The sequence below is a fragment of the Mytilus trossulus genome, chromosome 1, assembly GCF_036588685.1.
Source record: "Mytilus trossulus isolate FHL-02 chromosome 1, PNRI_Mtr1.1.1.hap1, whole genome shotgun sequence".
In the NCBI taxonomy this organism is placed as follows: Eukaryota; Metazoa; Mollusca; class Bivalvia; order Mytilida; family Mytilidae; genus Mytilus; species Mytilus trossulus.
In genome coordinates this window covers 32417801-32520207 of record NC_086373.1, presented here as the reverse complement: position 1 = coordinate 32520207, position 102407 = coordinate 32417801, and the positions used below count along the sequence as shown (strand labels likewise).

Here is a 102407-nt window from a genome sequence, read left to right as displayed (position 1 = left end):
AGCATTTTGAGAGTACAAAATATCAGTACATAGTCCCCTACTTTTTAAAAATTTATTGTACTGGAACAAGTCCTAACTTTATCTATAACATGTCATTGTGTAATAAAACTCCATGCCTTATATATCATGTACTGTAGACGCTAGATTAAAACTGACATGGAAAGGTAACACTTCGGCCACCAAAGCTCCATTTTTATGAAGCCCAGGTGGTTGTGTGGTCTAGTGGGATGGCTACAGTGCAGGCGATTTGGTGTCACGATATCTCAGTAGCATGGGTTTGAATCCTGGCGAGGGAAGAACAAAAAATTGGCAAAAGCAAATTTATAGATCCAACATTGTTGGGTTTATGTTTAGACGAGTTGTATATACATGTATAAATAAATATATAGTCAATATCTTCAAGCATGAGGAAACCAGATGCTCCGCAGGGCGTAGCTTTATACGACCGCAGAGGTTGAACCCTGAACGGTTGGGGCAAGTATGGACACAACATTCAAGCTGGATTCAGCTCTAAATTTGGATTGTGATTAAATAGTTGACACAGCATAGGTTTCTGACACAGAATGAATGTGTTCTAATGAACTTAGAATTTTTGTTTTCTCTTAGAGCAATTCACTATGCTGTTCAATATTAATCTTCTCAAAAAATGTTTGAAGAAATTTTCTTTTTATTTATGAAATTTCAAATGAGAAAAATTGAACCCAATTTTTTAATCACATCCCCCTTTCCCTTAATCCAAAACTAATTTCAATTAAAATATTCTAATGGAGTTTGCAACAATTACTACTCATTTAAATACATCATAAAATATTTGGATGTAAAAAAGCTGCTTGTTATCACTGAATGGTAAAGATTATTTAAATTTATCAGTTGGTAGTAAAAAGTGAATATACATTGTATATTGTATATAAATAAGATTTAAGTTGATTCTGGACAAAGAAAGATAACTCCAATTAAAAAAAATTCTTGCAGATATTTCTTGCTTACTATACTGGACAAAGAAAGATAACTCTTAATTAAAAAAAAATTTGCTATTTCACAATATTGTGAAATTAGATATTTCTTGCCATTGCACAATACTGTGCAATTGAAAAGACTTGCTATTGCACAATACTTAATATAATAATTTTAGATCCTGATTTGGACCAACTTGAAAACTGGGCCCATAATCAAAAATCTAAGTACATGTTTAGATTCAGCATATCAAAGAGGCCCAAGAATTTAATTTTTGTTAAAATCAAACTTAGTTTAATTTTGGACCCTTTGCACTTTAATTTAGACCAATTTTAAAACTGGACCAAAAATTAAGAATTTACATACACAATTAGATTTGGCATATCAAAGAACCCCAATTATTCAATTTTTGATGAAATCAAACAATGTTTAATTTGGACCTCGATTTGGGCCAACTTGAAAACTGGGCCAATAATCAAAAATCTAATTACATTTTTAGATTCAGCACATCAAAGAACCCCAAGGTTTCAATTTTTGTTAAAATCAAACTAAGTTTAATTTTGGACCCTTTGGACCTTAATGTAGACCAATTTGAAAACGGGACCAAAAATTAAGAATCTACATACACAGTTAGATTCGGCATATTAAAGAACCCCAATTATTCAATTTTGATGAAATCAAACAAAGTTTAATTTTGGACCCTTTGGGCCCCTTTTTCCTTAACTGTTGGGACCAAAACTCCCAAAATCATTACCAACCTTCCTTTTATAGTCATAAACCTTGTGTTTAAATTTCATAGATTTCTATTTACTTATACTAACATTATGGTGCGAAAACCAAGAAAAATGCTTATTTGAGTCCCTTTTTGGCCCCTAATTCCTAAACTGTTGGGACCTAAACTCCCAAAATCAATACCAACCTTTCTTTTGTGGTCATAAACATTGTGTTTAAATTTCATTGATTTCTATTTACTTAAACTAAAGTTATTGTGCGAAAACCAAGAATAATGCTTATTTGGGCCCTTTTTTGGCCCCTAATTCCTAAACTGTTGAAACCAAAACTCCCAAAATCAATCCCAGCCTTTCTTTTGTGGTCATAAACCTTGAGTCAAAATTTCATAGATTTCTATTAACTTAAACTAAAGTTATAGTGCGAAAACCAAGAATAATGCTTATTTGGGCCCTTTTTTGGCCCATAATTCCTAAACTGTTGAAACCAAAACTCCCAAAATCAATCCCAGCCTTTCTTTTGTGGTCATAAACCTTGAGTCAAAATTTCATAGATTTCTATTAACTTAAACTAAAGTTATAGTGCGAAAACCAAGAAAATGCTTATTTGGACCCTTTTTGGCCCCTAATTCCTAAAATGTTGGGACCAAAACTCCCAAAATCAATACCAACCTTCCTTTTGTGGTCATTAATCTTGTGTTAAAATTTCATAGATTTCTATTCACTTTTACTAAAGTAAGAGTGCGAAAACTAAAAGTATTCGGACGACGACGACGACTACGCCGACGACGACGCCAACGTGAAAGCAATATATGACGAAATTTTTTTCAAATTTTGCGGTCGTATAAAAAGTGTGGAAAACTCATTATTTGTGTAAAAAGTCCAAAGAACATAACTATGCACAAAATCATCAGACTGGAACAAAATTTAAACTATATCTGTAACTTTTTATGATAAAACTATGTGACAATTATCACATCAATATCTTCAAGCATGAAGAAAAAAAGGTGCAGAAAACTGAATTTCTAAGTCCAAGGACCATTATTGCACAAAATCATCAGACTGGAACCAAGTTAGAACCTGACAGATGGACTGATTGCAAACCTAAAGCCCCCTCCACCTAGTCAATAGGAGACTAAAAAAAACAATGCCCAAATTTTTAACTTTCCATTTCTATGTAGCAACAGTCCAGCAGCACCAAAATATAGAGCACATCTCTCCCAGTTGATACAATATTTTCGAATTGCAGTTTCTGTTATGATTTCATTGTTAAAAGGGTTATGCGTACAAGGAAGCTATTAAGTTCAAGGTGGTGAAGCCAAAATCATCTTTGAAAAATTTACTGATGTCATCAGGATTAGATAACCTTATAAAATATTTTTGAAAGATGATGATCCATATGCTCTAATTGTTGTTACTACAATCCTGTTATCTTTTCCCTAAATAAGACCTACCGAATTAGACTTATCATCAGGTTTGTATTTACATGAGCAACACAAAGGGTGTAAGATGTTGAGCAGGATCTGCTTAACCTTCAGGAACCTGATTTTTAGTGGGGTAACCCAGTCTTGCTCAGTCTTTATACCTGCCAACTGTCACTATTTTCCAAGGATTTTCCTCATGGAGGCTCCCAAATTGAAATTTTTAAATAGTAATAATGTCCACAATTTTAACAAAACAATTAATTTATACAATGAATTGAGGCTTATAAAAGTATGGAGAAGCCAAAAAACAACATTACACTGTATTTGAAGGCCCCTGTGAAGGTATTTTAGGAGTATGGCAGCCATCTTGCACTCAAAACCCCCATGGGCATTTTGAAAACTTGGCAGGTATGAGTCTTTAGTTTTCTATGCTGTGTTAGGTGTACTGTTGTTTGTTTTTTCCTTCTTTTTTTTGTTATTTTGCCATGGCATGTTCAGTTTGTTTTTTAATTTGAGAGTTAATACCCCTCTCTCATTTTTCTTTCTAATGTCTTATAAATCATGTTAGTAAGGTGGTAATACAAAACAAGAAACTTTTTTGTTTATTCTTTATTATGAATGGCTCAGATGAGAGATGAGTATTCATGATTATTTATAATTATTCTAATCTTTGTATTACATTTTCTATTGAAAAAATTGTGTTTTGAACAATATAATAGTTTATGTATCATACTTCTCATGGAAAATGTGACCTGTAAAAAGACAATAGTTAAATCATAGACATGTGGTAAATTTTATCAGTAATTACATCTGGCCACCATACATATATAATCTTCTCAAAGAAGATTATGCTTTCACAAAGAAAGCTGGGAAGATGTCAAAATGAACAATAGACTGACTAGAAAATTTCACAATTACAACATTTACTATGCACTGGGTATTGGAAAACAATTCTTTTATTTTACTTTTTTCTGTGCTCTAAAGCCCCAAAAAATAAAAGCAACCAATCAGATAAGTAAAGGGAGATTCTGAAATAATTTATGGTGTTTAAATGGTTAAGGGAACTAAGTTTAAACTTATATTTGGTGTACAAGAACAACATCAATAGTTGATACAAAATTGATATTTCTAAATTAAAATTCAACCAAAAAAATATTTGCATATAAATGATGAGTTTAAAAAATAAATGATACATGTATAATTTATAGCTTACTAGGGGGAAATTATTTTTTTCATGATTGATATTTGGCAAGTTATCAGTATTTTGGATTCATTGGGGTCTATAGCTGAAGTGAAATGATTGAAAATGCTATTATGATACTGTATTAGCAAAACAATTGTATGAGCATCTTTAACATACGTTATACACATTCAGAATAAACACCCAATATCAAACGAGCCGGTTTCTGTTAATAGAATATAAGCAACTAACTTTTTCAAACAACACATACTTTCTACATACTATACTGACATGAAGATTTTTTTTAATTGTTTCAAAAGCTCACACTTGAGAAATGGTCTGTAATGTATATTACAATTAAAAATGGCCTTTGATTTTCAATAAATTATTTTTTATACAAGAAATAAATTGCAATTTTACTTCTCCCTTTTTAAATTGCACATGCATAAAATATGAACATTTGTTACAAGAATGATACTTTAAAAGCAGAAATTGCAAATTAATATCAAAATATAAACTGCAATGCCCGTCATGTTATCAACCTCATTTAAACCTGACCGTGATTCTAAATTAGTAAACAACCATCTGACAATGATATAAAATTCAGGGATATAAAAAATCTGATAAAAGTTTTAAGAAAACAAGCCATTTAAACAGACCAATAAAAATGTTAGTCCAGTTATTAACTAATAATAAAACAGCAATACATATCACTACAACCAGTAATTGAATACAAAATATATAGCTTCACAACCTTATTTTGTAGCACTTTCGTCATATATTTTGGACCTTTAACTCCTTATATGTATGTAAACTTCATGAACCTGGTATTATTCTAAATTATTTATGATACAATTATGAAACAGATCAATGATTTTGATGAATTATTTAAAACTTTATTAATGACATTTGTGTTACTTATTCTGTGTGGAGCAACTACATTCAGACTTCTTATTAATCTTAAGAGTTATGTCGAGAACAACATTTGCCCCACAACTTTACTAATGTAATATTAGAATTAAATATTTTCGAAAATGATTTGGTTAATAAAAAAGAAAAAATAAGTTTACATGTTAGATTTGCATGAAAAACACTTGTAGCCACATACAGTTAAACAAGTTGTTCAAATACAGCATAAATGTCCAATCTATAGTAAACTTTCCAAGAACAATACATAAAGAAATGTAACTGTAATAGTTAATGACCTAAACAATATGTAAATTGCATATTTGAAGCATGTTACACAAATCTACAAATAAAATCAGGTCAATACTTTGTCATGGCATAAATAACCCAGAAGTAGCATTAAGATAGAAATAACTGTAATCCTTTATATATCATTGACCAAACCTTTTTGAAAAGATGTAGGTATAAAATATTTCACGTTGTGAGGTTTTATTGACAAAGCTTTATGCTGATATTATAGTTCCTGTAAATAAACTATATTATTTAAAAAACTTTTTCAGTATCTGTGACTACCCAACCATGAAGTTAAGGTCATTAAACTGTTAAATTTAACACTTCATTTAGTGATGTGTCTGTGATTGAAATTTGACGAGTTTCACAAAGAACCATATGAAAATCGACACAGTAACCATCAGACAGTCACTGAACAGTGCAAAATATTCTCAACATATAAAAGTCTAAAAGGCAGTTTTATCAAATGTATGTAGGTCATTTGGAACTCATTAAGAATAATCTGCATATAAAATGGACATGACAGTTTTCCCCAAAATGATGAGAGACAATGCTTGAACTATAGATACAATGGAAGAGGTATGTAAGCAATGATTCTCATAATATCTTATTTAGTTCTGAATGAAGCAGGAATCTATAAATTCAGATATTTTGCGATATATTTATTATTTCGACATGAAAGGTTTAAATAGCATTATTAGTTTGCAGTATTTCCAAAACTCCAATGTGTGTCCATGGTTCTATACAATATTAAATGCATGCAAATATTTCTGAATTAGCAGAGCATCTAACAGATCTATCTCTTAATGATATAATGGATACAGTCTAATGAAAATTGAAATTTGTATTTTTAGTTCTTGGATATGGATTTCTTATTAATATACAACGTTTTACTACTATTTATGATTTGTGACCATGCCTGTTATTATATTACTCTCGGTAAATCAATTGGTTAAACATTAAAACATTCTGAATGTATAACATGTATAACATCAGTTGGAACAGTTTTGTCAGATGTTGATTTTGCAATATAATGTGCAATTGCCTTATAAAATTAAAATCACATTCAGCAATATAAACATACACTGACATACAACACTATTGAGGAAAAAAATACTGTGGATTCATTATTATTCGTTGGATACTAATTTTCGTGGATTTCATACGGGTGAACCACAAAATCAAATGTTCAACGATAACACATTTCCTGTAGGCTTTTATGCAGACTTTAGCAAAACCATGAAATTAAAAATCCAAGAAAATTTTCCATAATCCACCAAAATTGGTACCCATGAAAATAAATCAATCCACAATAGATAAAATTGATGTGTAAGCATCCATTTTTTTCTCTGTTATCTGTTTTAAAACCATCATCTTCAAGGCTGCCTTGTAAATCTCGATTATACCCTGGTATGTTTTCCAGCACTTAGTCCCAGTACTATGTATATCCATAATCGAGAAATCAGAATATGTAAAATGGTTTCTTTATATAACATTATCGAATGCTTGATGCTTCTTTATAGTCATTGCCATCAAGGTTAAAGAAGTCCTCTAATTTCCATTGTAATGTTTCAAATGTTGGTCTTTCCATTTCTTCCTTTCTCCAACATTCTAGCATTATTTCATAAAGAGTCTGTGAACAATTTGGCGGAGCTGGCATTCTATATCCATGTTCTACTTGGTGAAGCACTTCAGCGTTCGTCATACCTAAAAAAATAAATTTTAAGAGCATGATAAATTGAATAGTAAAAATCCTGATTTGTGAAGTATTGTGAGTCTAACTATAATGAAATTCCTGTCCTACATTAGAGCAAGCTTAATTGAACCAAATCCTTTTCATATGGGTGTTAATTCAGATACATAAGAAATTTAAGTAGCAACTTTTGAAATTAATCATAAACTTTTTTTTTAATACAAATAAGGCTGTTAGTTTTCTCATTCGAATTGTTTTACATTGTCATATTGTGCATTCCTACCACATCTTCTTTTTATATTGTTTTTTTGGTCATTTATTTTTCTCAAAAACATCTTCATTATCCCTTTACTTTCTGATCATGACTGAGAAAATAAGTCATCTGAAGACTGGTCTACTTTGTGTGGGACAGAGGTAAAATCAATGTTATGATCTTAGCCTCTTACAATACAGACTTGCCTTTGTTAGTCTTGTGTGTGATTTAAATATTGGTTCATTTGTATGTTTTTCAGAGTTTAATGTGGTGCCGATTTGGCTTGACAAGTATACATTATTATTGAGAGGCTAGCTGAAGCCCATTTTAGATGCCCGATTTTCTCATAGTATTGAAGAACCATGGGTAGCATTGAGCTGTTTTCTGCTCATTTCTCGAATTGTTGTTCCTTTTGACACATTCCAATTTTGAACAATATTTTTTATGTTATTTCTTCAAAGACAGATTTTTTATTGATTGCCTAAAATATTGAGATCATGATGTAGAGATCATACTTATATGATCATACATAATATAGAGATCATACTTATATGATCATACATAATATAGAGATCATACTTATATGAGTACCAAGACTCACCTGGATATGGTATTCTGCCAAAAGTAACTATTTCTGTAAGTAGTATACCAAATGACCATACATCAGATTTGATTGTAAATCTATTATAATTAGCTGCCTCTGGGGCTGTCCATTTTATGGGGAATCTAGCACCAACTCTGGCTTCATATTCATCTTCCTGTAAAAAAAATATTTTGTAAAATTTTCAAGATGTCTTTTTGATATAAACAATAATAAACATGCCCCAAGTCAGGAGCCTATGGCCTTTGTTAGTCTTGTATTATTTTTATTTTAGTTTCTTGTGTACAATTTGGAAATTAGTATGGCGTTCATTATCAATAAACTAGTTTATATTTGTTTAGGGGCCAGCTGAAGGACACCTCTGGGTGTGGGAATTTCTCGCTACATTGAAGACCTGTTGGTGACCTTTTGCTGTTTTTTTTTCTATGGTTGGGTTGTTGTCTCTTTGACAGATTCCCCATTTTCATTCTCAACTTTTAGAAACCCTGTTATATGGATATATACTATCCTAGAAAATAGATTCTTAACCAATAGGAACATATCTTTTTCCAAATGAGCATTATTTCTGAACAACTTTTAGAGCAAAAGGATATACATAACAGTCTTCTACATAACTTCCAGCTTTGATAGAACTTGCATTTTGATAGAACTTGCATCATTAGTATTTGAACAGATCCATTTTTCTTTTTATTTACCTTAAAGAGTTTTCATGGAATGATGTTTTTTTTTTAAATATTCAGTCATTTTCAGCTAGGATGCAGATATTGAAACTCTTTCCAAAATAATTAAGTTGTCTCTCCTGAAATTTGTGTCATTGGCAATGATACCAAATCTCCTTATCTTATCATTGTGTTTATATTTAACTCATGATGTCATTAAGTGTCATAGATTTATTCTTAAATAATGTGTAATTCCTGAAAGACCCTTCTCAAGTAATCATTTATTTTTTCCGATTAAGTCATGGTGTTCTATTGGGCTAACACCTTCTGTGGTATATCTTATATCAAAGTGTCAAAATATAAAATATTAATCTTTTGATTCATTGTTTTTGACAAACTGTAAAATACAGATGACATCACATAAACAAGTTTACCTTTATTACTCTGGCTAAGCCAAAGTCTGCAATTTTCACAATACTACTGTCACTAACTAATATATTTCTGGCTGCTAAATCTCTGTGAATATAATTCTGAGATTCTAGATATGCCATACCACTGGCTATCTGTGCTGCCATGTCTATCAACTGGGGCAGTTTTAATTGTCTGCCTTTACCTGAAAAAAATTTAAAATAAATAAATTGTCAACCAAAACATGATACATTTATAAACATAATGCCATAGATGCACTTCAAGGACAAATTTTCCTATCTTCAAAAGCTACAATTCTTTTTATATTATTGCTGAATATCGCCTTTTTGTAATGACGTGGCTTAAGATTAACATCTATTAATCTTATGATACTACAAATATGTTGTATACTTTCAATTATATGCTAGGAACCTCTAGCAATTTCACTTAAGGTGGGAGGATTGAAATCTTTTAAATTTTAACCTCTTCATGTACCTCTTTACAGATGTTGTGGGTGGGGGTGCCAATGGAAAAAATACATCTAAACAATCATCAAGGGACAAATAGTGGGGTTGTAATCTTTTTTTTTCTCCCTCAAATCTATGTGTGAATGTTCTTATTTTTTCTAGATGATGCGCCTTACTAAAAACCTATGGAATGCATATTGGTATGCAAAATGGGTTATTTTCTTTAAAAAAATCTTTTCAACCAAAAATCATTTTTCAAATCTATTCTCAGTGTTCATGTAGATGTTTGTTAAGTCATAACATATTGCATTTCAAATGGTCTCAAAAGTGCATTTTATTATTGATTTTTCCAGGATTTTATTTCTGCTTTTAAAACTGACACAATCAGATAAATTTTTTGATGTCATAAATGAATCTTATAGACACCCTTTGTAGACTTATACTTTTCTATTTAGTACATGTACATTGTAGACACATTAGGCAATTATTGATTTCTTCTGTTATTTTTGGACACCCTTTATAAAATATTACTTTCCTGTATTACTACATGTTGACACATAACATGCATAAGGAGATTATTGATCTTTAGTTTTTTGCAGTCTGGTATCACTCTATGATTTATACAATTATCTTGATATTGTACTGTTGCATCATACACTTTGAATATATGCATGCATAAATAATTGAACCAGGCCAAAACACCCTTGTATATTTTTGCCACTTGTAAGGGAAAGTGTTTCATTTATCCATTCGTTTGATGTGTTTGAACTTTTAATTTTGCCATTTGATTTGGGACTTTCCTTTTTGAATTTTCCTCGGAGTTCAGTATTTTTGTGTTTTTACTTTTTAAATGTGATAAATTCGAGCTGATATTTATCTATATTAACCTTGTAGGAAATCCAATAGACTTCCATGTTTCATTAATTCTGTAACAATAAATATTGGTTCATCTTGTGTACAGACAGCATACAGTTGTATTAATTTGGGATGTCGTAATTTCTTCATGATCTGAGCCTCGGCAAGGAAATCTTTGGCATCCATAGTACCTGAAAAGGGAAATTACTAATCTGATTATCTTTAATAATTGTAGGTGATAAACAAGTAAACTAGCTACAATAGTATGTTTCCATACATAGGCAAAACCACTACTTTACACAGTCACAATTTGGATTCACATCCGTAGAGGGTCAGTAGCAAAACATATCACTTGAAATATCCTCCTATATCAGAGGAACAAATTTTAACAATATATCTAACTTCAATCATAGTTCACTTCCTATCTTGATCACAAAGACAAAACTTCAGTCTTGACAATTAACTATTTCAAATTCTGTAATTGCTGCTAATTCTTGTAAGGGAATTTGTCATCTCATAGGATATCACTAAATTGAATTTTGGTAAAAGTTGAACATATGGCTCAAATGATAACATGTGGAAACCAATATTTGGTCTAAATTTCATCAATACCAGTTATGTCCTTGGTCACTTATTTATTGACCCTAATAACAATAGTTGTCTTTCTAACCCCATGTATCATAAAACCACTGTTGGTCAAAGTTGGACATATGTTTCAAAAGAAATCAGCTGGAAACCAAAATTTTGCATAAATTTCAGTCTATCAATAGCGCTTAAGAATTTGACCTTCAACCTTTTGTTTACAAAATCAATAAAGATCATAGACTTTCAAATAGGTGTTATCAAGCCAAGTTTGGTATAGGTATTCCTGGTTGTCCTTAATATTTCTCCCAGAAAATACTACTTGTGTCGTTATAGCCAGAAGCCTGAATGACATTCATCATGTTACAAGCTGAGTTTGAATTCATAATATGGTGACTCTCACCTCAGCTTACAAATGTTGATTACTACATGTCTCACTACGTATGTTAAAGTCTCATGTGTTGTCATTTCACCTTCCAAGTTTTAGTATTAAACTATCCCATGGTTTCATGGCTGAATTGTTTTAAATGTGTACATGTTGGTTCAGTGATCTTAGGTTACATATTTAATGACATTATCCTATGCTTTATTGTTTGTTTCTGATGTGTTGTTTTAATTATCTCAAGCTACGCATGTGAAACATTTACTTATGCTATATCTTAGATGTTGTTTTGGTTCATTTACCTGCAACATGTGCTAACTTACCTGGTTTTAATGTTTTGATTGCTACAGGTGTAGTACTGTTCCACATGCCTTCCCATACTTCACCAAACTGACCATGACCTATCTTGCGTAGAAGTTTCAGGGATGACTTAGGAATTTCCCATTGATCTTTTGTGTTGTATGATAAACCAACTGTCTGTGGTTTCTCAATCTGTAATGAAACAATTAAAATTTGATGGCTGTCAGAATAAATTATATTTTTTTGTTTTTATATTTTTTGTGAGGTAATTGAGGTTTTACGCTGATGGTAAACAAAACAGTTCTTATTCACCGTGACCATCCATCTCATTGTTAGACATATGATAGTGAAGACCAAATTATACAAAACCCATACTTTTCAACCAAGGGCTACGGATAAAAATTATTTTTAATTCATTAATATTGTAACACCCATTTGGTAAATATGTAGAAATACAGCACCAAAGTACAATATCAGTAATGACTTCTGAAACTTTAACCAGATTTACTGTACATAAGCTACTATTTACGTAATACCAATTAAAATTTCTATATAAATGTAATATGTAGGCTAAGAGATTTCTCACGGTTTCTGTTAAAACCATTATTTTACACTAACAGTGCAAATATTCATATTCATAACAATGTGTCTAATGAGGTAGCCTTTTATTTGTTTTGGACAGTTACAACTATTTTACTTCATGTGTTTCCTACATTATTTCATTGATTATGCTATCTTTCTCAGATAGTACAAGGTGCATAAATAATTTGTTTGTTTTCATGTGGTAGTACCATTTCCTTTGTACATAGTATAGTAAGTCAACAACAGAATTACAGTTCACCATATCCTTGTACACTTAAGATTAGTAAATATGACTTGAAACTAACATCAATGAATGCTCATACACTTTAGATGAGCATCGTTTAGCACAGACCAAGTCTGATGAAATAAAACGTATAAACTGTACTGGGGGGAATATGCTCATATACTTTAGATGAGCATCATTTAGCACAGACCAAGTCTGATGAAAGAAAATGTATAAACTGTACTAGGGGGAAAATGTTAAACATCATAGTGGGGGATAGTACCTTTATCAGGACTCCAGGATCATGTGTTTTTGAGCTCAGGATTTCAGGATTGACCCTTACGGGATCCGGAAATTCTTTTTTTCAGAATTTAAGTTGTCAGTATTTACTTTATTTAAATTCAGGACCTCGGGATTTCATGTTTTTAAGCCCGGGATTTTCGGGATCAGGACCCCTCCTATCCCCCCTCATTATACTGTGGAGAAAAAAGCTAAACATCATATACAAACAAACAACTTTTAAACAGGGAAGTAATAAAAATTTTGAAAATAGAAAACAATTTTTAGTTTCTGGTCTATAAACTTATACAGAAAAGTAAGGTTAGCCATGCATGTATGACATAGAAGTAAATATAAAACTAACTAACCCCTAAGCCATGAATGCATGGTTAGCTCTCCTTAGTCAGGTTAGCTTTAAAAATAAACCATTACTTAATACTCTAGGATTTAAATAAAATTGAGAATGGAAATGGGGAACGAGTCAAAGAGACCACAACCCACCCAGGGCTGTATCTGTCAAAGACCACCAATCTGTCTCCAGTGCAGCATGTAATGTTTGATTCCAAATTGAAATAATTCCTATTTTTTAACCTAAAACAATACAGAAAAGTGCTAGATGTTTTTTCTTTTCTAATTTCAAATAATTCCAGATTCTTAACCTACAACAATGTAGAAAGGTACCCGAAAGTTTCTATAAAAAAAAAATATAAAAAGGGACAGCTATTCTAACACAAAAAATTCTGAGCAATCTAGAAACTATTATTTATACCGGTACTATGTTTTATATAGTACTTTAATTAAAATTATAAAGGGACAGATAATTCAGATAATACCAAAAAATCTTGAACTACCATCAATTTTATTTTTGCTATAGAACTTGTATTGACAGGTACTAAATAGATTTTATTTTATTTGATTATCATCTGTTTTAGTCATTCTGACTCAGCTACAGAGTTCTATTAAAACCGATGAATCAATTCTGTACTGTGTTGTAAGAAATTGAAACAACAGAAAAGTGTATTTCAGCATTATCTCAAAACGTGTTCATTTTATTACAAAAGCAATTCCCCAAACAACTAATAAATCAATATGAATTACTAATTATCAACTAAATTTATCTTAAATCCTCACATTAAACATGAAGACCCAGAGATCACTTCATTAGCCGTTATGTAACGTCAGTGACAGACGGTGACTAATTCCTGAATCATGAACCAACCTTTTCTTTACCAATCGATATTATGTCAATATCTCAGAAAAAAAATGATATCAATTCATTAACTTAGAGAAATTAACCTCATCCAATGACGACACTTATTTATACACTCATTCATAAAAATTAGAAATTGACACGTGCACTGAGAAAGGTGGTTTGGTTATAATTTTAATTAAGAGCTAAATCCTTGTTGTTGATACTAGTTCAGCATTTATACCCTTCACCTTCATTCCAATAACCTAAATGTAAATTTCATGGAAATTCCAGGAAAAATAAATAATCGCCACATTCCGTAGTTATGAATTCCACAAAAGAAAAGCTCTTCATGAAATAATCAATTTTACTGTTCTTTATAACATCATAGCATTTGATTATGTCCAAGATATTAAGCTTTAAAAGACTTAAACAAGGTTCTGACCAATCTGTAGAAATCATATAATTTAGGATGACAATTATAAAAGCTGTAGGGTTGTACTTAAGACAGAAAAATAAGATTTCTTTGTTTCCATATTAAACCTGATAAGAATGGGAATACACCTACTATAAAATTCTTATGAATTATACTGCACATTATTACTTTTATGTTTACAAACTGAACTCTCAATTGTATAATAACAGTTTATGAAATAGTGATATATTTTTAATGAAATAGCCAGCTGTATGTTCCTGGTGAAGTGTTAAAGTTATGCTTGTTTGAATTTAGATGAAGAGTACCATGTTTCCTATTATTCGACTTTACAGCCAATTAACATATACCATATGTGCTTTTTCTGGCATTCATCATTTTGTAAACTCTTTTTTTAGTCTTTGAAGTTATGTTAAAACAAAGTTTCCCAGATAGCTAGGGTACAGAATTATCCTTTTGGTTACTTGTTTACATGTGACAGAATGACCAGGTGTCTGAATGCTGTCCAATTTGATATGAGATGAACCAATACTCAAGTCAATTTAAGCTCCTGTTATTTTGCATGTGAGGTCCATATAATAATAATTATATTATTTGGATTCATTTGTTTGCATGGGTGTTATTTACCAATTTACCAATTATTTTTGTGGATTGTGGGAAAAATGTGTTTTCCTGGATATTTGATCACATGATTTTACCACTGAGCCTACATACAGTCTTATAGAAAACTTGCACTTCAATGAACATTTAAATTTGTGAAACACATAAACCTTGAAACTCAGTAACCCATGAATATGAATTATTGAATCCACAGTAAATATCTTAAGAAATGCTTAATTAATTGCTTTGAGATTGTAGTGAGAGACGAAATCTTCAACATGATCCAAGTTCACCTATTTTTCAAATATCACTTGAAGTTATCCTTCAATGTGCATGAAATATTTCTACTTTCTATTTACACTAGAAAACAATCTTCTCCATAAATACATGTACATATGCTTGGTTAGTTTTTGTAGCTTTAAATTTCATAATAATTAAAGTTATCTATAAAAATTTATAAATCCTGACTTATGAAAGATAAAGAAAACATTTAAACAGATCCTACAACACATGAGTAGATTTTTTATAATAATGATAATGTAACATAAAATAGTCTTTTTCTAAGAATTTTCATAAAAAAAAATTACTTTTACATCTGATGATATTAAATAGTGTGGCATACATGGAATATATACCAAAATCTTTCTAAGAATTTCAATCAAAAGAAATGATATTTAATGTTGGGTCATAGAGTATACAGTTGACTAACTTTTGTACTGTAAATTATAAACTGAAATGGGAGAAGACTATATAAGTTTGATTAACTTGTGTCTCATTCCTTTTGTACATTTACGCCAATAAAATATGTTTAAACTAAACTGAAATGGTATTTTCCTGAATATATTCAGTATACGTAGAATCAGTATATACATATACATGATATATTCATCATTTTGTATGAAAAGAGTTATGAACTTAAAACTAAGATGTACTAAAATGATACAAGCCCCTTACATACCACACAGTGTGTATTAAGTCATTTTAAACACCCAGGTAATTACATGTATTAGTACTAGAGTGACCGATGTCACTGTTATAATGGATGGGTTTCACATCACCGAACATAATAAACATAACAGTGTAACATCTTAAAATGTAAAATGATACCCTGTACTTTATGATTTATAAAAGCACAAAAATTTGTAAGAAAACAAAAGAAAACATTTGTAACCAGATGCTCCGCAGGGCTTAGCTTTATACGACCGCAGAGGTTGAACCCTGAACGGTTGGGGCAAGTATGGACACAACATTCAAGCTGGATTCCACTCTAAATTTGGATTGTGATTAAATAGTTGACACAGCATAGGTTTCTGACACAGAATGAATGTATTCAAATGAACTTAAATTTTTTGTTTTCTCTTAGAGCAATTCACTATGCTGTTGAATATTAATCCTCTCAAAAAAATGTTTGAAGAAATTTTCTTTTTATTTATGAAATTTCAAATGAGAAAAATTGAACCCAATTTTTTAATCACATCCCCCTTTCCCTTATTCCAAAACTAATTTCAATTAAAATATTCTAATGGAGTTTGCAACAATTACTACTCATTTAAATACATCATAAAATATTAAGATGTAAAAAAACTGCTTGTTATCACTGAATGGTAAAGATTATTTAAATTTATCAGTTGGTAGTAAAAAGTGAATATACATTGTATATTGTATATAACAAAGATTTAAGTTGATTCTGGACAAAGAAAGATAACTCCAATTAAAAAAAATTCTTGCAGATATTTCTTGCTTACTATACTGGACAAAGAAAGATAACTCTTAATTTAAAAAAAAAATTGTTATTTCACAATATTGTGAAATTAGATATTTCTTGCCATTGCACAATACTGTGCAATTGAAAAGACTTGCTATTGCACAATACTTAATATAATAATTTTAGATCCTAATTTGGACCAACTTGAAAACTGGGCCCATAATCAAAAATCTAAGTACATCTTTAGATTCAGCATATCAAAGAGGCACAAGAATTTAATTTTTGTTAAAATCAAACTTAGTTTAATTTTGGACCCTTTGCACTTTAATTTAGACCAATTTTAAAACTGGACCAAAAATTAAGAATCTACATACACAGTTAGATTTGGCATATCAAAGAACCCCAATTATTCAATTTTTGATGAAATCAAACAATGTTTAATTTTGGACCTCAATTTGGGCCAACTTGAAAACTGGGCCAATAATCAAAAATCTAAGTACATTTTTAGATTCAGCATATCAAAGAACCCAAAGGTTTCAATTTTTGTTAAAATCAAACTAAGTTTAATTTTGGACCCTTTGGACCTTAATGTAGACCAATTTGAAAACGGGACCAAAAAATAAGAATCTACATACACAGTTAGATTCGGCATATTAAAGAACCCCAATTATTCAATTTTGATGAAATCAAACAAAATTTAATTTTGGACCCTTTGGGCCCCTTTTTCCTTAACTGTTGGGACCAAAACTCCCAAAATCAATACCAACCTTCCTTTAATAGTCATAAACCTTGTGTTTAAATTTCATAGATTTCTATTTACTTATACTAACGCTATGGTGCGAAAACCAAGAAAAATGCTTTTTGGGTCCCTTTTTGGCCTCTTATTCCTAAACTGTTGGGACCGAAACTATTAAAATCAATACCAACCTTCCTTTTGTGGTCATAAACATTGTGTTTAAATTTCATTGATTTCTATTTACTTTAACTAAAGTTATTGTGCGAAAACCAAGAATAATGCTTATTTGGGCCCTTTTTTGGCCCCTAATTCCTAAACTGTTGAAACCAAAACTCCCAAAATCAATCCCAACCTTTTTTTTGTGGTCATAAACCTTGTGTAAAAATTTCATAGATTTCTATTAACTTAAACTAAAGTTATAGTGCGAAAACCAAGAAAATGCTTATTTGGGCCCTTTTTGGCCCCTAATTCCTAAAATGTTGGGACCAAAACTTCCAAAATCAATACCAGCCTTCTTTTTATGGTCATAAACCTTGTGTTAAAATTTCATAGATTTCTATTCACTTTTACTAAAGTTAGAGTGCGAAAACTAAAAGTATTCGGACGACGACGACGACGACGACGACGACGCCAACGTGATAGCAATATACGACGAAAATTTTTTCAAAATTTGCGGTCGTATAAAAATTATTCTCAAATATTACAAGTACAGCTTAACAAAAGTAATTTTGGAGCAAGTTCAATTCGTTTATCCTAAATTTTCATAAAAATTTACTAGTGAACCTTTTGAAACAAAAAAATCTATCATTTTTTCTATATTGTTGAATAAAAACAAAATTGCTCCTTTAATTTTTGGTCAGCATAATGTGTTGGATTTAAAAAGATGAAATCATCCAATTTTCATCAAACAAGCTTGATGTAACTGTATCTTATATGTCGAAAGTGTTTGATGTTGTTATTTGGGTGTTTCCTCAACTTTGATCAAACATAGCTTATCATGCATTGTGTAGAGGCCTTTTATAGCAGCCAAGTTAAGATTAAGAATCTTATAAGAAAAGGTCACATGATTAGTGCTTTACATGAAGAGAATGTGTCAACTGAAAACCAACTATATTCTCATCAAATCTAGACTTCATTTGCGTTCATTTTTTTAAATAAATAAGGCCTTTAGTTTTCTCGTTTGAGATGTTTTACATTGTCTTATCAGGGCCTTTTATAGCTGACTATGCAGTATGGGCTTTGCTCATTGTTGAAGGCTGTGCAATGACCTATAGTTGTTAAAGTCTGGGTCATTTTGATCTTTTGTGGATAGTTGTCTCATTGGCAATCATACAACATCTTCTTTTTTATATGAGACTCAGAGCATATATTTGAACATGTGTTTCAATCTAACTGAGAGTAAGAATTGTAAAAAGACTATCATAACATTGACTCTTATATTTCCCAAATCAAAATGAAATACTGAGGTCAATTGTAAATTTATAAAACCACAAACAAAGCTTCAATCACAATCTACAGGCCAACTACACTGCAGAAAAAAAAGACAAAGACAAAAGAGTATGACCTAAAGGATATTACTTTCAAGTGTGTGAAGCTGCTGAGTTCATACCCAGACAGATCAATACGAAGACTTTGACCTCTCTCTAAAACTGGCAATCAATAAGTGTAAAGACTAGTTTGTTTGGAGTCAGAAATTGCTTAAAGTCCAGTGGCAAATATTGTATGCCTATTAAGGTTGAAAAGGATCATGTGTCTGTTTGGAGTGACTTCAGAAAACATTACTTTGTAAGCTAGCTCATCAGATAACTCACTTAAGCATGTTTGTCAAGTCAAAAGCATGGTATTTCTATATCATGTATATCAAAATAAAAATCACATGCAACCTATTAATACAATTTATAAATCAAGAAATATCAAAAGTGTGGATATTTGTAAGTAAGAGCACTATATAGCACTGCTGAGTTAATATGGCCATCTGTTACAAAAAACTTTAAACAAACAGAATATAACAAGCCACAAAAATTTATCTTTAACAGTTCAGCAGGTCTGTACTCTGACTTATTAAATGTCAAGTATTTGTCTCATTTACTTTTTACTATGAAAAATGCATGAAAAAACCAAACTACCCATAACACTTCGGTTTTGTACATTTCATGAGCAGAAGATTATATAATTTAGTCAAATACAAACTTATAACCCCATCAAAGTATCATACATAACATAAATTTCAAGAAAAACCACCACAAACTGACCAAAAAAGACTCATTCTTGTAAGAGTTATCTCCCCTTCCAATATTAATTTCCATAGGAAATTAAAAATGCTGATTTTGAGTTTCCCTCAAGTTAGATTTTATGGGACTTTTTTCTGTGTATATTAAGGGCATAATGCTATAGATAAGAACTAAAACATTTTCTGTTGCAATTAGTTCGAGGTTAAATCTTAGTTTGACTGGATATAGGAATCAGTACAATTGAATCAATGTAATTCTTAATCCACACTGTGTATAGAAATTACACAATGTCACACAATGTATATGATGACAATTTGTTCATTAATAATTCTTCACATAGTGTTTGGAGGAAATATAGAACATGACACAAGACTCTACTTAAGTTACTAGGTGTATTTCATAGTATCTCATTACAAACCCAATTCAAAATGTATAAGTACCAACTTCCACAAATCTTCATTACAAGTTAAAACACTTCTTATTGTTCATTAAACTGACAGCTATATGACTACCGGTATAACATTTGTTCCAATGACCTGCAATGACTACATCCGTGTCATATACTATCTTTTAACAATGAGACTGTAGCTAATTTATTTATCAATTGTTTAGTATTTCTGTTGAAGACAGTGGCATTGAGCAATGTTTCCCAAGTGAATGAAGATTGCAGTTTTAACACTTACAATTTTGGAGCCGTAGTATTAAGGCCTTAATATCCAAAATATTGTTATTATGCTGCTATGGCTCTCCATACTTTTGAAGGTCAACTTTAATGTCATTTATTTCTTAGTGAATGCATGTTATATCAATCTTACACCATTTATGGTCATTTTTCTCAGTTCATATTGAGCTCGAATAAAACTGGGTTTTTTCTAAGGGTTACCTTTCTGATTTTTGGTCCAATTAAGATATCATGTAAATACAAAGGATTCATAATGTTACCTCAAACATTTAATTTTGGATAAAATCAGTCATCAGAACTGCAATTTCGTACTAGGTGTTGTTTTATTTTTGATAATATTGTAAAAAGTGTAACACTTGTTGATCCTAAGCAATTCAAAACGGTTGGTCAGTCCTTAGTTACGACTAGTTACTATGGACTTTAAGCCAATTACAATAGCAACATGAAAAGTGCATTACAATCTGCATTTTATCATTCCTGAAAATTTTTGTATAATATATCTAACATACTGAAGGTAAAAACCTTGAACCAAAATTATTGAAATTTGTCATACTCGTACTTTCAAATTCTTGGACAAGTCTATTAGTCATCATAAAATATGACAAGTACATGATGCAAGTGCCTGAAAATGTCTGAAATTCATTGGGAAAGCTGACAGTGGAAACTGATTGTATAATTGACATGCAGGTATAGAATAACTCTGTTTGGTATTATTTCTATAGAAATGTTGTTTTATCTGCATAATTAGCATTCAATTCAAATGATATAACAAACCTATTAGAGATACAGTGCATGGACATAAGTATTTGTCACCTACATTTTTTGGTACATGTACATTATTTATGTACATTGTAACATGTAATAACATATTTTCCCCATAAAATATGATGAAGGTGTTTATGGTTTGATTTTTACAAAAAAAAGGCGATGAAAGATTCAAAATTGTCTGTGGTAGTTTGTTTGGTTTTTTTTTCTGGTCATAATTTTGAATTGAGATGTGTTGGCCACACCCAACAGGTGTACTTTAAATAGTATAATTCAAGGTAATTATAAATAAATGGACCATGACTGAGTGGACAAGAACCATTAATCTCCACAGAAATGGGATGTGCCAATGTTAACACAATTGCATACCAAATATCATTGACTAGTGGCAGATCCAGATTGTTTCATAAGGGGGGCCTGCTGACTGAGCTAATGGGGACCGGCCCAGTTGTTCTCCAGTGTTTCCCTATATAATCAACCAAATTTTTCCCAATAAGGGGGACGCCTGTGTTGGTTGACCTATAATAAGTGGTTCCACTCTAACTGACTTTTAAAATCGAAAAAGTTACATTTTATGACATCAACTGAGGATATGCAATAATTGTCATAAAATTGAGAATGGAAATGGGAAAAATGTCAAAAAGGCAATAACCCGACCAATGAGCAGATAACACCCAAAGGCCATTAATGGGTCTTCAACGCAGCTAGAAAATTCTACACCCTGAGGTGGGCCTTAAGTCTTGTTTCTACTACTGAGGCTTTGCCGACCAAGAAAACATCTTTGTGGCATTTATGCATCTATAGTGTTCGAAAGATTATTAAAATTCATGCAGAAATGATGCTGGGATTATTTCAGTGAAAAATGTGATTTTTTATGAAATAATTCATTGAAAAATATCAAGAAACAGGTAATTATGTCCTTGCACTGTACAAGCTAAATGTAGGAATGTTTAAATGTGTAAAACTCATATTTACTACAAATAAATCAATATAATACTTGATGCAAAAAGTTAAGAGCTTGCATGTACTATAATGTTTTATATATTGAACTTCACTCAAAGCCAATTAACTGTAATTACATGGGAAAAACTCTACTAACGTGTTATACATGTAAATCGCTAGATATTTCAAGCTTCATCATCCATGTAACAACCTAATGAAGTTAACTGTTATTATATAATTCATCTAATAAAAATGCACATATTATCATGGTAAATTAAGAAAAGATATGTGGGGTAAATGAAATGTCTGCCTACCCTGGAAATCTGTAATAGAAACATTGCTTTGTATGATAAAAATACTGGATTAACAAGCTTAAGTCCCTAATGGAAAAAAAATTAGCTGCATATTGATGTCAAACTCAATTGAAGAAATGCAAAGAAAATTTAAAACAGACAAATTCACATACATGTATGAACAGTATACATTGTACATGTAACTATCACCTTATTGTGAAAATAAATGTATCATGAAGCAAGAATTAGATTTGGGACAGCGACACAAAAACAGAAGAAAACTCATATGACATTTAGAGGTCAACATAAATGTATCTAGTCTTCAACAAAAGACAATATCAACTATGTTTAACAGAAACTACATTTACCAAAGATTGGAGATAAACACAAAATTTGCTAAAAAAGACCAAAGTCACTAAGATATATAGTACCCGTATTTGTAACTTTAGAAACTCACCAAACTAAGCTATAGACTAAGGGAAACTGACAATGACCAGTGCAGCTGGAAGTCTTGATTTTGTACAAGTCCAAAAGTTAAAGTGTGTGCCGAATTTCACCAAAAATAAGGAATATTCAACAGAGTTTAAAAGATACGTAACATTGTATGAGAATTGTTTTTAACCATCAAACATACAAGACATTAAAATTCTATGATAGCAGTAAATTATTACTTTAACAATAAGTCTACCAGTACTTTAGTTTGTGCTGAAGGTGGATATATTGTGATTATACTGGTTGACAATAACAGTTCGTCATATTAGAATTGTACATGTATTTATTGTTCCATGCATTATTGAAAATGAACAAATTTTCCCTTTATACACGTAAATTTACAGAAATTCAAAATGACCACAAGCACAAACAGCAACAACAATTATAAACAACTTACCTGAGTACATGGTTTTCTAAGATTAACACACAGTCCATCAGCCTCCTCTGAATAATGGTCTACTAATTCTGATAATGTTCTGAATGTCACTCGTCTAGCAATGAAAATTCCTCCCTCATCAAGTTGCCTTATTCTGTAATGCTTTACTGTGTCTCCATCTCTCACTGAAATACAAAGTCAACATGCACATATATATATAAATTTGAGTAACATTTCATTTAACAGGTACAGATCCAGGAATTCAGAAAAAAAAGAAGTCAACATTTGGAGTGAAACTTGTAAAAATTGTATACACTTATCATATACAAAGATTCATAAGCTCTACCCCCTCCTCCTAATTCCACCTGACTTTACTTCTTTACTTCTACCAAAAGTAATAAGAAATATACTAAGAACACAAACACACACATGTATTAGCAAATTTATGATACATATATATTCAAATCTCACTTTTGGTTGTGGCAAACTTTAAGTTAGAGAAAATAAATGAAAAATTCAGCAATAATTCCATTTTCAAAAGGGCATAACTTTAATAAAGGTAACCATGCCCCCCCCCCCCCCCCCCCCCCCATTTAAAACTTGATCTGCATTTAGTACAGATGTACAAACAGACGGACAAGGGTATAGCTTAATGCTCCCTTTGCTCATGTTGCTACGAGGGGGCTCTTAAATTTATTAAAATTAAATGAAATGTGATGAGAGCTGACTAGATGTGTTTCATCATATCCGGATCCCCTGCCTAGAATACATTATGAGGTACATGTACATTGTACATGCACATTTAAAAATTAAAAAAAAGACATAGCATGATTTCTAATGAGACAACTCTCCGCCAAAGATCAAACATATTGTAACTACATGTAGAGTGTTTAGCTGCACAGCTGCAAAATGTATCAAATATGTGCAAGACTAATACCATATACATGTACATGTAGTTAGCACAATAATGTAGTTTGTACATTTTTTTTTAGGTGTAAATATATGATGATAAAATTGAGAATGGAAATGGGGAATGTGTCAAAGAGACAACAACCCGACCATATAATGATGAGTTTACCTGAAAGTGAATAGTCATTTCTTCTACTTTCACTGTCTCTGATCAAAAATGCTCCATGTTCATTTTCTGGTAATAGAAGTTTCTTTTCTGCTTCCACTCGTTTGATTTTGCCAAAATACCATCTGCATGAAAAAAGAAAACAATTTTATTTTTTTATGGCATATCTAAAGTACAATGTACATTGTACCAGTCCAAGAATTTTACATACAATGTATACATGTAAATTTCAATACATGCAAAAAGTTTGAAGGATGACAGTTAAAGAATTGATAAACTCAAAAAGTCATAATAAGTACTGTGTTAGTGTGTATTCCTGTGAACATGGTTAATGGGGTCACAATTTTTAGGGCAATATAGAACTAAGGATAATATAAACTCGATGATGGTATATTACTCTCCCCCTAATCGCTATTTGGAAAATTATATACATGTACATGTATGCTGGTCTACCTGAGACCTGCCCTACTTAACTATTGATGTAATACAACATACACTTTCCCATTTTGGCAGCAGATATTTTGTATTATCATGATTATGATGTCTTCATTTACAGGTACCTTTGTGATGGCCAGTTATCGTTATGGTAGACAAATACACCTTATCGCTGTCTGTCCCCTATTTCTCGAAATCACACAGATTCCTGTAAAATTTTTACGTCATAAAGCAAAATATCTGACGCAACAATGGAAAAGTGATTGTTGTGTGCGTCAAAAGTTCAATCGGCCGGGTCAGCCGGGATTAGCGATAAGGTGTATAGCGCTGGTGTATTACAAATCAAGTTGATGGTACATAATTTACTTCAGTCAGAGCTCAGACATAAATAAGTCTGATTCTGCTTTTGACTCATAGAGGTCTGAGTTTGTAAGTTTTAGGATTTGTCTCCCTTTAATGTAAGACAAATATTGACCTAAATAAGTCAAATATTGTTAAGCAAGAAATAATTGACCAGAATCAAAAAGTTGCAAATATCGACTCCTACAAGTTGATAAGTGATCAAAATTGGTTAACTTCAAGACCCACGCATATTTATAAGAAGGTCATGCATCTAAATCAAATAATAACCACATTGAAGGACAATGCTTTGTCTTCTAAAGAAAAATATGAATGAGAGTCTAAAAAATCGGAGATAGTGTTAATTAACCTTACAATGCAACCACCTGCAACCACATTTAATGAGGTAAAACATCTGTGTTTAGTAAAGATGTTCAATTAGACAATTAAATATAGATAGCTCAAGTTCTTGTGAACCCTCAGACAGGTTTTTGCTGTCATAGGTGGTGTAGTTTGGCCACCAAGTAAAATTAAGTATTTTAATCAACATAAATAGACCTAAACAAGTCTGTCATTTTCTGACTTAGATAAGTCTAAAATTGAAACAACATTTTTATGATAAATACATTTTTAGACTTCTTGAAGTCAAAAACAAAAAACGACTTGTTTATGTCTGAGCTCTGACTGTACTTACGGTTCAGACTCTAAGCTTTTCAACTTGGCTACATAATTAGATGGTATATATCCTTCCTTCTTTGACAATCTTGATTTAGCATACCACCAATCTCCTTGTGTGTCATTGAGAATTTCTAGATGCTCCCCTTTTATAAAACTTAAGTCCTCAGCTGTTCTAGCATCATAATCATAAAGTGAAATAAATATTTTGACATTGCTGGTTGAGGCTTCACTAGCTGATGGTTCTGCAGGCTGCGAAGAAACAACAGAAACAGCCGGACTATCAGGCTGTGGGTTTGTTGTTATTGTTATCTGATTAGGAGATACAACAGCTCCATTTGGCTCGGGTTTTTTCAGCTGAACTGCTCCAGTGGCTGGAGATGATGAATTGTTAAGGTTTGAATTGTCTGGACACAAGCAGTTTCCCATTTTAGAAAATCATCAAACAATATGACATAAGTATAATATTCATTCTTTCATCTTGATCACATTCTTGTTAAAATATCATATTCTACTAGATTACTTCCGGAAGATTGTTGGATAGTTCCGATCGATGATCCATTGACATGATGAGCCGGCGAATTCCGTTCGACATTATTATTAATCCGCGGAATTAGGACATGATTAGATTCACCATGTATTTCAGTGAATTCGACAAACGATCTTTCTTTTATATATTCAAATAAAATTCAATATTTCTAATGAGTTCATTATTTCTTTTTTTAACTGCATAATTTTCATAAAATGCGGATTAATTTATGAAGAACTATTTATAACAGGTGCCCGTCTAAACCGAAATAGAAAGAAGAATTTGATTGGTCTAGTTACCAATAGAAATAAATTGAGGAAAGTTTTCTCCAATCCAAAATCTTGTACCATATATATTACTTATGAGTCATGTCCTATTTTCAAAGTACTGTTATACGAGACCTCGTTATGCTGTGAACACCAATGTCCTATTTTCAAAGTACTGTTATACTGTGAACCCCAATGTCTATCATAGGTATACTTAGTTAAATTTGAGGCAAAAAAAAATTTGAGGCAAGTTTATACTGTTCTGGCAGTTGCAATTTAAAGATTGAAGTTAAGAAAAATAGTGTACCGCTGTATACATTTAAGACTCAGAGGCGGATTTAGGGGGTGGAAGGGGGCCCGCCCCGTTTTGGTGAAATATGACCGGACAATTTGGACAGTGCAATGAAATTAGTTTTTCAGACAACATTGAATTGTTTTAATATATATTTAGGTTTTGCATGTATTTAGTTATTCTAGACTTTGTCGTAAATTTAGGCATAAGTGTTTTACACGGATTGTGTGTCATAATCTTGGACAAAGGTCTTAAATGCATTTACTCTATTTATCTCATTATTTATTCTCTGTGACAGTTTGGACTATAATTTACAAATACGTGTCGGACACTATTTACTCTTTTAATCTATTGTTATTTCTAATTTGTCATCTGTTAATCTGCTTAATCCTTTAATTGCTTGTGCTTATATATATTGTTATTGTTTGTATGTTACATTACATTTTACTTTGGAGTTTGTTGTTCGGTCTTGCCGGACTGCTGAAATAAAAGTTTAAGGAGCGAAATCTTCCTTCTTTATTTACATTTAGTCGAATAGCCATTTTACCCGGCTATATCTGGTGTTAGGATGTACGGGCAACGGATCTCTCGGATACCTTGTTCTACCTGTGAAGCTGATCCCCCAGCAAACAGAAAAATGGATATGCAGAGAACCAGAAGTTTTGGCCGAGACTGGAGATACCAGATGCCTGATCATGGAACTACCTGTCAGACAAGAAACTTTCAACATATGGACAACTGCCTATGTAAGTTTTGTGGAAAGACTGTGAACAATCAATTTCATTTTAGACAATGTATAGCAAAAACGTCATTTTGCTATAAGTGCAGAAATTTTGGACATTTCGCCAGAATGTGTAACTTTCATAGACGACCGGACGTGAAAGTTGTCAAAGTTAAATCGAAATCGAAATTACGTCGCGACGCAGAAAGGATGAGGATATTCAAAGAAAACAAAGCTATGTCAATTTTTCCTTGTGCGGAACTTACTACTATTGAACTGATGGATTTCTTTCCCGCCTTTAATTATGATAGAGAATTCATTGATAGTGTTACACTCAGGCACGACCGAGTGCATTCAGAGAGAGTGAAGTTTGAAATCAAAAGTGTTCAATACGAAAATAAATTCAAAGAGCTGAAACAAGAGCATAACAGTGTAATTCGCAATTTAGAAAAATTTCAAAAACAAGGTGCAAATGATAAAAAAGAAATAGAAAAATTACAGGAACGCAATACGGATCTTAAAGCAGTTCATTCTCGGATATACGATCAAAGATGTAAAGCCATCGACCAGCAATATCAATTACAGCGCGACAAAGAACGTATGTTGAATCGAATCACAACACTAGAAGACGAACTGGACAATATTCGGGAAAATACAAGAGAAGATAATCATCCAAACCAAAACTATCGTTACAGAGGACGCTACAATCACAGAAGAAACTTCAGGAATAATTTCAATTGAATATAATATTAAGACCCGGGACGTGTCTTCAGGGGCCGCGGGAATATATGACCGGACAATTTGGACAGTGCAATGAAATTAGTTTTTCAGACAACATTGAATTGTTTTAATATATATTTAGGTTTTGCATGTATTTAGTTATTCTAGACTTTGTCGTAAATTTAGGCATAAGTGTTTTACACGGATTGTGTGTCATAATCTTGGACAAAGGTCTTAAATGCATTTACTCTATTTATCTCATTATTTATTCTCTGTGACAGTTTGGACTATAATTTACAAATACGTGTCGGACACTATTTACTCTTTTAATCTATTGTTATTTCTAATTTGTCATCTGTTAATCTGCTTAATCCTTTAATTGCTTGTGCTTATATATATTGTTATTGTTTGTATGTTACATTACATTTTACTTTGGAGTTTGTTGTTCGGTCTTGCCGGACTGCTGAAATAAAAGTTTAAGGAGCGAAATCTTCCTTCTTTATTTACATTTAGTCGAATAGCCATTTTACCCGGCTATAGAAATCTGGTTGCTTATATAGGGAATCACTGAAGCGTGACTAGAGCGGACCTTCTCCGTTAAGCAGTTAGTGGGCCCCCACCTATGAACATTTCTAGATGCGCCATTGTAAGTATTTATAAGATATTATAGGTTTTTTTACTCTCGAATAATTACAATACCAGAAACATATGTTGTATTATATGTCTCTGCTGTGTTATAGTAGTCTCAGGTCTCTGGTATTACTTTTTGACTTTCGAGGACTCGCTAAACTTGCCGTTATCATAAAAAAAAATGTTTTTAATCATGATAACTGACTGACTGACTGACTGACTGACCGCACCTGTTGTTTGGTGTTTGTCGTATGTTGGTGTTGTTCATAAGTGTTACTCGTTTATCGTTTTATCGTTTTATTTTATATCAGGCTAAATAAGATCGGTTGTTTTCCTGTTTAAATTGTTTACACTATACCTTGCTGATCCTTGCTGTTCTGTGTTATGTTTATCTTTTTAATACTGGTTAAGGAAATCATTACAGTGTGTACTGGCTGGTCATTATCGCGTATGATACGATCTTGACACGCCTACATAGCTAATGCATATTCATGAATATAGATAAGAACAGCACGTGTAGCCTAAACTGAGAGTTGTAGATTTGTAGCATAAATGTATAGATGTAATTTTGAGAATAGAAAATAGTTACAAAAATATAGTTATTATTTATTAGTATCCGAGAAAGGAAAACACGGATCTATCATCTGTGTGAGTCAAGGTTCCGTGTTAAATACCTGATTTTGACCTATAATTGTTAACTTTTTTAATGCATTGCGACTAGGATGCAGAGTTACATTGTCTTATTGGCACTCATACCACATCTTCTTCTTTATCTTTTCAATATAATTTTTTTTTCAATTCACATGAATCATAAAGTTAAAAAGGTAAGACAAGTGTGTCAACTATATTTTCAAATTTAAATCTATAGAATGATATTTTATTCGTCTTTCTTATCTTGTAATACCGAATGCAATACCTTCTGTTGTTTGTTTATCTTTATTATTTGCAATACCTTCCGTGTGCTTATTCAACTAACCGTGACTATCATTGCAGAAGAAACAACTCCCCTAAGTAGTTACATGACCCCCTTACATGTATATGACTGATTTACAAATATTTATGTCATTCCCGGTCAACATGAATTTCACATTCTCTGTACCCCTTTTCGTGGATATAATTGCATCATATCAATAAATCTTTACGTGTAAAATTGAGAATAGAAATGGGGAATCTGTCACAGAGTCAACAAACTGATCAAAGAGCAGATAACCGCCGAAATTCACCAATGGGTCTTCAATGCAGCGAGACTGAAATTCCGCACCTCGAGGCGTGCTTCAAATGATCTCAAATGGCTTCTAAATACAAATGTATACTAGTTCAGTGACAAAAAACGTCATATCAAACTCCGAAATATATAAAAGAAACTAGAATTAAAAATCATAGTGACAAGACTAACAAAGGCCAGAGACTCCTGACTTGAAACAGGCACAAAAAATGTGGCGGGGTTAAACAAGTTTTTGAGATGTCAACCCTCCCCTACATCTCTAGCAAATGTAGAAAAACAAACACTCACACAACAATACGTCAATGCCGTAACTAGGCATATTATTATAGTGAGGCAAAATAATTGAGCCGAGGGAAGCCTGAATTTTTTAGGGAGGGTATGGAATGAATGAGGCAAAATCCTGCATTAAAGGCATTTCCAGAGAGTTATACAATGTTATAAATTTTGACACTATATACAATTTTCATAACATCATTTTTTTTCCTCAACTTTATTTAAAATTATATATCAAATAAACATAAAAATATCAATTTGAGTCTGTCGCCAGAACATAGAAAAAAAGACCGATTCAGTAGAGTTTGCCAATTTTTTTATGGTCTGTTTCGTTTTTCGTTTTATGCTGACAAAGAGTGAGCAAACTAGGGATAGAATGAGATAAGATACATGTTTATGATTCTATCTAGAGTTTGATGTTTGAAGATGTCGTAGGAGTGCCAATGAGACAACTCTCCGTCCAAGTCATATGGATACAGAGGAATTGGACTAGAGTTTTCTTCCTTTACATGCAATCCGTGATTTCAAATTATTTTAATAGTCAGTGTTAAGATATTCTAGTTTAAGAATCGTTTAGGGGTTTGGGGTGTCCGATCCCGAAATCCCGAATATAAAAACACAAAATTCCGTAGTCCTGAACAAAAACAGACAAAATCTATGGCAAGCCGTTTTGCTATTTATTCTTACTTCAAGATATCTCATAAACTTTATAAGATATCTCATAAACTTTATAAGATATCTTATTAATTTATAAGATATCTTATATAGTTTATAAGATATCTTATATAGTTTATAAGATATCTTATATAGTTTATATATCTTATATAGTTTATAAGATATCTTATATAGTTTATAAGATATCGTATATAGTTTAAATCTTATAGTTTATAAGATATCTTATATAGTTTATAAGATATATTATATAGTTTATAAGATATCTCATATAATTTATCAGATATCTTATATAATTGTCTTTATAAGATATCTCATAAATTATATAAGATATCTTATAAACTATATAAGATATCTTATAAAGTTTATGAGATATCTTATAAATTATCTTATATATAATTCTCATATACTTTATGAGATATCTTATAAACTTAATAAGATATCTTATAAAGTATATAAGATATCTTATAAATTTTAGGAGATATCTTATTTAATATATTAGATATCTCATATAATATATTAGATATCTCATATAATATATAATATATCTCATATAATATATAAGATATCTCGTATAATATATAAGATATCTCATTTAATATATAAGATATCTCATAAAAATGAAATTATATAAGATATCTTATATATTATAGGAGACATCTTATATATAATAGACGATATCTTATATATTATAGGAGATATCTTATATATAATAGACGATATCTTATATATTATAGGAGATATCTTATATATTATAGGAGATATCTTATTTATTTTATAAGATATCTTATTTATTTTATAAGATATCTTATTTATTTTATAAGATATCTTATTTATTTTATAAGATATCTCCTAAAGTTTATAAGATATCTCAAAGTTTATAAGATATCTCATAAAGTTTATAAGATATATATATAAACAATATGAGATATCTTATAAATTATATAAGATATCTTATATACAAGTTATTTATAAGATATCTTATATACAAGTTGTTTTATAAGATATCTTATATACAAGTTGTTTATAAGATATCTTATATACAAGTTGTTTATAAGATATCTTATATACAAGTTGTTTATAAGATATCGCATATACTTTATAAGATATAAAGTATATAAGATATCTTATACACTATATAAGATATCATATAAACTATATAAGATATTTTATAAACTATATAAGATATCTTATAAACTTTAGGAGATATCTTATAAACTTTAGGAGATATCTTATAAACTTTAGGAGATATCTTATATAATATATGAGTTTTCTTATAAAAATGAAATTATATAAGATATCTTATATATTAAAGGAGATATCTTATATATTATATAAGATATCTTATATATTATAGGAGATATCTTGAAATTCGAATAAATAGTTAAACGGCTTGCCATAAAAATCCGTTTTAAAGGTCGTACCGTTTCTAAATAATGTCAAATTGGAATACGGGATGTTCTTTCAATTTTTACAGTTAACACGGTGGGTATGGTTGTCCTGCGAGAGAACGTACTGTGCTGGTGATTTGGTCCTGACGGGTGCTGGTGGGTCCTGATTCTGTGCTGGTGGGTTTGTTTACATTGTATCAGAACGGCAATAAAACGACTGTTTTATTGCTTAATTTTTCTCTGATGTGTCATAAGTACCATGCAAAGTATATTACAACAATATTATATTGCAAAAGTCGTGCAAGTTCGTTAAACGGAATTGTCCTGACGCTGTGCTGGTGATAAGAAAAACGGTCCTGGTTCTGTGCTCCTATGTCCTGGTTCTGTGCTTTTATATTTTAGTTAAAAGTGGCATATATTCAAGATCATTGATGCTGTACTGTTATTGACTTATTAGCTGTTGTCTGCTTTCTTGAAATTGACATTGTTGTGAATCTGTTTACTGTTATTATGAGAGAAAAAAATACCCCTATTTTTTTTTTAAACTAACTGTAATCTTATTTATTGGCCTGTTAATGGAACCCTTCTTGCCCCCTTTTAAGATAAGAAAATATGTTTACGATTTTCGGGATTACGATCCTTTTGCAAGATCACCAAAATACGTTGTAATTTATACAATACTTATATAAAGTAGATGATGTGGTATGTTTGTTGTCAATGGACAAATTTCCATAAGAAACCAAAGGAAGTATGTGTTAACAACCATACGTCATCGTACGACCTTCAACAATAACCCATAAAATAAAAATGTAAAAGGTTTTGCTAAAAAATGGAGAGCAAAAATATAGAACAAAGGACTTTCTGAGCGTTTGAATCATGTCTTTAGCAGCTTAAAACACATTTGTTTGTGAATAATTGAGTACTGACTATAAGAATGACAATAGTATTGCGGGTTTGTTTGTTTGGTGTTTTTGGGGGGAGGGGGGATTAGTTAGAGCGAGGTTACAGTGAAAGCTTGGAATAGTTTCCCGTAAGATTTAAAAGTTGTATTGTAAAAGAAAAATGTATCTTATAGCTGTAAGATTTTTCCAACACATTTTTTTTTGTCTAAACGGTTATCAGGTATTTTTTTTCGAAAGTTCGATAGAACACTAAAACAAATCACTATTTTATGAAAGGGCAGGCTAGAATATGTCAGAGAATGAAGACGAGATAACCTAGAAAACACAAAAAAAAAAAGATTTCTTAGCTTGTTGACGTCTTCTCATTATATATTTAGGTATGACGTATAGAAAAATTAATCACCTCCTCTTTATTAATTATATTAAATTTTGTACGATTATTTACGTTTGAAGTTGGATTCATAACAAACTGGACATATATATATATATTACAGTTAATTGCTATTAATAAGTATTGCAATATGCATTTTGTTTAAATAAATTATCAGTATTTAGTTCTAAATCAATCCTAATTCTATCTCATTTTTGAATGATAGTTTTTCATATGTGACGTCATGCTGTTTCTAAATTTCATAAATTCAAATGTGGCATGCCTTTTCGCCATCGTATGTGACGTCACAATTTTTTTAATTACGTTCACGCCTGGACTGATTCGGATGTGTGTCTATTTTGTGATAAACTTGGGTTTAGTTTTCTGTAATTAGTTAATATTTCAGTTTCATTATGTATATCTCTTTCATATTCATTTGTTAAAATTTACTGTTTGCAATAGCATTAAGTATTCTATATAATAAGGATGTTCTTATCCCGTGCATAAAAACAATGCCGTATTTGTCAAAACCTTTTCAACTTTTGATTTTCAGTGTTGTACAACTTTGTACCTTTTTCACATTCGATCTTTTATATCTAGGCGTTATGTATTCAGGTTTAGTTTTCTGTAATTAGTTAATACTTTAGTTTCTTTGTGTATATCTCTTTCATATTCATTTGATAAAATTTACTGTTTGCAATAGCATGAATTGTTCTATATAATAAGAATGTTCTTATCCCGGGCATAAAAACAATGCCGTATTTGGCGAAACCTTTTCAACTTTTGATCTTCAGTGCTGTACAACTTTTTGTACTTTTTTCACTTTCGATCTTTTATATCTGGGCGTCACTGGTGAGTCTTGTGTTGACAAGGCGCGTTTTTGGCGTATTGAATTTTAAACCTGATGCTTTTTGTTATCTATTAAACATGTTTTTCTGTGTCTAATATGTTCTCCTATTTATTTGTATTGTAGTCCTGTAATATTATGTTGTCATTTCAATGTTATATTTAACTTTGCCATTAAAGTGCGAGGTTTGGCATGCCTTAAAACCAGGTTCAACCCACCACTTTTATTCCCCTTTAAAAGTGTCCTGTACCAAGTCAGGAAGATGGTCATTGTTATAATATTGTTCGTTTCTCTTTGTGTTGCATTTTAACGTTGAGTCGTTTGTGTTTTCTCTTATTTTTGAGATATTGAGATAAGACGTGGCACGGTACTTGTCTATCCCAAATTCATGTATTTGGTTTTCATGTTACATTTGTTATTCTCGTGGTGTTTTGTCTGATGATTGGTCTGTTTCTGTGTGTGTTGCGTTTCGGTGTTGTGTCGTTGTTCTCCTCTTATATTTAATGCGTTTCGCTCGGTTTTGGTTTGTTACCCCGATTTTGTTTTTTGTCCATGGATTTATGAGTTTTGAACAGCGGTATACTACTGTTGCCTTTATTTTTCATTTCAAAATAAATATTTTTGATACAGAATTACGGGGGAGGAAGTGAACAATGTGTCCTTCTTTTCTATATATAAATATTTTTCATGAATAAAAATAAAATGTGCCTTGATTATAATTGAAAATGAGTAAATGAAAAAAAATACCCAACTAAAATACACTTTTATTTTAATATTGGTAATATCACTTAGCTTTTAAGTTTTGTGTGTCAAACACACCATCTCTGTAGTAATGACTCCTTACTAAGATATTTCATTTTTTTTTTGGCATTTTTTTATATTGTGAATTCATTGAATTATTATATTAAAATGTAGCCTTAATGTATATTTAAAAAAAAACTGAATCTAAAGCCAGATATATCAAACATTTTTGTTTCCATCTATCCTTTTTCAGGACTTTAACACTCAACAATAACACGCCTTGAAAGTAAAATGCTCACTCGGCTGTCTGTAATCGACCATTTTAGACACCCCAGGCTCCTAAAAAAACACCGGGGTGGGGGTTCAAAGATGCAAATTAAGTACTTATATCAATATTTTATCTTTTCGTGTACGGTTTATGACCTCTCCTGTGGCCTGTCAATTCCGAAATGTGCAAACTGCAATAGTATCAAAACAGCACAGACAATGAAAATAGAGATATAATTTTGTACATATATCAAGGGGAAACTTCTTGCAAAGCATTATTATTTATAGTTCATTATTGTATTTAGAAGAAAAAGAGAATTAAGTGAAAATAAAATCACTATTTTTGTAAAAAATTCACAGACCTTTGTACAGAGATTTTTGTTATGTTTAGCATATGGGATCAACACAATGGTTCATTACCGACGGTAAAAAAAAATCAAAATGTCTACCTTGCACATTTCAGAAAATTCAGATCAGATAACGGAACTGGTTCCAGCAACATTTATAAGTAATTTAAGATTGTGACCCTCACAGTTTCCATTCACCACAAATATTCTCGTTACAACGAATCATTTTAGATACAAAAATACGTGTTGCATGCAGCCTTTCGTTTATCTATTAATATATGTATACGGATAAAGTTATGAAAGGCAGCAGGGTCATCAGCGTGAGGAGTCCATGTCATCTGAAATAAATGCTAAGCATAGATCTAGAAAGCGACATATAATCATGATATTAAAAAAAGTCTCTTCTTTTCGACTTTTTTCGAACAAATTGACACATAAAATGAATTATATAGTATTGTGGAATTTTTAACTTATTTTAGATACTATATATTAATTGTTATCTGATATTGGACGAAAGATGTTGCCCTTTTATGTTATTATGTAATACAAGTTCAGATCGTTTGAAAACACATATTAAACAGCCAAATGGATGCACAAGAGCTAAAATAGGAGTCAGAGATCATGTTGGCAACAATTATCTGGCTAATTTTATTGATTTTGTAACATTTGTTTCAAATATGACCTACTTCTTATCCAAAATCACTAGCACCGTATCAGGACCCACCAGCACAATGACAGGACCCACCAGCACAGTATCAGGACATGAATAAATTGAGAAAATGCTAAATTTTAATAAATTGCAATGTTTTTTCACAAAATTGTTTTGTAGTGTGGATTGCGGTATAGAAAGGGGACTCTATGAGCATTTTTGTTTTATTTTTTCGGTTCTAGATTTTCTGAAAATGAGCATTTTTGTGTTACGCTTACTGAAACAGTTTAGAGGGTCATTTTTTAATGGTTTATATATGAACCCCTAAGAAACGAATTTGAAAAATCTCAACTGTTTTCTTCCATTTTTTATGAGTGAAAACGTCAAAAATCATCATTTTCGTCTTTGTTTACATTTTTTCATTGATTACCAGCACCCGTCAGGACCAAATCACCAGCACAGTACGTTCTCTCGCAGAACAACCATACCCACCGTGGTCAAAGAAACATGGATAAAAACTAATCCTTGCATGTTTTATATTATTTATATTTTGTTTATCTCTAAAGAGAAAGAGTACAGTTGGTGAAATGGAGACTTTGCTCCTTGCAATTCCCAGTACTTAATTTTTCAGTCTATCTATAGTTTAGGGATTAGTTCCAATGAAGTTATATTCAATACTCAGACTCTTAACCTCTGTTGTGATCACAAATAACATTAGTTTACTATAATTATTCCATAAAATCAGTGAGAATGGAAATGGGGAATATGTCAAAGAGACAAACAACCCAACCATAGAGCTTCATTAGTAATGAACTGATAGAGAGATTCTCCAGCGCTCGGACATCCACTCCATAATCTGGTATATGATAAGAGTATAAACTTGAAGCAAGGGGAGTTACTCTTCTGTCTCCACACGGCACTAAAGACAAAATCTATAAAAAATAAACTTGAGAATGGAAATGAGGAATATATCAAAGAGACAACAAGACCACAGAGCTTCATTAGTCGCTCGGACACACTACATAATCTAGTTTTTCCTTTTTCTACAAGAGCCTATTTTAACCAGAGCTCCATAATGAAAATCGTTAATAGGTTAATGAAATCGAAAAATATCACCCGTTAAGATGCTTCGCTATATCCAGGAAAAATAATTTGAAAGGAATGATGACAAGTTATAGAAATTAAGGTTGAGACAGAACAACAAATGACTATTATAGTTTTCGTATTTGATTACCATAAAATGAAAAAAAGTCAGTGTCGAAACTTTAGTGAGGCAATGATAGTTACGGCCTTGTACGCACAATAAAACTCTGTTTGGAAGAAGTCCGTGTCTGATATCAGATAGAATAAGTAACAAAAGATGAGACAAAAGAAACTAAACAAAATGACAACGATACATAAATTAACAAAGAACTACTAGCAGTTAATGTCGTTAATAACAAGCCATGCCATGTCCAGACCTCATTTAAACTGATTGAAATATTAAGACTCCATCATACGAATATCAAGCACAATTCCTTCTGTTAGGGGTTTAGTATTATATTAAATAAAACTATAAGAGAAGAACATAACCCGTATCATGCCAACAACTGGTTTTAGAATAAATGTGTTCATTTTCGATGCAAAGACCCTATAAGTGAATCAATATTAAAGCCAACATATACAACCTTTTATGACCTGACAACAGTATCGTACCTATAGCACTTCTTAATAAGTCTGTTTAAAAGTCTTGTTAGCTTTTGAGGCGAATGTTGATATTTTTGTGCTTTGTAAAGAATATTACCATCAAAAATTGGAGTTGACATACCTGAACGTATAAGATTTCTGCATGTTGAATTATATTTACGAATGGTGTCTTTGTACCGATGATAAAATAGAGTAAAAGTATTGACTAGTTTGTGATATAGAAAACCCTGGTGTAATAATTTATCAGCAATGCATAAATTTCTCTAGCTAAAATCTAATACGGTATTACATACACCAGCGAATCGTACAAGTTGAAAGATATAAACACCATACGATGGTGACAAATAAACGTCACCATCTACAAATGGAAAATAAACGATAGGACAAAAATCATCTCTTTTATCATGTTTGTAACTATATAACAATCTTTTACTTTTAAACCTTTGAACAAAATCAGATTATGAGTCAAGAAATTCATAAAATTACCAATGATTTCTTACAGATAACAACCATTCCAACAGACTTCCTTTGAAATCTTTGTCTGTGATATGCTTTAAAGGTAAAGCCACTTATAAAATAAAATTAACCATGTATATATATATATATATTGTACACAGCCATGTATCATCATCATTGATGGCGATCCGATGGATACATCTGTTGTAGAGTTGTCACTGACTCAGACGTACTTATGAATATAATTATTTTCTGTGACTGTATATTACATTAATTTGTAGGATCCTTTACTATAGATAATTTAGCTGATCTGTAACAATAACATCTTCATGCCTTATATATCATGTACTGTAGTACGCCGCTAGATTAAAACTGACATGGAAAGGTAACACATGCCCACCGAAGGCTCTTTTTTTGAGAGCCAAGGTGGTCTTGTGGTCTAGCGGGACGGCTGCAGTGCAGGCGATTTGGTGTCACGATATCACAGTAGCATGCGTTCGAATCCCGGCGAGGGAAGAACCAAAAATTTGCGAAAGCAAATTTACAGATCTAACATTGTTGGGTTGATGTTTAGACGAGTTGTGGTCGTGTGGTCTAGCGGGACGGCTGCAGTGCAGGCGATTTGGTGTCACGATATCACAGTAGCATGGGTTCGAATCCCGGCGAGGGAAGAACCAAAAATTTGCGAAAGCAAATTTACAGATCTAACATTGTTGGGTTGATGTTTAGACGAGTTGTATATACATTATGTACACAGCCATGTATCACCATTATTGTTGGCGATCCGATGGATACATCTGTTGTAGGGTTGTCACTGACTCAGACGTACTTATGAATATAATTATTTTCTGTGACTGTATCTTACATTAATTTGTAGGATCCTTTACTATAGATAATTTAGCTGATCTGTAACAATAACATCTTCATGCCTTATATATCATGTACTGTAGTACGCCGCTAGATTAAAACTGACGTGGAAAGGTAACACATGCCCACCGTAAGCTCTTATTTTGAGAGCCCAGGTGGTCGTGTGGTCTAGCGGGACGGCTGCAGTGCAGGCGATTTGGTGTCACGATATCACAGTAGCATGGGTTCGAATCCCGGCGAGGGAAGAACCAAAAATTTGCGAAAGCAAATTTACAGATCTACAATTGTTGGGTTGATGTTTAGACGAGTTGTATATACATTATGTACACAGCCATGTATCACCATCATTGTTGGCGATCCGATGGATACATCTGTTGTAGGGTTGTCACTGACTCAGACGTACTTATGAATATAATTATTTTCTGTGACTGTATCTTACATTAATTTGTAGGATCCTTTACTATAGATAATTTAGCTGATCTGTAACAATAACATCTTCATGCCTTATATATCATGTACTGTAGTACGCCGCTAGATTAAAACTGACGTGGAAAGGTAACACATGCCCACCGTAAGCTCTTTTTTTGAGAGCCCAGGTGGTCGTGTGGTCTAGCGGGACGGCTGCAGTGCAGGCGATTTGGTGTCACGATATCACAGTAGCATGGGTTCGAATCCCGGCGAGGGAAGAACCAAAAATTTGCGAAAGCAAATTTACAGATCTAACATTGTTGGGTTGATGTTTAGACGAGTTGTATATATATATATATATATATAACACCCGGCCACCGAAAGCTTCATTTTCATGAAGCCCAGGTGGTCGTGTGGTCTAGCGGGACGACTACAGTGAAGGCGATTTGGTGTCGAGATATATCAGTAGCATGGGTTCGAATCCCGGCGAGGGAAGAACAAAAAATTGGCGAAAGCAAATTTACAGATCTTACATTGTTGGGTTGATGTTTAGACGAGTTGTTTATATATATATATAATATAAGAAAAGGTTAAGAAAAAGAAGAAAAAGTTAAGTAAAGTCCGTATGCTGGTAACATATGGTAACACATATTTGTCTAATGTGTGTGTGTCCCTTGATACAAAAGGATGTCATAATTGATAATAAAGGAAAATAAACTGGAAAAAAACTATTTTATTTGAGTTCATAAATATTATAAGTAATAAGGACAACATATGTTAAAATTTTATATTACAATTAACATCTTTATTCAAAATACAGATTTCACTATCCCTCTTGTCCTACAATCTGATCAAAATATAGAACTCATATTTTCTTCAGTATACTCCATACTATATCTTGTTCTAACGGAATCATATGGACCTGTCGCTCTTCAATAATCTGTCCCCCACAGTTCTAAACACGATTTGAGATGTTACATGCATTCGGTTTGATTCAGGAATTTAACCTTGACCATCAACATGCAATTTGTTTACAACAATCTTTGCACACTTGCCCTGGTCCCTTACTTGTTTCATTATTTGTACAAGCTCTTTTCAGCAATCACTTACTTCTAGTGGATACTGTGAGTAAAATGTTTGACTCTTGTCTCATAAAATTAACTGTGAGTTTGTTCGCACTGCCAGATATGCTCTTTGTCCTTAAAGGAGACACATTGGTTTAAAAATTTCTCTTGGCTTACGATCATAAAGTTTGCGTTACAACTTTGTACAGAAAACGCATTCAGATTCGTCTACAATGACTACATATAATCCTCTGAAACTATTGAGAAATTCCTACTCCTTTGTATCATATAAATTTTCAGAAATATTCTAGAAGATGAAAGATCATGAAATAACAGAGGTTCGCACGCCTAACGTGACATTTAAAATCTTTTGGTTTTGTCACTGTTTCTATGTGGCTGAATAGTCTACCAGACAATGTTAGAACTGAAAACCGAATCACATATTTTCAAAGTCTTGTTCAATCATGGAGTGGTTCTGACGATTGTTTGAGCATTCTTCAGGCACTCAGAAATATGTTCATGCATTATTTTGTTTCATTACTAACTTACATTGGAATTTAAATGTGTTGGTTTCATTATGCATGCAGATATATAAGTGTTAACATCACAGTCGGTGCACTTGCATCTTAATTGCCAATCGACTTTTGAATTGCTTTCAAGGCCTCAATTTTTGTGTTTTTTTCTTATTTTTTTGCACTGTACTGTCTATATTTCGGTCAAAAGATCATATATAGCCTTCTAGATCTGTTACAACATATAAATCTCAGAAGTTCTTAGTAATGGACTTCTGATAATATTTAAGAGGATAAAAATACAGATACATTTACTGCATAGATTAAGTTGCATTTTTATGCCCCACCTACCATAGTAGAGAGGCATTATGTTTTCTGGTCTGTGGCTCCGTTCGTTCGTTCGTCCGTCTGTGCGTCCGTTCAGGTTAAAGTTTTTGGTCAAGGTTGTTTTTGATGAAGCTGAAGTCCAATCAATTTGAAACTTAGTACACTTGTTGCTTATGATATGATCGTTCTAATTAAAATCCAAATTAGACTTTTGACTTCAATTTTACGGTCCACTGAAGATAGAAAATGAAAGTGTGAGTTTCATGTTAAAATTTTTGGTTGAGGTAGTTTTTGATGAAATTGAAGTTCAATCAACTTGAAACTTAATACATATGTTCCCTATAGTATAATCTTTCTAATTGTAATGCCAAATTAGATTATTACCCAATTTCACGGTCCATGGAACATGCAAAGGATAGTGCGAGTGGGGCATCAGTGTACTTTGGACACATTATTGTTTATAAGTTATTATCTTCTTTATTTACAGTCATTGGACAAAAGTGAGTTCCCAATCCAAAAAAGTCCTATCATTTCAACTAAAAATTAGTACGAAGTAACTGAATGAGCGATATTCATAATATAGATACCAAAAGATGTAGGAATGTCTGAAGTTTTATTGTTTATTTGATTATAATACTATTGATGCTCTTTTTCTATTTTCTGACGAGATGAACACAAAGAAAAAAAATTCTTGAAAAGTTTGCTATTATTCTAACCAAATTAAAATCGTAAAAATTTGCATTTGTGTTTAACTCATCAGATGATGAAAACAAAACTCTAAAAAGAACTATGACTAAATAAACAATAAAACTTCAGACATTTTTACATCTTTTGGTATCTATTTTATAAAAATCGCTCATACAGTTACTTGGTAATATTTTTTTGAAAAATATCGATTTTAGTTGAAATGATAGGAATTTTTTTTAGTGAGAACTCACTTTTGTCCCATGACCGTACTGTTTTAGTGTGTTATATATGTAACATTATTATAGTCTCTGGGTATATACTATTTCCAGCTTATATATCCTTTCAGTGTGGTGACCACTCATGGGGTGTCAAAGTAATCACATTGTTACATATATTTTGCCAATATAGTCACATAATCATATTTTTTTTTAATCAGAGTTAATTTTTAAAAGGCACTGGCTACGGTTACATAGAAATGTAACAATAATAAAAATATTATTGTTACATTGGAGACTAATTGCCGGAATGCAAAGTTGGGTAAGGAACTGATTAATTACGAGTGTAACAATAATTATTGAGGCTACGGTTACATTGCGTTATTGTTACATGAAAAACGACTATGTACGATGGGACTAGTAATAGACTATGTACTAAATAATAAAAGTCGAAAACATTTGTTTTAAATTTACAATACATACAATTATTACATACAATTTTTTTCTTTATTTTTATTTATAATGACAGTATCTACATATCCAGTAAGTGGTTTTTGGTGCATTTTAAAGTCCGACGCATTTTTTTGTGTATAAAACCTCTCCAAACAATATTTGTTTATAGTTATATAGATTTAAAAAAAGGGGGGAAAGTTACCTTTGCTTGAGGCTCCATCTGATTTTGAAACGAAATTACTTCTTCCACGAATTCATGTTTACAGAAGTTCACAGTAAGCAAGTTTGCTTTTTATATATCATTTTTTTTTCAGAACTGCATTTGTATAGTTGTATGAAATTTGTGTCTTGTTATTAAATCAGTTTCGTTTCAAACCAATCCAAAGTTTAAAATTTTTCACCCGAAACTAACTTGATTGGTAATAGGAATGTATTCATCCTTTTTTCAAAGTATAATGATAGTTATGAGAGTATGTGTTCAGTTAAATGCTGAGCTCGGCCCGACTCTGTTCCCAACAACAAACCATTGAACTATAATTTTCGCCTTTGACACTACTTATCTGAAGTAAAATTGAGAATGGATATGGGGAATGTGTCAACTTAAAAGCGACAACAATTCGACTATAGAGCGTACAACAGCCGAAGGCCACAATGGGTCTTCAACGTAGCGAGAAACTCCCGCAACCGGAGACGTCCTTCAGCAAGCCCCAACAAATATGTATACTAGTTCAGTGATAATGAACGCTACGCTAAACTCCGAATTATGTACAAGAAACTAAAATTTAAAATCATTCAAGAATAATAAAGGCCAGAGGCTCCTGATTTGGGGCAGTATCTTTAAGAGCATCAACACCATTAATACGTAAAACTTTTCAAACACAATTTGTTAAATTATAATATTTATTGTTGTCATTATTACAAGTATTATTTGGTACATATGAAAGAATTAAGCAACAAAACTATAGAAGATTTGAATTTAATAAATCCAGCGTATATTGCTGTTTTTCATGTAACAATAACGCAATGTAACCGTAGCCTCGATAATTATTGTTACATTCGTAATTAATCGGTTGCTTACCCAACTTTGCATTCCGGCAATTATATTTTTATTATTGTTACATTTCCATGTAACCGTAGCCAGTGCCTTTTTAAAATTTGATTTTTTTTTTAAAGATATAACGTTAGAGTTATCCCTCTTTGTACATCTTCTAAGAGACTGACTTCTCAACGATGATTGTCCTTGGTATGAGCAGGAACATATAATTGATATTCTGTTCCCAGGTATGAGTGTTAATTAATTTTAATCATATTGTATCGTCTGTATCCTTTCATCCACTTGGGATTGTAATGAGTTTTACGAGTAAGACAATAAAATATAAGTGAATCTGAATATATCCGGAAATTATCTATCATTTCCGGACACTGATCTTAATTTAGACACCTGAAAGTTTCAAACAGAAAAGAAGCGAAAAGTTTATCTTTTGTTTAATGTTACAAAGAACAATATTATTATGTTTGGCAGACAAGGAAGACACCTATAGGCCTAAATCATAAAACCAGACGATATAGCTTTTTGTAATTATAGGTAAACGTCTGTTGATTATGAATTTAGATTTCATGTTTCCAAGAGCACAGGCACTTGTTTCTATCCATTGGAAGAACCACTATCAACGTATATTTACTCGTAAATATACGTTGATAGTGGTTCTTCCAATGGATAGAAACAAGGGCCTGTGTCCAAGAGGCTAGTACACAGGAATTTAGATTTCATATTTCCAAGTGGCTAGTACACAGGAATTTAGATTTCATGTTTCCAAGTGGCTAGTACACAGGAATTTAGATTTCATGTTTCCAAGTGGCTAGTACTCAGGCACTTGTCTCAGAAAAAAATGTCCTATATAGCTTAATATAACACAATACAAGGTACTTAATTTGCATTTTAGAAAAAAATAATGGCTTTATATGCCGATTTCTTGGCTGTCACCCCCACTAACTTGTTGTCATAAATCTAAATTGATTATCTTCACAGTGGTGTATAACATGACTACTTTTGTTGTCGGAATCATCTGTAGCAATCCTACCAAAGTATGTCAATTGTAATTATTGTGTCCACGATGGTTTGAAAATAAACGTCTCATAGTCAAATGTTTCTTCCCACCTCTCTTTATATATCTCGGTTTCCGATTAGTGAATTTTATAGGAAAGTCTAAATGAATTTCGGAGTTATCTGATCTATTTCATTTAATTTCATGCGAGTTAAGTACCTTCATTGACCTAGCTTGTGTTAAATTAAGGTACAGTATAAATGGGGGAAAAAATTCTGAGACAAGTGCCTGTGGGCTAGAAGCCTCTGGAGACTCATTATATGATGTACATTTGTAAGTGAACATTCAAGACATTATTGACTAGTCAGATGCCACTAGTCCCACATATCTCATCTTTAATCCTCTTGCCACAGGCACTTGTTTCTTTCCATGGGAAGATCGACTACCAAAATTTATTTATGTGATAGTGGATCTTCACATGGATTAGAACAAGTGCCTGTGTCTTTGGTAGTGCATGCCCCTTGTTCTGTATTGTTACATAGAAGGTACCAATACTGGCTTTAACTAGATGTGCAGTGGTGTTAGAAAACTCTGACTACCTACCAAAAATTATGTATTCTCTATACCAAAAAGATAACTTCCCCATCTATGTAGATTATTAAACTCAGGGAAGCAATAAGGTCAAATCTGACTGTCTTTGTCTCCCGGACAGGACAACATACTTACCTATTACAGCCAGTCACCAAAGACTGTAGAAAATGTTATTTATAAACACGGTCAAGGATTGGAATGAACTGACACTAGATAATGCCACAGCATTTTAAGTAAAGTGGATGTAAGGAATGAAGGCAATATATACATGTAGGCTTATATATACTGTGGATTCATTTATTTTCGTTGGTATCAATTTTCGTGGAATGCTGAAAACTTGCATATGGTCCGAGTACACAGTTATCGTCCTTGGATTTTCGTTGTCCACGAATATAGTCCTTAATGTGGACAGTGTGTTACTTGCCAATTTTTGTTTTACCCCTTCCAAATTTAATTCTCCATGTTTTATGCCTCATCTAGCAAGTTGGGGGGTGAAATGACACTGTAAAAAAATTTGGGTCATAAATATTTAGGTAAAGTAGTGATTAGGTCCAGCTGAAAAAGGTCAAAAATTAGCACTTCGGAAGCTGTCAAAAGATTTCAAGACCCCCTTAATTATCACAAAATTGTCCATATTTTGAGTTAGAGCTGATGTCAAGTTTTCTATAATTTTGATATAATTTGTCCCAAAAGTAGTACAACACACTGTAAAAATATTATTGAGAAAGCGCAGGTGGGATTTTTTTTATTTACATTTATTGTCTAAAAGAAATGCACTACGAAATAACTGTGTACTCGGACCTAAGAGGTGAGATCAGGAAATATAGAATTTGTACTTTGGCAACTTCCCTGAATGATTTGATGGTGTCAATTTGTCAAATAGAATAAAACTAAAGGATTTAAACTTTTATTTGATAGAATTTCTGCAAAAATGACCAATTTTGGCATTATTTGGTCAAAATAAGCATTTCATAGCTTTTTCAATTTTGATGCATAAGTGGCATTTTGACTTTCTATCTGACATGTTTTCATGTGTCAATTTTTGTGTTTCTATGCTTTAATCCAGTTTTATTACTCATTTGTGAACTCTAAATCTACAGAAAAGAAGATTATCTCAGACAATATGAGCAAAGTGTGTTGTATAAATGACCATCCTTTAACGCCCTGTTTGGATCAAGTTAAATGTGAGGAGCATGGCACATAAAAGTTGAAGTCCATAATAAAGACCTCACTAAATTTGTATGAAAAGCATTTAACAATGTCTTTTGTACCTGTTTCATTTCACATAGTATCTTTCTTTACCACTGTAGGATACCATGTGGTTCAAATATAAGCCTGTTGAGACTAAAATTGCATGCAAGTTTTTCACTTAAAAGTGAAAAATCTTTGTATCAGACCATACTGTCTGCCCAAAAAGTTGAATGTAAGAGCCTTTTTGTGCTAAGATTTATTGTATCATGTCACCTGAGTATAGAAATGATAGAAAAGACACAATTTTTTATTTCCTATAGCTTCAATATGCATTTTTAAATGTAAATATGTGCTACGGCCTAAATTGACCCTAAATTATTTTGATTCATACTTGGCCTAAGCCCCTTTTAAACTAATATGATATGTTATTTGTAAGTTTTCTTTCCATTTAAAGTACATTAAGTACGTATGTAAGGATTATTTATAATCAAAAAGCTTCACAAATTTAAAATTGCTGGAAAATATTACATCTTCATGTAAAAAGTAAAAACACAAAAATACCGAACTCCGAGGAAAATTCAAAAAGGAAAATCAAAAATCAAAAGGCAAAATCAAAAGTCCAAACACATCAAACGAATGGGTAACAACTGACTTGGTACAGGCATTTTCTAATGTAGAAAATGGTGGATTGAACCTGGTTTTATAGCTAGCTAAACCTCTCACTTATATGACAGTCGCATCAAATTCCAATAAATTGTCAACGATGCATGAACAAAACAAACATACTCAAAGAGTAAAAATGTCAAAAATAGGGGTACAACAGTCAATATTGTGTTATCATCTTAATATCTCTACATAAACAACAAATGTAACAAAGAAGCACAAAAAGGCATACATTAATTTAACATTCTCATTTTGCTTTTCTTATACGGCTGAATTTATCTATGTAAAGTCTACCCATAATGATAGAAGGTTTCATTACTGGTTTAAAAATGCGCGTTTGAAATTCGCACAGGTAGACATAAAAATAATTTTGTCGTATGACGGTATACATAAATGAAGACTTACGTAAAGTTGATATAACAAAAACAGACTTAACAGTAAAAGTAATAATAATAAATAAAATAATGGTGTGGTTCAAAGTATGCCGGGATACATAAGAACAGTTTCACGTCAAATACGGCTCCCCTTCATTGAAAAACCTCCATTTTTAGGCATAGGCTCATATAAATTTGACTTTTGAAAAATTATGCTAAGTCTGATATATCAAATGAGTACTCTATTGCTTTAAATACATGATGTGTTATATATTAAGGCATTTCAAAAGTATTTTTTTGCAATATTTTAATTTTAAAAGCCCCAAATGTTGATAGTTGAAATTTCTCAATTTTAACGTCCAAATTTAACACGTAAAGTTGAATATAGAATTAATCATAGTGACAGTCTACAATATATATCCTATTGCTATGAAACTTTGTAAGCAGTCTTATAATATATTAAGCTTTTGTCATACCAAGTTTTATAAAGATTGGTCAACTTTTTCTATCCTATTAGGTCCGAGTACACAGTTATCGTCCTTGGATTTTCGTTGTCCACAAATATAGTCCTTAATGTGGACAGTGTGTTACTTGCCAATTTTTGTTTTACCCCTTCCAAATTTAATTCTCCATGTTTTATGCCTCATCTAGCAAGTTGGGGGGTGAAATGACACTGTAAAAAAATTTGGGTCATAAATATTTAGGTAAAGTAGTGATTAGGTCCAGCTGAAAAAGGTCAAAAATTAGCACTTCGGAAGCTGTCAAAAGATTTCAAGACCCCCTTATCACAAAATTGTCCATATTTTGAGTTAGAGCTGATGAAGTTTTCTATAATTTTGATATAATTTGTCCCAAAAGTAGTACAACACACTGTAAAAATATTATTGAGAAAGCGCAGGTGGGATTTTTTTTATTTACATTTATTGTCTAAAAGAAATGCACTACGAAATAACTGTGTACTCAGCCCATATTCGTGGATATTAGATTTTGTGGTTTTGCCAATCTCTGTATACAAGGCCTATTGAAAATATGTTATTCGTTGAACATTTGAATTTGTGGTTTACCTATTCCCTCGAAACCCACGAAAATTGGTATCCAACGAATATTAATGAATCCACAGTAATGTTTCTTCTGTGATGTTCTAAGCCACAATATTTGAAGTCCAAAACCAAGATAATGTGAAGAATGTCAATTAAAAAAATTATGCCTTTTGTTCAATGCAGTGTAAAAGAAAAGCTGGCTGGGGAATCTCAACTGATTGAGGTAGACATAGACATTTCTTCTCATTTGAAACTTTATGTTCAAGTCAAGTCAAACATTTGAATTAGAAAAAAAATTGGCGAACTGTTTAATGTTAGTTTTTCCTCTATTTATCATAAAAACCCACATGCTGATGAAAAGTTTGATGCAAGTACACAGTGGACCAGATAATGTATACAAGACCTTTTAATAGATCACTAGAGCCTGTAGTTTTTTTCAGCTAAAAAATATTTACAGGAATATGATTTCCGATAGGAGGAAAAATTGGAATAAAAGTATTTCATGTTTAATAATGTATTTTTTTTAACCTCAATGTTGGATAGTATAGATTTTTTTTGTTTTATGGAGTAAACAAGGACTGTTATAGCATTGCTAAAATTTGGGACAGAGTTACTGTTCTTTGTGTATAAGCTTAAATGTGCATTTTTATCATCATGATCATAGGTGGCAACTACAAGTTATCAGCCGGAGCCCTGTTTTATATTTAAGAATTTAGAAGTTCTTTTTAGAAAAAAACAAGAAGGCATGGTAAGGCCACCTTTTTTAACCCAATGAATTTTGAATACTTTTTTTATCTTCTTTTTGAATTTATTTTTCTTTCAAAGGCATTTGCAACTTTAAAAATTCCAAGATAGCCTCAATTTGAGCTCTGGTCTTTTTAATCTTTAGATACTAATAATTCAACTCGGAGCCTTGTCTCACACCGAACAACAAGCTACATGTATAAAGGGCCCCAAAATTACTAGACCTTTAAAACCATTCAACGTCCATTTGTCCATCTGTTCTGTTCATTGTCCCACTTCAGGTTAAAGTTTTTGGTCAAGGTAGTTTTTGATGAAGCTGAAGTCCAATCATAATGAAACTTATTACACAATAAATTATTCCCTTTAGTATAATCTTTCTAATTTATGCCAAATTAGATTTTTACCCAATTTCACTGTCCATGGAACATGGAAAATGATTGAGTGGGGCATCCATGTACTTTGGACACATTATGTTTGATGTGTTTTTATGCCCCACCTACGATAGTAGAGGGGCATTATGTTTTCTGGTCTGTGCGTCCGTTCGTTTGTCCGTCCGTTCGTCTGTCCCGCTTCAGGTTAAAGTTTTTGGTCAGGGTAGTTTTTGATGAAGCTGAAGTCCAATCAACTTGAAACTTAGTACACATGTTGCTTATGATATTATCTTTCTAATTTAAAAGCCAAATTAGAGTTTTGACCCCAATTTTACAGTCCACTTAACATAGAAAATGAAAGTGGGAGTTTCAGGTTAAAGTTTTTGGTAAAGGTAGTTTTTGATGTCAGAAGTTAAAGTTCAATCAACTTGAAACTTAGTACACTTGTTGCTTATGATATTATCTTTCTAATTTTAAAGCCAAATTAGAATTTTGACCCCAATTTCACAGTCCACTGAACAAAGAAAATTAAAGTGCGAGTTTCAGGTTAAAGTTTTTGGTCAAGGTAGTTTTTGATAAAGTTAAAGTTCAATCAACTTGAAACTTAGTACACATGTTCCCTATGATATGATCTTTCTAATTTAAATGCCTAATTATATTTTTTACCCATTTTCATGGTCCATTGAACATGGGAAATGATAGTGTGAGTGGGGCATCCATGTACTTTGGACACATTCTTGTTCTTATACTGTATGCAATAGGTCTACTATATTTGGTATATGGAATGATTGTTAGGTGTACATGTCTAGCTGGTAGGTGTCATCTGACCTTGACTTTATTTTCATGGTTCATTGGTCAAAGTTAAGTTTTTGAGTTTTGGTCTTTTTTTCTAATACTAATTGCAATTAGCAACTATATTTGGTGTATGAAAATATTTTATAATCTATTTGTCAGCCGCACAGGTTTTATTTGACCTTGACCTCATTTTCACGGTTTATTGCTCAGTGTTAAGATTTTGTGTTTTGATCTGTTGTTCTTAAACAATATGCAATAGGTGAACTATATTTGTTGTAAGGAAGAATTGTTAGCTGTACATGCCTGCCTGGCATGGTTCATCTGACCTTGGCCTCATTTTCTTGGTTCATTGGTCAATGTTTAGTTTTCTTGGTTAAGTTTATGTGATAGTTGTAATAAAGCTTTATATTTAGGACTATCAACATAATATCAATGATTAGTAAAGAAGGCGAGACATTTCAACGTGTGCACTCTTGTGAACAAAATCACTACATGTAAGACTTAATATTGTCTGTAATTTACAACAAGTGAACAACTAGATGGTACATGTAGATGTGAAGAACAACACCATTTTAAATATAGCTTTGTTGATATTGATCATGTTTTTCCAGATTATGGGAAAAAACACATTGGAAAGAATGTACAAGGCTACTTGGTGTGGCTATATTTCATATTACTTTTTGTACACTTTTGTACTTAAACTAAATAAACCTTGAATACTAATTTAGAAGATGCATTTTAAAGTTATAAACTCATCATTTTATTATAATCCATTTGCTGATCTATACATTGATCAACAAATGACAAAAAAAATAACCCGAATAAATGCTGCTCGTTGGTTTATAGTGTAAAATTTTAATAAATAGATTGATATAAAAGTTAATAGATATGATCTATTTTCCTACATAAATAAAACATGATAAACTTTAAGAAGTATATGTTTTATCTCATTTTTACAGGTTTTGTTTAAAAGAAAACTGAGAAAGACAACAAGCCTGGAGAACAATACAAGGTAATGTTTTTTTACTGACATCAAATGATTATCCTATGGGCAAACATAAAATAGATGTATACAGTGGATTAATGTTTCAAATATTTCTTAGGTGTGGGTCGTTATAAAAAGGAATACACCCAAAACCATGCATGGTATATAATTTTAACCAAAATGAATATAGTTTTGGGTGTATGCCTTTTTAGCTCACCTGGCCCAAAGGGCCAAGTGAGCTTTTCTCATCACTTGGCGTCCAGCGTCTGTCGTCCGTCGTCTGTCGTCGTCGTCGTCCGGCGTTAGCTTTTACAAAAATCTTCTCCTCTGAAACTACTTGGCCAAATTAAATCAAACTTGGCCGCAATCATCATTTGGTTATCTAGTTTAAAAAATGTGTCTGGTAACCCCGCCAACTAACCAAGATGGCTGCCATGGCTAAAAATAGAACATAGGGGTAAAATGCAGTTTTTGGCTTATAACTCAAAAACCAAAGCATTTAGAGAAAATCTGACGAGGAGTAAAATTGATAATCAGGTCAAGATCTATCTGCCCTGAAATTTTCAGATGAATCAGAAAACCCGTTGTTGGGTTGCTGTCCCTAAATTGGTAATTTTAAGGAAATTTTGCTGTTTTTGGTTATAATCTTATATATTATTATAGATAGAGATAAACTGTAAACAGCAATAATGTTCAGAAAGGTAAGATTTACAAATAAGTCAACATGACCGAAATGGTCAATTTCCCCCCTAAGGAGTTATTGTCCTTAATAGTCAATTTTTAACAATTTTCATAAAATTTGTAAATTTTTACTAACATTTTCCACTGAAACTATTGGGCCAAGTTCATTATAGATAGAGATAATTTTAAATTGCAAGAATGTTCAGTAAAGTAGGATGTTCAAACACATCAACTTCACCAAAACACAATTTTGTCAAGAATCCATCTGCTTCCTTTCTTAAAAACTCACATATACTTAGGTGAGCAACACAGGCTCTTTAGAGCCTCTAGTTAAGTAATATTTACAAATAGCATTTAGATGATGGAATTAAGATCCGCTTCTAACATTCTGTAGTTTGTACTTTTGATCAAATAATATTTTAGTTCACCTTCACAAATTAGACTATTGGAGTCTCAGTGTCCACTAATGAAAACGGTTGACAAAGTTTTGCCTGTAGATACATTTCCGATAATCTGACCATGTGTAAAGAGGTGAGATTCAAGTTTTACTTCAGGATTAAGGCCAATAAATTTCATATAGAAAATTAGTTCATAGATACTGAGTGATATATTCTAAGGAAACTTGGTGTATAAAGCCTTATACATCAAGATAATTTTATGCCTAGCATCAAAATAGGTCAGTATGAACTTGATTTGATGTTCATGGTTCATTGGTCAATGAAAATTTTCTTAAAATGATATCAATTTCTGATATATTATAAGCAGTAGCAGGTCAAGTTTATTCCGTTTAAATTATGATTATAAAGTGTACATGACTTTTTGACTCCTTTTCAACATTTAATGGATCGTGAAAGTAAAGGGAATATTCTGATCCATCCAAACTTTAATCTTTAAAGGTTATAATAGAGTCTTAACTAATTTATAATTGGATTTTTATTTTGATAAAGTAAATCCTTGTTAATATTTTTGTAAGTAAACTTTAAAGGTCAATCATTTGAATTAAATTGTTGATATAGTTTTCAAAGCCTTTCTTTGATGAAGATCAGAAGTTTGGTGATCTAGATATTGTAAGTGTTTATTTGTTATTCTTGCCTTTAAGGGGTATTTTGCACTGACTATCTTATTTATAATCAAGGGTTTATATCGGTTAGACTGTCAGTCTGTTGGACATTTACATTCTCATCTCATCAGCAAACCATTTTGTTTGTTTCGGTAAGTGGATTATGTTTGATATATATATGTATATATATTTATGTATTTTAATTACATTGTTATATGTTATGTATATCTTTTTTTATGTATTTCTATTAAATTGTTATTTGTTTATGTATTTCATTTTAATTGTTATACTTATGTTTAAGTTCATACACAGAATGTTGTATCTTTTTCAAGGTTTTCTCTGAAAAATTTATGATATTTTCAACTCACTTCTTGTCCAATTTTTTTTACCATTAAACATGATTGCTTGAATTTTTTTCTTCATTTTTTTAACATGTAGTTTTTATGCCCCACTTATGTTTTTCGGTCTGTTCTTCCATTCGTCTGTTTATGTCCTGTTGAAGTTTTTGGGGAAAGTTATTGGTCAAGGAAGTTTTTTTATGAATCTGAAGTCTAATCAACTTGAAACTTGTACATATATTCCCTATAATATGATCTACATGTAGTAGTTCTACTGTAATCACTAGACAGTCAACACTGAGGTTGTGAGTATAAGCCCCACTCATGCGGGTGCACTCGACTCTATAATCTTAATTGACCTGGATTGTCAGTTTAACTATCGAAGGTCTTTGGTTCTCACTGGGCCCAGGCTTCCTCCACCCATTAAAAACTGACTGCAACAAAATAGCAGAAAAATGGCTTTAAAACACCAACAATATGAGATGATCTTTCTAATTTTAATGACAAATTTGAGTTTTGACCCCAATTTAACCTTCCACTGAATATAGAAAATGATTGTGCGAATGGGGCATCCATTTACCATGGACACATTTTTGTTTTTTTAAGTTGTCAAATGAAGCACTAACTTCAAATGTCAAAAAATTGTGAATGTCAAACACTCCCTTTTGATTTAAATTTTTTTGACTTCGTCATACAAGAATTAAGGGACCTAAACGACTAAGATGAGCCAATTTTTTTCTCAAAACTGTATGGTTGGAATTGATTAAAGGAAGCTCCATTTTTTTTATTTATTTTTTTATTTTCTGTTTTGTTACCCCAGAGCTGTCAACTTGCTTTTGATTTATAAAAGATTGTCTAGTTACCGTAGTCATTCCAGAATTATAGGACTTTTAACAGTCATATTTGACACAATATTTATAAGCCTTAGGGTATCTTCATGCATATTTTTTCTACTAAGCCATTTTTTTTGCTTCTGTTATTTGCAACAACTTCAAAATAAGTACATAAAAGGTGTATCATGCGAACTTTGCTCTGCTGCTTATTATTTTTGCCTAATGATATTCTGGATAATTTTTGGTATCTAATTTGCCAGACTACTACCGCCATACTGGAGTTTTTTTGGTAATATCAAATCTTTCAATTTTTTCTCTTATTAAGACCACAGTGTACAAGCGGACAGTGACACAAAACGGAAGTTGCTGATCTGTCCGACGGCGATCGGCTCGTTGTTTTTCAAAAAAATATAGAATATCAACACAAAGTGTCCCATAATGGATTGTTCAGCAGCTCAAGGTAAGTGAATAACTACAATGATGTATTTTTGACCATTTAAAGCTTATTTTATGCTTTTAGCATCAACTGTCTTTTTAAAATAACTCCTGATCATGAAGAGGGGTCAAAATTTTGCGATTTTTCGAGTCATAAATCTTAACAAAACTCCGAAAATTCAAACATTTTAAGATTTTTAATCGATACATAGTTGAATAATCATATTCCGCATACACACACAAAAGTTTGGTTCATTTTTTTTTATTATATTGTCACAATTGAATCTTTTCTATTCAAAGTGTACTGTCCGCCTCGTTGCCACCGTATGTTTTCATACTGTCCGATTCGTTGGTCATATTCATGATCGATATCTTAAGCAAAAGTAAGATTGAAACATGCAATTTATCCACATTTAAACTTTATTCAACACAGATACTGTCTATGATTATATATGGAAAATATTTATAGATTATATATTCAGCTTGGATCTCGTGTCAATTAAAGGGGGACATTGTGCGAGTGGGGCATCCGTGTACTATGGTCACATTCTTGTTTAAAAGTTATTTTAAAACAACAGTAGATGATAGTGAGTGATGCAGCGCACTTAAGAACATCAATTAAATAATGTTTTGCTTATATTTTCAGATATACATGATGAGTACTAGTAATCCTTATAGTTGTACAACATGCTTATTTTCCGAAATAATAGACCACAATATAATTCGCCATCCGGAACAAACACTTAAAATAAAGGTTTATATTCAAAATAAATGCATTCTTCAGACGAAAAACTTTTGTGTTATACCATAGTACACGGATGCCCCACTCGCACTATCATTTTCTATGTTCATAGACAGTATCTGTGTTGAATAAAGTTTAAATGTGGATAAATTGCATGTTTCAATCTTACTTTTGCTTAAGATATCGATCATGAATATGACCAACGAATCGGACAGTATGAAAACATACGGTGGCAACGAGGCGGACAGTACACTTTGAATAGAAAAGATTCAATTGTGACAATATAATAAAAATAAATGAACCAAACTTTTGTGTGTGTATGCGGAATATGATTATTCAACTATGTATCGATTAAAAATCTTGAAAATGTTTGAATTTTCGGAGTTTTGTTAAGATTTATGACTCGAAAAATCGCAAAATTTTGACCCCTCTTCATGATTAGGAGTTATTTTAAAAAGACGGTTGATGCTAAAAGCATAAAATAAGCTTTAAATGGTCAAAAATACATCATTGTAGTTATTCACTTACCTTGAGCTGCTGAACAATCCATTATGGGACACTTTGTGTTGATATTCTATATTTTTTTGAAAAACAACGAGCCGATCGCCGTCGGACAGATCAGCAACTTCCGTTTTGTGTCACTGTCCGCTTGTACACTGTGAAGACAGTCTTACTTGAATTATAAACTTAATAAAAACATATCTTTATTTTGAATGTCCTTGAACGATATGAATAAACCCTGCTTATAAATTATGCAATATGCAACACATGGTTGCATGTATCTTTTATTGATAACAGTTGTTTTTTAGTGACATGCACCAGCATATATGAGGATCTAAATGGGGTTTACAGAATAGAGAATGACAGGCAAAAAGAGCAGATTAAATAGGGAAGGGGGGGAATGAAAGAATACAGAGAAAAATAGGCCAAAAAACAAGACATAATAAAGAAAAATGTGGTATTTTGAAAAATATAAAGAATAGAGAATATTTTAAGGTGAAAAAAGTGAAAAAAAATAAACATGATCTAAAAGATAAAAGGATAAAAAAAATTAAGTACCTGCATGGAGACCCTCATATATCGACCATCTGTGTTGTAAACCAGCAAGGCCAAAGGAATATGAACAAACCAAATTATGAGTACCAATAAACATGAATAAAGAAAACCATTAATTTAATCAACAAAGTAAACTCCATCGCCTGAGAAATCAATTAAAAATCAATAGTTTCATTCACATGGAACAGTTGATGTTATTCAATATGTCCATCTATCATTCTATATGTAAGAGAGAGGTATCTCAGTTACAAAGTAGTATAGAGTGGAATTTGAATGAAGATTTTTCACTTGGTTGAGTATGTAGTTTTGTTTTGTAAATCTTTCAAGTAGAAAATAGGAAAAGTTCTGTAGGCGTTTAATATTATTTTTAAGGCGAGGGCCCTATGTTTTGTTATTGAAATAAGCTTAAAGTGTTAATCAGTTTTTTTGTGAAAATTGAAAAATATTCTACAGAAACATTTATTTTTCAAACATTAAACTGCAACATGCACAGTTATGTTTAATTATTTAAAATTTGTTTTAAAAGATCTAGCTAGAATTGCTAACAATTTGGTTGTTGCCTTCTTATTTTGATAACCTTGTTACTGAAATAGATATAGGAAGATGTGGTGTGAGTGCCAATGAGACAACTCTCCACCCAAATAACAATTTAAAAATTAAACCATTATAGGTTTAAAGTACGGCCTTCAACACGGAGCCTTGGCTGACTTTTTTGAACTAAGATGTACCAACTCCCTTTGTCCAAATTTGTTTTATATCATTATTTGTTTTTGAACTGTGTTAAATATTTAAAATCAGTATTAGAGTGTACAGATCAGTTGGAACTGTGTAATAACAGGAAGAATTCTGTGGACCATTTAAAATGGGGTTACTTTGTCTCTTATCTATAATATATAGATCATCTTTATATCAACACCCCTCTTATTTAGACCTTTAAAAGAATATTTAATTAGCACAACATTGAAGCAATTGACATTTGATAAAATGCCAAATGAGGAATTTAAATTTTTTTAAAATGTAAGAAAATATTTGCACAAGTGTATGTAATTGGTGAACTGATGAACATTTAAAAAAGATCCATGCTGTGAGTAGCTTTAGATAAATCTTAGGAATAAAAGTGAAATTCAATGGGAATACTTATATTGACAAATTGAAAACAGGGGAATTATTGACACAAAATTTTGGCAGATACTGTCGATAAAAATGGTGACAATAGTTTAATACAACCATGAATAATAGAATCTATTTAAAGTAAACATTGTAGTATTTTGTGTCTCAAACAACATCTGATTTGGCCTGTAGAGAGACTTTGCTTACTTGGTAGAAAACTTGTAAATTTCTGTAAGGAAATATTTCATAAAACATATATTATTAAAGATCCTTCTCCAGTTAACATATTATAAGGAAAAATATAATGTTTCATTGAAATACTTTGTTATAAGTGATGTATTTTGGTGTCTGACTGTAACTGTTACTGGAGTTTTCCATTTCTCTCTGTATTAAGGTGTCTTGAGTTATCTTGATGTAAATGTTATGTTAATAACTCATTTCTCTTTGAATTTAATAGACTTGGGGTAGCTGTTATTCCAGGTAATCAGTGCTCCATGAATTAAGATGTCTTAATGTATAAGATAATGTAATGCATTGCTCCATGAATTTAGTTATCTTGATGTAAATGTTACTGCAGTAACCCATTGCTCTTTGAATTTATGTGTCTTTTAAATAAATTAAGCAACATCTGATTTGGCTTGTATTAAAAGAGGTCTTTTTTACCAGGTAGAAACCTGGTTATATTTCATTGCTTCTCCAGAAAATGGATGCTCCCATTATAAAGGTGTCTTGGTGTAAATGTTACTGCAATAAATCATTGCTCCCTGACTATGTGTTTTGTTGTAAATTTAACTGAAATTCATCCCTCCCTGAATTAAGGTGGCTTCGTGTTCATGTATCTGCAGTAATTCATTGCCATCTGGATTAATGTGTCTTAATGTAAAAGCTACCACAGTCAATCCTTTCTCCCTGAATTATGATGCCTTTGTGCTTCAAAGATATTCCAAAAAGTGAATGTTTTAGCATGTTTAAAATAGACCAAAAAGAATAGATAATAAATAAAAGACAGAATATTAAAGGAAATTCAAGAAAGAGAAAAGTAAATCAAAATGGAATGTGTTATCCTAAATCTATGATTAATATCGAGGACATATTTTTTAAGATTAATTTTTCACTATTCAAATATAAGTATGCAAACTTATCCTCTGTTCATAATATAAAAGTTATGAATAATAAGTCAATAAGATCTGTTTACTTTCAGTAAATACTGATTAAAACTTCTGTAAATTTGAACTTAATATGTGGTAAATAGGAGTAAGATTTGCCAACAAGTTTTATTTGCCAATGATAAATGGTTTTTATGCTGGCCTAAGTATATGTTTTCTCTTGGGGCCAAGGTGTGTATCCAATATAGATGTTAAATAAGTTTTTACACCTTTCTGCTTGTTTCTGTAAAGGTAGGAATGTTAACATTTTATTTATTCTTATGTATTTTAAATGTTTGATGTTCGTTTTATATGTAACTTTCTCTAGGAAGGTTTATTCCAGGTTAAGAATTTAAATTTTACTATTTAAGAAGTAATGATATATCTTTTCTTGAGCACTAGAATTTGGCACCTATGTTGTTTTTTTGAAACAGTAAATCCCTTCATACTTGTGAAAAATAATCTGGAATCATTTCCTTCAAGAAATGTTTCTTTAGCCTAGAATAATTTTAAACCAGGAAATTTTAGATACTTTTTCATCCCTGCATTTCTGTTCTTATTGCATTCACATCAAAACATGATGTAATTGGTAAATATTGCAAAGGCAGATGGTATTCCTATGCATATATAAACAAGTAAAAACTGTATATTTTGATAAGAATTAAGCTCCTTATGCCTTTTTCTTTGGTCTTCTCATAGCATTTTATTTTTGTTTTTTGAGGAAGAAATAGATTTTCAAATGTATGGGAAGATTGTCTAACCCACAATTTTGCTGACTAATTTAGTTTAAGTTCTGTATCTCACGGTTTCATATACCTATGAAGGTATGTCAATGATATGTTGCCACTCCATTCCTCTTATAAAGCAAAACATTGATCAACAAGATTTGTCAACTTGACTTGATTTTGATAAAAAAAAATCTTGAAAGTTTCATTTCTTGGGACATCATGATGATATGTTTATATTCAGTTATCTAAACTAATTATGTTTTGTCTGTTTATGAAATCATGTTCATATTATGAAAAAAAAAATTCTGTAAAAAAAAGTACAATGTATATATCCTTTATAATTTACTTAAAGCAATGTATTTAATATTGTCAAATGAACATTTTGGTCATGGTGCTATCAGCTCATAAAACACGGAAATTGAAACATTTGATTTCGTATTATGTCTATTTCCTAACTCTATATTAGACAAATCTTTCTGAAAATTTGGGATCTTATGATCAATGCTCCTCAACCTCGTACTGTTTTTGTCCTTTTCACTGCTATGATTAGAGCGTCACTGATGAGTCTTTTACAGATGAAACACACTTCTGGGTACATAGTTCTAATCCTGGTATCTACGATAGGTTTATTTATATATTAGATTGAGATAATGCAAACTGAAAACATGTAGTTTAAAACTGATATAAAGATAAGAAGATGTGGTATAATTGCCTTTAAGACACTACTATCCACCAGAGTCCAGATGACGTGGATGGAAGCAATTATATTTCTGATCACTGTAAAACCATAAGCAAAAGTGTAAACACTAGTACATTTTTAAAAAGAAAATCAGGTTGATATGTATTTAACATTTTTGAGTGGATCTTTATATTTCGTTTGTTAACAAATTATATGAATTGAATATATGATAAATTATGATAATTTTTTCAAAGTGAACCTCCTTCTGTATAAACAAACTTACGATTTTATAATCAGCTGTTCTGTGACATTCATTACATTATGAATTAAGCTTCAAAGTGTTTAAATTCTGCTAATCATCCACTTGGCATCAAAACTGTATTTATTGGTTGTTGAGTAGAAATATTTGAACATAGTGTAATATTAGAAAATGATTAAGTTGTCCTTTATAAATTTATAATAGGTCATAAATTTTTTCGATAAATTGAAAATGGTCATATATTAGATAAGAAAATGAAGTTAATGTATTGTGTGTAAATAAGAAGCCTAGCGCCAAAGACAGAGCAATAGAAATTAACTCTGGTTCATATGAACTAAAACTTTATACCAATACACTGAATGGTCCTGAACATGCATGGAATATTTGCCACTGGACGGTGAGCAACCAACAATCAATCAATGCAGGTATGAACCTAAAGTATTCTTTGACCTCAATTTATAACTCCAAAGTCTCAAATTTTATATTAGTGCAAGTGGTCTTAAGTACTTCATCTGCATGTGACACAAGGTGTGTATCTTAATGAACAAGGATTGGGGCTTCCCCAGTAACTAAAATCTGGCCACTTAACTATGATATAACCAGAAGTGCTGAAAGTAGCACCAAACACCAACAATTCATCAATCAATCATCCCCTTCATCCATAGCCATGGAAGATATAATATATTATCATGTTTTCAAGTGTCAGTTGCTTAAAACTAATTCCTTTCCAAAACTGAACAAACTAGAGTAAGAAGATGTATGATAATTGTGAAGAGACAACTATATAGTAGAGACCAAATAATGTTAGAAACTAAAGGTCATTGTACGACCATCAACAATGAGCAATTCCCATACCATATCAAATTGTATTAATAGTGAGTTGCCCATAGTGGCCAAGACATGTCAAACAATTCAAACAAGAAAATGAGCAACCTGATATATGGATGTTACTAAAATAGGACATGAAAAGGTTGACCTGACAAGACAGAGGTGACCTTCTTCTGCCTCAAAATTTACACACAGGAGAGACATATCTCTGTGTCAACAATTTATAAATTGCACTTAGAGGGACAAATCTTTTATCTTTGTCATTTCTTTGAAACTTTATTCAAAAGTACAAGTTATTGAATATAATTTGTATTTTCAACTGCAAACTGCCAGTGCAGTCAATTGTCATTTTATTATGAAATAGAAACATAAAAAAGCAATATCTATATATGCACAAATGCAAGGTTGTGAGAAAATGATTAAGGATAGATAACTATTTACTGTAAATCTAAGGTGTGTATCAAAGGGAGAATTAATGAATCTGAGCGATGAACTTTATCATACTTCTAAAGTTGATAGATATTTGTCTTAAGGCACACAGTACCTGGGAGACAAGTTTCACATTCTGAAAGGTCATTTTATATTTATAAATAATTGAATTGTACTATAAACTGTATGACAAATATAAGTTACTACTCACTTGTTACATAGGACAGAAATGCAGGTGCTGAAACAGTTTTTGTATTTATTGTATAATAAGTAAATGTGATAGATAGATATTGAAGCTGATTTGCCACATAAATTGACCTGGCTACAAGTAGTAACAGAACGAAATCGTTGCATTGTATATGTCCATACTTTTTTTTTGAGAATTGTATATAAGCTATTTGATCATTATTTAGATTTAATTTTTTTTTCTATGGAAAAAAGCACATATTTTCAAATCATTTGATCAATGAAAACTAATTCTTTCGTAGAATGACCAAAAGGGAACTTACTTTAAGTTATTTATAGTGGACAAACTATGTTTCTATCATTTTGCTAATGTCATTCTTTTACTTTTCTGTCATATGCCTCAACTCCATGACAAAGGCTGATTTGGAAGTGGCCCAAGGTACCTATTGTGGGAAATATTTGGTTGGTTATATAGGAAATCACTGAAGCATGATTGGAACGGGCCCCTCTTAAGCAGTCAGTGTGATAAGGTCAGTTTCAGGGAAACATGTAATAAAGATGATAAATCAATGTTATTTGGTATGCAGTTGTGTTAGCACTAACATATATCTCATTTACATTCTGCATGTTTGGTACCCTCAGTAAAATTTTGAAAATAGCCCATTATATAAATAACACATAGCTGAGACGGTGATAGAGCAGATTGGTACCCCGAGAAAACATTGTCAACCACAGCGAAGCCGCGGTTGACAATGTTTTTTTGAGGGGTACCAATCTGCTCTATCACCCTCTCAGCTATGTGTTATTTAATTTATTATACTGAATGTCCTATTATTTTAGTCTTTTACTGATTAATTTTATTTTTAAAGTATTTATTATGACGTCACGTACATAACAACGTTACAGGTATTAGAAAAAACAACAAAAGTAAAGCAAGATGTTTTATCATTTTATTTTGACAGTCAAATAATAAAATCTGAGCGAAAATGTAGAACTTAAGCATTGTATTTAATTACTTGATGTAAATTTAATGCATTGTCCTTTAAACTATCGAATTTGATTGGTCTAGACGAGAGGGTAAGATTCAAAAAAATTGTCACCCGCTCAGCTATGTGATAGTGTAAATTGGCACCCTCGTATAAGCCAATCAAAATCTGGCATTTTTACGTGAAGTATAATAAAAATTATTGTCATTTTAGTAGTTTAAACATTTGTAAAATACTATCAGAATTACAGACAAGCCATACATATCTCTGTGTCCACATTGGATGTATAATGCAATCCAATAAAAAAGCGGGAAAAATATGCCTTAGCATATTTGTACCAATAGCTGAAATATTTGATTCCAGCAACATAATAGGTCCCCCAAGCAGTGCAAGGATATACATACACCTCATACTTATTGATTTAGGATTTATAATGTCAATGATCGCATATCATAATATGATTAAAAGCTTTCCTTTTTACTAGGGCTTCAAACTTACAGCTCAAGCTATTGATCTTTGTACACTTTATGCATTGATTTGATAAAAAGGTATACGAGAAGAAACATGATTGCAGGTTAACTAGTATAAGTAAGAATCATAAAATGTCTAGGAATAAGACAGTTTCAGTCAGAACAGAAGGTCTATTAAAATAATCTTATAATTTATAGACGAAATTATTGTCTTATGTCATCTAAAATGTACTGGAAAGAATAAATGTGGTATGTATTATCTAATAAAGCCTTGCAATTCTGAAACAGGTTGCTGCAAAATATTTACCTATTTGATTTACCACAGAAAGAGACAACCCAGCATAAATTATACAAAAATATTAAATAAAAGTTTAGTTCAGAGCCTTTTATATCTGACTATGGGGTATGGGTTTTTCTTCCTGTTGAAGGCCTTACAGAGACCTAGAATTGTTAATTATTATGTAATTTGGTCTCTGGTAGGGTGTTGTCTCATGGGCAGTTAATTAATACCACATCTTCTTATTTTATATTTAAATTGAGAAGGTCTGTAAAATATATAGGAACTTCAGATTTGTCCTTGATTGTAATAATTGTGTCAAGTATTTTGTGAATTAATTACTGTATAACCTCCTGGTGTAAATTTTACTTTGTGTAAGATTTTTTTGTAAGAAGAATCCTGTCTATATATCTTTGTGATTGGTAAAATGACACTTTATATTACCTGCTAATTATAATGGATTTGAATGAGAACTGTCATAAGAGAGGTACCATCTCTTCACCCTTTGTAATATGACCTTTTGATTATTAATATTTCCATATGGAAACTACTTGATTATTTTATACCCAAATTAAATAACCATTGGTAATTTTGATTGAAAAATCAGAAAATTTCATTATAGTTATTGAATTATTGATACAAAGTTTTAATATTGGATTTATTAATTAGATATTGAACTGCTTTGGTTTGCCATCTGTCGTATTAACACATGTAACCTATGCAATAATTTTATGCAGATATTTTTGTCTGGATGTTAATTTAAACTACAACTTTTGTAAATATACAAATATATGTTGATGTATTACATTTTTAATGTTAAAACTTTAATATAATGTGGGTATAGTCTATTGTGCTTCCTACTATATTTTATACTGGTGAATGAAATTATATAATCTTTATTGCAAAAAACATGAAACCCTGACGGGTTAAAATGCAAACAGAGTACAATGTATACACAAGTGACAAGAAACATAACTATACATGATAAATGTTTTTTAAAAAGTGAAGTTGATATTAATAACATATATCTATATATAGATGTATATAATAATTGACCAATGTGGACCTTATTTTCGCAATTCCATAGATTGCTTTATATAGTCTACAACACTAGACAAAATATCTTTATTGGGATCTAGAATAGTTTTAAGTTTAGAGTTTGAGTCAAGCTGGTTAAAATTAGGATAATGGGTTTTAATTGCATTTATAAGGGAATGTCTTACATTACTGTTAATTTGGCAATGAAGGAAAAAGTGTAATAACATCACTCTTCAAAAACTTTCAAATATTGATAACAGTTCAAAACTTTACCTTTATAGTAAACTTAAAAATGAAATTAAATTTGAGGACTACCTGCACAATCTAAACAATTTTAATAGTCGTCAGCTTTTAACAAATTACGTGTAAGTGATCATAATTTGGAAATTGAATTAGGACGTTACAAAAAAATTCAAAGAGAACACAGACTGTGCAAAGTTTGTAAAATTTTAGATGATTATATACTTATTGAAGGGTAGGAAATTAGTTCAGCGTGTTTAAGAAACTGGAAAAAACAAGGTGTAGGCTTTCATAAAGCTGTGAAGGCAAACGAGAAATATTTCTAGTTAACTATTGCCTTCAAGAAGTTATATTAGGTTTTGATCAGAATGTTTTATTGTAAGTTGTGGCTTTAACCAGTATGCATGGTTATATAAATCATATGGATGAAACACATATATTCAGAGGCAGGATTTGAGGGTAAAGAATACATTATCCTCTCTTTGCAAATTATTTAAGAAAACACAGTTAAAGGGGACTAGCAATGGACAAGAATATCTATCCCCAAAAAAATTATGGTTTTGATTTAAATAAAACTCTTGTACAGATTTATACCAGAGGAAATCAAACATTTGAGTCCCAGGAATAGTGAACTTTCCAAACTATTTTTACTCTACTGCATGTTAATGAGTTTCTTCCAAGTCTGATAGCAGCTCTGAGTGTGAACTGGTGTTTCTTAATGTTTATGTTCATTTCAGGATTAAGATGATGCTCCAGGACCAGTTGCAAATATTACATGCATATTCAGAATAAAAAAATGTTAGAGTCATGAATCTTCCTTACTTTGTTGTACATAGGCTGGGCTGGATATTTTATCTATGATCTTACTAGCTGCATAAAAAAATTCTTGATGGGGAAGCAACAAATATTTAAAAAAAAAGTTTTGGGTTGCTGTCTGTTGACATTTTACCCTTCATTTGTACATCAAAGTTTTGTATGACTTGTTATACCATGTCTAACTGTTTAATAAGGTCGTATCAGCAGGTCAGATAACTAAACAAGGAAATCTACTTTGACACACCCATTTATATTGTGAGATAGGAGGAAATAATATTTTTTTCTTACAGAATGTCAAAATGATCACAAACGATTACAAGATGTACAGAAATCAGATTGTAGAGTATACCTATGACATAGAATTTTTCTGCTCTATTAATTATAATGTTTGGTCATTGAAAGATTTGTATGACATTAATTTAAATATTATACCTCCAGCTTGTATTCCTTTTGTATATAGATACTGCAAGGTTATCTTCATTCTTTTCTGCTCAAATGCACATACGTTTTCATTGTACACCTTGTCACAGGGTAAATGTTCGATAAAACGAAGGACAGGATATTATACGATAACTTTCAACTTGGGATATTTCTTTAATCTTTTCAGTGGGATGTACAGAAAAAAGCAGAAGAAAACTTGATTGTTTAGGTTGTTTTATGTAAGCAGGTAAGCCTGATATATAAGTAAACGATGAATTGATATAAAATGGATTTATAAATAGCCAAGAGAAATGAACAATCTTACACTGTGCAGATTATGACTCATACATGCATACGTTTTCATATAAGGTGGTAATCTTGATAGGTGTATGCCTTATGTGGGTTGAAGGAGAATTTTATGAATTATCTATTCCTTTAATGTGTTTGAGCTTTTGATTTTGCTATTTGAATGCTTGTTTTAAATTTTCTTCAGAGTTTAGTATTTTTGTTTTTTCACCTTTTATAAGTTGTAGTAATGATTTTGTAATATGTATGAAAATAATGGTCTACTAGAAGGAATAGATCCTTTTAAGATATGCCAATGTAATGATGAAATATAGAACAATCTGCTTTTTGGTACTTTATTACTGAAAATCATCCAATATCAGTAGATCATTTGTTAAATTATCCACTTTTCTTCAAAAAATTTGGTTTCCTTTACAGCATTTGCATCCTAATGTCCCAATTTAAGATTTATAGGGGATCCCCTGTCATTGTATTGTATAAAAGAGGCAAACAATTTATCTTTATTTTATAAAAACATGCAATTTTGAGACATAAATACAATTTATTTTTATTTATTGTCAATTTTTTAATTTTCCCTTTGATCCTTAATAACTACCTAGTGATTTAAAGATCAGGGAATGTACCTGATGCTCGAAAAATATTAGACAGTGACATCTAGTATCAGTTCAGTAACTGCACTATCCTGTCCATCCATGTCAATTATCAAATAAGGTGGAAGCCAACATTTGCACTAAAATTAATTTGGCTTGTTTAATTTTCATAAAATTTTGTCAAAGTACTAGCTTTGACCTTTTAACAAAAATATAGAAATTTTAACCAACCGCTTTGTCAGAAAAATTACACTGGTTAAACAGCAGTTTGACTGTGAAACACCAAATTGATCATTCAGAAGCTTTATATTCCTATTACAACACAATGTCATTAAAACGTTTAGCTGACTTTACTGAGTTGTCTCCCTGTAGTGTTAGGTACCACCTTAAATGCACACAACTCATATACAACCAAACAACTTTCACAGTTTTCTTAGCTAAAAAATTTTTATTCAATATTCTCAACAAGAAAATTGTTTTAAGACTAATTGCAGAAAAAAAGAAAAAAAAGGAACCTATTGTTACTCCCCATAAAGGGGCATTATGTTTCTCAGTCTGTGAGTCTGTCCAATAAGATCTTTCTAATTTGAGTGCGTAATTAGAGTGTTCACCCCAACTTCATGGCGCTTTGCACATAGAAAATAATAGTGCGAAGGGGTCGGACACATTCTTGTTTTATATCTTTTTTCTTCACATTTTCCGAGTTATCATTTGAAATTTTATTTTAAAATTCAGTCTTCTAGATTTTTTTTCTACTTACACACAAGTGATTTGACCATATATAATATTTTCAAAATATAACCATTTTGCACAACCTATATCTTGAATACAACTCTTTGTCTTACTTTTACTATGTATTTGTCTAGGCATTTTTCTACAAAATATATATAGAGACATTTGTAACTAACAATGAGAAGTTTCAAATTTGAAGGATACTGCTGAGAAAAGTTAGATAAAATTGAGAAAGTTTGTTATTGATATATTGATATATTTTTTCTTTTTTGTGGAATTATAATGAAATTGTTTCTTGTTTTGTTGTATTGTAATGTAGAGCTCTGTTTCTTGACATCTATTTAACAATTATATAGAATTGGACAGGAAAATCATCGGTCACTGGCAATTTTAAACAACTCTATCATAGATGATGTATTTTTCAAATAAATACTCTGATAAGGACAGATATCAAATCACCAAATAACACAAAAAAGAATGCTGACATGTCACAGAAAAGTGTTGGGGTTTTATGTATCCAGTGGCAAATATTACATCAATACATGCAAACATGTTTACACTGCTTTGTACTAGATTAACATGACAAGCAGGGGCAGATCCAGCCATTTTAAAAAGGGGGGGTTACAACTATATGTCCCGATTCAAATGCATTGGTGTCCAAAGAAAAGGGGGGTTCAAACCCCCCGGAACCCCCCCCCCCTGGATCTGCCAATGACTAGCTAGATTTTTTAAATGCCCATTCACAAGGCAACAGTCTGTAGTTAGTCACCATACCAATGACATATTATTCAGACTTCAAGCTGGCAAGTCTTTGATCCTTCTCTTAAAAGCTGCCTCCTTGGTCAGAAGATACCAATTTTTAGGACTTTGATTTAATGCGTCCAGAGATCAAGTCAAATACCTCCTGTATTTGGGGAAAGCACAAGACCACAAAGGCAGGTTTTCCTCGGCAATGACCACATTCTTTTTCAGTCAAGTCACTATAACTTATAAAATTATGAAATTATTCAAAAATATTTAAAAATCAGACTGAGAAATAACAAAAAATAGTATTTTGAGACATGAGAAGAATTTGATATACTTGTAGAATATTGAAATTTTAAACCACATAAAGATTTTATAAGCAACTGTATATATACAGACACTTTGTTCATATTTATGTTTTTGGGCAAATGCACAAGTTATAAAATAAACGCCTTTATTGATTTATATGCTAATTCAATTATATATGTATAATATGATTCTATGCAGAAAAATGAAATAACAGTATATGCTAATACTAGATTATAATGTATTATTATTTCATAACCATAATACAATGAATCATGTTATGAAAAGGGGGTCCTTTTGATGTTTTGTCTATAATCTTAAGCTATTCAAAATAGAATAGGTGAAAAAGTGTCGGAAATAGATAAAATCCTAACCTTATATATTACGGAATATTACATAAGGCTTATCTTTCCAAATCTCACCTATCATTGCTGGTGGTCTACAATATTGATTTGGTAATTGAGGACTACCTGTTCAGGTAAATCATTGTCTGTTTACCTCTTTAAATATTTAAAGTGTTACATACAATAATATTAACCACTTTGACAGGATTGTTCTAGGAGAGATGTAGGATATATTTACTTTTCGTCTGCAGGTTTGTTGTCATTTTTAATCTTAAAAATGTGTATAACTTCTGTAATTTTTCGTTAAATCGTAAAATATTGAAGAAATTTACTTTAATATGAATGAAGATATGGTGCACACCTTTGTAATTTTACATACCTGGATATGGTCTCTATACAGTAATGCACATGTTTTATTAAAATAGATTTATACACAGTTATGGACTAGATAGTCTATAAGTGTAGAACATGAATGTTGTTTTGTTTTTGTATGATTGTGTTGTTCAGTAACTTTTGATTGATCTTTAACCCACATCTCCTTTCATTCATAAAATTAAATACAAAATAGCATGGGAAAACTTCATAAAAACTAAACTTATTTTGTACTTTTGGTCACCAAAAGCCATTTCCTGTCTGATAGGCTGATAGCAAGGGTGTTTCCACATTAAAATAATATTTTAAACTTTAAATTTCCATTATAAGCAGTGATAGCCGTAGTATTGTTGTTTTGAATAGCATGACTGGGATAGTTTACTCAGGATATTTAAGGGTCAATGTGTTAAATTGATCAAAATGAAAGAGAACACACAGCCAATTTCCTTACATGAATAGGTTTGGTAAATAGACTGGAAATAACTTCACTTTAATGTAAACAATATAAAACTAAACTCTGTATAGCACACATAATCGTTCTTAAAAAGTTAATAACTTGTTTATTTTGGGATAAAATCAGTTGGGTCTAGATAGTTACATTAATTTTGAGTTACTATGAAACTAAAATAATTTGAAGCTTGGTTTGAATGAGAATGGATTGTTTTTTATGGATAAATACTTTCAAATGGGCAAGTTCATTTCAGCAAAGCGGTTAAACCTTTTATAAATACAAGAACTGATTAACTATGTAACTTTTTAAAGCAGAATTGAAGTGTCGACCTTATATAATATTACAGAATTAATCTAAATTATGTTAATAATTCAATCATGACAAAATGATAGGACCATTTGAATTAGAATTACATATATCTTTTTAAAATCACAAAAAAGATTTATATTGTGTGGGTTTTATAACTGTAGTACACCCACATAGGATTATTTGTCATAACTTGCCTAATGTTCAGTTCTATTTTGTCTTAGAATAGATGAGTTCGATTCTATTCATTTTAATAAATAGGTAGTGCAGAACCAAATGCATATTGATCATGTTGATGTACAACAAGTTGCAACAGTGCATATTATCTAGCCTATTTGCATTTAAAACTTTTGCTGTTTATTCTAGTATCTTATTTTAAAACTTGTTTTTACATAGTTTTCAGTCTTCATTAAATGGCATGCAAAAACTTATACATTCTTATAGCTACTGAATATTTTTAAAAGTAAATTTTAATCCAAAATATTAGTGGAAAAAGTAAATAGAAAGGTGATTAGTATTATTTAGATATAATTTTTGTCAGGTGTGGTATATTAACTGATTTATCATAGGGTGTAGGCCCTAGGAGATAGTCCACATAGTAAGAATGTAATCTTAATGTTTGTCTCATTATGGTATGATAAACTGGATCAAAATCAAAGCCAGTCTGCATGTAACTACAGGTATTTGTGTGTATACTTCATTGTTTGTTTGTATACTGTTTGTATTAAATATTTATTAACGATTTTTAAGCGTTCACGGTTTGATATACATATGAATTTAGGTCACAGATATTAATTTTTTATTATACATATGTAATGTATAGCTCTTAAAAGTATGGCTTCTTCAGCCCTGTTTATATAAAACTTTATAAAAGTTTTCTTTTTTTTTTACAAAGATTAATCTACTTTTATAAAACACCTGGCTGGTTTAATTAATAACAGGTAGATGTACTTTATGTATATAATTTTAATGTTTATTTCCTTGAAAAAGTAAGTGAGCCATGCCATTGTTTTAAATAGGTTAAGATATTCAGTAAAAAGTAGAAATCTTGTTTTTGGCATCTACACCCTTATTTTAAAAATTTCTTGTTGTGAAAAAGGGATAAATGATACTTATTCATTGAAGAAAACAAAATCTCAAATTCTTTCATATAAATTTTTTGTTAATATTCATGATTTCAATTGGAATCCAACTGTTACAATTACTTATAATTCATATTTCAAATTATTTAAAAAAACTGGTTTCCTGTTTTGACCAGACACAAAATAACAGATGTTACCTTTCATCTATCATATAAATATCCTAAATTATGTAAATTTCTCTCATTTGTTGTGTAAATTATTGAATAATTCTGGTGCACATTGCATACATTTAACTGGTGAAAGTAAAATCAATTTTCATGTTAAGAGAAGATATGCATGGTTGGTTTGTAAGTGGGATGGCTGTATGGTTAATTTAAAATTGATAGTGAATTTCAGACAGGACTATGATTAACTATAGTGTTGTGAGAGTAGAGCTTACCAAGGACATTCAGATAGCATGTAAGGCATTTCTTTTATAGTTGTTTCTTTTCAACAATGTTTTGACTATTAAAAATATGTAAGCAAAATGTTTTAGTTGAATTTAGATATAAATGTAAAATAATGCAATGTATATTTTATGTAGTTATTTTAAAACTGTATGATTGCAAACGCAAGAAATCTAGATTTGCTAGAAGCAGGCGCAGATCTAGCCATTTTAAAAATTGGGGATTCCCAACCCAGAGTCAAAAAGGGGGGGGGGGATTCCTACTATATGCTCCCATTCAAATGCATTGATTGGCCAAAAAAAAGGGGGGTTCCAACCCCCGGAACACCCCTGTATCCTCCACTGAGAAGTCAATCTTAACTTTTGGTTCATTTTCTCTATTTTCTGCTATCATGCAACTAAGAAAAATGATAGTGTAAAAAACAGATATAAATGATAACACTTCAGTCTCACAGCAGCAGATTGCAAAGAGAAAAGCTTAGCTAGTAGACCGATGCAGGGACTATGATCACAAGATTTGAATGCAACAGACCATAAATTTTCTATCGATTATTCATGTTTGTTATTGCATTTTTCTGTTTTCTAATATGCTTGGATCATAGTTTGAAATACCTGAAAACTGTAAAAGACTTCAAGACTTTTATTGGTACGTCTAAGTCTTTTGGTACATGTATCATCAATTTGAAAAAAATAACACTTCCCACTGTTTTAAGTCATGAAAAATAGATAAATGTTTCCATGTTAGAAATTCGAGACATAATAATGACAGTCATTAGAGAAATTAACATATTTGGAAAGTTGACAGTACACTATTGACAGTTTAGAATTATAACTGTACATCTATTGGACAAATTCTTTCTGCTTCAACCCTATAATTATGTATAGAGAATTGAGGTATTAAATGAGACGGCAAAATTTTATGAGGACATTAATGCTATATACCTCAGTAAATTTAAATAATAGATAGGTGGGTTTAATTGTAAGCTATAGAAATAATTGTTACACTTCAGTTTTGCTCCAAGGCAAAAGGTATTTACCTAGACTTCATTCATATTTTGGGATAGGGAACCACATTAATCGGAAGAGTCTCTTTGATAAATTTACTGTCAGTAATTTACTTGTAAACTCACCAGAAGAAATTAATGATGCATAACATATATTAGGTTGTGTGAAGTTTAAAATGATGTAACAGTTAATTTTTTGTTAAGCTTATTTTTGACTATATTTGAATTTCAGTATGTTTTGCTAATTCTGAAATATGGTTATACATATACATGTATTCTAATTGTAAAAACATCCATGTTTTGTTTGAATGAATGACACAGGTGGATAGGAAAGTTTGTTTAAGCATAGTTGAGAATTACTGAATTAGGTTAAGGCACCTTAATGCCGCCACAAAGAATGATATCAGAAATGTTAATCAGCTCAGGTCAAGCCAAATCCCATTGGGTTCACCTTGGAAGGAAACCTATGTTGTGTGAATTTACTTATTAGAAGGTGCAAACAACCTACCTTAGATAAAAATAACAATGTATAAGCATTTATCAGGGTGACTTTTGTCAGATTAGATGAAAAATTTACAGCTTTTTATTTGGGTTAAATCACAGGTTTTATCGGTCATCTTTTATGCAACTTGCAAAATTTCTCAGTAAAAGATTAAAATTTTGCTGTCCTCAGATAGATAACAAGATTATTCTTATAGTCAAGTGGAATTACAATCTGTCTGTTAGCACCAAGCTTTATCACAATAGAAAAACCTAATTCTTATGTCATCCCCTAAATTCCTGGTTCGAAACAAGGGCACAACCTGAGACAATATGGCCTAAGACCACAATTAACGACCTCACTTTTCGTTGTTCACGAATATAGTTCCCTTTAATTATAGTTTTTTTTTCTTTATTTTTTTTCTTTCCCTTTCTCATTCATTTCTTAGCTTTTCTGGGATGGAAAATGAAAGAAGAGAGCTGAACTTTTTGATGTTTTATTTTAACTGATTTCAATAAGGAAAGAGTGATAAGGCCAGGTGCAAAAAGGTTATATTTACACTTTTCGGAACATCTCTTGACTTGCCTATAGGGGTATGGATGTGTATTGGCCAAATTTGTATGCTGTAAAGATGCAATTTTTCTGAAAATTGCACATATTTTTGGACTTGTACTGTAGATTACACACACACAAAATTAGACAAAAAGAATAGGCAAATTTTTTTTAATGCGACAAAACGTTATAAAGAAATGATAGAGGAATTAATTGTGGTCTCGGGCCTAAGAGGTGCATTTCAGCAAAATTTGAATTTATACTTTGACAACTTAATTCTCTGAATGATCTATTGGTATTGATTTGTCAAACTATATGAGAAGAAATGATTTCCACTTTTATTTGATAGAAATTTGTAAAAAAAAGTCACTTTTCAGCTGATATGCCCAAAAAGTAGCTTTTTCACTTTTTTCAATATTTTTGCAAAAACAGCATCCTTAATTTTTCTCTGACATTTTTTTTCTGATATCTATTTGTGTTTGTGGTATTTATTTCATGTGTTTTACTCATTTGTGAACTCTGAACACAAAGAAAAGTGGATAAAAGCATAAAAAGAGTGCAAAATGTGCTGTTTTAATAGTCTAGGTCTAACGGTCCGTATGAAGCAAGTGAAATATGAAGTTCTATGCACTTAAAAATTGTATTTCTTTAAACAGATTACACTGAATCTATATCAAAAGCACTTATTACTGGTGGTTTAAACTTGTCTGTTTCACAGAATACCTTTATTTTCTTCTGTTGGATGGCTGGTGGTTAAAATATTGGCATTTTAAGACTGAAATTTCATGCAGGTTTTAAACAGTAAATTGAAAAAACTTTGCATTAGACCATACTGTCTATATATATAGTTAATAGCAACAGTCTTGTTACATCCAGGCTTCATATTTGATCATATCTCAGCATGGATTTGTGCAAAAAGGAGCATATTTCCATCTCCAACATCATTTATATGCAATTTAGTATGGAAATATAGGGAACGGCCCAAATTGACAATTTGTTATTTTAAGCTTGACATTGCTTAAGACCATGCAAAACTAATATGTTATGCTATTTGAAACTTATATTTACATGAAAATAAAATTTATGATATGTCAAATGTTTTGTTTTAACTTAACAACTTCAGAAAATTGTTGTAAATGGAAAATATTACATTTCATATAAGGCCTTGCTTCATTTGAAAACCTCTATTTTTTGGCATAGGCACATATAAAACTAACTTTTGTCAAATGTTTATAAGTCTCATACATTAAGTATGCTATCATTTACTTTAAATAGATTATATATTATACATTGAGACATTAAAAAGTGCAATTTGGTGTTCTGGGGGGATTTTTGAAGCCAAAATTTGAAAGTTGAAATTTTTCTATTTCAACGTCACAATTTAGCAACCAAAGTTGAGGTATAAAAAATGCTACAATTTCTATAATATATATTATATGGCTTTGAAACTTTGTTAACTGACTCATAATACACTAAGCTTAAATCATGCCAAGTTTTATTGGAATTGGTAAAGTTTTTGGCCCCTAATAGGTCCAAGATCACAATTAATGACCCCGCTTTTCGTTGTTCACGAATATAGTTCCCTTTAATTATAGTGCATTTTTTCTTTATTTTTTTTCTTTCCCTTTCTCATTCATTTCTTAGCTTTTCTGGGGTGGAAATGAAAGAAGAGAGCTGAAATAAACTTTTGGATGTTTTATTTTAACTGATTTCAATAAGGAAAGAGTGATTAGGCCAGGTGCAAAAAGGTTATATTTACACTTTTCGGAACATCTCTTGACTTGCCTATAGGGGTATGGATGTGTATTGGCCAAATTTGTATGCTGTAAAGATGCAATTTTTCTGAAAATTGCATATATTTTTGGACTTGTACTGTAGATTACACACACAAAAAATTAGACAAAAAGAAAGGGCAAATTTTTTTTAATGCGACAAAACATTATAAAGAAATGATAGAGGAATTAATTGTGGTCTCGGGCCATATGATCCAACTTATTTAAAAAAAAAATGGCATTTGGAAAAAGACAACAGCTTATATATCAATGTATATTTTTAGGTCCCAGACCTAGTCTAAAAGACCATTGTAAGGCATTTCTTGCATTCAAACTCTCTTTGCATGAATGTACAAGGCCTTGTTGTTATTATTCCTTTGTTTATATATGTGTGCTGTTCAGGATTTTTGAATTTTTTACTTTTTGATCAGGAATTTTCAGGCAAAAAGATCTTTTTCGCTAAGATATGTTTTGTAAATTCTTCCACCTGTCAACAATAGGGCCCATACTCTGTATCTGGCGTTCTGTTATCAAACTTTTCCTAACATTAAGTATAGTGCACAAGTATATTCAAATTGTTATCATCTGAAATAGGTTCAAAATAAAAATATTTATTCATGAATGGATTATAAAAAGTATCAGTGGCGGATCCAGAACTTTTCCTAAGGGGGGGCTCGCTGACTGACCTAAGGGGGGGCCCACTCCAGTCGTGCTTCAATTATTCCCTATATAGTCAACCAAATTTTTCCCATGAAAGGGGGGACCCAGGCCCCCGAGGCCCCCCCCCTTGATCCGCCTATAAGTATAATGCCCAGAGCAACAAACGTGAGTCCATCAATTGCAATTAAGTGGGTATTAGAAGAGAAGTTAAAAGATGTTCAGTATATTTCAGATTTTTAAACATTAGTTGTTTTTAGTTTAAACAAAATTACAATTGTAAATTTTCAACATAAGTTTCAGTTGTATAAGGCTGCTTTAACGAATTAACATCAAAGTAAAACCAAATAGATATGATGGTCACCACAGAATTTAAATGTCCAGTTTAACCTTCTTATTCTTGTCAAGTTGTCAAATTCTTAATAATGGAAAGATGAAGATAAGTGACTAGTAATTGCCTGTAGCCAGGTTGGGTGTGTCCCTACATGTATATTTACAAACAGGTGTTTTCTGACAGGTAGATGATATAGGTATAGGCGATACATACATTTATCATAAGTATATCTTTAAAGTAAATAGTTAATATTCAATAATATGTAATTACTATCTATTATATATGTCATTCGATAACAAATGTCATATTGTTTGTCAACAAATTATTGTGCTGTGACATCATAGTTGATATTGAATTGATAACTCTATTGTAACACTTGTGTATATTGGTATATATGAATGATTTGTGTAAACTAATAACTTTATTGTAACACATATGTATATTGGAAGATGAATGTTTTGTGTATTGAAAGATTGATTTTCATTTCACCAGGTAAGCATGTTTATATTGCAACAATTGTGAATTCATTGAATTTGCAGCATTTTTCCTTACCTAAGGTGATTTTTTCTAAATCAATTTTCCATAAGGTTGTTAGTAGATTGTCAGTATATGTTAATTGATTACTTACTTTAGTTTGGAAGTTTTGAAAGCGGATTTATAATAAATCATTTGTTTTGGGGACAAAACATGTATAGATTTTTTGTGAAATATGTTCATTTTAAAAAGTCAGTAAAAAGTTGAAATTATTGCCATTCTAAAGGACTTTAGGATATTGAGAATATGTAGCAGTCTATGTATATATATGCAGTATATTTTTCTGTCCAGTTTGAATGTTATCAAGAAACAGGTGATATAAATAATTAGTTAATTAACTTGCTAAATATACCATGGTTGTCATTAGTTTTACTTAAGATAAACACTTTACTCATATTCTCTCCTATGAAAGTAGACCAGTATAAACTGATGGATAACATTTGGGATCATCACTTTTCTCATGACAGGGGTAATTAACATGTGTCAGATTAAAAAAATCTTTATTTTAGTAAAAGAGCAACCATTTAGCTTCAAGGAGAAAAGGGGTGGGGGAGGGGGCGGTATGTGTTTTGTCTGAGTTAGATTTTTTTCTCTGAATGCTATAATCAATTTAATTATTTGTTTTCTTTTTCAAAAATTTAATGCTATAAGGTATTTAGAAAATCTGGATTCAGACTTTTTTTGTCGTCTGCTTGACCACAATATTAACTGCCAATCAGAATATCTTTCAGGAAAAAATCTTCCCTCCCCTGAAGTTAATTGGTCATTCCCTAATGCCTATTTATTTTTTGATGATTGATATATTTAGATTTTTATTTTTTTTCTACCAGAACGAACTCTTATCATTTGAAGTCAGTGTAGTCAGGTTGTCTGTCTGTTAATTTCCTACACCCTTAGTACTAACATTAATGTATATCTTAAGAGATTGCAATTCAACACATCATGATGAGCTATGATTGTCGTAAAGTGTTCATCTAATTGCATATAATTCCTAAATGATAAAAACAACATATTTTTCAAGTTTTGTAGAAAAGTGTAACATTGTAAGATGTTGAACTTCAGAGAAATAATCTGCAATACATTTTCTATAACATCAATATTAGATTATAAATAGCCATTACAAATTGATTGTTCTTAAGAATACCCAAGGGTATATATAAATGTAGAGGTAATCATATTTTTTTCAGCTAATATTGTTTTTAATATGACTTTGTCTAGCCCTGACTTATTAGATTAAAGATAGAGACATGCTTCTCATAAGGTAGATAAATAATATGTTAGGAAACATGCCCAGTGTTTTGGTGATGTTTATTATGTTATTAGCTTATTATAAGGTTGACTGTTCCATAGTTAGTTTACCGATGTAGAAAACATGTCTTTGTTTAGTTATAGTATACTGCCCTATCCGTTAACCTTGACTCTTATTATTGATTATAGTTATTTTAAATGAAAATAAAAAGGATTGTATTATTAAAATGCCACGTTTATTTAAGGTAAGCTTTTTCAATTTATTTAATTTGTTATAAACTTTTAAATTAAAAATCAATGAATGCATGAGATTGATAGATTTTTGAATTTATAAAATTTTATCAATATTTTACCAATTGTTATATATACACTCAACAACAAATCAATCAATTATTGTAGATATTAATATTTTATATTTTTCAGTTATGATATAGATTTGTTAATGACATTTTCTTATATTTTCTCTGTCATTGTTTTGTCACAGTGCAAACACCTCTGATGTTTATATATATATTCTGTTAGACAATTGACGCCTTCAGACCATAACTTAGCAAGTCTCTTTGAACTTGATTGAGGCAGTAATTTCATTGAGAAAAAATAAATCGATCCTAAGCTGATCTCTTAGTACCGTTGTAATAACGTTAGGGTGTCTGAACTCACCATCTTGTTGTTGTTGTCCATTTACTTAGGAAAATTAAGTTTGCTTAAAAAAACACTCCTTTAAGCCAGCAGATTTTTTTTATGAAAATTATAAAAGTTTTGAAGACTTGTGCTAATGATACAGATGCATGCTTGCTTATTTTTGTAAGTTATGGAGCATTTATATTTATAATTGAATCATTTTCTGCCTATGTTATAATGCATAATTAAATATATATGTTGTTTGTTAATGAAGAAATTGTGTAATGTAATTATTTGTGTGTATCATATAGTTTTTATGTCTTATAAAGTAAATAGTGTGGTACATTAGTGTTTTAAGATACTTGTACAGTATAATGTATAATTTGACATACAATATAACTTCAAACATATTTATTTATGTTTCATATAGGACCTTGAGATGTACAATTGTGTGCACTTGATATGGCAGGTGATAATTGTATGCATTTTATAAAACTAAGTGAAGGATTTTCTTGTTTTACAGGTATGACATAAGAACAGTGAAGAAAGGGAAAACAAAGGCTATACCATGGGTGATAGAGCTTTAATAGTGAATGCGCCCCCTCATCATTCACCTGTGAACACTATGAACTTTGGAAGTACGAGTTGGTCACCTGGCAATACCATGAGTGCTAGTTATGGTTCTGTGAGCCGATCTCCTGGTAACACCATGAGTTCTAGTGCTAATTTTAAGTCCATGAACATGCAGGGAGAAAATGGAAGCTTTAGTGCAATGGAACAGCAAATGTACCAAGCCGAGTCCAAGTCGGAGTTCTCCACCATGTCAACATCAGGAGGTGGAACAACATACCATACTCAAAGCCTCAACAGGTTTCCTCAAAATGCTACAGCAGAGATTAGGCAACTGGATGCCAATCAAAATCATGTACCCAAAATGAGTTCCATGGATACCCAAAGAAGTTCCATGGATACCCAATCGTTGAGAAGAATAAAATCTGAGTCTACAATGGTTAATGAAACAGTAAATGATACAAGTATGGAGGACAGCGGAGGAAGAACAACAGTCCACATTACTGGACCACCTCAGTCTATGATTGTGTCAGAATGTGCTGTGGCGGAAATGAAAGGTAGAGGAGGAACACAGAGTATGACCTCAGAAGTAACGAGAAGAGGTAAGAACATAATCTAATAAGACAAGAGTACAGTTGTATTATAGATATGTATTTGTCAACTAAGAAAAGAAGATGGGTAGGATTGTCAATAAAACAAGAAAAATATAGGTTTCTGTACAACCTTCTACAATAAGCAAAACCCAAACCATATAGAAAGTTGTAAAAGGTTCTGTTATCACAAACTGAATATTAAACAGAAGATGTGGTTGATTGCCATTGAGACAACTCTTCACAATGACAAAATGACACAGAAATTTTACAACTATTAGTCACTGTATGGCCCTCAACAATGAACTTATACCACAGTATATAAATGTGTTAGAGAAAAAAAGCCAACTGCCTGATTTATGCTTTGAAGCAATAAAAGATTAGTATTCAAATGTCCACAGCAGTCCTAGTTGAATATCTAACTTGTCAAAAAAATTTTGCTTACAAGAAATGAAGGATTGATAAATGCTTCAATACTATGTAATTTTCAATATAAAATACTTTTTAAAGGGACAGAATTCCTGTAAAATATTTGATCTGCTGTGATTTTTTAAACCAACTGTGCATTTGGTTGTCACTTGAATTAACATAAGCTTAATCAAGAGCTCCATTCAAAACAGGATTTAGTAATGTATATTGTATTTGTTCCTATTATTTAATCATCAAATATAAAAGCTTTCGTCAAAAAATAATTTCTTCAAATTTGTAAAATTTTTAGCATATTATTTTGACTCAATGTTATTCCAAGTTTAATTGCAAAACTAATTTAAGAATGAACAACTGCAATCAAAACATCTAAAAAAGATTCTATAATGTCTATGTCAGCAGAATGTTTTTGTCTCTAGAGGAATCTTCTGGTGTCAGAATGAATGAATGAATACTAACAAACTGTAATGAACGTGACATCAGTATTGATCCGACCAGCAGTGAAACAAAATCACTAAGGCTTTTCATATGTTGGGTAAAACTTTCTTTCTATCGGCAGAAAAGACATTGAAATTGATTGTATAATTTCATTTCCTATTGTTTCACAGTAGAGATTTGTGAATGAGTGAGGGGTTAAGACATTTATTAACGCATCTGACAGTTGTTATTATTTTCTTATGTTGAACCTTATTGATTACATGGCTATTTTGACATTATTATTTATCTTTGGACATATTTAGGTGCAGTTATATGTTAGAACACACTATGTTTAATACTATTACTACATAATAGTAATTTGATTCAAAGAAAATAGTGATAAGTTTTAATTTGAGAATTATTTCGCTGATTGAAAACGTAATTATAATCTGTAGAAAAGCTAGTCTTGAGTAATATTTTGAAGGAATTATTAGAAATTTATTAAAAGATAGCATTAAAAATGAATGTAGTAGATTAAATTATATGTGTTATTTTTTTGCAGGTACTGAACAGATTACAACAACATCTGAACAGAAAACAACGTTGTCAGAAGGTGGAAAGTGTACATGTTGTCCCTATGGCTACCACATTGACCTTGGTTTTGTGCAATATTGTGAAAATATGTCTGATGGAGCTTATTTAAAAAAATTGAAAAGAATCCAGCGAGAAAAAAGAAAATTACGCAAATCCATGGAAGTTTTTCTACATCAGCAAGAAGAGGCAAAAACAACTCAGGAATATTATACTCAGCCTGAAACTGTTAGTGTACAGGCTACTGCTTTCTTAAAAGATGTTGAGCGACAGAATAATGTTACAAACAAAGTTTTAGATGAAATAGATTCTTCTGTTGACCATACCTTACATTCAATAGACTCTATGATGTATACAGCAAAAAGTTCACGAATGTTTTCAGAGAGTGATGAAACATCAGCATCCTCAAGTCCTGGAACAACAGTAAAATTTAACACATTCCCGTTGAAACGAGGGAGAGACATTCAGGAAGATATTGCAATATATAACAATAGTTTTGAAAAGAGTGGTAGAACGGATTCTCAAAGTTCGTTATCATCTATTTCTACTGTAGCTAGCGAACGTTCTTCTCCCTATACACCATACAACTACACTACAACATCACATAGTGTCACCAGTGAAACTATCTCGAAAATTACCCATATTACATCTGATCAGCTGGCAGCTACCATGGCAACACATTTACCTACAGAAGATGGTGCTGCATCTCCTCAGTCATCTACTACAACCATAAACAAAAATTCCCTCACTGCCATCCGTGAAGCAATGGCCGTAAGTTTGCAACGGTTGAAAGAATTAGAGGAGCAAGTTAAAGCATTACCTGTGTTACAAGTGAGAATCTCAGTGCTTAAAGAAGAGAAACGTCTTTTGGCGCTTCAACAAAAAGCAAAGGAGGTTAAAAATACAAGAACAGTTGGTGTAGGTGATTATAATGTAAATGAGGTGCCATCTCCTGCTACTCCATCTAGGTTTGACTTCAGAGTCAAATCTCCACCAGTGGCTCCTAAACCTAAAGTAAGATTGGTTGGTGTTGGTGATCATAGTGTCATAGAACCATATCTACTTCAACCAGACTTGCCTACAGGATATACAATTAGAGACAATGAGACATCAACAGACAGTCAGTTTTACCAACGTGATACATATGTTATTGAGAGAGATAGAACACAGTCAGCGCTTTACTCACCATTCAACAAAACACCAAAACCACAAACAAGAACCATAGGAATTGGTGAAGGTAATGTCTTTGATGATGCTAGTATGAGAATACATGAAAAGGAATTAAGAACAGTTATTATTGGGCAGAATCAAGGTGTTGGTAAGAGAAATGTTGGTGTTGACTGTAGAGTTGCCACCAGAGATGTTGGTATGATGTACTCTGCTGATGACGAAAAACCATCAACAAGAACTGTGGGTGTAAATGTTGATACCGGTGCTTTTATGAGTTCATTAAACTTCAAAGCTGAGGAAATGAGATCTGCCCTGAAAGAAGTGTTGTCAAAAAGTGTTAGGAGCATAGGAACATCATGTGAAATGACTGTTGAGAAACGAAGTACTGGCGTACAATATTCAAGTTCATTTACACGATCTATTGGTGTGGGAGAGGACGACATTGACATTATTATTAAAAAACCAGTACACATGAAATCAATAGGAATTGATGTGTGTCCACTTTCAATTAATAAATCTGTAAATACAGATTATGGCTGGAAACTTGACCAAAGCACTAACACCATGCAATTGTTCATGGAGAATAAGTCATGTTCAACGGAGCGTGCTCGTCAGGGAACTGTTAGCACTATGACTGAGGATAGTCGAATGGTTTCTGATAAAACTCAAACTGATCTAAAAGTGTTCCAAGCTCTTGAAGTGGTTAAAAACCAGGGTACCAATCCACGTAAACAACATCAGAAAAATACTGGAATGAATACTGAAGTTAAAGAATTAGTAGATGAAGATTTTGGTTTACGTGTGACATACAAATATAGAGGATTAAATGCTTTCGATGCGACCACAAACACTGATGCTGCTCGAAAACATGATATGTCTGTCAACACTGAGAGGAAAAAGCTTAGAGATGTAGCTGTTAGTGAAGATACTGTTGATTCTTTTGTCTGTAACTTTGAAGAGGAAGTACAAGAAAGAATGGAAGAAGAAACCGTAGAAGAGGTAATCTATCGAGAGCAGGATGAAATTATTGAAAAAGAATGGACGGAGAAAACAAGAAAGAGAACTGTTGAAGAGGTTGAGGGACCAATTGAAGAGAGTGAGGTAAAAACTATTATGGTCAGAGAAGTTCCAACTGCAACACAAGTTGTCAGACAAATTGTTGCTCCTACTGGTAAAGTTATTATCAGTAGTCCTGGCAAGAAAACTGGTGCTGATGATATGGTAGAGAAAAAAATTACAAGTAAAGGAGGTTCTTATACATTACAAACAATAACAAGAAAATCAGTCAGTGATGATGAGGATGAGGAAAATGCTGGTCAAACAACTACTACTATTTCTACTACTGGTAGTGGCTTAAGGTCAGGTGGTGATAGTTCTGGAGGCCTAGAGGTCACTACATCCTCTCTTACTAAGCAGAAGCTTGTTGACGATACTGAATTTCATAGTAATGTCAAGAGTACACAAGAACGAGCCTTAAGATTAAAAGCTAAAATGGATAAATTACATGGTGATACTGACACAACAACATCAAAAACAACAATTCATAGTTCAAGTGGGGGATACCTTGATTATCTGGATAATAAAAAAAAATCTGGTGATAGATTTGGCTCTGGTGAATATTTAGTTAATACATCAAGTAGAACTCATGGATTGGGATCTGATGAGAATTTAAATGATTCTGGATCATCTTTTACATCATCTACTACATCATACCGAACAGATGGTGGAGGATCCGGGACATCTGATGGAGGATATAAAATTATTACTGCATCCTCCAGTAAAACAGCTAGCAGTGGGTCAGATGGTCATTCTGGAGGTGGAAGTAAAATAATTTCTTCAAGCTCTTCAAGAAGTAGTGGGTCAGATGGGCAGTCCGGAGGTGGATCTATTATGATTTCATCAAGCTCTTCAAGAGGTAGTGGGTCAGATGGTCAATTGGGAAGTGGATACAAAACAATTTCTTCGAGCTCTTCAAGAAGTAGTGGGTCAGATGGACAGTCTGAAGGTGGATACAAAACGATTTCATCCAGCTCTTCTAGAAGTAGTGGGTCAGATGGCCAGTCCGGTGGCGGATCTATAATGATTTCATCAAGCTCTTCACGAAGTAGTGGTTCAGATAGCCAATCAGGAGGAGGATACAAGATGGTTTCATCTAACTCCTCTGGTGGTAGTGGAATTTCAGGATCAAATGATAAGTCTGGTGGTGGATACAAGATAATGAAATCATCATCTAGCTCTTCTCGTGGAAGTGGGTTGTCAGGGTCAGATGAACATTTAGGTACTTCACTGTCATCATCCCAGACCAGTGAATCATCATCCGATCAAGGATTAGGAACATCATCTAGTTCTGATGAAGTGACCACCATTACTCAGATTTATACTCTAGAGGATTATTATGGCGGAGGAAAAAGTTACTATGAGAAATATGTCAAATCTAAGGATGGAGGTGTCAAGGCTATAGAAAGGAGGCCTACTGGAGAGGATTCTGATGCCATTGATTCTGGCTCTCTTAAATCTTGTATTAAAACTACGAAATCTGAGAAAAAAGCAAAGAAAGGAATAAGATTTGCTGAAAATGTTGTTGGAGGGTAAGTGTTTAAAACATAATTCAAAATTAATTTAATAGAAATTATAAGAGGATAAAACGTATATATGACAAAGTTATTTTAGACTTTAAATCTTACTAAACCAAACTCACTTCTTACATAACATTTTCAAGTTCTGACAATTCAGTTTGTTTTTCTATATGAATTTTTGAAATGCAAAAAAGTAACAAAGTGAGAAAGTCAATCATATGCTAAAAAAAAGTGTATTGGGGGGAAATCAAACCAAAAGTAAATCTAATCAAACTTAAAAAGAAAATACTTTTAAAGCAAGTATTTCCAATCTAATAATGTACACAATGTATGCATTTTAAAAGGAAAAAGGATTTGATTATCCTTAAACCTAATTTTGCAGTACAAGACCTTCCATGTTAATTTTGACATTTATAAGGTAGTTCATTACTTGTTTAAAAACTGCAAAAAACAAATGCATTTAATGATTAAAAGCCACTAAAAACTTTTGACAGTCAGTAGTATAAACATATAAATCATTCATAAAAAGGGTTTCCAGAAGTGACAAATTAAGAAAACATATCATATATTACACCTGCATACATATTATGTATACACTAAAATATTTAGAGAGTTTTTATTTTTAATTTTATATGCTATTGCAAGGTGAACCAAATATGTTATTGTAAAATGTTATGGAATTACATGCCCATACTTTATCTGTAGTAAAACATGAACTTAACATTGACTAAAAAGTTGTGTAAACAGGCTAGTCTATAGTCTACTGTTTTGAAATTCTGTTTAAATTACATCTTACATCTAATCAGAACACCAGCATAATCAAAACAAACTTTTATGTTCAAGTGTTGTTTTAATGCCTAGGCTCTGTGTTGGAGACCGTACCTTGAACTATATTGGTTTTCTTTTTGAAATTGTGACTTGGATGGAGAGTTGTCTCATTGGCACTCATATCACATCGTTTTATATCTATTAACATTTTTTTCTGTTCAAATGTGGTTTCACTGTATCTAGCTGATACTATAATGCATAAGTTGGCACACAGTATGAAGGTTTCACTGTATCTGATTGATGCTTCCTACTAAGGTAGTCACAAAGTATGAAGGAATTGTAACATTTGATCAAGTAGTAAATAAAGTCACTCAGGTGTGTTTGATTAGACAAGTTATCATTAAAATCTTTTGACATAATCTTGTTATGTAATAGAACAATAAAACAAACGCTACATTATGCATTGTATAAACATATGTGAATTATAAATCTCTGTGTTTATAACTTAATTACATTTTCAGACAGACATAGGACTGTAGTCTACCGTATATAAACTTAATTTTTACAGGTTGAACTTATGCTACCTGACTTTATGTTCAGGGGGTGGATTTAGGGGGAAGCAGGTGTGAACCCCCACTAAATTATGGGTTTCAAGTACTTCAAGAACAAGAGAGAAGAGAGAAATGAAATTAATAATCAGAAACAAATTATAATCTGGGAATGTCTGGGCATTTCGTGGCTTTACTTCCATTTCTCAAAAGTCTCTCTAGTTAATTAAATGAAGATGTTTTAATCGATCTCTGTATATTAGTATGTCTGTAATAGAAAATAGAAATTACTTCCCTTTAATTTAGCAAGTGTATATATATTATTTTTATGCCCCATTTATGGGCATCATGTTTTATAGTCTGCATCCGTCCATCCGTTCGTTTGTCTGTTTGTCTGTCTGTCCCACTTCAGGTAAGAGTTTTTGGTCGAGATTATTTTTGATGAAATTGAAGTCAAATTAATTTGAAACTTAGTAAAGATGTTCCTTAATGATCTGATCTCTCCAATTTTAATGCCAAAATAGATTTTTTATCCCATTTTCACAGTCCACTGAACACAGAAAATGATAGTGCGGATGGGGCATTTGTGTACTTAGGACACATTCTTGTTAAAGTTTGATATAATAAGCAAAATGGGAAATATTTCTGGGGAAATCTTACATTGGTGAATATATTACAGGTACACATCTAGTAGTACAGATTCTGACGATGATGATGGATCAGACAGTGGCTCTGCCAGCTATGATGAGGGGTCGTATGATGGCAGAGAGGGCAGTATAGTATACCAATGTAAAGATGATGAAGCTATTGCTAAAGGAAGACCTGGAGCCCAGATGTTTGACCAGAATATCCGGGAAACGTAAGATTTTCTCATTTCATTCATACACTTTCTATCTCAACAGTAGTTAAGAACTTTTAACAACTTTGAATATATATATGTGGTCTTTTATGTTTTGACAAAGGGAGCTTAAAATTTAGATATTATACTTTGTTTTCATAATAAGTACTTATTAGATCAAGAAGGTTATGTTTTCTAAAGTTCTTTATATCTTCTTATGTATCAACTTGCCACTTTAAAACAGGAAACATGCACCGTATATGAAAGGATCCTATCAACATGATCAAGAAAATTATATTTATATGTACCGGTATATATACTAGTTTCAACCCATCATTAAATCTCTGATACCACATACTTCCAGACCTCTAAATAGACCTGTCTTTGGTGTGTTTCTGTAATTGCCTGTTAAATGGAAATATATTAAAAACAAAGTCATGTCATATAAAATTAGCAATCTTTTAATCTTATGTATTGATATTTTTTTGAATATTACAGACCTGCCAACTATCCCGATTTTCGCGGTATCATCCCGATATTTACCCCTCAACCCGAATCCCGATATCGGGATCGTAAAATTAGTCAAAATCCCGATTTTCAACAAATATATCGGAAAAAATTATTGTTTACCGATTTTGAAGTTTTTTTAATTTAATAGTACAAAAATCATGCAAATAAAAGAAATCAAGGCCTATAAGCTCATCATTAGTATACCAAAAAAAAAAGAAGAAGAGAACTTAGACTATTTTAGGAGAAAAAAAATAATGCTCACAGAAAAGTTGCTATAATTGTAACCTTTCAAAATCTTGTCGCGCGCTAAATCCCCCATGGAGATTTTCAAAAGTTGGCAGGTCTGATATTAGTATAAGTACCTCTTGATGTATAAGATTCAAGTTTAGAAAATCTTCAAGTCTTCATACAAGTTAAAGTTTTTGGACAATCATTGATAGCAACTTGACATAAGTTTCTCTGTAAGAACATAAATAAAGGTATTTTTTCAACTGTCTTCAATGAGTTTAGGATGTCCATTGGTATTATCTGCCTTTATATGATCATACACAAAATATTCAAAATGATATTTTTTGGTAAAATATTTGTAGTTAAAAAACCTTTAATGGTAAGGTAGTTGTTGACAGCAAATATTTTACTGGTTACACCTGTTTTAAAAAAATTTGGTGTAGTATAACCATAATTGAAAGTTTTGTCACATACAAACAGTTGTAAAACTGTAATTTAAGAAATTAAAGACCATGTATTTTAAATATGGTGGATTAAATTTGCCTATATAAATATCATTGAAATTTTTACTGCTCATGACTCTTGAAACAGTGCAAATGTAATGTGATATTTGTCCTTGCATTGTTGAATTATTTAAATTGACGTTTATATACATTTTCAGTTTCGAGCTAAGTAGAGGGATGAGAAATTCATGTGAAACTTTATCCAAGTATTTGGAAGACTCCACAGAGGTTCAGACTAAAGAACTAGTAAGTTCTGTAGCAATTGATGAGGTGTTTAACTGTGTACTTTTAGTTGTTAGTAGGGACTGTTTAATAAGTACATACATGGGACCCAGAACCCCTTTTAAAATTTCGACTATGGGTAGATGTAAAGTTTGATTGTAAAAATGTAAATGAAATTCTTAGCACCATTTACGTTTAAATGGATCAACCCTTTGGTGAGCAACTAAATTTTTATGCCCCACCTACGATAGTAGAGGGGCATTATGTTTTCTGGTCTGTGCGTCTGTCCTTTCGTCCGTCCGTCCGTCTGTTCGTTCATTCGTCCGTCTGTCCTGCTTCAGGTTAAAATTTTTGGTCAAGGTAGTTTTTGATGAAGCTCATGTCCAATCAACTTGAAACTTATGATATGATCTTTCTAATTTTAATGCCAAATTAGATTATTTATCCAATTTCACGGTCCATTGAACATGGAAAATGATAGTGCGAGTGGGGCATCCGTGTACTTTGGACACATTCTTGTTATTAGCTATTATGAATATAGAAACAAACTGGTCGTTGTTTGATGTATATATATTTTATCTGTCACAAATTTTTAACTTTGTTAATTTAATTGTGTTTTTTGTGTGCAGACAGTATAGCAATAACTGTTTTAATTTTGTTTACTTATGTCTGTGTGGGGTATTTTATTACTGTAATTGAAAACACTCAACCTGAATTACTTTAAGGTATTAATTTGCTATTAAATAATCTTAACAGTTGATAAGGGATATGTATATTTAAGTGATTCTGCTAGTGTATGAAATTCCTGGTTAAATTTCCCAGAACTGGAAGCATTCCTGGTTTTGACAAGTTCTTTAAAAATAAAAATAAATAACAGGATTAACAGATCGTATAATAATATATTAATTTAGAATTTTACTGAGGAAAATATTCATAGTCCTGAATAAGTGTGTAAACATAATCCCAGATCCTGAGGCATTCCTGGTTTTGCCAAGTTCTCCATAAAAAATTATACCTAGCAACATTAACAGTTCTAAACTTCAATCTGTTAGTTAAGAATTTTACTGGGGATAATATTAATAGTTTTGAATAAGTGTGTAAACATAATAAAACTTCTTATGATGTATTTTAAAAATATTTAAGTTTTGTTTGTCTCTTTTAAGAAATGAAAGTTTAGAGATTATTAAAGAAGTATACTGAATAAAAGAATCATAAACTCAATAAGTGTGTAAATATGATAAACTTCTTATGATGTATTAAAATGTTTTATTTTACTTTGTTTGTTTACAGAATGCCAGTTTAGAGATTATTAAAGAAGTATACTGAATAAAAGATTCATATACTGAATAAGTGTGTACGCATAATAAAACTTCTTATGATGTATTAAAATGTTTTAGTTTTCTTTGTTTGTTTACAGAATGCTAGTTTAGAGATTATTAAAGAGGAATGGTTTAAGATTTCCAGTGGTAAACTATCAGAGCCTTACCAAGTGGAAGATTTTATGTCCAGTTTTAATGAAATTTCTAGACGTCTGCTGGAGTATATTGTTAATATCCAAGATTCTAATGTAAGAACTGTAACCACATCCTTGAAATATTTGAGGTCTTTTAATGCTTTGTTATGCCAAGAAATTGTTAATAGGAAATGTCACAGATTTTTGTAAGAATTTGCGTTCAGCTTGAACATGTCAAACTGAAATTTGAAAGAACTCATTTAGCGTTTTTCAAAAGCTTCAGAATTTAAAAATTGGATCAAAATTTCAATGTGGAAAAATAACAACTCTACGTTAGTTAATTTCCAAAAGAAAGTTTCCATACATCAACACATAAACCTTTCTTCTATATAGCAGAATCAGAAAAATGAACCCATGAAAATCACTAGTTGAAAAAACATTTAAATTAAGAATTCTCGACTGGGACATGCATATGACATGTGGCAGGATTAAAAAAAAAAATAGTATTAGAATAAGAATAAGTTTTATATTTAATACTATAAAATCAACAGAATTTAATAATGTGCAATCAAACAACCAATAATATGTGATAGTATTTGAACTTTTTTCAATGCATGTATTGGTCCAAAGTTGATATATCAGTTTCAATCATTTGGTTGTTTTTAAAGTACAATTTCTTTACCCGTTAGAACATGTTTTATTTTGTGAATTTACAATTCAAATTTATTGGTTACATGGACATGCAATACTGGATATTTCAATATTCTGTGACATTTAAATTTGATGACACTTCCAGTTTCTTATGTTTTATATAAAAATATTATGTACAAACAGCCTAAATCATTATTTTTGTTAATGTCATATATGTTTGAATATCAAATTGTACTTCAAAGTTTATTGTTATTTTATAGGGAAATACTGCTCTTCACTATGCAGTATCACATTGTAATTTCGAGGTGGTCAGTCTCCTCCTCGACACTGGTATTGTAGATCTAAACAAACAGAACAAAGCAGGATATACTTCTACAATGTTAGCTACTCTAGCCTACACACAGACAGACAGACAGAGGGAAGTTGTTAAAAGACTGTTTTCTATGACTGATACTAATGCTAAAGCATCCAAGGTATTTATACTAATGTCAGACTATCAATCCTTTACTTGTTTACATGTACAAATGTATAAGTTAAATGTACTTTAACACAATTTTACTTTTTAAATGCAAATTATAAAATGCAACAATTCATTTATTTATTTAATGGGAGATAATTCAAGATGTTCAAAAATAATGATAGAAATTGGTACATCATCTTTATAAAGCAATGTCGTTATAACTAAAGGTATTTTCTGCACTAAAATGACAAACAAAATATTATTCAAACAAATTGGAATGTATTAGAGATTTTTCAGTAAAATGCGTTTTTTCCTTTCATGATAGAATGAATTTCTTGTGTGAGGTAATTAATGACAATAATAAGTTCGGTATCAGCAGGGAAAAAACATGAAACGTGCATGGCATCAGCTTATAGCTTTTACTTCAAATGTTTGACAATTTGAAAGATTTTGAATGTATAGCAGATACAAATTTATGTTTTGACAGAATAATTTTATATAAGAGTTTGTGCACTTAAATTATGCATGCATAAAAACAGCATAGTGGAAATTTTTGAAGAAATGACATTAGTTTTTTATCAGTTTTATGAAACCATAGATAACAGTCAATATTCTGTTATTTACATATTCTGTATTGTACACATGCACTGCTCAGTTGAAACTTTAGACATTTTTGTGCACACAATTTTAGGGGCTAAAGCCGCCATCAGATGTAACTCCAATTCTGCTCTCGGATGCTGCATCTGGGAGTTACCGACAGGAGAGTATAACACCAGGATTTCGCTCCTCCTCTGGATCAGTCTACATTCCTCCAAGGACTGCTGCTAAACGCTCTACCTATCACGAGTTTTTTCGCATATAAACATATTAAATATTAGATAGAGGTATTGCATAGCAGTTATTTATAGATATTCCTAACTAATGTTTCAGTCTTAGTATCCATAACCTACATTGATGTGAAACTTTAGTTAGGAGTCAATGTCACACAACCTATAAATGTGTAGCACAAGAAAAACTTATACACCTATTTTATACAGCATGTGTCAGAATACAGGTACTCTACATGTAGTATTATGCATGGACATTGTCATACAAGTGTATAAAATTCATATTTACTATTTGCATCTACATACTGATATATGTGGAATTTTCATCCTTCTTTTTGGTTCTGAATTGTCATTTAAAAAAAAAAAAAAAAAAATCGATATGGAACTGTATCGGAAATCTTGAAGATTCTTTATTTAAAAGATACAATTTTTCCCTCAAGTGTACAGTAGAATCCAAAAAGAAGGATCTTTTATTTTAATGGACATTGCATCATCTATCATATTTTTACTAATTCTGTATATTAGGATGGTCAAACTGCCCTGATGTTAGCGGTCAGTCAAGGTCGTACAGAGATGGTTAATATGCTGATAGATAGTGGTGCTGATATAAATGTACAAGATGATGAAGGATCTACAGCCCTCATGTGTGCATGTGAACACGGCCATACTGATATTGTTAAAATTCTCCTAGCTCATCCTGACTGTGATTCAACCCTTTCAGACAATGTAAGGATATTGTTCTATCTGTTTGTCTTGAAATTTTAAATGTTGTATGGTATTTCTGTCCTTGTAAAATACTACAAGTATTTTTAGTTTTCAAAAATTCTTTTTGTTTTAGTATTATTTATCTGTGGTTTTCTGTATGATGCATTAGTTTACATTTTATTGGTGTAATGTTCTTTGTAATGTTTCTTAATCTATGAAAATTTCTTAAATTAGTTAAATGTTGTGTAAATTTAGTTTCTAATTGTTCATTTTATTTCTTTCTTTCTCTCATAACTAATTTAAGTTATCGTGTGCATCTTGTGACCTATGACCTCTAACCTTTGTGCATGTTTGTTGTTATATATTTAATGCATGGATATTGTAGGATGGATGTACAGCCTTGTCTATAGCCATGGAGGCTGGCCATAAAGATATAGGAGTTATATTATATGCTCATGTTAATTTTAAAAGTCAGTCCTCTCCTGTAAGTGTGCTATAGATCAGTTAGAATAAATAGTGAGATCTAACATAGTGTTGTCCCACTGTTAGAAAAATATATCTATAAAATGTATACTTTTCATACATTGAAATTGCACTTTTCTTTTGAATAAATTTTTAAAGGCACATGACAAAAACTGATTAGATCATTAGAAAGTAATACTTTCCAAATAGTATGACTCTAGTCAAAATTCTAAAGAATAATGGCACTCATAAAAGACTTGTGAAATTTGGTTCTTTGTGGAATATTTTTTTTCAATTCGTATTTTGAATATATTAAAAGAAAGTTTTGCGACACTTCCGTTTGGATTAATGGGGTCAAATTTTGACACCTGTATCATGGTAGAAAATGCTCCAGTTGATCCGATATTAACAGCATTCTTATTTTATAGGATGTTGAATTGATTACAGAAGAAAAAAAAAAATTAAGATTAATAGAAAATAAAAATTTGGTGGGTAAATAAACTGCCCGTGCAGTTGTTTTAATTTTTTTGCAAATGAAGTTAGTTTTTTCTGTTCAAATGAGATCATTTATACCTTCAGATCGTCAATTTTGTGCTTGGGTGCATTTTCCACTAGACCAAGTGCATGAATGGTTAGAACTGCTAATTTTGACCCCTTCCTTTAAAGTTTGCATGTAGCTGCCTGAAATAAAACAAACATAACTGTAGCAATAATAAATACTGAAGCCTACCTAAAAGTGTAGGACTTTCTTACTGTTTTTAAGACCCATTGGTGGCCTTTGTCTGTTTTTTTTGTTCATTGGTCTAGATGTTACCTCTTCGACACATTTCCATTTCCATTCTCAATTATACAAATGAATGAAGGTTAAGAAAAGATAATAAAAATCAACATTTTGTTATTAAATAGTTTTGTTGCAAATCTTTTTTTTACTGATAACTATTCATTGAAAGCTGAGCCAATGTTCACGAAGTTGCAGTCAACTTTTTAAAATGAGAATAAATACTGCTTTAATTATGAAAAACATAAAACAAAAAGTATAAATGGATAATTACAAGTCTTGCTTAGATCTCACTATTTATGAATATCTATTGCTTTATTAACTTTATTTGTTTTATACTAGTATTGTTTTTCTAATTTATATGATTTTATTTCAAGTTCACCATAAACTAAGACTTAGAATTATGGAATTTTTGAATATTTTGAATATTATTTTTATATTGCAAACCAAATGAAATGGTTCCACAGATTTATCTACTGTTCAATCTTTTTAAACTTTTGTCAATTCGATTGTCCCAATCCCAATCAATAAATACAATAGCTTAACCCTGGGACCTTTGAATTTCTTTTAAGAGAAATTCATCATTGATTAATTTACCTGAGGAAAAAAATATCTTCTAAGTTGATGAAATTACACAGATTATACAAAAAAAACTGCATGTGATTTTGTATTTATCAATAATTTGTTTAAAATTGAAGTGAAATATTGATATGTTCTTTTGAAAAATGTACACAGTTTCTAAACTGAGAATATCAGTAAGTTTGCAATAAGAAAATTTGTCTTTGAGGAAAAAGGAATTGTAGTGTTTCTTAAATAATGTTCTTTCCCAAATCTTTTTCATCAGTAACATACTTTAAATTACTCGTTCTTTATTGGGAGAATTTATTTTAACATCACTTTTAGAATTTTTCTTTCCTTATGTTATTAAACATGTAAAAAAAATAACAATCAAAAAGAGGTAAATTCTATCGTTACAAAGAGTTTTAATGTTTTTCTCATAGAGTGTTAGAAATGAAATTTAAGACAGCTTAAAAAAATCTCACTTTATATCTAAGTCAATTCTGCAATATTGTTGTATTAAATTTTCTTGTATAATACAATGTGAAATTCTTGTCAACTTAATTAATTATTGTTTCTGATTTACCTTGTAGGCAATAGTTAAAAAACGGAGAACTTCTGGAAATACTTCACCTTTACCAAGGTATATATGTTATAAATTTGTAATAGGAAATTTTGTATGCATTATGTTAATGTAAGATTTCTTTTTCATTTTAAGTTGATGATTGATTTACATATAGAAAGTTGGAAAGTGTAATAAAGTTTGACTGAAAGTAAAAATAAAATTATAATAACTTAAGGATTTGATAGGAACTGGTTTGATCAAGGAAACACTTGGCATCCCTTCGTTTGTTGGTATATCCTTCTATCCAGTATTGTAAGTTGTTGGTATATCCTTCTATCCAGTATTGTAAGCTGTTGGTATATCCTTCTATCCAGTATTGTAAGTTGTTGGTATATCCTTCTATCCAGTATTGTAAGCACTCTCACATTTACAATTCTTGCCAGATTTATATTTAAGGAAGCTGGCTTGTCCTGTTTTGAATTTTTTGTCAGATTTTCGGAATCCTCTGGTTTTTATTCATTTAAATGTCTTGAAAAAATTTGCCCGGTAACCCCAATTTTTTTTTGGTAAATCTTTTACATGTATAATGATAAGCTATCTGTAAAAGTCTTATAAAATTTTAATTATTTTTTAACAGTTTTTGAGAACTTCAACTTGTCAATGATAAAGCTATGAAAAGTCAAGAGAGAATATTTTCCTGCCAAAATTTCAATGGCAGATACCTCGAAAACAAGCACGGTGACCTATATATTTCTTTTGCTCTTTGGATTTCTTTATTAATCCTCTATTAATATAATCTAATGTTTTGAAAAGTTAATTACTTTGAAACTGAGAAGCTAACTCCCTTAACTTACTTAAGAGGTTTATATCTTTAATGTCATGGACAAGTTTAAAAAAATCATTGCAGATCAATTATTTTTGAAAAAGGTATGCCCCTTGGAAATATAAATCAAATTGAAAACTGTATTGTATTTAAGGGCTTTCAATATAAAAATATGAAGATGGGGTATGATTGCCAATGAGACAACTCTCCATAAAAGACCAATTGACACAGAATTAATACAACTATAGGTCACTTAACAGTCTTCAACAATGAAAAACCTCATGCCACAAAGTCAGCTATAAAAAGATTTTTGACATCAGAAGAATGTTAATAATGTTTTCATCTTTATATTTTCAGTCCAACAATAAGATAGCATGTTTTATAATAATGTCCAGATAAAGCAGACTGTGGTGATATTCTGACCCCAAGATGGTACTTAAGCAGAGCTTGCCAGATGAGTTGTCCAGTATTGATGCATTTGTAACCAGTCGAGCATTTACCAGACCTTGACATTGTGGAAATGATCATGTTAAACATTTTATACACAAGTTTTATATTACCTATTGGTCTTAAAGGAACTGTTATACCTTGAATAATTATGTTACCTAAATGTTTACCCTTTACATTCCAAATGTTGACCTGATTTTATGTCCTACATCATGCCTATTGGCGTACTAATATGTATTTTTATAGATGGAGACAAAGTTATTTTATGATGCTCCTGTACAAAAATTATTAAGTCAACAATGATTTTTTGTCATATTACCATGTCTTTGGAAAGTATGTTTTTGTTGACCAGGGAAATTTTGTTTAAAGTAATTTTCCAAAAGATATGTCCTTCTACCTCACATTTTCTTTGACCTGTCATGACCATCCCATAATACTCAGAAATACTAACTAGTGGTGTATGTACTGTGTTTACTTAACTGCCCTAACTGGTCTAAATTGTCTAAGGTTAAGTACAGGCCATAATGTAATGGATGTGGTCTTTCCTTATAAATTCTTTCTCTAAAATTTCTTAAATATTTGCCTGAGAACTTTTAATAAGCATCTGAAGTTACCAATATTTTTTTTTAAACTTAGAGTACTGACAAATGTAATTTTAAAGGTTGTTCTTTTAAAAATGATTTATTTAGATGATGAAAATAGAATTTATCATTGTATTACAAGTATTGTAATGTTGTTATTAAGTGTTGTTATAAGTGCTACAGATCTCATCCAAAGTGTTGTGTGAAGTGTTGTATTTCGTGTTTTAACTTATTTGTTTCACATTCCAATATTAACTTGTTATTATACTTTTTCTATGATGTATGTTGTATAAACAACATTGTTTAAGTTATAAATAAGACTTAACTTTTTAAAATATGCTACATTTTATTAATGTCTAAAGGGAAGTAATGTCTTAGATTAAAGGGAAGTAATGTCTAAGATTAAAGGGAAGTAAATACCAGAATTCCAAGTAAATGTCACAAGACTACTGTCTTATACATGTATTTTTATAATGTCCAAGCTTTTTATATTTGTATCAGCTGTTGTAATAGCCAATACTTATAGAGTGAATACTTGGTTTTAATGTCTGTCAACATTTATTTATTCGACCAAAGTCTTGAGACTTGAAATCTATATGGTAGATAAGAATGATTGCGTTGTGCCATATTTATTTTTTTATCTGCAAAGGGCACCTGCTTAATTGATACTGAACTCATCTTCAGTAAAGACTATATTGATATTATGCATACAAACCTTTCTTATATAGTGGTCCCAATCTTAAGCTTTTTTTAATTCAAATAGCTTGGTCAGAGGCGACAGTATAAATATGTATCAATGTTTTAATTTACAACATTTATCAAATAATACAAAATGTCTATGTATTTAAGCCATCAGTTAGGTTGTTTGGGATTCATATTTTGTACATATTTTATAATTAAACTATTATACTTCTGTAATCTTTGAAGTCATCCATATTTTATTTTCTACCATGTCATGGTGACAAAATTAAACACAAATCAAGGTTGTATAAGAAGTAATGATTGAAAGACAGTCAGTCTTGAATCAGATAAGATATTACTGTCAGGCTTGGTAAAAAGAAAATTTATAGTTGGGTAATAAAAATAAATTTATTCATGTATTTGCTTTTTTCATTTACATAATTGATTATATAATTTGAAAAATGAACAGTCAAACAGTAAGATTTATTTAAATTATAAAGGTTGTTATATAAAATGGTTGACATGCTTTTAAGAAGTAATTTATAAAATTTGAAAATAGATTTTTTATGGCATTCAGTGTTTAAAAGATAATATATATGTTACAGTAAATAGGTGAAATTAGGAATTACATGTATTTACTAAAATTTAGGAATTACAGGTAATCCCCGATGCACTTAGTAAATACAAGTAATTCCTGAAACAGTCCAGTTATTACCAGTAATTACTAATTTTAAATTGATTTTTTTCACCTATTTACTGACTGCTAAAACAATGTTGTACTATGTTCAGATCATCAAAAGTTATGGTAATACTAACTAGAAGATCAGTTAGTACTCTTAAACTTTGTATTGAATGGTTGATTTGTATTAAAAATATCTTGAATAAATAATTATGGACTTTAAAATATTTGGTTAAATCAGAGTAACTTTAGCATGTTTAGATTAAATCCAAAATGGTTCAAGTTGAGTATTAACAATTTTTGACCAATTTCAGCAGACATGGAAACCAGAAATGAAAAATTCTCCCAAAGCAGTATGTTTTAAATTTCTAAAAAGAAAACTTTGAATTTGAAGAATATTTAGACTTACTACATTTTTGTACCTTATAAAGAAAAGATAACGTTATGTAGGTTAAGAACTAGAATGAACTGTTATGTGCATTAGCTTCGAGATATAAAAAAAGATTTATTTTTGTTGTTGTTAAATCATTAATAAAAATGATATAGTGAAATCAAAATTCACTGTTAGCAGCCAATTTGATTCTACTTTGCTAAATTAGCTGAGAAACAAGGGTAACGAGTTGTGCACTTGCAAGTGAATATTTGGACCTCATTGAATATGTATTCATGTGACCTTCAATTCAACCTCTAGCTGGAGATGGGTTGTCGATGTATTAAGCTATTCAAGTTGTAAGGGTTTTGCAGAACAAATAGGCTACTTTTGCTATTAATCTTAAAATTGTCCATGAGATACTATCTTTTGACTAGTACTGTAAGAAGTTTCTGTCAAAATTGGGTAAAAATTCAGGATGGTTTATAAAACCTAATGTTTTAAAAACTTTAACTGTAGAGTGTATGTAATCTGGGGAAAAAACTAGTCCATGTATAAGTTATTTACAAAAAAAATCAATTTTGGATAGATATCATTGTCTTGCATGCATATATTTACAGAGTTTTAAAACCTATAAAACACCCGTTTTCCAGTTTCAATTCACAAACATTAAAGAGTATGCACTTTTGATGTGCCTTATATTCCTACATCCTTACGTAAGCTCCCTTAAAATCACTATCCCTTTACTTTCTTATTTGGTATCTTGTATTATGTTTTTAATTTTAAAACAAAAACATCAAGTTAGTAAATAGCTGTAAAAATGACAAAAAAAATCAGTGATTACCAGTAATTACTGAAACAACTAGTAAATACATGTAATTACTAAATTGGCTAGTAATTACAGGTATTTACTGAAATGTTTAGTTATTACGTGTAATTCCTAATTTCACCTATTTACTGTAACATATACACATGCATTAAGTTTTGGGATTAAATCATGATTCTTGATGTTTTGGAAAACATTCATTTTCTTGAAAGAGTTATTTTCATTTAGATCATTTTAGTAAAACCTCAAATGTGGCATTAAACATGTCAATACTCAAACATAAATTCCTAACCAGTAAGTGTTAAATTATAGATGGTGCTATTTTTAGAATACACAGTTTTATGTTAATTTTTCACTTTTGTGTTTCTTTGGGGAGTAGAGAATTCTTAAATAGACATGTATAATTTCAATTTTTGGTCAGATTTTAATATTTTTTTTAACTATCATATTGGGACCAGCTTGCATGAGAGACTTGATTCCCCCCTTTTTTCTACAATAATTCAGTCTTTTCCAATGTGAACTGTACTATGTTTAAATTAAGAATAAAGTTGTGCAAATAGTTATCATATAAAAAGAGAAAATATGAAATTGTCATGATTTTATAAAGTGAAATATTAGCATATTACTGTGTATATTATAGGTGGTTATGATTCAGTAGGCTGTTGTTTGTGTATTCTGTAGATCTGATACAATGAATGTAAATACATTTAATATTTATGTAGTGCCTCATTGCACTCTCTGATAGTTTTACAATAAATTGTTTTTGTTATAACATATCAAAACCATTAATAAAATAAATGACTGTAAAAGGTATTGTTTTTTTTTGTATTGATATTTGTCTTCATTATGTAAATTTCATGAAAGGTGATGTGGAATGTACAAGTATTGCCTTTCTGTTTCTTCAGCGTCAATCAACAAGTTTTTATGAAACACATCTTGGATCACAGAGTCCGAAAAAAAAGAGATGCAGTGAAATGTCAATGGGAGTAACATAGTGATACAATATAAAAGTGAGGTTTGATATGATTGCCAACGAGACAATTATCCACCAGAGATCATATGACATGAATATAAGCAATTCCAAGTCACCGTATGAGAAAAACCTATTTCTATAGTCTGCTATAACATTTCATGATTTCTCTCTGTTTCTAGTTTCTTGGGGTTGCTGTCTCATTGACCACAACTCACATTTTAAGCATTTTTACTCAAACTTGATTCCATTTTTATGCCCCACCTACGATAGTAGAGGGGCATTATGTTTTCTGGTCTGTGGCTCCGATTGTTCGTTCGTTCATCCGTTCGTCTATGCGTCCATTCAGGTTAAAGTTTTTGGTCAACGTAGTTTTTGATGAAGCTGAAGTCCAATCAACTTGAATCTTAGTACACTTGTTGCTTTTAAAGCCAAATTAGACTTTTGACCCAAATTTCACGGTCCACTGAACATGAAAGTGGGAGTTTCAGGTTAAAAGTTGTTGGTCAAGGTAGTTTTTGATAAAATTGAGGTCCAATCAACTTGAAACTTAGTACATATGTTCCCTATAGTATAATCTTTCTAACTTTAATGACAAATTAGATTATTACCCAATTTCATGGAACATGGAAAAGGATAGTGTGCGTGGGGCATCAGTGTACCTTGTACACACTCTTGTTACTCTCTTGAAACATGTATTGTTTCAGGGATAAGAAATGACACATAACTTGATTTTAAGTTGAATGTCTTGAAGATAAAGGTTTGACTAAAAACATCACAAAAATCAGGTCAGATAAATGCTGTCAGACATACATAAACATCTTCAGTTCTTTTATACACATGTAAAGTTGACCTAATGGTTATGATGATTGGATAAATTACCAAAATTAAAATTAACATTGACCAATGAAAGCTGAAAAGGAGGT

At 31.2% G+C, this 102407-nt stretch overlaps 2 protein-coding genes across 8 annotated transcripts; one reads left to right on the top strand and one right to left on the bottom strand.

Moving 5' to 3' along the window:
• Positions 1 to 6405: 6405 nt before the first annotated feature.
• LOC134721778 (tyrosine-protein kinase Src42A-like) lies at positions 6406 to 26481 on the bottom strand. Its single transcript, XM_063584992.1, has 8 exons — positions 25755 to 26481; positions 24290 to 24411; positions 23233 to 23396; positions 11707 to 11875; positions 10452 to 10610; positions 9124 to 9302; positions 8031 to 8187; positions 6406 to 7190 (listed from the first exon to the last, which is right to left on the bottom strand). Exons 1-8 carry the CDS (start codon positions 26162 to 26164, stop codon positions 6979 to 6981), a joined length of 1572 nt encoding a protein of 523 aa, XP_063441062.1. The 5' UTR covers positions 26165 to 26481; the 3' UTR covers positions 6406 to 6978.
• Positions 26482 to 44656: 18175 nt separating this feature from the next.
• On the top strand, positions 44657 to 97426 carry LOC134721739 (serine-rich adhesin for platelets-like). Of its 7 annotated transcripts, XM_063584928.1 has the most exons (13): positions 44658 to 44837; positions 52026 to 52078; positions 66995 to 67054; positions 80212 to 80860; positions 82254 to 86040; positions 88024 to 88203; positions 89582 to 89669; positions 91063 to 91212; positions 92010 to 92222; positions 93562 to 93762; positions 94127 to 94225; positions 96133 to 96182; positions 97285 to 97426. In XM_063584928.1, the coding sequence occupies exons 4-13, from the start codon at positions 80257 to 80259 to the stop codon at positions 97298 to 97300; spliced, it is 5388 nt and encodes a 1795-aa protein (XP_063440998.1). In that variant the 5' UTR covers positions 44658 to 44837; positions 52026 to 52078; positions 66995 to 67054; positions 80212 to 80256; the 3' UTR covers positions 97301 to 97426. The 7 variants fall into 7 exon arrangements, with proteins under 7 accessions (XP_063441050.1, XP_063440998.1, XP_063441006.1 ...); XM_063584936.1 differs by lacking the exon at positions 66995 to 67054; XM_063584972.1 differs by lacking the exon at positions 94127 to 94225.
• Positions 97427 to 102407: the final 4981 nt, after the last annotated feature.

Coding starts and splice junctions, on each gene's coding strand:
- LOC134721778 (XM_063584992.1), bottom strand. CDS start 26,164: ATGGGAAACTGCTTGTGTCCAGACAATTCAAACCTTAACAATTCATCA. Junction 10,611..11,706: donor AATCAAAACATTAAAACCAG/GTAAGTTAGCAC, acceptor TTCCCTTTTCAG/GTACTATGGATGCCAAAGAT. Junction 8,188..9,123: donor GCTTAGCCAGAGTAATAAAG/GTAAACTTGTTT, acceptor TTTTTTTTACAG/GAAGATGAATATGAAGCCAG.
- LOC134721739 (XM_063584936.1), top strand. CDS start 80,257: ATGGGTGATAGAGCTTTAATAGTGAATGCGCCCCCTCATCATTCACCT. Junction 89,670..91,062: donor AGGTTCAGACTAAAGAACTA/GTAAGTTCTGTA, acceptor GTTTGTTTACAG/AATGCTAGTTTAGAGATTAT. Junction 93,763..94,126: donor ATTCAACCCTTTCAGACAAT/GTAAGGATATTG, acceptor TGGATATTGTAG/GATGGATGTACAGCCTTGTC.